General features: G+C 42.8%; 7 protein-coding genes and 4 non-coding genes across 24 annotated transcripts; 3 read left to right on the forward strand and 8 right to left on the reverse strand.

Moving 5' to 3' along the window:
* Window positions 1-2628: 2628 nt before the first annotated feature.
* LOC140992448 (U1 spliceosomal RNA) lies at window positions 2629-2792 on the reverse strand. The gene has a single exon (XR_012178051.1). It is a non-coding gene; the product is annotated as a U1 spliceosomal RNA (small nuclear RNA).
* A 1679-nt stretch (window positions 2793-4471) lies between these two features.
* On the reverse strand, window positions 4472-4635 carry LOC140992455 (U1 spliceosomal RNA). The gene has a single exon (XR_012178052.1). It is a non-coding gene; the product is annotated as a U1 spliceosomal RNA (small nuclear RNA).
* A 1241-nt stretch (window positions 4636-5876) lies between these two features.
* On the reverse strand, window positions 5877-6067 carry LOC140992351 (U2 spliceosomal RNA). Its single transcript, XR_012178026.1, has one exon. It is a non-coding gene; the product is annotated as a U2 spliceosomal RNA (small nuclear RNA).
* A 2505-nt stretch (window positions 6068-8572) lies between these two features.
* On the forward strand, window positions 8573-13696 carry vstm5 (V-set and transmembrane domain containing 5). The gene is made up of 4 exons (XM_073493697.1): window positions 8573-8932; window positions 10679-11005; window positions 12659-12802; window positions 13113-13696. The coding sequence occupies exons 1-4, from the start codon at window positions 8857-8859 to the stop codon at window positions 13142-13144; spliced, it is 579 nt and encodes a 192-aa protein (XP_073349798.1). The 5' UTR covers window positions 8573-8856; the 3' UTR covers window positions 13145-13696.
* A 102-nt stretch (window positions 13697-13798) lies between these two features.
* On the reverse strand, window positions 13799-20061 carry med17 (mediator complex subunit 17). Its single transcript, XM_073493687.1, has 13 exons — window positions 19952-20061; window positions 19226-19470; window positions 18918-19081; window positions 18526-18745; window positions 18268-18404; window positions 18012-18093; window positions 17689-17841; window positions 17197-17327; window positions 16802-16986; window positions 16158-16295; window positions 15677-15794; window positions 15387-15546; window positions 13799-14228 (listed from the first exon to the last, which is right to left on the reverse strand). The coding sequence occupies exons 2-13, from the start codon at window positions 19458-19460 to the stop codon at window positions 14020-14022; spliced, it is 1932 nt and encodes a 643-aa protein (XP_073349788.1). The 5' UTR covers window positions 19461-19470; window positions 19952-20061; the 3' UTR covers window positions 13799-14019.
* A 267-nt stretch (window positions 20062-20328) lies between these two features.
* cep295 (centrosomal protein 295) lies at window positions 20329-38842 on the forward strand. Of its 6 annotated transcripts, none has more exons than XM_073483970.1 (30): window positions 20329-20690; window positions 21683-21883; window positions 22140-22264; window positions 22348-22441; window positions 22564-22677; window positions 22766-22906; window positions 23167-23350; window positions 23540-23719; window positions 23948-24184; window positions 24498-24595; window positions 25446-25661; window positions 25875-25951; window positions 26271-27354; window positions 27400-27639; window positions 27822-28005; window positions 28626-28820; window positions 28922-29158; window positions 29707-29804; window positions 31202-31322; window positions 31466-31690; window positions 31916-32064; window positions 32247-32697; window positions 33010-33189; window positions 33318-33736; window positions 33902-34072; window positions 34152-34209; window positions 34344-34667; window positions 38247-38343; window positions 38498-38597; window positions 38708-38842. In XM_073483970.1, exons 1-30 carry the CDS (start codon window positions 20592-20594, stop codon window positions 38747-38749), a joined length of 6141 nt encoding a protein of 2046 aa, XP_073340071.1. In that variant the 5' UTR covers window positions 20329-20591; the 3' UTR covers window positions 38750-38842. The 6 variants fall into 6 exon arrangements, with proteins under 6 accessions (XP_073340071.1, XP_073340081.1, XP_073340090.1 ...); XM_073483980.1 differs by having other exon boundaries at window positions 27442-27639; XM_073483989.1 differs by having other exon boundaries at window positions 26271-26943; window positions 27064-27639.
* Window positions 38843-38897: 55 nt separating this feature from the next.
* Window positions 38898-44569, reverse strand: ech1 (enoyl CoA hydratase 1, peroxisomal). 3 transcript variants are annotated; one of them, XM_073484020.1, is made up of 10 exons: window positions 44198-44569; window positions 42451-42619; window positions 42265-42353; window positions 42056-42180; window positions 41920-41968; window positions 41383-41447; window positions 40301-40371; window positions 40007-40078; window positions 39409-39559; window positions 38898-39311 (listed from the first exon to the last, which is right to left on the reverse strand). In XM_073484020.1, the coding sequence occupies exons 1-10, from the start codon at window positions 44232-44234 to the stop codon at window positions 39207-39209; spliced, it is 933 nt and encodes a 310-aa protein (XP_073340121.1). In that variant the 5' UTR covers window positions 44235-44569; the 3' UTR covers window positions 38898-39206. The 3 variants fall into 3 exon arrangements, with proteins under 3 accessions (XP_073340121.1, XP_073340129.1, XP_073340138.1); XM_073484028.1 differs by having other exon boundaries at window positions 41383-41452; window positions 41925-41968; window positions 44198-44520; XM_073484037.1 differs by lacking the exon at window positions 44198-44569 and adding an exon at window positions 44101-44125.
* Window positions 44570-45218: 649 nt separating this feature from the next.
* Window positions 45219-45409, forward strand: LOC140992366 (U2 spliceosomal RNA). The gene has a single exon (XR_012178030.1). It is a non-coding gene; the product is annotated as a U2 spliceosomal RNA (small nuclear RNA).
* A 1346-nt stretch (window positions 45410-46755) lies between these two features.
* On the reverse strand, window positions 46756-57302 carry LOC141010863 (heterogeneous nuclear ribonucleoprotein L-like). 2 transcript variants are annotated; one of them, XM_073484008.1, is made up of 14 exons: window positions 57197-57302; window positions 55726-55841; window positions 55368-55605; window positions 54697-54782; window positions 54283-54379; window positions 53955-54027; window positions 50496-50528; window positions 49812-49883; window positions 49189-49436; window positions 48372-48493; window positions 47964-48165; window positions 47781-47838; window positions 47501-47611; window positions 46756-47350 (listed from the first exon to the last, which is right to left on the reverse strand). In XM_073484008.1, exons 1-14 carry the CDS (start codon window positions 57272-57274, stop codon window positions 47292-47294), a joined length of 1593 nt encoding a protein of 530 aa, XP_073340109.1. In that variant the 5' UTR covers window positions 57275-57302; the 3' UTR covers window positions 46756-47291. The 2 variants fall into 2 exon arrangements, with proteins under 2 accessions (XP_073340109.1, XP_073340101.1); XM_073484000.1 differs by lacking the exon at window positions 50496-50528 and having other exon boundaries at window positions 57197-57288.
* A 517-nt stretch (window positions 57303-57819) lies between these two features.
* Window positions 57820-64492, reverse strand: srsf7a (serine and arginine rich splicing factor 7a). Of its 5 annotated transcripts, none has more exons than XR_012180204.1 (10): window positions 64248-64492; window positions 63467-63527; window positions 62829-63059; window positions 62439-62618; window positions 62227-62313; window positions 62055-62096; window positions 61733-61777; window positions 61213-61311; window positions 59728-60266; window positions 57820-58694 (listed from the first exon to the last, which is right to left on the reverse strand). XR_012180204.1 is itself a non-coding variant. In XM_073483905.1 (9 exons), coding segments are annotated over exons 2-9 (738 nt in total). In that variant the 5' UTR covers window positions 63469-63527; window positions 64248-64480; the 3' UTR covers window positions 57820-58642. The 5 variants fall into 5 exon arrangements, 3 of the variants coding, with proteins under 3 accessions (XP_073340006.1, XP_073339997.1, XP_073339983.1); XR_012180205.1 differs by having other exon boundaries at window positions 61213-61302; window positions 64248-64485; XM_073483905.1 differs by lacking the exon at window positions 59728-60266 and having other exon boundaries at window positions 64248-64480.
* A 7453-nt stretch (window positions 64493-71945) lies between these two features.
* slc8a2b (solute carrier family 8 member 2b) lies at window positions 71946-101059 on the reverse strand. 2 transcript variants are annotated; one of them, XM_073487760.1, is made up of 14 exons: window positions 100802-101059; window positions 98741-98878; window positions 98333-98560; window positions 97807-98166; window positions 96117-96242; window positions 95681-95879; window positions 95328-95458; window positions 90506-90879; window positions 86410-86513; window positions 85370-85387; window positions 80635-80759; window positions 75613-75712; window positions 73421-73696; window positions 71946-72322 (listed from the first exon to the last, which is right to left on the reverse strand). In XM_073487760.1, exons 1-14 carry the CDS (start codon window positions 101042-101044, stop codon window positions 71946-71948), a joined length of 2799 nt encoding a protein of 932 aa, XP_073343861.1. In that variant the 5' UTR covers window positions 101045-101059. The 2 variants fall into 2 exon arrangements, with proteins under 2 accessions (XP_073343861.1, XP_073343862.1); XM_073487761.1 differs by lacking the exon at window positions 85370-85387.
* Between the last annotated feature and the right edge of the window lie 40930 nt (window positions 101060-141989).

The raw sequence follows: 141989 nt of genomic DNA on the forward strand, positions 1-141989 counted from the left end.
ACGGAAAAGGCACCGCAGAATGGTGCACCAACGTGGCCAACGAACTTGGTCAGATCCTTGAGGAGTCTGTGGACAAAATGCGGCCAATGGCTGAAGGCCTCATGGCCAGGTACAGAAGAGCAGGAGAGGCACCTCCTGAACTGATGTATGTGGACCGCGGCTGCTGTCGCATGCATGGTGTGTCGTCTCTGGAGCAGCTGTTCAGTGAGTGGGCTGACAGTGGCATGATGGTGCGCCTGGACATCTTTCACTGGATACACAGGTTTGACGCGGCTGTCAGAACGGATCACCACCCAAAGTATGCACTCTTTAAGTCTGCGCTCTCTGCTGCAGTCTTTTCATACAGCAAGGACGACATGGCTATGCTCATCCAAGCCATACGTGCAGGACACCCGTCCAAGTACGATTCCCTGTCTGATGGTCAGATCATCGAATTGCATGTCAGCAAAAATTATCTGAAGCATTACGTCAGGAGGATCACTGTTGGAGCCCTGGAGACGTTTGCACGTGTGCAGAACACTATTGACATCCTGAAGGGACCAGCTGGGATGGATGAGAACCAGGTCCATCTGTTCAAGGATGCAGCAGCCATCGACCATGTCTGGGAGAACCAGCAGAAACACCTGGAGTGCATTCAGGATCCGCCAGGAAGAGACATGTACACCATAACTAAGTACATCACCCGTAATGGTGTGCGGCTGCCCCATTACAGCACAGCGAGAGGAAGCAACAGCCTGGAGGGATTCCACTCCTTCCTGCCGGCCATGATACCGGGGCCCCACTGTGCCGCAGTCCCCTTCCAAGTTTATCTCCTCAGTGGAATCGCACGCTGGAACTCCGACAGGGAGTCGGCCAGCGTCAAAGGCCAGAAAGGGAGGAGGCACATGGTGTACATCTCTCCTCTGATACACCGCCTCAACCAGAGGTGCCAGGAGTTGTTTGGAGAGGTTGAAGAGGCAAACTACCGGCCTCCTGTTCCTGCTGGAGACGAGTGAATTGGTCTGGAGTATCTGTTCTCTCAGTCATCAGCACCACTTAGTGCTCCAGACCATTACGCTCAAACCAGAGACACCCTTCAAGCTGTGGAGGATGGAGATGATGAGGTGGTGGTTGCTGACACAGAGGGATCCCTGGAGGATGATGTGGGCTATAACTCTGACAGTAAGAGTGACAATCTGACTCCGCTGAGGAAGAGTCTGCATCTCACTGATCAGGTTGTGGCTCCTGAGCTGGATCCCTGTGTGGAGGATGTGTGCGGTCCGAACCATCTACCTGGGTATCAGCATGTAGAGGGAGAGAGAGATTGCCTTGGAGGAGGAAAAGCTTGCTCTCAGTGACGCCATGAGACAGCGAGTCGTCAGCGGCTGGAACAAGCTTGATCTCCACGATCGCAGCATCCAGCATTTCGACAGCCTCTACTCAGCACGTTGGGGTAACGCTCTGTTTGGCCGCACTAAAGGTGATCCGGGTGAGTCATCTCTGGTGCAAAGGCTGAAGTTCAGCAAGCGGTGTTCGGCCGTTCACTAGCTGGACTCCAGAAAGAACCGCCTGATGTACTGCGTCATTAAACAGCTGTGGCTTCATCCGGACTGTGGTGGAAAGGCTCATGGGTCCCAACAGAAGAACCAGGTCACCAAGATGTACCAGCGTGTGCAGCAGAGGGTGACGGTCGACGACCCTGAACTCAGCAAACTTGGGATTCCCATCCTTAAAGTCAACTGTAAGTGTATTGCCGAGTTCGTCAGGAGACAGGAAGCCTTGTCGGCCATGAATGTGACAGATCAAGGTTTGTCTGTCCTCCGTCGTCGTCAAAGTGTGGCCAGCACGACCCAACCCCAGGCAGCAGAGCTTCCAGATATGCGACCTCTTACCACTCGACCGCAGGTGCAGTATCTGATCTCCATCATTGGCAGGGACCAGGAAACTCAAGCAGAGGCTCGATCATTTCTCTGCTTCACTCCCCGCTCAGCCGTCGCTCACGCCAATCCTTGCCGCAGCAGCTGCACCTGCCGCTCAGCCGCCACTCACACCAATCCTCCTCACCGCGTCAGCAGGACTCCAGCCCACCTTCACATTCGTGCAGCCCCCGGCAGGACCCTTCACGCAGCCACAGGTATCTGTTTCACTGCCTCAACAGTTCAGCTCATCAGCAAGATCAACTGTATACAAGAGGAAGAAAGCAGAGCGCAGTGAGACTGTACACTGTGTGGCCAATCCACACAGGGACACAAAAAACACAGGAAAAAAAACTTACTGTGACAAATCAAAATAATCCACCTACAAAGAACTTGTCGGACAGACTTTTGTAACAATTTACAGACTTTCAGAAAGCAGTGGATGAGGCTTTGGGCCCTCAGTCACAGAGTCAGCCATGAAGCTGCCTGAGCAGACCTTCCTATATGTAAATATTTTCATACACACATGCACTTTGCATGTTGTACCTGTGTTTTGTGTTATTGCAGCTGGGTTTTTATTGTGGCTGTGTTGTTATTGCTTTGTGTTGTATGCAATTTATATAATATTGCTGTTAAAAATGTTCAGCTTTACAATGAGCGTATGTGACTTTAATGTAGTGAAACTTCTTCACGCAACTGTCAGTTATACTTAAATTTTCTTTTGACATGTTATCAGGGGAGAGCGCGAACGCAGTCCCCCACTACCAGAAATTATGCAGTCGAGATTCCCACATTTGGGGAATTCGCAGGGGTCAGCACAACCGGAGTGCAATGGCTGAGCCTCGCCCTGGGTGAACCACCTTCTTGATCATGGTATCTCCCCTGCCAGGTAAGTATGAGTTGTACAGCTCAGAGGCAGGGACCTCTTTCACACACATACCATGTTGATGGATGGTGCAATCTATACCATCTAGAAATTACCAGAACCAGAGGTCATAAAAAAGGATGTGTATATCTGCAGGACCTTCATACAGAAAATACAGTTTTGTACTGAGGCTGAAAATGATTATTTACATTTTACTTGATAAATAATGGTTGTATTTCCCATCATGCAATGCTGTTTTCCCACACCACATGCTAACCTAAAACCTCAAATTGTATCTATTTTACCTCCAACAAATGAGCAACAGCAAAACAGCACATTCAAATGAGCCAAAACTAATGATTTAAATTTTTGATTTAAATGTGAAATACAGCAAAAAGGATAAAAGACAAATCACATGTTCCCCCTTCCCCCTCACATTAGAACCACTTCCTGTTTCTTTGTTCCCGTTTCTTGTTCACTGTTGGTGGGGCTACTGACCCTCCTGATACTGCCACCTACTGTTCTGAGTGAGCGAGAAAGCAGGCATGTCCTGACGTATTGTCAAAAAGGGCTGTGTGGCTGCAGATTTTGTGTTCCAATCAATTGAAAAGCACATGAAATATATTACAAGATTTTGTCGCTCTCACAGAACAAAGATCAACGTGCAACCACCTGGCTATGACCTCTTTTAAAAAAAATTCTCTGATGTATTACTTATTGCTCAGCCTAGCAGCTGAACCTTTTTTAAAATATCTGAATTGAAAATAAAACATTCACAGACGCTCTCAAGTGTGCAACAGATGCATTGACCGAAACATCTGCAGCTCAAGCACTCTTGTCTAATAGCAGCCATATTTTACATAGCAACAATTCCTGGCCTCAAAGAACCTAATTCCAGTACTGTGAATAAAAACCCTTCGGTTTTCTGGCCTGTGCTGCCACTGCCTCAAACTTCCTCTTTCCTCAGCAGCAGTGTAGTTAACTGAGACTGTTCACAGTCTCCAGCACTGTGGATGAGAAGAGAAACAGACTGTAGAAGGAGCATAAATGCCTGTTTTCATGACAAAGAACTTGCTATTGCTGCTTAAGCTACCACCCACATAAACACACTGCAAAATCTAAAAGTAAGGAAGAAAACAGTGAAACTCTCGCTTACAAGAGGGTCAGTTTCACATCAGAGGGCCTTTAACCTCCCCACTAGTAGATTCTAGAGACTTGGCTCCCTCTAGAGGTGAAAAACAAGAACTTGCCAAACTGACTGCTTCTGTGGCAAAGGAGCTGCTCGAGTAAAAACGTGTGACTAGAGAAAATGTTTAATTTTTACTGATGTGATTTCACAATTTTTATTTCTCAGATTTTTTTGTTTTGTTTTTACCAACAGCAAAGTCACATTTCATCAAATAATCTGCAAACTAAAGTTAATATATTGACAGATTATTTTCTTCTTCACTGATAGTTTACTTCCATAGTTTTTCTATCCATAACAGAGCTGTTGACTGATTTCACATTCAGAGCATGATTGACTAAATATGTGAGAGGCTATATTAACATTATCACAGGAACTTCTGCTGTCGTTTACGCAGTGGTATGCAATTTATATAATATTGCTGTTAAAAATGTTCAGCTCAACAATGAGCATATGTTACTTTAATGTAGTGAAACTTCTTGATGCAGCTGTCAGCTCTACTTAAATTTTCTTTTGACATGTTATCAGGGGAGAGCGCGAACGCAGTCCCCCACTACCAGAAATTATGCAGTCGAGATTCCCACATTTGGGGAATTCGCAGGGGTCAGCACAACCGGAGTGCAATGGCTGAGCCTCGCCCTGGGTGAACCACCTTCTTGATCATGGTATCTCCCCTGCCAGGTAAGTATGAGTTGTACATCTCAGAGGCAGGGACCTCTTTCACACACATACCATGTTGATGGATGGTGCAATCTATACTATCTAGAAATGACCAGAACCACAGGTTGTACAAAAGGGTGTGTATATCTGCAGGACCTTAATATAGAAAATACAGTTTTGTACTGAGGCTGACAATGATTATTTACATTTTACTTGATAATTAATGGTCATCATGCAATGCTGTATTCCCACACGTTAACCTAAAACCTCAAATTGTATCTATTCTACCTCCAACAAATGAGCATTAGCCTAACAGTACGTCTGAGCCTTACAAAAGAGCCTTAGTTTAAACAATACTGCATTCAGATGTTTGATTTACATTTAAAATTCAGAGAAAATAATAAAAGACACAAATCACATGTTCCCCCACCCCCGTCACATTACAACCACTTCCTGTTTCTTTGTTCACTGCTAGTGTCAACTGACCCTCCTGATACTGCCACCTATTTGTCTGGAGGGTGAACGACAGCACAGGTGTGTGGCTGCAGGTCTTTATTCAACAAATCAAGAGCAAATCTGATTAATAAACCATTTCAAGACTAAGTTCAGTTGATTAAGTAAGTTTAGCCTGGTGTGCTCCTGATGGGTTGGAAGGAATACCTGACTTTGGACGTGCCTGATGTATTATAATACACAAACATTATAACCTTCATGAAGGGAGGTTTCATTGCAGGACTGTTGCATTAGACTGCATTAGTTTAAGCTAGCTGAACTAGTATACACTTAAATGATTGTTTATCTATATATAAAGTAGGTTCCTTTGTATATGGCAAAGCAATAAAATAAAGTGCACACATAGACTGTCTCTTATGTTGTGAAACTGCAAACCACCATGCAGTGAGGACTTCCACTGTGAACTAGAGTAATGAAGCCTTTACAACACTGATACAATCCAATCAATCACTACAAGGACTTAATAAATGGATATTTCACATTGTTGTCAAATATGGAATGCAGTTGCATTCATATAACATGACACCACTCTGCAGAGGACGGGTCTGATTGCAGTCAAATCTTTTGGCCACTAGATGGTGCACTGAGCTTGAAGGCAAAGCCCCACTGCAGCTGCAATATCACTAGACTGCTGGAGGAATATTAACACAGCAGCATTCACAATGAGGTAAATAACAACAGCAAATCACTATAATATAACGAAAGTGTACTAAAATCCTTACATTTCAGCCACCAAAATTATTTTTAGACATTGAGAGGGGGGTGCACCGGTCCTGGAAGTACTGCAATACCAGGTCGATGCGTGGAGTGGACGGAGCAAGCCCCTATTCCATCTCCCTATTCCAAAAATCAATTTAATATATGGTCCCCGGGTAGGGGACGTATCAGATATTAAACTGATAAGAACAGATACTACACTTGATCTTAGCCAAAAGGCCGAGAAGCGATACTGAACAACTGACAGAGGAGAGGTAGTGACTCCCGTTAACGTCAGTCTACCTCATGGTTTGAGACTTGAGCTAAAACTTTTTGCATCACCATACAAGACAGGAAAATGTGCATTTCAGATAATGTACCACTGGTGCCGATTTGCAGCGATATTACCATTAAATCATAAAAAACTAGCGTTCGCAAACGCACCTTCTCGCTGCGTTCAGGGCACGTGGTGCGCTCTCGGCCAATAGGAAGCTGAAGATTAAAAACATCACATTTCCCTTCACAGACGCATTTAACATATTAATATATGCAACTGTGTGTTAACATCCCTTCAGTGTAACTCGATGACGCACACTGAACTTCAGCGTTTGAGGAGAATAATGTTTTTACGCTTTAATAACGTTACTCAGTTCACAGCAACAGGTTCAGCTCCTCCTCCAGCAGAGGAGAGTCACTGCACGTTGCGCTTCACGGCCTGTAGTCTCAAGCATGAACACCGAGCAATGCAATCCTTCTTCGGTTAAAGTTTACCGGAGACACCATGCTCTGCTGCTCATTCAAGACAGAAACAATAACCACTCCGTAAAATCGGTGGTATAATGAAAATGATGCCATTCGGCCATTACGGTGACGCCACTTACAAACTATCAGTTTCAAAATGGCGGACAACGTTTGCGGAGTCCTCAAACGGCTACACGCAGATGCAACTGACTGACATTTTTGGTCAACAATAATAACACAAGTTAAATGGCAGTGTACTGCTTTGTTAATTACATATACAGAACACGTCTCCTGTGACAAACATAGACTTGAATTTTGAAGAAATTCGCTGCAACTTCACATTGCTAACATGGTAGTTAACGGTCACTCGGCTAATCACAGCACGTCCAGCGGTCAAAAGTAGCGGACAGCAATTTCCAAGCGTTGACACGATATTCTGTCTTCAATAAATTTAATGTTAGACGGGTAAAATTAACTCACCGAAGTTTTCCTCTACTTTTCTAGCCTCCTTTAGTGAAGTAATCCGGTGACAGTCGACGGCTGCAGCTACACGATGATGTAAGATGGCGTCTCGAACTTGCGCTTGACCCCGCGAGGAAGGAGCCGTGTGCAGATACAGGCCGCGCGCAGAGAGAAGGGGGCGTGGTCAAGAGCCTGAACCCGGTCATTGAGCTAATTACACTGAAATCAATTATAAACATCAAAGACAACTTTATTTCGTGAAAACGTTTATGTAGCCAACAATGTAGCCTTCTTTGGCCTAAATTAATATCGCTGCATTCTTAATTTTTTTAATTAAAATTCAAGCTTTACTAACTTTTAAAAAAAATCTTTATTTTCTAATATGAAGCATACAAATGAACAGAAACAATAAATATTAATAGGAGCAAAAGAGCAATTATCAACAAGGTGATTTGTGTAGCTAATATAGCCAATAATTGACAGTCAAGCAATCCGATTACAGAGTATTACATATATAACAATGATGATGATAAAATAATAATAATAATAATAATAATAATAAATAACATAAAAGATTCATAAAACAATCTGCCTATAATAGTTGACAATTCTAGTTTTGGTTTTAAATCAACATGTAGTATCTAATTAAAATAAAAGGCTGATTTTCTATTGTTTCCCACCTACAAGCCATAGAGAGTATAGTCTACATGGATATAAACGGCATACAGACAATATGTGACAGAGTGTAATGCATTTTACATTCTAACTAAAAGGGTGGGGGACTTTTATTTATTTTGTACTTTTGTATTTTGTGTTCATACTATGGAATGGACATTATAAATTATTATAATGTAAAAATGATTCAAATGTAAAATTGAGGATTATAATTTAGAGTATAATGTATTTTCTTTCTGTGGTATTGCTGATATTCTGGATTATTAGGATAGGCAAAAACAAAGCCTCGTGGAAAAACAATATTATTTTGATAGTCTTTAATTTGGCCCTTCAAAATAATTTCCCTACTGAGATAAACCTGTCAAATGTAGTTCTCTGATCTTAATCAAGATCGATCTATCCATCTAAGATGTCTTTAAAGATGGTTGACATTTTTTAAAATCAATCAGTTATTAATATGTTGTGAGGACTACACAAGCACTGAATTAAGCAGACATCTTGATCAGCCTTCTAAATGAAAATGTCCGTTAACTGATTGTGTTCACCGTGTGTTAGTGTTTCTCAGTGCATATGTGTGAATACACACTTCCTGTTGGACATGTTTTACCAGGTGAGTCACGCCAGGTATAGCAGGTGATTCAGCCTATCCTGTTGCAGATAGTAGATAGTATGTCTGCGTATACAGGTGAGTGTTTGTTGGGCAGGAAGGGAGGAGGTGGTAGTAAGTAAATTGAGAAGGATATGTGTGTGTTTGCTCTATAGCTTTATTCCCCTCGAGTGTGTGTGTGTGTGTGTGTGTGTGTGTGTGTGTGCAGGGGGTGTGGTTATGTGTGAGATCACAGATCACTGTTTGCTCAGTAATCGCTGGCTCAACCTGTCTGATAGGTGTGGGCTGGCTGGCACTGACTTGCACAGGTATGAAGACAAGTCCAGCGCAGTCCTGAAAGAGGAGGGAAACTACAGGCACTTCGTTTTCTCACAAAAATAAGGAGGACACCTCACACAGAGATACACCTGTATAAAGGACGGTGAAAGAGGAAACCCTGGGAACGAGGAGAGGCTGTTTTGAAAGGAGAAAGACAAAGAGGAGGATATTTCAGGATGTAAAATTACCCCGGAGGAGATTCTTATACTGCGGTTCGACCAATGGGTCTGGGATCCCAATGTGGCATTTCAGGCTCTGGGATGTTCAAGATGTCGCTGTGTTTCTCAGCATCGCATTATACATGTGTCACCTAGGTAAGCCTTCGTACACGTTTACATACACGATTCTTCTCCAAACACCTCATATCTCTGTCGACTGTTGTGTTTGACAGCATGCCTTTATCAGGACCAAATACACAGAATGAGGAGCCTTTTCAGATAGAACTTGCAATATTTTCTCCTGGTCCACACCAAGAAGTCCCAGCACACCAGAGAAAACTTGAATCTTGAAGAAAATACAAAGGAAATGGCAACTGATGTCATTACAAATTGAAGTCTTCTATGCCACGTCCAGCTTCTTTGCTAAAGACGGACACATCAGAGCTGTCATTAGGTCATAAGCTAATTCATAATTAGATTATTTCACACAGAAACATGCTGAAAAACAAACAAAAAATCTAGTATCCATGTGATGAAGTCTATTGCGTAATCTTATTTGTGACATCTGGCACTTTTGTTTCCCACACTGCCTTGTCTCTTAGTCAGCAGTGGTATTCTCAGGTCGAATTCCTCACCTGTGCCTCATTAAGCAAACGTCACCAGCAGAACCAGATCTCACACTGAGAAACGGCTGTAAAAATATAAGATGAGTGGCGGCCAGAAGTCACAAGTCACAGGTCACAATTTCAAAATGTTACTTCTGAGCTTGTTCGACAAGTTTCATACCTCCAGCGAGCACAGAACGGCACATTTCTGTCTGCATGTGGAATTTGATGCAAATGAGTCACAGTGTTTCCAGCAGCTGTGACCTATTGTGCACTGAGATGCAAAACCTGTGAGGTTAAATAGTTTCTTTTTATGGGGCTGCGTTGAGTCATACACTGAAATGAGTTCTGCTGTAAATACTGTCCTGTCTGTGTGAAGGTTGAACAGTAACTAACAGTGTAAAAGGTAACGATGTTTATCAGGCAGTGTGCAATAAAGTACATTTACTGTTGTTACTGTACAAGTTTGAGATACTTTACTTGAGTATTTCCATTTTTTTGCTACTTTTACTTACTTTTTTGCTATTTTTTTCTTCAAAAACTTACTTGCTTGTTACTTTGCAGGTTGCACGCTGCATCGGAGCCAAAGTAGTACATTTTTAAATTAATTCAATTGGCAATAGGATTAAAAACAAACAATGATCATAGTATACAGTATATACATACCTGTAAATTCCTGTATAATTTACTTTTACTATACTTTTGATACTTCATAGTAACCATCATTACCTCCACGAAGGAGGTGATGTTTTTCGCCAGAGTCCGTTTGTAGGTCGGTTTGTCGGCAGGATTACACAAAAACTACTCAACAGATTTCCACCAAACTTGGATGGAGGATGAGTTTCTGTCCAGAAGAGACCACGTTAACTTTTGTTGTGGATTTTGATAAAGAGACAGATTCAGGATTTTTTTTCTCACATTCTTTAACATTGTGACATATGGCGTGTTTTGTGGACATTTTCATTAATTTCTCAGTGAATAATGTATGGATAGTAAATTAAAGTTTAATCAGCTATCAAATTATCATTTTTTTAATGATGGTTGTTATAAAGTGTTACCAAAGTTACTTTAGATACTTAAATACATTTGATATCAGATACTTTAAGACTTCTACCCAAGTACTTTTTGTATTGGTGAGTTTCACTTTTACTAGAGTCATGCTTTCACAAAGTGTGTTCTGTCTGTCTGTCTGTAATTCATTGTCTCTTTGATAATACTGCATTCTCATCTGTTCACATCTACATACACGAGCTCAGGATCTAACATCTCTGTCCTCACATCTCTTTCACTTCTGAAGCCGGAGCCATCTCCATCCACTCTCCCCAGAGGAGCCTCACCAGGTCAGTGCAGGAGGATGTGTTTTTCTCTGTGGATGTGAACTGCAGTGGGATCCACACCATACAATGGACCTTTATGTCAGGGGTGGTGAGCCGCACCATAGGCACTTGGCAGCCGGGGGTGTACACCAACATAACGGCGGACTACAGCAGCAGAGTGCAGCCCTACAACAATGGCTCTATGGGCCTGTCAGACCTGCGGCTGCAGGACGGTGGATACTACGTGATCACTGTCACAGACACGGCAGGAAACAGTAAGGACGCCGGTCATGTCCTGAAAGTGAACGGTGAGTGGGCCTGAACTCCTGTGTATGTCACTCCTACAGCAAATAGCTTAGAGTGCTGCAGTTTGGAAAACCTTGTTCGACCACATTTCTTCTGCCGTCACAGCCTCGAGTCGTAGGTGTCAGGAAATATGCAGAACCCGCTTTTAAACTGTTACAACTGCTGCCTAGCAACAGCAAATCAGACGAGAATAAACAGCAACAACGAGTCAAACATTTCAGAAAACTGGAATGGCACTCATTAGAGAGTATACCTCAGCCAAGGCCCAACACATTTGATTCAATAAAGCCTATATTTGAATCCAGATCTTTAAGGATCAGCGTCAGTTTACTGACTCATAGGTACCAGCATTATTCCCTGAGAAATGAACCAAAATGTCACACAATGTTAAAGAAACTGAAAACAGTTCCAGGAACCATCACTTTATCCAGATCTGCACCATAAGTTAAGCTGAGACCCATCCTCCATCAAAGTTTCATGGAAATCCATTGAGTCGATTGTTTGTAATATTGCTGACAAATGGGTGAAGACATAACCTCCTTGGTGGAGGAAAAGAGAGTCCAGTGAGAGCCATCATCTCCTCACCTCCACGCTGATGGAAAGTCAGGTGAAGTTTCATCGTCCACAAATCATTTCTGGAGCTTCACAGCAACACAGTATTTCAGCATTCTGCTAAACAACTGAAGTAGCTGGAGACTTGTTGTAAAATATAAAATTACAACTGAAAATATAAATAAAATGGCTCCACACAGCTGGTCCGATGTAATCCAAGTCTCTGAAAGCTCCAGGACCCAACATTGATTTTAAACACTGTTTTTCTGTGAAGCCAAAACATTTTTCGTAGACTACTGAACTTCATTCAACTTTCCCTCAGCGTGTGGTCGAGTAGATAAATGAACTGTTCCTCTCGGCAGCCTGACTGCGTGTGCCTTGCTCAACAGCAATGTGGTAACAGTTCCTGGGGTAATAGAAAAACCGCTGCCCTGATTTCACAGTCTCGTCTGTGGATTATTAGAAGCAGACTTGTTCCTGGAAGGTGCCAGTTTGATCTCAGCTTCCAGGTGTTAATGTTGAATGCTGCGTACCTCCACTGTATATTTGGGGGACACGACCCCCTCTAAGAATGTGTAGTTACGCCCTGGTGTGTATGTCACAGTGTTTTCTCCAAGAGGAGGCTCTCAGTGAAAACAAAACAAAACCCGGCAGCCTTCCACATATGGAGGCATTTATGACTTCCAGGTCAGTCAGTTCAGGACCTGTGGAGGCAGTAAAAGTCATTTTGAACTTTATATGTGCTTTTATTCAAGCTGAGTTTATCATCGTTACTGATCAGTAAACAATCAGATCATTTGTCTGTCCATCTTTGATAAACAACACAATCTGATGTGGGATTCTGGTGTTAAAGGATGACACAAGAATATAATAATAATATAGTATATATATATATATTTATACACTGTAAGATCATGTTATTTATGACTTTGACATAAGAATGAAAATACTTTTAGTTCTTACCATTCTTAACATTTAACCACAGTAATTGTTTTCCTGATACTGAACTACCTCGTCTCTGTATTACACAAGCTGCATTCCTACCATGTTTGTTTTGTGGAAAGTATTCTTTTGAAGTAAATATGATTGTCTCTGTCCTGCAGAGGTGCTGTATGAGGATCTCCAGTACCTGTCTGTCTCTGCCTTAGCACTGGCCTGTCTCGTCGGCCTGCTCATGCTGGCCATGTGGCTACTAGACAAGGTCTACAGGAAGATAGTGGCATGGAGACGCAGGAAACAGATGCCAGGTAAAGCACCAAGAAAAATACTTCTCTAAAGTATTAAAATATATACAGAAACATCTCAAATGAATATGAGAGGTTTGTTTGCTGTGGACTTCATAGTTTACTCAGTCTTTCTTCTCTTTGCTGCATCATTGTGTTAATTGTATAAATGTGGCTCGATGGGCGTGACTGTGGCTTAAAGTTATCCATTATGTCTCAAGTATGGGTGTGTTAGAGTACAAAGGTCTGTGAAGCTCTATTATAGTGTTGTACACCGGTGTGCTGTGCTAACTTTAGTTTCTGTATTGACAAGTTTAATTCCTCCTTTGTGCAGAAAATGATGCAACAGAGCTGCAGCCTCTTTGATGGACGTCTGGTACCCACAACATGACGACACGGCAGACTGTTCATCACACGTGCCAGTGCTGCAATAAGGACTACTTTTTAAGATTTAGGTAAAACAACAGTCTTTCTTTTAGTTCAAAAAGTTACTTACAGCCAGGAAGATGGCTCGCCAGCTATGTAAAAAACTTGTTTACATTTTGTATTGAATACATATGGATTTCTCACTGCTGAATACACAGGATTGAATGTAAATATATCACTGATGAGAATGTAAAACAATACATACTGTATTTATTGTCAAATGAATTGTGTGATTTTCTTTACAACAATTTTCCAAACTTGAATCTTGAATGTTGAGGGCGGCTGTGGCTCAGGTGGTAGAGCAGGTCGTCCATTAATCGGAGGTTGGCACGAATATTGAGGGGCGGTCCCGACGAGGAGATCGGCACCTTGCGTGGTAGCTTGTGGCATCAGTGTCTGAATGGGTGAATGTGTTGTAAAGCACTTTGACAGGTCGGTTGTAGTGTTGTCAGAAATATCCATTCTGAATATTTGAAACCAGCTGACACACGCAGCGCTGCAGTGTCATCATTCCTCACAATAAAAACACACTGAAGTCCTTAGAAAATATCTTATTTATAGCTTGAACATTATGATGATATAAATCCACTCAGATGCAAACAGACTGCTTTTTATTTTGTATCAAACTGTTTGAGGTATACATCCACTCCACACCTTACATCATCAAAAACAGCAGGCAGCAGACACTACTGGAGATGGAGAGGAGGTTATGGCAGTGTTGAAAAAGTTCATGAGTGACATAAATGTTGAAAATCTCAACACAAAGTGGACTCGTTGGCTGTAACTGTACATGAATCATGGCTTTGTGTTGGTATCTACGGACAGGGAGTCAGTGCAGCCATGAGCAGCTCCATCTTGTACACAAAGTTTCGTCCCTCCATCTTGCTCCAGTGGACCTCTTTGCACGGCCCTCTGAGGTGACTCCACTTGCCCTCCTGGATGACGTCGCTCTTCGGCAGCTCTTTGGTCTGACTGCGGGGGAACTGGACCAGGACTTTGCAGCCGCTCTCCGGGCCGTTACGCACTGAAACAGACACACACAGACAGTAGTTAGTGACTGAAATCTGCTTCTGTTAATACATGCAAATACATGTATTAATACATGAAAATATTCATTAATACTTTATCATTAACTGCTCAGGCTATTCTTACAGTGCCAGCTAGCATTAAGTTATGAAGCCCATGTGATGCATTCCAGGAGTTCTTTTGTGTTGACATGTGTTTGGTTAATGCTCCCTCAGCTTGTATCAGCCTGTCCATTTGATCTTGAGTTATTTCCCACTTCTCTCAAAATCTCCCCAACCACCAGAGGCTGGGTGTTGCCTCGTTGCATTCAGCCCGACACGTGTTACCAGAGAGAATGATGCCAGAGCTGCTACCATTGATCAGGAGAAAGGGGAAGTTGAGCCCATTAACTCAAAATGGTGTTATATCTGCTGCATTGCTGTCTGATTCTAAGATACCGACATATTTCTTGTTGATTTTCTGTCAAGTCTACATGTACACAGTTATTTTTGAAAACAGGGTTTAAAAACAAAAACAATTTCCATTCAGTTGAGTGTTTTAACAGCGTTTAAGAAATAATCTCCACCCATACTAACACACCTGAAAATGCATATCAAATGACCATATACATACACCAAACAGGCATGTGTCAGTGTAAACAGGAAGCACATTGTATATTCTGTTAGTTTTACTTTAATTCCTAAAAACAGGACAAAAGTTAGGAAGCATGATCACTCAGAATCCTGCTCTATCGTGCTATTTTTATTAAAACATCGTCAGCAGCCGTTTTTGTTTCTTTTCCATTACTGTATTTTCAATAAATCAATTCAATAAATTATGCTACACACACTAATAAAACTTAATTTAAGTTTCTGCTCATCCAGACGTAAACACAGAAAATGTGACTTTCTGAATATCTACACCTTGGAAGGAGTTTTCCAAAAGGTCAGTTTTTTTGACAGTTTTTAAACTCACAGAAAAAACTATGTTTTAAGAAATACCTGTATATGTGTGGACATGGCCTCAGATTGAGGAGAACTTCCTGCCTGGTTCTTTACAATATGTATGATCATGTTTTCTTCATCAGTTTACACTATTGTAGCAGCGCTTACAATACCGTATAAAGAGAAGGACAGAATGATAATTTTCACCTCAGAATCAACCTCACCCGTCTTACCTGAGATGGCGTACTCTCCATTGGGAGAGGCGACAGTGACAGCGGAGGCGTTTCCGATGCTCTCCACGGGGCCGAGGCCAACATGGTTACTGAAACTAAGGACATGCCAGCCCATCACTTTGGCCAGCTGCTGGACTGCGTGCACCTGATGCTGCGACATCTGTGATGACAAGATGGACACAAAGAGGCAGGGAAACACAAGACTTTTAAAAAGTGACAGAAAGGGTTGCAATAAAAAAAAAGCTAAATCTGAATAACAGTTAAGGTTATCAGGAAGTTAACTGTGACACCTGTGAGAGGAGGAAGTCCTGCAGTTCCTGTTCCTGGTGCGACAGTGTGACGACTCGTCCATCTCTGTGCACCACTCGGATCTGCTCCACGCCGATGTTCAGCTGCAGCTGAATGGACCTAAATACATAATACACATTAAGACTCATCTAAGAGGGATCATACATGTCAGTCAAGTGGAATGAGACAAACCACGAGTCAGTTAAGAAATACAGAATGAGGAAATAAAAAGAAACATAGTATTTTATTCCCTGTACTTTGCAGCCATGTAAGACTCCATAAATGCTATTTCTTATATTAAACTAGGATTAAAGTAAAACTGAAAGCAAAATTAAAAACATATAAAATGCTGATGATGCCCTGCAGATACCCACAGCTGCTCAGAAATACATTAGCACTTCCTCTCCTGTATCTCCCATCTCGTTTCTTCCTCTCTGCTCTGGTTCTTCCTCCCTCCCTCCCTCTCTCCTCTCCTCCACTTACTTGCAGATCTGCTCGTAGCCCTGAGAGGTGATGAGCACCTTGACGCTGGACTCATACACATCGTTGATGTTGGACCAGTGAGCCTGGATCTGAGGGTCTTCTATGCGGCTGGCCAGGCTGTCGATGGTCCGCGCCGTCCTGGTGATCACAAAAATAAATACTGCTGAATAATGAATCAAGAGGCAAAAAAAAAAAAAAAAACAGGGATGCACTCAGCATTCAACAGTCAACACTGCTTCAACAAAAGTTCAAAATTTTGATTAATTTTTGCTTAGAAATGTATTTTCCTGAGCTCAAACTATGAAGAACAAAGACAAAGTAAGTCACCTCCTGGTCAAAAGTGGTATTACAGATAACGAGGTGCAAGTTAGGGAGTGTCCTATCATGTGGACTGAGTAATATTTGCAGTAAGCAAATACTACCAGTTCACAAGAACTCCAACTATTCCCACTGCAAACAATGACAAAATAACTCTGGAACGTCCACCTGGATTTACACAGTATTTCTAGTGGTGACATTTACCTACATGGTTGAATGTTTATTGGCTTCAATTATTGTGATACAATTTCATGACCACCATTGGCAGTTGTTTTTATGATCCTATCAGTCCTCACATAAAATAACAGAGGGAGCACTAAATGTACCTGCTGCGTAGGAAGATGTGTTTGGCCTGTTTGATGATCTTCTCCAGCAGCCCCTCACTCTGCTGCAGGCTGGAGATTTCAGCTTTGTCGTAGGCCAGCGGCCCAGCTAGACGCATGCGTTTGTGGCCGAAGGGGGCGCTAGCAGGGTGTGGCATCACCACAGAGCTCAGCTGCTGCTTGTGGAACTGGAACAGACACATGGTTGATCAATGAAACGAGAAATTATAAAAATCAAACCATTATTAAAACTATAAAGTGGTGATACCGTTTCAAAACACATTTTAAGCATTTCTGTTCTTCAGTTGCTTCTCATTTATTGGCAGACACATATACTGCGATACTGAAATAGACGAAGCTTCAGGTGCGATGCACATCGGCTTCACACAGTGTTTCACCTCTCTCATCATTTGATGCAGGTTGTGTTCCAGTACGTAAAGGTGGTCGTCTGGTTTGGGTTTCTCTGGAGACGCCCGGTGGTTCTTCTTCTCTCCTGTAGAGTGGCACAGTGAGATGGAGAGCTGCAGACCTATGCAGAGGGATCACAGGAACAAACAAGACATGAGTATGTTTGTCAAAGCCGACTCCAGAGCCACAGAAATGATAAAAAGGCAGCAATGTTTGATTTACAATGTTTACAAAAGCCTTTCAAATGTAAATATTAGGATTAATATCTGAACCAGGGGAGCATTTGAACTTTGGATGAATTCTACTGTAAAAAAGCTTTTCCAATAAGTTGTCATATATCTTTTTTCTTAGTTTTTTGGAATAAATTCATTCATACTCATCTATTAGAACACAGGACATGGACGGTGATTGTAGTGTACAAACTTAAACTACGATACAGGAGTATAAAAAGCTAAAAATTGACAAGCAGTGAGTGTTCTGACCTGGGAAGGGCTGTGAGATGATCTGATTCTTCACAACAATGTGAGGGATCTGGGATTTAATCTGGACGGCTTCCCTGGACAGCTGAGCGAAGATCTCCTTACACAGCAAAACGTTCTGAGCTGCCTCTAGCTTTACATGCCACGCCTGGGTACCTGGGCAGAAGGAGCAAAAACTTTTTTTTTTTAAAAAGGTAGAGAAAAGGTGATGGCAGGATGAAGAGAGATCAGGTGAGGAAAATAGGAAGAGACTTAAGATGATACACATTTTGTCCAACACCAATCGGAAGAAGTGCAATGTGAAGTCTTTGTGTTTTGAATCATACCTGCTTTATTTTTTGGCGGTCTCCTGAAAAGGTTGACGGTTCCCAGATCACCAATATCTGGAGCTTGTTTCTGGATGGACACCTGAAGACATAAACAGCATACAGCGATTACTGACTCCATGTTTCTGATATCATCAAACGTATGGGTGATTGTAGGTGACAGTAGTATGAAAACGGCTCATAGAAAAAAAGAGTATTTTGATGGAGCGTGAAATTGTGGAGACACACGTCAAACAATGGTTTGTTTCTTTCTCACCTTGATATAAGCAGATCCCTCCAGATCACTGGGGATCTGGACATCGAGGGGGCAGTAGTCCTCTGGGATCTTTTTGTCCAGGTCAATGTCTGTGTTCTTGATCACCTCAAATGTGCCATGATGAGGAAAAAGGGAACCTGAATGGGTAAATAATCAGCCTGGGGTTAGACTACAAGTTAAAAGTGCCCTCACAATAAGACAGCTATGTTTTGTAAAAAACCCTTTTCAGATTTGAGTAAACATGAGAGGCCTCCTCACCCGCGCTCCGGTAGCTGAGGTCTCCCAGGATCTTGTCTCCTACTTTGCGGAGTTTCCACTGAGAGCGAAGTCGCAGCAGCTCAGAGTTGAAGTCTCTCTGCCTCCTGTTCTCCAGGTTCTCTGCTACTGACTTACTGAGCTTCTCCGCTCCCTTCAGGAGGAGCTGCGCTGCTGTGCCCAATGATTTCTTTTTACTGATCAGTTGGAACACCTGGGGGGTCTGCACGAGGGCAAGAAACAGTCTGTCAGTGGACTGATGTAAATGTGTGTGTACAACATCGGAAACTAAAATATAACATAAACCAAAGATCGTCATCATATTTGAACATTTTGTCAATGTTGCCCCTCCTGTAGATATTTAGTAATAGAAGTGATACTCTTTAGCAGTTTACCTTGCCAGCTGTTGGATCCTGAGAAACGGGGTCTAAGGCCATGTACTTCTTCTCCTTCACCACACTGAGCACATCATAGAGGACACACATCTCTGTTAGGGCACTGCGCAGGTTGTTACGCACTGAGTCCCAGGGCCAAAGAGACGGCTGAAACTTCACTGTGCCTGTGTAAGGAAAAAAATGATTTAGCTTATATTCTGGCCCAAAACAGTCCAAAAGTCCAAAACAGAAAATTACTTGCACATCTATTTCATAAGACAGGACTATCGACTCTAAATCCCCCCTGCTTTCTCTTGAGTATACGTTACCTTCTTCCTCCTCTGGCTCCTGCTTGCCCCACTCACGGTCCCTGGGTTCACCTTCGACCCCATCCTCCTCAGAGTCAGATCCCTGGCTGAAGTCAATTCTTTGAGCCAACTTCGACAAGTTCTGGGACATGGACAGAGGGGGGACGTATGTCTCTGTCCCATCCAGAGCCACTTCCTGCACCTGCTTCTCACAGGAAGACTCGATGCTGACCCTCACTGCTGGACCACCAGACATGATGACAGGGCTGATGGGAGGGAGGCAAACAGAGAGATTCAATCATCAAACTGTCTGAGACACAGCAGGGGACGTACATAATGACTGACATGTTTGAGGCCACTTTGAAATAACAAACAAAAACACAAATTCTGTTAAAAAAATGTAAATAAAAAGGCACAAACAAGAAAACAGGTCTGGATAAGTGGACTGAGCAGCTAACTAATTGGAAAGAAACTGTATTTCACCATCTCTAAAACTAAAACTTGTCATGTTCAGGACCTCCTGGTTTAACCTTAACTTTTAGTTAACATTTAGATTGTATCAATGTAACTACATAAATGACTTATTGATAATAGCTGCACCAGCTGCATTTGATTGTGTATAGCTGTGTCTGGCTAGCAACACTAGCTAGCGTTAGCTTCTTGCTAATCTCACAGGATGAATGAAGACCCTGTAGCTTGAAATAAATGTCCAAATGACAGCATTTTCTTTAAACGTGTAAATCTTACCTCTGCTATCCAATACAGACAAAAATATAAAGGTTATTCGCTGGAGTTGTTGGAGTTTATGTCCAGTAGCTTCGTGAATGGCTCATTCTTCGCTCTCTTCACACCGGAACAAAGGCACTCTGCTGCCCCCTAGCGTGGCGGAAGCTGGCTACATTTTTTAGGAACTTCATGTTAATTACTTCAATAAAGTCTTAATCCGTTGATTAAATAATCAGCTTTAGTTTAAAGCTTATTAAGGTGAGATAAATTACTTTAGATACATTTAATATGAGGAGGAGCCTGTTCGGTCAGGGGGTAGGAACCAAGAAAATATACATCAATACGAGACGGACACGGCGGGCAGTTTAAACAACCGGATGTGACGTTCAGGACAAAAACGTCCAGTCGTTTTTTTTTAGGTTGGCATGGATTTCAGATGATAAACAAACCTTCTGGGGTTGAATTGATCTCTTTCCGGCTCATTTGTGGCTCTTTCCTGGATTATTTTGCGTTTCTTTTACATTTTGAATGTCTCCTATAAATGTGTAATGGGACTGAACGCCTGCAACACAGTGAAGCTAAGTTAGCCAACAGTAGCTAACCCTTAGCACGGCTAACGGAGGATGTTTCTGGGAAATGTCCAGCAGCGTATTTCAAGAAAATGAAGAGAAAAGTGGCTCGTTTAAGACTCAGTCCCAACGAAGAGGCGAGGATAATACGAGAGGAACATGAAAGGAGGAGAAAACTGCGCATACAGCAGGTAATGTGCGATGATAACAACAAGTTTCTTTCTGTTGTGTCTCAGCTTTCTGCTTCACTTCATGTCCGTGATTCCTGTCCACCTGACAGCTTCTCATGGTGTCACCAGAGGTATGTTTCATTTAGAAAGATTACCAGTTAAGCCAGGTCTTATTTTGTACCTCTGGCTCGCTGTCAGGAAATTATGTTTCATAAAGAAGAGAAGCTCATGTCTGTTTTAGAGAAGATGTCCAAGGTATTCAAGTCTACATATGTTGTGCTCTGCAATGGAATAAAACCAATAAACAACTTTGACCCATGACTGTAGCTACCTATTTAGTTTTTTACCAGCAGTTTACACTTTAAATATCACTTAGGTGAAATTACAGAAACACACATCCAGAAGTCTGTTTGCTTAAAAACACTAAAAGAGCCGACAATCAATTGTAGTTGTTCAAAAAACAACATGATAACCTCTTTGAGGCTGCCAACTGACAGAGAACTTTATTTCCTAATAGATGCAAATTATCTTCATTTCTTGCTGTCAAATAAATTAGCAGGAATGGGCCCTATTTGCGGTCATTCATGTTGTGTTGCATCTTACTCATCTTGCACAATAATGTAATTTGCAGCACTTATGATGCAATGAAAGTTCACGTTAATCTTATTGGACTCAAACCCATAGTGACATAATCACAGCAGTGCTGCAACAAACTGAGCAAACAGCAGATTTGATCAGGACTGAGTTGATTTGTCAGAAAAAGGTACTCATACTCTTACTTCATTCTTTGACGGTTAACATCAGTTTCCTCCTCTAACACATCAGTTTTCTTTATTGTGAATGTATGGGATCTTGATGTCTCGGCTCTCTGTCAAATGGTTCTCAAACCAGGTTTGACCGATTCTGATTTGGTGTCATGAAACAGCTTTGTGAAAAACACCCCTCTGGACAATTTCAAACTAGATGGTTATTTCAAGACGCAATATGCATATGTATTTTGCTTTGACACCCAGGTGCGGGAGCAGCAGCGAGACATCGCGCTGCAGATCCGCCGGGAGGTTGAGCAGAGACGGCAGCGTGAGCTGGAGAAGCTGGAGGAGGAGCTGAGGGAGGACTGGGAACGACAGCAGAGGGAGAAGCTAAACGCACTGCAGAAATTATACGAGGAGAGCCTCCAGCTTCTCGGTCAGGGACACAGGAGTGCTAAAGAAAATGTAAGATAACAGCAGTCTGAAACCAGTAAGACCTTGTGTTTATTAACCACAGTTTCTGTTGCTGAATGAAGACAATACACCCGTTAATGAAGCCATCAAGACCCTTCAGGACATTTTGGTCAATAGTGATTGTAAGATGTAAGATGAATTTGGAGGCCAAATCAAGGAGAATGTCTGCAAACCAAAATGTGATCAACACCATCACTAGACAACGCCGACTCATTGAACTGGTGTAATTTGATTCCCTTTGCACAAGGAACCCGACCTGGCAGCCATAGCTCAGAGGGAGGAGGAGAACCACATCAAAGCAGAGGAGCGTTATCGAGAGGCACTGAAGGAGCTCAAATCACAGAGGCTTAAAGACCATGAGAAACAGAGCCGGTGAGCAGCATCATAAACATTTATATGTTTGAATTTAACCACAATTAACTGAACATTAAGTCTATTTCTTTGCTTTTCTGTAGATCTATCAATGCCAGGAAGAAGGCCCTACAGGCAGAAAAGGAAAGAGCAGCAAAAGTGGCGAGTCTCCCCCCGCCTCCCCCGAACCCCATCCAGGTGATTTGATCAGTTTATGAATTACAGTGATTCTCTCCTGAAGTACTTTTGTCTGTACACATGTGGCACGGTGTAGGTTTTGTGTGGAGTCAAAGTAACTTTGTCTTTTCTTGCTCAAGCAGAACATTGAATGCAAGAAGCTACACGTAGTAAAGAAATCTGACGTGAGTGCCTTCGCTGCCACATATTACCACATGTCTGGGGGAACAGTGGACAGAGAGGTGGACATGGAGCAGGTAAGATCTCTGATTATTTTATGCTTCTAAACCAACGTTTTGTTAGCCCTGCTCCTGTCAGAGTTGTTTAATCTGTATGTGTTTGCAGCCTGATGCTCATGAGGGAGCTGAGCTGGAGGCGAGGAGGCTGCAGGAGTTACAGAGGGAGGAGAAGAGGAGGAGAGAGGAGCAGCTGGAGAAGGCTCGTCTCAGAGGGAAGCAGGCTCTAAAGAGGGAACATCTCGTGCAGGTATGACTTACCTGTTACCTGATGAGGAGATAGACACCAGAATTGTTCGTGTAAATCTGACAAATGATTTCCTCTCGCTGTTGCAAACACTGCAGACTGACTTTTCATATAATAAAAATATCATAGTGGTTTGGTTTAATACTAGGATCAAAAGATTTCCCCATAACATGTTTCATAGTCTTGTTACTTATCAAAAGAGACCAGAAATGTTCAATGTTTTAGCTTTTTGTGTCAGATCTGTTTTCTATGATCTCCTTCAGGATCGTGAGCGGCTGCTTGTTGAGCTGGAGCACATGCAGCAGACAGACCTGCTGAGGAGGAGACAGCAGGTGTCACAGATGCCTCCTCAGATCTTCCAGCCTCTCTACAAGAGACAGGAGACGAGAGAGGACTTCCAGAGGGAGATGGAGTTCGCCTTTGAGGACATGTACACCGGAGAGAGGAGTAAGGACTGCTCAGGGCTGGACTATTTAACTATCAATGTGTTTTGGAAGAAATGGTCACCAAGACAAGTCTTTGTCATTTCTTTCTAATGCTCGTAGCTCTTGTTAAAACTATGCAAATAATTCTGAAGTAGCCAGAAAGTTGAATGGTTTAATAGAGCTTGTAAACCTTGACTGTGTCTGATCTCAGGGGTTAAGGGGGACCTGGTGGTCCAGCTGGTACCAGAGCCTCTGCCAGCTCTGTCCACAGGCAGCCAGGACCGAGAGCTGGACGTCACGGTGGATGAAGACGCCACACCGGGAACAGAAAACACACAACATGACACTGAGCAAGAAGCTGGGAGCACTGAGCCGGAAACATCTTCTCAAGGTGAAACGAAGCACAGATACACAAAAAACTAAATTCAAGTTTAGTTTTTAAGGATTGTTACAAGATTTTTCTCACAAAAAATGGCAGTTACTTCTTGGCTTTTAGACAAAATTGATACACAGACCTGAATATATACATGATGTAAATGCTTCCATCCTCCAGCCCTGAATACAGCCTTACTGTCCGATGAAACGTATCTTGAAATGCGTTCTGTTTTTTTACTTTCAGTGGAGCCCTCCAGACCAGCTCCTCGCCGGGCGTTGAAGAAACTCCTGGATCGTATCAGGACCCAGAGGAACCACTGGGCTGAAGGCAACAGTGACGTCCCTGCAGCCCATTCACCGACCGGCATCACCGATCAGATCCCAGAGCGAGACACAACAATCGACACAGGTTCTCTGACCAGCGAGGAGAAACAGCAACAACCCCCCATCGAGCTGTCTGAGCCTGACCGCTCACCACCTGGTCAGTCACTCACTGTCATTAACTGAAATAAAATACATTTTGGAAGGTCGTACACAATGTGGTATATTTTTATTTTGAAGGTTTCTCAGCTCTCTTCTGTAAAGCTGTTTCACACATTTGACCAGCTGAGGTTTGGATATTACACAATAATATTTTGATTAATTGTGCAGCACTTCTTCATTCGTCTCTGATGTGAGATCTGTTCCTTTTTTGTGTCTCAGAGACTCATCCCTGAGTGAAACAGAGTAAATATCTAGTTGTTGTGAGAGACAAGTGAAAATGATTATTTCTGTTTTTTTATATGTAATTCCAGCAGCGATGGAGACAACAGAGCAGTCAGCCGCAGCAGAAACTCTACGTCCTGATTTTGCCCACATAATCCAAGAATTTGAAGAAGAACGGAAGAAAAGGGTATAAATGCTGTTCTGAATTTCTTTATTTTAAAAAGCAATTATTATCTGTTATCTGTTTATGAGAAATAACCAAGAGGAGATTCAGTTTTTAGTTGCACATGTGAACGGGAGCTGAAATTTCTTCCAGGGTTAAGGTGGCACTAAAAAACTTTACAGTACAGAATGATTTTTGATTTAGTATCCTGCTCAAATAGCACACGTATAGCACAGAATTAAACTATAAGAAGCAGAAAGTTGATGACTGAGTGTTGAGCTTTATGTCACATCGAGGTATCAGATAACAAATCAACAAATCCTCTTATTCTGTTCACTATATAGTTCTTCAAAGAATCCAAAGCCTGGTTCTGTTTTGTCTCAATAACTTCATGTGTTTTTTTTAATGATTGGTCAGAATTGATTGATGCAGGTGTTCCTGATTACTTCATTAGTCCAGCCCCTAAAACAGGAGTGTGTTGTGCGGGTCACAACACACTCCTGTTTTCATTCCTTTCTGCTTTGAACATAAAACAACTGCAGACGGTGGCTTGATTCTCTGTTCTGGACCCGACATACTGAAGAATATTTAAAAGCAAAATGAGGTTGAACATATTCTGGGCTGGAGGATGTTGTATCTACATCCAGCAGAGGAACACAGGAGCCTCATTCTGGGCTTTTGGGGAATTCATGTGGAGAACGTTGATCCTCTGAAGAATGGATTCTACAGGAGGAAGAGGTGCTGATGGAGAGACCTGCATGCCTGGTCCAGGAACCAGATACTGAAACTGAAACGAGTCCAGTTGCCTGCGATATAGCACTTAGGATCAGATAGATTTTATTATACCTAACCCTTGTTTTTTGTTTTTGTTCAGGCAGAGGAGCTGGAGCGGGAGAAGCAGCAGCAGGTGGTTTTGCTTCAGGAGCTGGAAAAGCAGAAGGCCCAACTGGAGCAGATGCTGCTCGAGGCCCAGCAGGAGAGGGAACACCTGAAGGCTGTTGTGACCCAGGAAGTGCCTATTATTAAACCACCTGAAGTACCTGTTCATGACCAGGAAATCCCCTCTGTCAGTCCTGGACCAGCCACTGAGGTAGGCCTTTGATTAAGTTAAAAACTACTACTAGTTGTCTCATTTGTTGGCATCCATCATTCTGAGTTATGATCTGATCCTGGTTGATGGGAGAATATATTTATATTATCAATATTCTCGTCAAATTAACAAGTATTGCTGGTTGTCCTTTTTTAAGATAATCCTATAACAACCTTCAGTCATTAATAATTCCTCCTCCTCTGCAATCTGCAGCTCGTGCCCCCTCCAGGTGAAGACGACCACGCCAGAAGGATTCGAGAATATCAACAGCGGCTGTTGGAACAAAACAGGTTTGTTAAAGCCTGAAGTTAAACTACTTTTTGTGATTAATGACTCACTTTCACCACTTTTCTATGCAGTTATTCTTGAAAGTAGAGCTGTAACCCTTCATATGTACTTTTATCTTCATGATATTTATCACAGATTCTTTAAAGAATGCAGTAAAGTTGTCTCGATACCAGAATTTTAAACGATTTTTACTCAATTGAGTACAGAAAACGTGACCTTTTCTCTTTAGATATTATTGATGGCAGATATTTAAATTTGTGATATTAGGCTTTATAAATGAAACTGACTTGACTCTTCTCTTTGACCAACTGTTTATTTCAGAGTTCACCAGAGATCAGTGGAAGTTGCTCGTCAGCGCCTGGAGGAATACCAGCGAGCCCTACAGATTCGTTACAACATGACAAAGATGCAGTCTGCTGTCGTACCTCCAGGCCTCGTTCACCCTCCTCTGCAGAATACTCGGCCTGCACATCTTCCAGCTCCTCTGCCACTCTTTACACCTGCAGCAGTGCCTGTATACATCCATCCCAAACCACAAATCTCTGTGGACGCTCCCACAAGAGAGTCTGACATGTCGGCTTCACTTCCACAGCTTCCCGGCTCCAGTTTGAGGGTTTGCTCCAGGTTGCAGGGGGCTGAAGTGGAGTCAGCTTCAAACAGTCTCAGGAACCAGAGACCAGACGTCTCTGCCTGGCTGACTGAAAACATCATGGAGAGAGTGACAGAGCACCTTCCAGACAGAGTGAGGCCCTCCTCAGCCACCAAAGAGCCTTACAAACTGATCACAACACATCACTCAGCCAGCATCCCACTACAGCCAACCTCTGATCCAATCAGAGCTCTTAGCCCGAGCATCACAGGCAGGATACCTCTGGTTCAGAGCCATGCAGTGATTCAGCCTGCAACCTTCCCACATGACTCCCTTCAAACTGGGTCCCTGAGCCCCAGAGGCGACGACATGGAGAGGCAGAGACGGGTGCAGGAGCAGAGGGAGGTGATGTTGCTGCAGCAGAGACAAGAAGAGGAGAGGCAGAGACAGGAGGTGCAGAGGGAGGTGATGTTGCTGCAGCAGAGACAAGAAGAGGAGAGGCAGAGACAGGAGGTGCAGAGGGAGGTGATGGTGCTGCAGCAGAGACAGGAGCTGCAGGAGGTGCAGAGACGGGTGCAGGTGCAGAGGGAGGCGATGGTGCTGCAGCAGAGACAAGAAGAGGGGAGGCAGAGACAGGAGGTGCAGAGGGAGGTGATGGTGCTGCAGCAGAGACAGGAGCTGCAGGAGGTGCAGAGACGGGTGCAGGAGCAGAGGGAGGCGATGGTGCTGCAGCAGAGACAAGAAGAGGAGAGGCAGAGACGGGAGCTGCAGGAGCAGAGACAAGAAGAGGAGAGGCAGAGACAGGAGCTGCAGGAGGTGCAGAGACGGGTGCAGGAGCAGAGGGAGGTGATGGTGCTGCAGCAGAGACAAGAAGAGGAGAGGCAGAGGCGGGAGCTGCAGGAGCCGAGGGAGGCGATGGTGCTGCAGGAGAGGCAGAGACAGGAGCTGCAGGAGGTGCAGAGACGGGTGCAGGAGCAGAGGGAGGCGATGGTGCTGCAGCAGAGACGACAAGAAGAGGAGAGGCAGAGACAGGAGGTGGAGATGACGCAGATGAGGCGACAGAAGGAGACGTTACAGGCTCTGATTCAAACAGATGCACCAGTAAGTGAGGGGTTACTGCCCTGGTTGTTGTTGTTGCAGTACTGTAGACGCATCCTAGATTGTTTGTTTCTACACAAATCTAAGAAAGATAAAACTGCAGCAGTCTGAAGAAATAAGATTTAAAGATTCAGAGGATTAACTCTGCTGAAGTGCCGTCTTTCCTGCCATTTTCTCTCCCACAGTCGGCTCCTGAAGCTGCCAGTGAAGCGTTGGTTTCAGAGAACATCAATCAGACCCGTCTTAAATTACTGGCGTCCCTGCTGAGAGCTATAGAGGAGAGTAATGGAGGAACTTTATCACATCTTGAAGACCCTCAGGAGAGAGAGGACTCCCCTCAGCAACTGTCCCCCAACAGTGGTGAGACGGGTAACAGACACGCAGCTTTTTCCACATTATTGACCCTGCTCTTGTCTAAACGTCTTTCTGATCTGAGGACTGATGAGTCGTCCTCATCATCGTTGCCCTTTTGCTGTTTCATTCAGTTCTGGTTATCTAAATTTTAATGGATGGATTTATTTGGAACAAGGTTCAACGTTAATGGGTTTTTTTTCTACACGTATTCTTTCTCAATCAGTTTTTACATGACACTTTACAAATTGTTTTATGTATAAGCGGTAAGCGGAGAGACTGAAGTTAATTGTTCATTATCTGCCTTGCTTTGAACATTTTTGCAAACTGCGCAATACATAGTTTTTTGCTCACATCCTCAATACCACCAAACTAAATTCCTGTTGCAGAAGTAATCGATGTGTTTCAAGACGACAAGAGGCCAATTGTTACTGCGCATGTGCAACTCGACAGATGAGAAGGATTAGAGATACTCACTCCTCAGCTATTTCCATTATTACCTCTGGAAATTATGTGTTTTATTCTTTTTGTACCGAGTTGCTAATTTAACTAGTCCCGATGTGGCATTTTTCTTGCCCCAGACAATCCTTATTGTTGAAAATGAAATGCCAACGTATGCTCTTATGTTTCCTCTTAAGATCCCGTCTCTCAGGGTGATGTTCCCATTGGACCTTCCCCGGCGTCATCCCTCCCCTCAGCAGTCCTCCTTCCTCCTCGAGCACCAAAGCCTCCAGTGACACGCGTCAGGCTGGGCATCATGGGAATGACTGAACAACATGAGCTCAGTGCTATTCAGGAGGTGGAGACGACGGTCAACAGCAGCCAGATCACAGGTCCGTTCAGGCTCAAACACATGAATCACACGTTCCCAAACCATTCGGCAATCCATGGAGAAGAATCCGCTTATCTGATTGTTGCCTTTTGTGATATCCAGGCCTTGAAGAAGGTGCGAGGGTCCCCTCACACAATGTGGACTGGGATCCACAGGAAGAATCAGAATCATCTGTGGCCTCTGACAGAACTCTGCAGACGCCATCTTCATCCGGCAGTGAGCAGCGGACAGCTGAAAGACGAGCCGGCTCCGGGACGAGCTCGGAGAGGTCCAGCTATCTCGTCTGGAGAGAGAGGCTGCTGATGGGGGCAGGAACGTCTCCAGAATCCTCAGAGTCCGGTACGTAGAGGGCAGGTGATCACAAATATCGATAGAAGGAAAATTATCCCAGAGACCACACCACACCAATTATTTCCAGAGATTTTTTTATTTTCCCTGTGAAACCAAATTTTTTTCAAACACTTTGAAAAATGAGCGCTACAAAAAATTCTCCTGTAAAAATATATTTCACTGGGTTTCGCACAAGTTGAGAAAAAAAAAGATTTTTGAAAAAATACAAAATAAAAATTGTTTTCTCATGAAAAGATTTTTTTTCACTGTTTCACACAGAAGGAAAAAAAATCTCCTTGAAATAATTTAAGTTATAAATAAGTTTCTCACATGGAAGAAAAAAATATCCATATCATTTTGCTTTCACACATGAAGGGAAATTAAGGAACTTAGAAAAATTATTCTGGCAAAACGTTTTTCTCGAGTCATACACACAGGAGAGAAAACTATTTAAATCAGACTTAGAAAATCGATCAGGAGAAAAACATCATCTCCACTTGCCCCTCAGGGCTTCTGTAGATTTCCCACTTAGTTGGAACATTTTTATTTTTTTCCAGATTTGGTCCGGAGGATAATCTCGCCTCCTTCCTCTGACTCTGGGAGAGGAGCTGACTACTCCGGTCCTGCAGTCACAAGCTACAGATCCCCCACAGAGGTAACCAGGCCAGCTGAAGACAAACAACACTTATTCTTTCCCTTGGAACACGTCATCAGCTTCTGCAGCAGAGGCTGAGTAGAAAGTTACAAGGGAAAGAAGAGTTTTGGTCTATATGCAGTGAAATAACATCTTCCTGTTTCTGTTTCTGCTCGTTACTTTAATACTAGTTTTGTTTCCTGTGCAGCTGCAGTCGGAGTGATGCTTTAACATCATTCTCTACAGTGATAACACGTCAGAAACAGATGAACAAGATGATTTCGCTGCATATTATCACCATGTTTTCTGCATCTTTTTCACTTCACTCTGAGGTTCACATGTTGTGGATCGATGATGAAAAGTAGCCAAATCTGAGCGCTGGGTGAAAACATCTGCCTCGGCCTGTGATTGCGCTTGAGAAGCTTTTTTGTGTCCGTCTGTGTCTTGTGTGTGTGTGTCTGCCTGTATGGAGTGAATGTGTATGAAAGAGTGTAAGTCTGCTAATGTCTTTTGTGTGCGTTTGTTCGTCTCTGTGTCTGATGAGCGATGATGTAAAATTTACCGAACCTGAAGTGTATTTAACTAAAATACGTTTCATGATGGTTTCTACACTTGAACTGAGCTCAGTGAGTCTGTGTGCATGTACATGTTGTAAACTAACGCAAATTTAAACAGTCAGTTTCGGCAGCTATAGAAAGACGAATGTACAGATATTAATCCATTTTTTTTCACTTTTATTTTACACATTAATATACAGAACAATAATAAAACACTTACAGGGAGCTGACTTCTTCTTTAATCACTGACAATAACACCTAAATATTGAGCCATTAAATCTTCACGTATAAGTGTGAATGTGTGTGTGAGTCTGATCATGTCTTTGTGTGCGTTTGTTCGTCTGTCTGATGAGCGATGATGTAAAATTTTACCGAACCTGAAGTGTATTTAACTAAAATTACGTTTCATGATGGTTTCTACACTTGAACTGAGCTCAGTGAGTCTGTGTGCACGAACGTCGTAAAATAAAAGTAAGTTGAATGTTAGAAACAAAAATTCTAATTTTGCCTTTTTAAGATCGTGTTGATGAAATTTTAACGACTCCAGTTTTGGCAGCAATAAAAGCAGATATACTTTATTTACGCCTCCGTGCTGTTTACAACCCTGATGCGGTAATTTTAGTTTCACTCTGTTATTTTACACGTCACAACGCTTAATTGGGGGCATTCTGCGTAACGAGACGGCTACTTTTTAGGAAAGTAAATGATCTGAATTCTTCTTCCAACACAGCCAATAAGACCCGGTGTGTGCGTTTTGTATTGTTCATTCCAGAATGCCACACTCGTAACTGTGTTTGCACAAGTGTGGGTTTCCTGAGTGTGTTGCGTTTCATCTGCCTGACACTTTATTTTGTGTGTCAGTCTGCACACAGGCCTCGTGATTCTGACTGCCTCTCCTCCACCACCATCTCCACCGGCAGCTACATCACCACCGATCCTGAGCAAATCCCTGGTGAGGGACAGCACGAGTGTGTTTTGTTAGGTACGGTGGTTTTGTCGTCATTTGTGCTTTTTTGAATCTTGTGGCGTTAACAACAGAAACATCAGAAAAGTTGCCTGTTCAGCTTCACGTGTGAGAGAATCTGATATAAACAACATGACATCTTTCTTCTCTCACTTCATCAGATAAATCCTCTCCCCTCGATCGTTTGGAACAAAGACGAGCGGCAGGTTTACTCGACGCCTCCTCCTCTTCGTCCGGTCAAAGCTTCAGTGTCGAGGACAGCTCGGCTGCAGTTCATCCTGCCGTTAACGTCGAGTCTCTGTTTAATGAAAGCAGCATCCAGCAGATTATAGACAGATACACAAGAGAGCTGAATTTCTCCCTCAGCACCACTGGGAAAACCACAGGTACACATACTGGACATTTATTACAGTGATGCCTCTTTATTTTAGATGGCATCTGTGCAAACACCTTTTTTAAGTGGGATAGTACAAGTTACTTGACTGTAACAGTGTTTGCTTTAGTTTAAACAGGCCTTGCTCGCTCGTTGCACATAAATCAGTGTTTTTATTCCAGAAGACTTTTTTACAATGTCAGTTCAGTGTCTTATTTCCCTTGTTGTTGTTCTGCAGACAGGCGGGGCTCGTTTGTGGAGGAACCGGACTCTTCAGTTTCTCAGCAGTCGTTGGTTCAGGTCTCAGAGACGAGACGGGACGATGAAAACTCTGCAGTGAGTCCGACTCTTCCATCAAACACAGCAGGAGCACAGAGGAGTGATCAGGTTAGTCAATCTCAATCATATTAAATCAATCACTATAAATTACTCAAGCATCTTTTTCTGCACTATGTTTTGGACAAACCGTATGCCTATATGAAAATATCTGTGATAGGCCAATATCAGTCAGTTTGTTAGTATATTATTTGTTACCCAGCATTCACTCGATGTTTTGTCCGTTGCTGCAGGAATGGGACGATACAGACGATCCGATCCTGGAGCACTTCTCAGGCGAGGACCAATCACTTCAGGACTCTTTCCGACCTCTGATTGGCCAGCTGACAGACCAGTCCTCCTGTCTGGCTGCTGACCACAGGGACTCGGCCATGGAGCAGCTGGTCGGTCAACCGTCGGCTCACTCGTCTGTGATTGGTCAGCTACCAGGTGTGCCGGTTCCCTCAGTGAGCCTGGATCAAGGCGGATGGGATTCCACTCTGAGTCGGATGATTGGTCGACTCTCCCATCAGTCCGGCTCGCATTGGCTGAGCGGTGGGCAGGACTTTTACGCGGGTCAGCTGATGGGTCAGATGGTGTCGGAGCGGTCGGCCTCGTGGTTGGACGGAGAGCCGGAGGAGAGCCGGATGAGGCCGCTGGTTGGGGAGCTGGATGAGTCTGCAGGTCAGCACAGTGGGAGCTCAGGTAAAAGGATTGTTTGAGTTATCGGAAATGTGCAGTAAAGTATTAAAGGGGCAGTTTGTGAGATTCAAGATTCTGTCTTTTACCAAACTAAGATGAGTTTAATTACCTCGTTAAGCCGTCATAAAACACAATAACTAAATAAAACTCACCAACACAGTCTTGGTTTCCACAATCTCCTCTGTTTTGGTCCAAATAAATCCTCAGTTCACAGAGTAAGATGTGAAAATATTCAACCATTTTGAGACGCTCGTACACTTTTTGAAAATGTAGAAATGAAGCTTGTGAGTTAATCATCTAATCTGCTGTTTGTAGGTGACAGAACTCGTGTGGCTCTCGGTGTTTCAACTGAATCCAGTGTGCCGTCGTATCCAGCGTTGCCTCCTGAAGCCTCGTCACACAGCGCCTCTGTTCCAGATGTGAATCCACATCCACAGGACCAGACTGTGCAGAACCAGACCAGTCCAACAGACCTGGGCCCAGAGAGGACTGAAGGTGGGTGTATCAGACGGAGTATATCATCATCATCATCATGCACAACACGTTCAATCTATGGTCTCAGTTTGTAGCCACGGTCATTTAAAAGTTTGCACATTATGTTTCATGTGTGACCTCATTTTCAGTGTTTCCAGGCTCCGACTCGTTCCACCCTCTACTGGCTGAGGTCACCCACAATGAGACTGCAGACCCCTCCATGACCTTTCACCTGCCCGAACACAATGTGCCTGAATCTCCTGAAGGACAGCGAGCCGGCAGTGTTTCCTCGCCTTCTGTTGAGTCTGAACCGTCACCCGAGTGCCTGAGAGCAGAGCAGCCGTCCAGCTGTGTGACGACTTCCCCCGCCTTAGATCAGTCTTTGATCCAGCTCATCACCTCCCAGAACCATCCTCACGATGTGGAGCTAACAGCTCTGAGTCTGTCCAATCTATCCGTGTGTGATGATGCGCCTGCAGCGAGCGTGTCGCAGCCAGAGGAGCCTTTCAGTGAGTCTGAGCAGAGTTTAAACCTGAGGAGTGATGTTCCTCCGTCAGAGAAGATGATGGTAAGATCATGTTTTCTTGTTCAACTTTGAAAAAAACATCTTTCAGACATTAATTTAAGAGCACTTTGCTCTTTCATGCTACAGCTGCTTGTTGTTACTAAGAGAAGAAGAATGTCAGATTATTTTGGGAAACAACATCTTTGTTGTGAAAACTTGTGTGTTCAGGAAGCTGCCGGTGTGAAGGGGATCCTGGAGCAGTCAGATATAACGTTAGTGAGCCTGACGGACACGACGCTGCCGGACCAAGAGACGACCGTCACTGATGAAGACGAGCTTCAGGAAGACAAACATCCAGATGGAGCGAGGGAGGAAGGACAGGAAGGCAAAGAGACTGAGGTGATTATACAGCTTTCAACATTTTGACTTCAGCAGCAGATGTCTCCTGATCTCTGAGCACAAACCTTTTCTTCTTTAGGGATCAGAGTCTGCGTTAACGGATGAGACTCCAGAGGGAAAGAACCAAACACAGCCAGGTAAAATCACACAACACTTACAGACTGTTTGTTTGGTTCAGTTACAATCAGAGGTTTTATTGTATTTCGTCTCCACAACATTTGTTAAAAAATATGCAGATTGGTGCCTTCATGCTTTCCCTCCCTTCATTCAGTGACGCTGCTGGAGATTCAGTGGGTTTCTGACGGAGGCCTGCAGGAGGTTTTCCAGCAGAAGCGCAGAGCTCTGATCCAGAGATCATCTCACAGGATGAAGGAAATCAAAGCCAAAAGAGCTCTTTCCAAGACTCCACCTGAGGTCAGAGCTCCATCTGAAGCCAGAGAGAAGTCTAAAGACTCGCAACCAGTCAGCTGTAAGTCGAAGTCCAAGTCAGAGCCTCAACATAAGACCAAGTCAAAGGGAGGACAGGCCGAGCAGAACCAAACGACTGAGACATCTGGACTCATCAAGCAGAAAAAGCCCCAGCTGCCCCCTCCAGGTATTTAACACTTTGATTCAACTACACTTCATTTGTATTCTGGGGGGCAAGACAGAGAAACTTCACTATAATAGCGTGAATGTCAACTCTGATGAGCTTTCGTGAAACTGCGTCACACAAAATCCTCGCTCGAGTTTTTAATATTTTCAAATCGCGCAAATGTGTCGATGCCACAAATGTTTGTGTGTTTGCATCATTTGCATCGCCCGGAGCAAATAAATGAGAATCCATCTGTGAAATGGAGAATTTTTTTTTTTTGTTTGTTTTTCTTCAGAATTTTTTTTGTGTGAAACCGCTTGGAGAAAATTATGATTTATTTATTTATTTTTTTTAATTTCCCCTCCTGGAATTTTTTTTTTTTTTCACGCATGAAGGAAAAAAAAAATTCCCGCTTGGTTCCACACATATTTTTTTTTAATTTTTTTTTTTAATTCGCAAATGGAAAAGAAATGCGGGAAAAACTATCCTGGCAAAAAACTTTTTCCCACCAGTTCTTGAGTCATAAAAACAGAAAATAATTTAGATCAGACTGAGAAAACGGATCATTTGGAAAAAATAAAAATGTAATTTTGCCCCTCAGGGCCTCCGTAAATAAGTGCAGCATAATATGGGATATTTTTCTGACCCCAGTTAATATTCTGTGCTTTGTATTTTATTGGGTGACTCAAGTAAATGCTGCACTTCATCACGTTTCTTCTTCTTTTTTTTTTTTTTAAAAGAATGAATTTTTATTTTTAATTCCAGATGCATTATCCAGAAAATTCACTCCAAAATGTCCCGTAAAACTTGTTTGCCAATATTTATCATCATGACATTCAAATAGCTCTGTGCTGTACACTGTTGTGTACTGTTGTCTTTATTTAACAAAATAATTTTTCAGGAGAATTTTTTTCTTTTCCCAGTAGATAAAAATCATATGTAAAATGCAGTGAAAGAAAAAAAATTCAGGAGAAAAAAACATTTTTCACTGTTTCACACGAGGGGAAAAACAAAAAGTACCTTTTTTTTAATCTCAACAAAAAAAATGTTCCTCCTGAAAATGTTTATTTTCCCAAACTTGTCTTTTCCCAGGAGAAAAAGAAAAAAAATTGTGTGAAACCAAGCGTTTTTTTTTTCTTTTCTTTTTTCTCCAGTAGATTTTTTTTGTGTGCAATGGTGACAGAAAACCTTTTTTTTTTTTTTTTTTTTTTTTTTTTTTTTTTCAGGAGAAAAATACATTTTTCACTCCATTTCACACGAGGGGACTTTTTTTTAAAAAAAATTTTTTTAATTATTATTCTCAACCACAACAAGAGTTTCAGTGTTTTTTTTTTCTCCACCCAGTTACACGCATGAAGAAAACTTTTTTTTTTTTTTTTCATTTGGTTGAAAACATGCAAAAAAATCATTCTGAATTTATTTATTTTCATGTGTGGGGAAAAAATGAGGGAACTAAAAAAATAAAAGAAATCGTATAAAATGCAGCAAAAGAAACTTCAACAACAAAAAAATACATTTTATTCCAAACAAAAAAAAACTTTCCTCCTGAAATTGTTTATTTTCCCAATCTTATTTTCCCAGGAGAAAAATAAACTTTTTTTTTTTTTTTTTAAAGTAAGGAATTTAAAAGATTATCCCGCACAACTTTTCTCCACCAGTTCCCAAGTCACAAATTCGAATTATTAATTTTTTTATTCTCAGTTCCAGATGCATGATCCAAAAACTTTACTCCAAAATGTCACATAAAACTTGTTTGGCAATAACTTTTTCCGTCATGATCAAATAGCTCTGTGCTGTAAAATAATAATTTTTCAGAGAAGCCCCCCCCCCCCCCCCCCCCCCCATGTGTGGAACAAATTTTTATTTTTTATTTTTATTTTTTTTCCCCAGGAGAAAAAATGTTTTACAACAAAAGAAAAAAAAATCACTTGGTTTCACACATTACAGTTAGAGAAAAAAAAAATTCAGGAGAAAAAGACATTTTTCACTCCATTTCACACATGAGGGGACTTCTTTTAAAAGATAAATTATTCTCAACAACAAAAAAAGTGTTTGTTTTTTTTTTCCATCAAGTTACGCATGGAGAACATTTTTTTTTTTCACTTGGTTGAAAACTTGGAAAAAATTAATTCGTTTTTTTTTTTTTTTTTTCACAAATCTTCACAGATGGGGCGAGAAAATTGGGGAACTAAAAATAAATGAAATCGTGTAAAATGTAGTGCAGGAAAGTTTTTTTCATGACACGACACGAGTGTGAAAACAAAAAATAAATTTATTCTCAAAAGACATTTCCTTCTGGAAAATGTTGGGGTTTTTTTTTCTCCTAAACTTGTTTTCCCAAGGAAACTTTTTTTTTTTTTTTTGAAGGAACTAAAAAGAAAATCCTGGCAAAACATTTTCCATCAGTTCCCAAGTCGTGAATGATTTTTTATTTTTAGAAATATATTTTTATTCTGAATTCCAGATGCATACTCCAGAAACCTTTTTTTTTCAAAATGTCCAATAAAACTTGTTTGCAAACTTTTGCCAATATTTTTTTTCTATCATGACACCAAATAGCTCTGTGGTGTACACTGTTCTGTCTTTCTTGAACAAAATAATAATTTTTCAGATAATTTTATCCCCCCCATGTGTGGAACAATTTTTTATTTTTATTTTTTTTCCCCAGGAGAAAAAATGTTTTACAACAAAAGAAGAAAAAATCACTTGGTTTCACACATTACAATGACAGACAAACTTTTTTTTTTTTCAGGAGAAAAATATATTTTTCACTTCATTTAAAAAAAAAAAAAAAAACAAATTATTTTTTTCCAAGTTTTCAACCAAGTGAAAAAAAAAATGTTCTCCATGCGTAACTGGATGAAAAAAAAAAAAAACACTTTTATTGTTGTTGAGAATATTTTTTCATTTTTTAAAAGAAGTCCCCTCATGTGTGAAATGAAGTGAAAAATATATTTTTCTCCTGAAAAAAACATGAGGGGACTTCTTTTAAAAAATGAAAAAATATTCTCAACAACAAAAAAAGTTTTTTTTTTTTTTTTTTTTTCATCCAGTTACGCATGGAGAACTTTTTTTTTTTTTCACTTGGTTGAAAACTTGGAAAAAATGAATTCCTTTTTTTTTTTTTCACGAATCTTCACAGATGGGATGAGAAAATTGGGGAACTAAAAATAAATGAAATCGTGTAAAATGTAGTACAGGAAAGTTTTTTCATGACACGACACGAGTGTGAAAACAAAAAATAAATTTATTCTCAACAAAAAAAAAATTCTGAAATTTTTTTTTTTCTAAACTTTTTTCCCCAGGAGAAAAAGGATTTACTGTACTGTGTTGTCTTTCTTTTACAAAATCGTTTTTCAGGAGACTTTTTTTTTTTTTTTTCCCTCGTGTGAAGTCGAGTGGAGAAAAACATTTTTATTTTTCCCCCATGAGATAAAATCTTGTGTAAAAAGCAGCGAAAGAAACAGTTTTCAGGAGAAAAATACATTTTCACTCTTTTTCCACACGAGGGGGAAAACAACAATATATTTATTCTAAACAAAAAAGAATAAATAATTTTCCTCCTGAAGAAAATGTTTTGTTTTTCTTCTGTTTCCTCAGTGAGAGATTCCAGACTGAAGAAGGTGGATGAGATGAAGATCTGCACACCGGAGCAAAGAAAACTTGATGTTTCTGAGATGCACCAGAGAACTCAGAGGTAACATTATATTATCTTTTAGCCTTTTACACTGTTGTTTTTCATCCACGAGAGGGTGATTTTTGCAGGGTTGAACCCAAAACGTGATAATTTGCATTACATATCCAAGATGTGGGATTCATAGAACAAAATGGTTTAAATAATCTGCGTGCAGACTGTACGAGCAGCTGGAGGAGGTGAAGCATCAGAGAGCCGTCAGGAGCCGACAGGAAGCTTCTGCAAAAAACAGACTGAAGGCCAAAGAGTTCCACAAGGTGAGACACCTGAAAACACCTGAAATATACGTTTGTAAACACAATATGCTGCTTTTAGGACTGAAGTCGTCTGAATCTGAGTTAATTTAGGAATATTTTTCTCTTCACAGAAAACGTTACAGAAACTTCGTGCCAAGCAGACGCTGCAGTGATCGACTGAATGTGTTCTAGTTGTACTTTTGTAAAAATTTAAGTTATTTTTGTAGAGTTTTTATCAATAAAGCATTTTAAGTAATTTAAATCAACTTTTTGCACTCAAGTTTTATCATCAAAGGAAATGACGACAGGTTACTGAGGAGATTTCAAATCATTCAACACGTTTTAATGAGAAAACATTCATGAAGTCACTGAAATAAATCCACAACAAACATATTACAGTCTGAAAGACGTCACCTCTGATCATGGATGACTTTGAATTCTTTAGTTTAGTAGAAAATTGTAGTATCCTGTTATCAGAGCGCTGTTTCTGAGCCTGCTTCAGGTCTTTGGAAACAAATCTAAGATGGATCATCTTCCCTCTTTATACTTCCTACAGTGGTTTCAAGCTGTTTAAAAAAAGGCCACAGTGGAGTTTTACAATGGCAGCTTATGTCTGAACCTTAGTGAGGTCTAAAGTTTGGAGAAAACGATCGACTTGGGACTCTTCTTCTCCATGGAGGCCTGAGCTGACTTCATCACGTCTGCAGTCTGCAGCATGCTCATGTTCCAGGTCGCCTGGAGGAGGATGAACAAGGTGGAGAAGGAGATCAGTGGTGACTCAACTGGGAAAGAAAGGCAGCTTCATGGTGATGCTGTGTTTTAAGGTTGTTACCATGTAGTCCAGCCCCTCTGCCACACTGTGGTCTCTGGAGTAGACGAGGTTGATTTTGGTGCCCTGAACAGCGACGGGGCTGCGACCGGCGATCTCCCCGGCCATCTCCAAAGCTCCGGCCAACATGGCCTCCTTATCTGCAAACACTCGGCTGGAGAGGAAGTCAGGGAGTGAATTATTTAGGACTGAAAATCTGTGTTTATTACGATGTTCAGATGATTAAATCTATTAGGTATGTTTGCACCACTGAAAGGTTTGTTTTACTGTTACACAAATGTCTAAAAGGATAAATAACTTTGTTAAAAATTGTCAGAATCTAAGAATCTAATCCGTTGATCCTCGAGTCCATGTGGACGCTGGTGCCAAATTTGAAGAAATTTGTTCGCGAGAAAGTGACGGACGGACGGACAACATAAAAACAACACTGCACGTTCTTGTAGTTGTGATTCTGGAAGGTGTAGTTGAGACGATCAGTTTATCAATAAAAGTTGTTTTCAGTTGATTACTTTCTGTCTACAGGTGACAACATATCTTTAGCACAGGTTCAGTTAAAACACCTGTGAGTGTGATTCTACGTAACGATGAGACGATTGATCACCTGACCAGTCCGCTGCTCTTGGCCTCATCAGCATACATCTTCCTGGCAGTCAGAGCCAACTCGTTCACCAGGCTGGAGGAGCGAAGGAGAGTTTACAACAACATGGACTCGTTACAAATATAAAAAGTTTGAAACATACAACTTTAAAGCGACAGGAGTTGTTTTGTTGTTTTAGTGGTTATCTGATGTTTTGTGTCACTTTAACAACACTACATCGCCTGTGACTTCATCAGTTAGCAGAGACGTTGTCCTCCCACTCAGACTCTCTATGAATGATTATAATCAGCTGTTTACCTGCGGCTGCCGATGACTTTAGGAAGTCTCTGCAGAGTTCCAACATCTGCTGCCAGTCCGATATCGACTTCCTGTGAAGACGACCGGAGAGACTTCATCAGCATCACAACACCACCTACATGATTTCATCACCTGCGTCCTTCAATACAGAACGATTCAATAAACTGTCTGCTTGAAGTCTTTTCTGTAAAATATGAACTGTTTATTTATGCTTTATTAATAAAAATGTCAGTCCATTGTTCCTATTTTTATATCAATAAAATCTGTCTTGATATTATTTATTTTTTTATAATTAAACACCAGAATGAGAATGATGACGGATACAGTTATCATTCAAAGTGTTTGTTTGTTTTATGCAGATAATGTTTTTAAAAATGTGACTCAATACATCAGTAGTAAAACATAAATATAAATCCTTTCTTTTACTTTCATTTAGTGGATAAGACTCATATAATAAATGAAATAAAAAATTTTTGGTCTTAATTTTATTTTGTGAGAAAATTACGTTTCTGAAAAAATTCTGAAAAAGATATTGTTCCAAGAATTTTTTATTTTTGCGAGAAAAAATAAATTTTCTGAAAAAAATCTTTTTCTGAGAAAATTTTTTTTCTGTAAATTTAAATTTTTCTGAGAAAAATTATTTTTTCTCTCACAAAAGTAAACTTCTCAGAAAAAAGTTTTTCTCTGAAAAATAAAAATAATTCAAATTTCAATTTCAAAATTCTATTTTAAAATATTAGAAAATTTTACATTTTATTTTTGTGAGAAAAATAAAAATTCTGAGAAAGATTTTATTCTCAGAAAAAAATCAATTTTGTTTTTCTGAGAAAAATTTTTTTTCTCAGAAAATTATTTTTTGTCACAAAAATAAATATTTCTTGCAAAAATTAATTTCTGAGCGAAAAATTCAATTTTCTGAAATTTTTCTCACAAAATTTTTCTTCTCACAAATTTTTTTTTTCTTCTAACAAAAATAAAATTTTTCTGAGAAAGTTTAAATTTTTCTATAAAGAAATGATATTTTGTTTTTTTCTCATCACATTTCCAACTCAGTGAAATGAGACGCAGGTGTACGTACGTACCTTCACCTGGAACCAGGCGTCCTGCGTACACAGACGAATGTCACAGGCTGTGATCAGATCAACACCTGCAACAGAGAACAACATCCACAGTGAACTTGCTACTCCAATGACACTGAGTAGAGTGCATACCTCTGCAAAAACACTCCCCTTATGTACTCACTCATAGATACTAACCACCTAAATCCGCCTGATTTTTTCATCAAGCATTAATCCCTGAGTAATTCATGAAAATGTTGAAAAATGCCGTCTCGTTTTGTTAAAGAAAGTGAGAAAAGAGTTTTGGATAATGATCGTTTATCCATCAATGATCGTTCAGGATGTTGACGGGTTTTGTTCTGATTATCTGAAGTTAACCTGCTCTGGTTAGCTGTGCAGCATCTGTAACCATGGTGATCTACTCCCTACGTGACACCAGAAAACCAAAGTTAAGCCCAGAGACAGCTGGCGTACCCACTAGAACTAGAATACAGAACCCTGGTTTTAAACTTTAGTCTGATGATGATGATGATGGTGATGATGATGATGACGATGGCCTACCTCCTCCAACACAGGCTCCATGGATGGCCACCACCACAGGCTTCGGACACTACAAGGAGAAAAGAAATCATCATAAAATCACAGGAAATTCCGGCTTCCATCTTTGTCGGCGTGATAACCACTCTTCAGGTCCGACCTTCTCGATGACGGAGAACGTCTCTTGGTACTTGGCGATTATTTTTCTCAGGTTCCAGGAAGTTCTGGCCATGTCGTCACCCTCTGGTTGGAGGACGTCGCTGGCCATGTCCATCAGGTCGATACCTGGACGGTAACACAACACAGAGTGAATAAAAACTTTCCTATGAAGACGGCGTCATTAAAACGTGTAAAGAGTCAAACACCTACCAGCTGTGAAGGTCTTCCCTGCTCCAGAAACCACCACCACTCTGCAGTCTGGGTCTCCTGCGATCGCATTAAAGCAATCCACCATCTCACTGGAGACAGATGAAGACAATGTGAGAACAGCATGTAAAGATAATGTTCCTGGCAGCTCAGACCAACGATTGATTATTAATGTAACCAGGTTCGTGCCTCCAGAAGGCTTTGTTCATGGCGTTGCGTTTCTCAGGACGGTTGAGCTCCACATGTGTGATGAACTCTGCTGGCTGACTGATGGCCAGCGAGGTGTACGGAGAGTCGGCACCGGCTGAAGACGACATGGCTCTGACCGCGACCTGACCGGGCAGCCACAACCCTCGGTCTGAGAGCCGAGACACAGAGCGATAAAAATGAGTCCAGTGAGTAAAAGTGAGATTTACAATGAGAATTCTGACGAGGTTAAATATTTCTGCGAAAAAAAAATGTTCTGAGAAAATAACATCTGTGAAAAAATGACACTTTTCTGAGAATTTTAAATTTTTCTGAGAAAATTTGATTTTGTAAGAAAATGTTCTCTTTGTCAGAATTTTTATTTAACTGAGAAAATACATGTATATATATTTTTTGAGAAAATTATTTTTTTGAGAAAATTATTTTTTCTGAGAAAATAATTTTTTTTGAGAAAATTAGATTTTTCAGAGAAATGTTTTCCATGCCGTGAGGGAAAAACATTCACATGGGAAGAAAAAAAATATCATATATATAATAACATATTATAAGGGACACAGAAAGATTATCCTGGCATAACTTTTTCTGCCCAGGAGAAAAAAAAATTCCAGGAAGTGAAAAAAAATCTGATGTATGAAAATTTGAAATTAAATTTTTGTGAGAAAATTAGAATTTTCTGAAAAAAAAAATCATTTTATGTGAGAAAATTATATTTTTCTAAGAACTTTTCATTATTCTTAGAAAACTATATTTTTCTGAGAAAATGTTATTTTACTGAAAAAACTCCTGAGAAAATCTTTTTTTTTTTTTTTTCTGAGAAAATCTTTTTTTCTGAGAAACATGTTGATGAAGGTTCTCAGTCGTCCGGGTCAGGGTCATTCGAGGTGCTGTATCGTGGACAACTGGACGTGTTTCAGTTTCTTGAAGACGTTTCACGTCTCATCCAAGAGGCTTCAGTTCTGACTGACTGGAGGAGCTGCAGGCTGTTAAACTCTGTGTGGGAGTGTCCTCACAGAGTCGTTAAGAGTTTTTGAAATTCTACTCATATGAGAACTTTTTCTGTGTTCTGAGTTTTTTTAAATTTTTCTGAATTTTTGTAGTGTAATTTTTTCAAGAAAGTGCAATTTTCTGAGAAAATTTGATTTCTGAAAAAAATGATATTTTTCTGAGAACATTTTAAGAGAAAATGGATCACCACAATAAAATAAATAAAAATAAAATAAAATAAAATATAAAATAAAAAATGAAATAAAATAAAATAAACAAACTTTACTTGCCCCTCAGGGCTTCCGTAACAATGAGAGACAGGATGCAATAAAGTTTTAAAAATAAAGATTGACTTTGTTTACTCGGGTGAGAAAACGCCACAAATGATTTCACACATGAAACAAAACAGAAATCTCTCCTGAGGAAAGAAAATACCACTTGGTTTAACAGATGAAGACCAGACTTAGAAAATGGACCAAACTATTGATCTTTAAATCGATGCGTGTGACTTTGAGGCCAACACACAACCTCTCCCACACAGGCTACATGCTGCATGACACTGCAGCTGCACTGGTGACCTTTCACCCACATCACACTTTAAAGCTTCAGTTCAGTAAATCATTTACAAACTGTCGGGAGTCAACAGACCTGACAACATCTACACATCCAACATCCTGTTTACTCCGAAGATTTGTGCGTTTTAAGACATGTGAAGCAGCAAACACACACAAACACGTCCACTTACATGTCGACAGAGCTGACCTGGAAACGGCTGATAGCATCTCCTCCTTCTGATCGAGTCAGAGTCCAAACTGTTCCCAGATCAATAAATCTGCAGCCACCAGAGACACGACCCACTCCTCCTCCAGTCAGCTGCTAGCTAACGTTAGCCTGGAGCTAGCTAACACACAGCTAGCTCAACAATAACAAACGTCTCTGGTGGAGAAATTAACTGGTTTCACGCCAGAAAACACACAAAGAAGCGGAGTTAAGTGACGTTGCAGGCGTCATCCCACCAAACATTACTGTGAGTTATAAAAAGAAAGTTTAATTAACCCCTCACTGACTAGTTTAGCTTAGCTTAGCTTAGCTCGTCCTCGGTAAACAGCCTGTACGGTGGCCGGCGGGGCTCAAACTCCAGAGCCAAAAGTCATATGTTGTATGCTGAAGTTCACATTTTGTTTATAAAGGTAGAAAATGCTAAGATATTATTACATTATATTTATGGAAACAGGTTCATATCTTTTCTTTCTTTCTTTCCTGTTTTAAAAAGACTATTTATATTATAAACTATGTTAAAGCGATTACATCCAGTTGCAGTTCTCTCTCTTCTCCACCAGAGGGCGGCAGAGCTCCGTTTGTTGTTTCCGCGAGTTTTATCGAACAAAACATTAATTTATCACCTTTTCTTACTTTTTATACAATATAACGTCTCGTTTCACATTTATAATCCAGATAATACTCATTTTGTTAAAAGTAGAAGCTACATTTCTCTGTCGGACAGTAAACAACACCGCGACACGTCTTGGATTCCTATTGGACTAGAGTGCGTCACGTGAGCACAAAGCGGCGTGTAGTTTTTGTTATTTTGTTTATAAAAAACACACATTTTGCTGCCACGTTCAGCTCTTTACTCACCTTCACCGTGTTCAGTTTAACCGTGTTTCTTTCTAATCGAGTGAAATTGTTTCTGACGCAGAAAATCAAACCGTCACTGATGGTTCTGGTTCCGTGAGTGACTCCTGTGCGTCTGACGTCATGACGCCATCGCTTCTCGGCCTTTTGGCTAAAATCAAGTGTAGTATCTGTTCTTATCAGTTTAATATCTGATACGTCCCCTACCCGGGGACCATATATTAAATTGATTTTTGGAGCAGGGAGATGGAATAGGGGCTTGCTCCGTCCACTCCACGCATCGACCCGGTATTGCAGAACCTCCAGGACCGGTGCACCCCCCTCTCAATGTTTAAAGAAACAATTAAACATCCTAAATATAAATCTGATGGACACAAATACATCCTATTTTGATGTCGCGTGTGAAAAATATCCCAATTAACATCGATAAAGCACAAGAATGGTTACGAGTATCAGCAAATAAGATGATGATTAGTTTGATGATTTGTTTTTCTGTTTTTTATTTTATTTATTCAGAAAGAGCCACTGCTGTTGTCTAGTCAAGTCTAGAGTCACTTTTGCAGTACAAAATATTTAGTTTGTTTGATACTGATGACCTCAAATCCTCAAAATTGCAGTGTTAATGCTGTTTCTTTTATAAATTGCAGTCGGGGAATAAAAAGACCCACAATAATTATTCTACTGTGTCCGGTCTCCTCATTTATGACCTGGCCACACTTGTTTACAACAAATGCAATCTCTGCTGTTGTATTTTGTTATTTTTCAATTCAAGTTCAGTAAATCACACTTAGTGCTTCACTTTGAATATGAAAGTTTAAAATAAATGTGTGATTTTAGTACCCTCTAAGGTTACAAGGTGACCGATTTGGTGTAAATAACAACTATATTAATACAGGGGTCTACCAAGCCCAGGGGGCCACAGGTCTAGAGGGGCCAGGAGCCCCAAAACATTTGTGGCATGTGAGCAAGGATGGATTACTGAATGAGCCTACCGGGCCCAAGAGGTCAAGGGGCCCTGAAGCCCAAGTCGTTGCGTGAAGTAACTACCTCAATAAGTTATAAAGCAAAAGGCCATGAATCTGAACGAATTTAGGTTTTTGCCCTTCTCCAGCTGGCCATCCCAAAAATGCACCAGAATACAGGAAATCACATCTACCAAATTCAGAATTTTCTTTCATTCAAATAAGGTAGGGGGGGTCCTTATGCATCTGTGCCCAGGAGGACAGTAGTTCATAATCCGTCACTGTATTAATACAATTTATAATGTAACATTATAGTGTGACATTTGTGTCAATAATTGTCAAACACAGGTGACTCCGCGGTGGTGGGAGGGGGGCCCCAAATCAAATTCTGCTTAGGGCCCCCAAAACGCCTGGGCCGGCACTGCCGGGTCTTAAGCACCAGTCTGCGATAGACCCAATAGGACGTCAGTGGTAAAGTAACTGCCATACATGTACATGTAGGCTTTTTTATTACAGATCACAGAGACAATTTATTTATAACGTTGAAATGTTGAAGAAACAAATTTTATTTATGTAAAAGTTTAAATGACAATGAAAACACTTTTTTTTTTTACCAGGACGGCTGAAAAAAGGCCACAGACTGAGGATGATAGAGACACTAAGCAGAAAAAGGCTAAATTCAAAAGGACGACACATGAAACTCAACTTTTAAATTGATTTTTTTTTTATTTTCTTAGAACAAAACAACTCTCCATCTGCACATCAGACACGGAAACACAGAACTGAATAAGTAGCAATTAAAATAACACAAAAAAAGAAACAAAAGTGAGCTATAATAAAAAGTTCCAAAAGACAAATCTTTTACAAAACCATGTTGTCCACGGCCGCTGAACCACCTGAGCATAAAACCAACTCTGTCAAATACGCTTTCTCACATGTCAGGTTACTGTAGAAGCATAATACAAAAAGTAAAAAGGACAACTTATATTGAAGACACACGTACTGATACTCTATAAACCACATCTGGGGCATAAATATCAAAACTTTAAATTCATTTAAACCTGATTAATATACCAAATATGAGGAGTTTGCACTTCAATCGTAATGTGACATTATTTCACAGTATTCAGGTGTTTGTGAATATACTTTCCCCCCCGGGCGTGTTACAAGCCGTCATGGTCAGAGTACAAGTGAACATGGGAATGGTGGACCATCTTCTTCTTCTTGGCTACGAGGCTGCGCTCAGTTGGCGTGCTGAACGGTGGAGAAGCACAGTTTGAGGGTGTACGGGTACGGACCGGCTGGAAACGGAGAGAGAATTAAAAATTTAGGCGACGATCGACACCACCAGCCTCAAAGTTCTGAAACAACACACCGGCACAAACCTTTTTTCTGTCTGAAACCCTGCTCAGCACCACAGAGGCTTAGGGGAACAACCTCAGACATGTTACCTGCGTTTTTCATCTGGTAGTGGTTCATCATGGCCAGAGCCTCCATGGCATCATTGATGGACTCCCACTCTAACAGCCCTGAAGCGCTGCGGTCACTGGGAGCGGCGCCGCCTGGTGGTCAGAGTCAGAGTTACAACACCTTCCAGATACAGAAATATCACTGCAGGCAGTTTTGTGCTGGTTTAAATGTTTTGGTTTTTGTTGCCACATTTCATTTGATGGATATAAACTTTGATTTTCTCCAAGTTCAGTGGCTTTAAAGAGAATCGCAGCAGCTTACTCTTTCCTGTGAACATTTTGACGTTGACGGGGCACTTGATACCGATCTCCTCACAAATCTGTGGACAGAACAACATCTATTATTTACTGCAGGCAGGTGAAACTTATTTTGTGACTTTTTAAACAAGGAAATTAATTTATTAATAAAGACAACGTGGTGAACGCAGTGAGACGTTCCACAGACCTGAGAGAAAACCTCTGGCGTGACGTCGGGCTGGGCGTTGAAGAAGTGCAACACGTTGCTTGGGTGCTGGATGCGGTTCTTGGCCGCCTGTTCTGGGGAGGTGAACCGGTTGTTCCTGGAGCCGTGGAAGTCTTTGAAACTACTTGTGCCGTCCTCCAGCTCGTAGCACTGACCGGGTACGATGGCTTGCTGCTTGGACACACTGCAGGGACGGAGGATTGTTATTTTAATTAAGAGTGCTGTACTGGTGTAGCTAATACTTTCCTCCTTATTTAGCTGCTTGGTACAACAACACTAATTTGTCTCAAGGCTTCAGTAGTCTTAATATGTCCGAGGCATCCGACTCTACAGCATAGTTTACATGTTCTGGGTAACAGAAGAGCTTCAGGGCCAGAGGGGTGAACTCACCACACATTCATTCTCTGTCCGAAGAGAAAGTTGTTGTTGAGGTGACTGATGGCTCGATCCACTGCATAGCAGTCTCCCATCTCCACCATGGCTGCCCCGGGCTTACTCTTCATGAACTTCACCTGCAGGACGAGATGAAAGACAGGATGAACAAGTTTCCTTCAACACAGCGCCGCCCTGCTCTTAATTTGTCAACACAACTTCTTTGATTGAAGATAATGTGTGTGTGTGTTTTGGATACAATACATATTTTACACTTCCAAAATAGAGCAAAGCAGCAATTTATTCCAGACACATTATCAGTGTATAAACCTTTTGTTCTTGGCTCAATGTTTCTTGTTTTAAAGATTATTTTTGGGCTTTGAGCCTTTATTTTTAAATCGGACAGCGAGGAGTCAGAAGATTGTGTCATTTCATCTTTGAGGTTAAATAATAAAGAGATTAAAAACTACTATTTTAAGTGCAGCCTTTTATCAAAGAATGACGGATCCAGCTCACAACAAAAATAGATACGCTTTAAATAATGAATTTGACATGTCGGCCCTTAAATAGAGAATAAAAAGCAAAGTCCCGACTGTCTCTGAGGATACGTCTCCCCTCGGTGCCGAGACCTGGAAACAATTTGTTTCTTCTGCATGTGTATTTTTATCTTCTCTTTCAACAAGAGGAGGAAACAAACCTATTTCATGTCTTTGTGGGAAACATTGTGCGTTTTCTCTGCAGATATTGAGTTTATTTTTTTATCTGGTGAAGACCTTTCAGCTTGAAATGTTTCCCTTCACAGCAGAAACAGACACATCCACCGTCAGATACTGACCCGCTCCACGTTTCCATAGAGACAGAAGATATTGAAGACACGGTCGGCGTTCATCTTGGTCGGGTCCAGTCCGTACAACATGACGACTGGAGACTCAGCGTGGCCGCCGTACTCTCCAGGAGGAGGGGGAGGAGGTCCGTAGCCCGGCCCGTAGCTTCTTCCGCCACGTCCTCTCATCGGTGGACCCATGCGGCGACCCTCATAGGGCGGAGATCCATAGCTCTCGTCATAGCCATGGTAACCGCCACCTGAAGGACGAGGCAGAGAGACGACGGTGAGAGGACAGAAAATAAACCAGTAATCCACCAAGGTCGGGTCAAGAGAAGCATTTTTCTGGAAAACGTCGTCACTGACTGGAGAAAAAGGTTTCGTCCCAATAAAAAAAATAAATACAGCACATGAAGCGTCCTAGTTGTCATCACAGCACCGCTTAACTGCCACTGTGTGGAGGACCGATTATAAACTTTGATCAACATCTATCCCCAAAATATCAAGTTTAATTACCCCACAGACTTCAGGTAATAAAAGGCATCTTTTTAAAAAGGAAAGATAAGCACAGTTTTTTCTTTCCATGTGTATGTTCCAGTGTTTGTTCTGGTTCCTCGGGGGTGTGACATCCTTACCGTACTCTGGAGGGTGGTCGCCCAGCAGAGCAGGCTGTCTCTGACGCTTGTTGGGGTTGGCATTCACATCCTCTATGAGATCGGGAAGACAAAACAGGAGAAGAAAGGCAGAGAGAAACAGAAAGAGCCAAATAAATATGACGGGATGCTGGAGCATTTCACACATGGCATCATGGTTAACTGACATTTGGATGAGATTTTAGATAAATAGATCAATTATTTGTCAGGATAACTTTCAATCAATTAGTACTTGAGACGGACGCATGCATTTCAAGATTGATTCATCTTGCCTGTAAGAGTCATTACAGACATAAAAACACCCCCCACAGTACACTCCAGGCAGGTCACAACAATCAAACCAAGCAGCTGAAATAATCAGATCATCTTTGTCTGTAGGAATTAGATTAAGGAAATGGGAAGGGAGGTGTGGGGATGTAATAAATGGCAAGACTGATATGAGATTCAATAGAAATTTCCCTAAACCACAAATCAAATCCCTTTAAATCAGAAAACATCCACAATAATAAACTTTTAGCACTTAAAGTGAAACAGGTGGGACATGGCAAACATGAGGTGGATGCTAATGATCTAGGAGGTGAAAAAAGGGACATCAAGACAGAGTCACTCTAGATAAGCATCACAAATGGCTAAATTTAAAAATAAAGTTTGTACGCTCACACACACCTGCATTGCTCCCATTGCCATCTGCATCACCATCTGTACAGGTACACAATAATCATACACAATCAGAACGGAAGCCAGGTTAATCAAAAGGTACATTTTCCTCCCAGTTTAACCCAGTTAAATGTCAGGAGAGTGCAGTAAAACCCACTCATGACAAAGCTGTCTGGACTATGAAATGCGGATGGCTTGGTACCTCTGCAGGTGACCAACCAGGCTCATGCAGATTGTAATTTGTCAACCAAAATAAAAAAAGGCAGCTTGTAAATTTTGGACACCAGCAGCCACTGAGGCTCTCCTGGCTTCACAGGTATGTGACGCTTTGGATCACCCACATCATACATGAATTAATATGAAGTTCACAACCTTTTCTCCAGATTAAATCATGATTCAGTTCCCCAAAAGAAACTATCACACAGGTCCAGGGAACCACACATAACAGATTCATGATGGCCGTAAAGTGCCAACAGAGGGAGCGACAAGACAAAGCGAACACAGTAAGTTTGAGTGACATTAGAAATGCAGCCCCCTGACAGAACCACAACCATCACCCTCCTCCAGAAAGAGAAAGATTAAGCCTGTATGAGGAAACAAAAACAAATCGAGTCATGTCAGTCTTGTGTGGCGATGTTGGGTGCTGGGCGTTGGAGTCATGTGGTGCTGTGCAGTTATGTCCCCCCAGAGGAGGCTCTCGATTTACTTACTGCATGCTTACAAACAGTGGGAGGAAGATATTTGCTGCAGTAGATCCACCACTCTCCACTCATTTCATTTCATCCAATACTCTTATCCATTTCCTCTTTTGGGGGAAACAACTCTCCACCTCAGGATCGATTCCTGGTTTTATCAAACGCCCATTGGAGGGTTGGTCCGTCCTTTTTGTTCCTTTTTGGAAAAGTCCGCTTAGCGCCCACTGGTAGGCCTTGAGGCTGCCATAGAGAACATTTCAGTTGGGAAGCTGGCTCCTCTTAGCCGCAAATTGCCAAACCTGCATCACATGGAAGGCGTTACACAGGTTCTAGAGACTTTAAAATGTTAAGAAAAAAAACTGCACTCAAAAAAAAAAAAGGGATAGCTTAACAGGGATGCATGTAGTAAGAAAATCAGAGGAGGGAAAAGATGAGGAGATGAGGAGAAAGAGCAAGAGAGAGAAGCTGATTTCCATGTGGGAGGAAACACATAAAACCAAAAATGGGCCTGAATGGGCTCTGAGTGTGCTTGATGGTGTTGTCAGCAGTGTCTTCATCAGTTGTCTTGTGTTGGACTCCAATGTGACGGGGGTGTGATTCATCTATTGGATCAGTCGGTACAGCGTCGGCAAGTGCGCCGCTCGAGTGTGTTGTTTTCATGTCAACAAACGTGACGAGCAATGCGGCCCCACATACAGGAAGGGCCGAGGCTTTTAAAAAATGTGATCTCGGTCGACTGGATAGTATCAGTGTGCATCAGCTGCTGTGCTGACAGATGTCTGTCACTACCGTCTGATTGGGTGGATGCTGTGTCTTCTCTGGTATCAGTCTCCATTTGGGATTGTCGGTGCAAGCTTTGGCCTGCTTCAATGTGTCATCGCTTGTGTCTCGACATGAAAGGGAGAAGGGGGGGAGGGACCAAGTGTAGCTCAGTGCCCAAAACTCCCCGCCCTCGAGAAGTGTGCGTTGTCTTCATGGCTCTTGTGCTGGGATGCAGAGATGAGGAGTGAGTGGGAAATCAGTCCTACATCGTCATGTTGAGTGGGTGGTGGTGGTGGTGGTGGGGTCTTGTCGTTTGTCCCCTTGTGTCTCAGGGGACGTTTGGCCCTCTGTATGAAAGTGGTTGTGTCCTCACTGAAGATACTTGAGGTGGTGGTTGCTGAGTGGGGATGTTGTCAGCATGTATCTGCCTCTCCCTTTTAGCACATGTTCCTGTGCATGTTTGTTCTGACTCGCTGAGATCACAGATTTATTAGGAGAAGATAAGAGTTACATGATGTTGCACATGGCCCGTTTACTGATGCTGGTCAATGCCTCCGTTCTCACGCAAATCACAGTTACCATCTGTCTGACAGCATAACAAAATACTTTGGCTGCTCTGATTGGGACTCGGTATACTGTCGAGTCTTTGTTAGGATTTTCCAGTTGTCAAAGTTAAATAAAACAACCAACGGGAGAAGCCGACAGTGGAAAAGACCAGGATCAGTCTTGGTGGCAAGGAAATGTGTCTCTGCCTCAGTCAGAGTATCTGCACAGTACCCCAGGGGATCTCAAAAACTCTGCAGATTTACAGGTGTGGTAAGAAAGGCAGGAACAGGAAACACTGGTGAGAAGATACAACAAGTTTTACGTCTTCACTACTGAAATATGTAGATGTGACTCTTATGAGGTTATTAAAAAAACACACCTGTCACTGTCTTACATTGAGACAACAGCACTCTTATCTTCTGTCTCGGGGCTGTAATCAACAAAACTCGTCTGCCTGGTAGGCTTGTTGAAGTAGTTAGTTACAGTTGTCAATCTCTGTTCGGGTATACTCCCATTATATTTCCTGACCACACCGTCGTTCTGCTTTTTAAACAATCAAAACTTAACTCAGACGATGGACCCTGACATGGTGGATGTGGCATCAAACTGACCAGAAAAAGCTTCTTCTTGGCAATATTTTGCACTTGAAGCCAATGCTATAAGGGAATCTGATCATCTCTAAGCTACTCTTAACGCCAGACATACTTGAACCACTGACTTGAAAATTTGGGAGACAATGCCAGTGCCTCTGCGGCTTCTCAAACTATATTCACAGGACACAGCCTAAATGTTTAAGTGTGTGCATAAAATTAAGCTATCCAACAAAAAATGTAGTAAACAGTTTGGCTCATCAACACTGACAGGAAAAGACTCCTGTCCTGCAGCTGGGCTTTTAATGGGTTCCTGCAATTCTCACCACACAGCAGAGCTCAATACTTTTGTCTTCAAAATATTTTGCTGGAATTGTTCATTCTATATTTCTGATGCCGACTAGTCTTTACGGTTAAACTGCTATGGGCTATTTAACCTGAGTATTATTTCACATTAAGCCCCTGGTTTTCCATAACGCCTGCATACGATCCCTGATCATGGTGTGTACTGACAAATGTTAAGAGGTTTTAAGACACAAAACAACACCTTCAGTCATAATGCCACAAAAGTTCTTCCAAAAATACCATATTAATTTATGTTGATGAAGGTTCTCAGTCATCCAGGTCATGATAAATCTAAGTGCTGTACTGTAGGCAACTGCACTTGTAGACTTAGTATACTGGCCACAATTTAAAATGTGTCTATGTAGCAGCATTATCAATGAAAGGTGTTGACTCCAGCACTTTAATAGCCTGCTTGCTGAAACTCCTCACAGTGGCAGTAAGGGTGATTAACAGTATCAGGCTTCTAAGCTACAAAGCGTGTGTGGCGCTCAGAAAATGCTCAGGATGTGTGAAGGTGTGTGAGGTTTTACCTGGTCCTCCTAGGTTTGGGTTTGTGTAGTCCCAAGTGTCTTGGTCATTCTTGAACACATTCAGACGGGTGGGCTGAAGAAAAACAAATCATATGAATACAAGCTGGCTGACAAAAATTACACAGCTGTTCATACGTTTATTTGCTTTAAGTTAAAACACAAGCAGCAGTGGTGTTCTAGATAAATACACAAAGTATACACAGTATAGTTTGTTCAGCCTTTTCTCCAACAATAAAGTGAGGCTGCGTTCAGTACAGATGAAAAAATAATAGTCATTTACTCAATTAAAATAAAAAGGTATTGACTGTGTCGTGTTCTGCAGTTGTACCTTTGCATACTCGATCTTCAGTGTGCAGCAGCCAGAGTAGATGTCGGCACCGTTGAGGGAAGCCTTGGCCCGCTGGGCACTTTGCACGGAGTCAAATGTAATGACAGGGTTAAGGAAAAGACAGGAAGTGTAGAAGTGCTGGGTAATCTTAATGACGGTAATAACATGGAACCAAGGCCACGAAAGAAGGAAAACCGTCACACCTAAACAATGCTCTGTTGTTCCTAGTTCCTCTGAGTACACAGGGACATGTCCTATGTTTCTAGAGCATTGTGTCTAACAGGTTTTATAGCCTTGTCAAACTACACCATCCATCATTACGTTCCCAGTTAGAACTTGAACCTCTTCCAGCAGTTCATGTTGTTTTTGTCTGGTAGCGGCGATGCCCTAATAGTCAACAGAAGAAAAGGATATTCAACCATGGCCTGGACGCCGTTCTTCCTGAAGATGACAATTCTCTGGACAGGCCCACAGTTGTTGCAGATAGTGTAGAGGACATCCTGTTAAACCGAAAACAAATCATAATCAACGGACCGTTTAATGTGCAAACAATGGCAGCAGTATAAAGACGTTCTCCTCATTTAGTTTGCTGTGTATACATCTACAATAAGAAATGCTGTGTATCGTTAAGCTCTGGATTGTGGGCCGCACAAAACAAGACATGTCAAGGTGTGACTTTGCTCTATGATGTGTGCACTTTAAAGCGTTTTCTGACACACACGGCTGAATAATTCATTGAGAAAATAATCTATGACAGCCTACAGTATAAAGCAGCAAATCATGCCAGTCTTGTTGGAGATATGATGCCAAATTCTGCCCAACTAGGCAACATCTTTAACACAGTATCTCTTGCATCAAACTCAAGAAGAGCAGTAGATTAACAAATCACAAGCCAAAATTAAAAACATTAGCATATATTTTCCACTTCCAAACAGGCCTCCGTTTACCACCAACATCTCAAAAAGCAGCCCAATACAAATTAACTGTCTCCACTAATCTGTGTGAATTAAACCAAATCATAAAATGAGGTGAAACTCCACACATCAAGTAAAAAGACAGACAGTGACATAAGTGTTTGTATTTACCGTGGTGATGGGGTAGATGGGGTTCATGATGGTGAGCAGGAGAACATTGTTAACACTTCTGGAGTCATCAGAGTCTCCCGGCCTGGAGATCTTCTGGCTAGTGGAGTAGTTGATAAAGGCTGGGTGGCCGGCGATGTAAACTTGGTTGTCTGCGGCGTAGGTTACAGCTGTGGATGATCCGTTCATGTCTTCGTACTCCACCAGTGCCTGACGCTTTTTGGGCATCACCACCACGTAGCTAAAGACAAACGCAAGTATAGGGTTAGATGATGTGAAATCAACAAGAGCACGTATGCGGGAAGGTAATTTACTCTGGGTAACAGGCAACAAAGTGTCTTTCTCTGTTATTTTCCTCTACCTGATTGCTCCAAATTCTTGCAAGGCCTCCACAAGGTCGGCCTCTGTGACACCGTCCACCAGACCCCGGACGTGGACAACCACAGAGGGAAGGGTCTTGTGTGGATCCTCATATCCCTGTCGAAGAAAACATGAAATCAGCGAACATTTTCAGTGTGGACATTTTTTAACCCACGTGTGGCACTAGAGTTATACCGATTCCGATACCAGGATTGCAAATGCCGCCTATAATACCGAGTACGTGAGTAATTTAGAAATGGGCCACTTCCCAGGTAGCCTCGTTAGCTCTGCTTAGCGTTACACATCAGAAACCAATACTTCTAACCACAGGAAGTCTCACTGCTGCACCTGGCAACTACTGATTTTGGAGCAGCAAAGAAGAAGCTGCTGTTATAAATATAATAAAATAGATAATAAAAGATGTTAAATGGCAATAATTATCTGCAAGTTTAACCTGAACCACAGCAATCGTACCACACCAGGACAGGGTTGGTGGTACTGGTATCGGATCGGTACTCTGTATCGGCCGATACCCAAAGCCCAGGTATCTAAATCGGTATCGGGACTTCTGTTGCAGTCTTTCTGGCCATTTCTTGCAATTTAAAAAATATTTAACTAACCTGCAGTGGCGCAAACTAGCACACAAATGAGAAATGTATAATTATATGCGTGTTTATTATCTCGTGTAGACGGATTATTGATGTAAGGGGATTTATTCGGTGGCCTTATTAGCATCTGACCACGGATAAGAGATGGAAATTACTTTCAGATCCATTTTTAATGAACGAGCATCGTCCCTGCTATATAAAACTACTAAAGACAGAACAAGGAAAGCAACAGACTTTACACGTTATTTGCTCAAATCACTGGGAGAGAAAACAGCCAGTAGGTATCGTTGGGTCATGCTAACTAATGCTAACACTCATTAACCTCAGGTTACTTGGTGCAGTTGGGGGAAGGGATGATTGATTGCTGTAGTAAGTGTATCGTTTAGTTAAAAGGGTTTAACTAAAAAAGCTTTTCTACAAATCTTAAAAGGAGTGTTGGTATAGTCAAGCCAGCATGTAAAATAAGCGAGTAATTTGAAGCACAGCCCCGATCACAATCTGTAGCTCGCAGCTAGCATACGGCTAACGTTACCGGTACTAGAACAAAGCCACGCTCAGGCGAGGCCCGGCCGGGGAAACCGCCCTCAACCCATCCCGGTCCGGCTGCACAGCACAGGTACGAGTGCGGGTTATGTTCCGGGAGGTGTCCGTGTTTCCCCTCGCACGTATAACACGCAATGATTAACACGCAAAGCCCGTGAAAAGGAGACAAACATGGATGTAGCATGACCTGTGACGCGTCGTGACATTTTTTCCTCCCAACGGCGCATCTGAATGAATCAAACTCGACCGAGAACACTGTGACCGCGTTTGTTGTGTAACCTAAACTAATCTCCGGGGCGGCTCGCACCGAAAACAACTCACCGTGGCCATTCCGTCGGTTTTCTGTCGTTTCGTTGCCCTGCCGTCTTCGCTGTAGTAACGGCTCGCTGCGGTAGCCATGTTGTCCCGGTTAAAAAGGATGGTGGTAGTGACGAGCAACTGAAATGGACGGAAAAGTCAAGAAAAACGAGGCTCGCGTGGCCACGCCCCGTACAGCGGCACCGCGCGCCGCGATAGGCTCAGCTGGCTGTCGATCAATTTGTGCTCGAGTTACAGCCAATAGGAGAGCAGGAAACGTAATAGGCTCTACCTCGCTGTAAAAGTAGTTCACCAGGAATGTACACAAACATCTGAGGCCATTTTTATATGAGAAATCTTTATTTTTAAATATATAAATGTATCTAAAGTAGAGTTGACTAGTTGATTTCTTTACTTTCTACACCCGTAATTTAAAATGTATTCTCTTTTAAGAAATAAAGTAATGATAATGGGAATTGAATCCAGTCTAACACCATTAATTAAGAAGAAAACCCCCCAAAAAACATACATTATATGTTATATTATAAAATACAACATTGAAAAACATTTAGTTAAGTTTCACAAAAAGCTATAAAGGAAGAAAAAAAACAATTAGGCGAGTCAGAAATAAAGCGAGACCACTGAGGTTATGTTGAAGAGGTTTATTCAAAAATAAAACTGCCACTGTCTTACCATATAAGCCAGGGACAGAACAAAACTGTTAAAGCAGCCCTTACAGAAATCAAACTGAAGCACTGTTTATTTTAAAAATCAGAGGTCACAGGAACAAAATCCAAAAAATCAACACGTGGAAAACTCTATTCAGCACACAGTGAAGCCGATCGGGTTTGTAAAAAGGGCAGTGCAGTACAGAAACAACAAACAGTAGGAATGTGACATATTTAAAGGCATGCGGGCCAGCAAATATCTCTTTATGCCATCATTAAACAGCAAATCAAATTGGAGAGCAATACAAAATAATACATTTTCAGATTCTCAATAGGGAAAAATATTTCAAGGGTCAGACATTTGAGCTTAGAGAATAAAAGTTCTTCAATGCAATGTCCTCCCCCTCAAGTACTGCACCACCTGGTCTGTCTTCTACTGCAATTTACTGTACCAACTGCCCAAATCACTGCTAAAAAGTCCAACATTCGGTTTTACCTTAACATAGGAGCTGCTTCTTACACATGCTACACGACTTCTGAGAAGAGAGATAACCTATGCAGCAGCGGTGACAATTAAAACAATCTATCAAATGTAAACTGATTCACGTCTGCTTTACTGAATAGATCTGAGGCTGCAGAGACTACAATCCTGGGAGGAAAATCAAACTTAAAAAACTGGGACTAGACAGACAAGTACAAAAACAGCTGCTGTAGGGCTGTAAAAGCAGACAGGGTGCAGGGGTTGAGGGTCTGTCTGTGGGGGAGAGCGGTATGGGGGGGGGGGACTAATAGTCTTCTTCACTCAGTCGTCCGCTGGCGTACCGCTTCGGTTCGGACTTGCTGAACGGGAACGACTGAAACAGAAACAGAGGGGTGTTAGCTCGCCACAGGGGAGGATGGAAGAATGATCAGAGAAATAAAATCCCACATCCCAACATCAACACAGTGCACAACTTGTTTTTCATGACTGGATGGTCGCTGATATTTAACTATCTGCAACCTCTTTGACAAAAGGTTCATCTGAAGGGCCACAGGTTATTTAGTATCCGCCTTTAAGCGTTTTATTTGTCTAATGGTGTGTTCAGACCAAATGCAAAGCAAATTTCTGTTTATTTGCGCAACTCATTTGAGTGAGTATTCGCCCCAAACACAACAACTGGTGAAGCCATGACACATGGAAACGCTTTGTTGAAATTTATACATTTAAATTTGCGTCATTAGACCTGAATAGACGTGAATACAGCTCTATTCAGGTCTTTGCATCGACTTTGAATGTAATCTAGACATGCAAAAAATTTGGTTTGCACTCTGCCTGAGGACACCATATAGTAATTACACTTGGTATTTCTGAGACATAACTCTAGGGTCTAAAGCTGAATACATAGTTGGAGTCTCCAGGGCAAACACACCCTTTTAAATAAATCACTCAACTCCCTGACAGGATGACTCCTGCTAAGAGGAGGAATTTACACTCATCCTTTGATATCTACAAACACAAAGGGAGGGGGGCGGCACAAACAGATGAAAACTGTTTCTATATTATGAAAGCCGCCATTATTACTGGAGCTGGTTCACTAATATAAATACTATAATGGTAAAGCTGCTTAAAATGGTAATGATGTTGCAACATGTATGGCACAGGAAGAAAAAACACCTGACAAAGCCTCTGCAGAGATTTCAGCCCATTAATATTCATGTTGCCTTCCTCCCTTACACTCACTCAATCACCCAAACACTCACACATGCAACCACACATTTGTACTGAGCATGCTTGTTAAAATTCTCAACATTTAGCTCTACAATCCCCAGTTTTCCAGACTACATCAAGCCTGTGCATTTTCTTTCACCATGAACATGAGCTTGTCAGGGGGTTTGATTTTTTGTTACCTTTGGAGACAGTGGCAGAAACAACAAGTACAGAGAAGCGAAGGATGAAAGGACTGAAGGACGGATGACTACAACTTGGAGAGACACTGCGCTGGGAGGCTCTTGAAGACTGATCTCTCGTCAGCTCTCTTTCTCTCACTTTCAGAAGCTAAGACAGAGGCCGAAGAACTCTGGTAGGTAGGGGGATCTGGTAGGTAGGTAATGGATTTAAAAAGGTAGTGGTCGAACTCTGATCTGTGTGGATCAGCCCTCTGGTAGATCTGAAGGCTGGCTGGCTCTAGTAGAACAACTCTATGTGTGCATGGGCTGATCTCGTCTGAGCGTGTGCGTCGGTTGAACAGACGGTCACCCATTCACTGTGGGGAGGGGTCGGTCGGTAGGTCGACCTCTTTCTCGCTGTCTAACACCAGATGCAGGCGAAGGCTGATCTCAGGTCAGCGCTTAGTCACCCTCCCGCAGGACGTACACACCGCCAGCTGGCAGACCCTGGGCCTGGGATCAGCTGCGGTGTCAGTGCAGTGCTCAGCTCCCACCACACGCTTTAAAGAAAATATGAAAAATAAACAAAACTGTGCTGCAAAGATTCTTAAGTCACACCAATGGTGTCGTTTTGTCTGATCTCAACCAATCATTATCTGAAGAGTTTGTCTGATCTAGCCAAATTCAGGATAGGGAATTCAAATTTAAGAGAAAATTAAAAACATTAACAATTCTAAATCTTTACTTAACACTCAATGTCAATCCAGTAAATGAAAATTTCTCTCTTCCTCTGTCAGCCTAAATTCATTTATTCAGAATAGAGCTACATGTAGGGTGGGTGAGATCACAGGAAGGCAGAGGATATAGGTGCCTCTTGCTAGTTTTAGCTGCTATGAGTCTGAACAGTTTACAGGCTGAGCGGAGACGGTCTCTCATGTGCTCTCTTTTCAAGACCAACTAGGACTTTGAAGAGTTTGAAAAGGGAGCACAAGAGAGAGGGTCTAATCTTTCACCTTATACTATATATCCCTACATGAGACAGAGGGTCCAAGTCACTGTCTACCCCTCCCCCTCCACTGCTGGCCATCAGAGGAGGCAGAGGATGTGGCTGAAGATGTAGATCTCTCTATGTCGAGGCGGTAGAGGGGTCTCGCCGGTCATCAGTCTCACCATCATGCGTAGGTTGTTCAGCGGCAGCATGATGATCCCGGGTGGAAGGAGGGTCTATTCAAATCATCCCCTGCCTAGGATGGAGCACCTAGCTCTGGCTAATGAGAAAAACATAACTGGCCCTCTCTTGGAACGCTGTGACCTGAACTATGATCTCCAAAATCTATAAACTTAAGTGTATCTTCCTACTGAGGTGTGGGTGTTACATACATCTAGAATGTCTTGGTAGAAACACTGACATCTGGCAGGACTAAGCTCTTTCTAAGCTCTAGAAATTTATTAGACAAACCTATACCCTGTTTCAGTGAATGAGAAATATCTAGACTGAGGGTTTACCTGTTCCTCTTGTGATTGGCAGACTTAGACCGTGAGCGGGATCGGGAGACAGAGCGGCCTCTGGGCACTGAGCCAGATCGAGACCGAGATCTGGAGCGACTGGAGGAAAGAGAAAAAAAAGAACAAAATCCCCCCACAATAAACAATTGTAGGATGCATCTAAAATCATGCTTCTGAAGATGTGCTGTAAATATCTTTGCAAACCTAAGCAGAGAAGGGCATTATGGGTCGTAAGGAGCAGACGCACTGAATGTGTTCGCCAACATGCAGCCCGCAGAATTATTATTCTAGCCCAAGGCTTAAGTCACTATCCAAAATTTGGATTTAAAGAGCTAAATGATCCAGGGATTAACTGGATTATTGCCTTTTGTAACCATGAAAAAAAAGAGTTGACAGCAAGCCAATCCCAATTATTTTCTGCCTGTCAGCATCACAGAGCAAAACAATTTTACGTTGGATGTCTCAATGTGTTTCGGATACAAGCTGTTATTTGAAAAACTGCAGTTCACACAGTTCGTACCTTCTCACTGGAGTCCTGGACTTGGAGCGTGCAGGGGAGCCAGACCTAATATCACAGGAAATAAATCAGGTTTAATTACAGCTATGACAGGAACGATGAACAGCTGAGGGCTGACGACCAGAGTGAGGCCGAGAACATCACTGTACATGTACTTAATTGATTCCTGAGGGAGGAAATACATCATCTCTCTCGCCCTGTCAGATTCTACTGCAGAACTGGAATAACAAGACCCTGATGAGGAGCGGCCACACCGCTTGCTAACAGTACATTAGCACAAGAATGAAGGAACCGTTAGTGATACTTCAACAAGCCGTTGTCTTACCTGCTCCTGCGTCTGGAATATGATGGAGATCGGCGACGGCTCCTGAGAAAGAACACAAGAGTCACAAAAAGGACAACCCTTTACAGGACAGCACTTTAATAAACAACCCACCAGAACAAGAATTTCCTGTTAATATGTCATTGGGTGTGTCTGTGTGTCAATGTTGACGTACCGGCTGTGGCTACGGCTGCGTGAGCGAGAACGATAGCGGCGTCCACGAGACCTGGACCTAGAGCGAGATCGGGACCTAGAGCGAGACCTGAAAGGAGAGAAAGACACGTTTACCACCTTTTGTCTTTCTGCTTCGAAGGCAGCTGAAGAATATCTACAGACATGGAAAAAAGCATAATAGCAGCCATGCAAAGACAGACTACATTCCCTCACCTGCTGCCGCGACGACCTCCTCTCTTGCTAAAGCGGTAGCAGTCATAGGCATAGTGGCCCCGGTCCCCACACTGGTAACACCGGTCATTGGGGTCAAACTGGCGCCGGCTAGGGCGGCCACGGCCCTTCCTGGAGAGGCCTGTTGACATCTCTACGCGAACACGGGAACCACAAAGAACCCTGAGGAGAAGACAAGTCAGCAAGAGAGGCCAAAGACAGCTGTAATTCCTGTAACGGTCTTCGTGTAGGCTGCAAGGATCTAAAAAGTGGGTCTTCTTGGATTAAAGCGCTAAACATAAGGGCAAAAAATTGTTGTAGATTACAAAATTAATTTGTGGGTAATTTTTGTTAAAGCTTGCTGAAATCCGACAGTAATATGTTACAACTCACTTTCCATCCATGCCTTTCACAGCATCTTCTGCATCTCTGGGATCCTCAAACTCCACAAAGGCAAACCCGGGAGGGTTCCTGGCCACCCAGACGCTCCTCAGCGGGCCGTAATAACTGAACGCTCGCTCCAGCTCCCCCTTGGCGGCACCATTGCCCAAGTCGCCCACGTACACTTTACAATCAGTGGCCCGAGACGAACTACGGGACGAGTAGTATGACATCTCTTCTTGCCTGTTGGGAGAAGAGGAAATTGTTTATACATTAGAAACAGAAAATACATCCGTACACACATACAGGGGATGTTATGTAAAAATGTTCTCTTCTGCCAATCGGGCCCATAGTTAATTTAAGTCTTAATATTGCTGTTTAACAAAATTCAAGAGCAAATACCTTAATTTTAAACAAAACAGACAAAATAAGGCAGAATCTAAATGGGCAAATAAACCCCTTGTTCATGAGGAATGTTATTAAATCTGGACGAAGCAATTATGTTGTTTCTCGTCTGGTTTTCACAGAATAAAGAGGATGTGACAGATATTCCTGGACTACCTGTTTAACTCCTCTTCCCTCCGCCATTTTTATTTTTTATTTACGATGCCATTTCTCCAAAGATACCTACAGTAAACTCAAGCACTCACATGAAGATCCACTGTAGCTGCTGATTTCAGATTTATTTCCAGGATATTATTCCTTCCAGTACTGTAAAGTAAGTCAAAGCTTGTAGTTAGAAAAAAACAACACAGTCTCCGGAGCTGGTGGAGATTCTGGAGGAGCCCGGTGGACCATCAGCACCAGAGCATCTCGTTAGCTAACTCGTTAGCTTGTAGCTAAACAGGTGCAGCAGCGTCACGGAGGTCCTGCGGCTCGTTAGCCCGCCAAACACTAGCTGCCTCCTCCGTCCAGCTCGTTTATGTCCTAATAATAGCGACCTTTCAAGCACAAAGCAGCTGTTTCGTGAATATTCACCACCACGGCCGACTTTTAATATCTGAGTTATTCAAGTCGTAGCCACAAAACCGTTAGTGTGGTTATTTATTAACAGCACGTGTTGTCATCAACTAGCGGCACATCGGGAGTTACATCCGATCATCGTGATTAATGTGTATGAAAGTTAATATCTGCTGAGCAAACACCGCTGAAGAGTGGTTGGTTTTAATTAAACAGATCAGTCCGTGTTACATAATTTACGCTACCTGCGGTCGAGAGGCTCATGGGGGCGGCCATTTCTAACTCGACGCTACCTACGCCCCCGTTAAATAGTCATTTAGTGAATTATTTCTCAGAGGTAACAACTCAAAATCAAATACAGAACATGCGTTTGGTGTTTACGTCCAACTGTAATTGGTTAAACCGGGGAATTAGCCGAAGGCCCCGCTCTCCGCCTGCTCATAAACAATGGCGCTTGCACGCGTTAGCTACCTTCTTCCGCTGCTCCGATGATTTGTGGTTCCGCTCCGAGCACAGATGAGACCCGACCGCCTCCGGGACCGGCCTCAGCTGGGGTTCGATCCGGTCACTGCTACTCTCGCAGAATTACTTAGCTAGGTAGACACTCTTGCGAATAGTAAAGCGTCTCCCTCGGCTCGGCACAGGTTGACCCGGTTAACCACCAGCGACGAGATCCAACCTCACGACCCAACACGTCACTTCCGCATCTGCGCACTGGGACTCAAATAGCGCAGCAGCAGCGAGATGAGTTTCCGGTGAAGATGAAAATAAAAGACTCTTAATTTTTCATTTCCAGCTTCTCTAGAGACAAATAACATTTATTATGATCCTCAGAAATAAGAAATACAATAATGAAATCACTCCAATTCTTTTTTGGGTTTAATTTTATTTAGTATGAGTTTATTTATTTATTTATTCTGTCCTTTGTGTTTTTTTTTTGTTTTGTTTAATACAACATTTACATTTACACTGTAATTCAATTGTCAATCTTGTATAATAGTAAGATGTTTATATTTGTCTTCTCTTAAACTCAGATTGTGAATGACATTTTCAATAAAAGAATTAATAACACAAATTAGATGAAATTCAATTTAAATATTTTTCCTGTAGCCACAGCTAGAAACAACAACACCACATTCTCCAATGAGAATAAACCAGATATTCATATTAATCATCTGTATGAATCTACCATTTATTATTAAATAGTATGAATCAATGCACCATGTAATGGATCTCCACAAAAAAGTATTTTCACTGCAATCAGTAATCAGGAGGTGTAACGCATAACACTCAACTAAAAATAAGGGTCAGTGCACACATTATAGTGTACTGTCACTTACAGTAAATACTTCTAATGCACGGTGTGATCAAGCTGAGACAGTCTGTGATCTCTGAAGGGCAGTAAACAGCTTCAGGGCTTCAGTTGTCTGATAACAAAATGTACATTAATACAGATAATCAGTATCACTCCTGCATTTTCTCCATTGATGAATGTGGACTTGTTTGTAAATGTGATGACCACGATCTAATTTAAAATGATCGTTTCATGATTATTTCTAATTCATTTGTGACTGTTTAAGTTTAAAAGTACCCAGTAAACATGTATGAATTTTCCCTAAAAGTTCTTTCTTGGTTATATTTTTTTGCAGTGTTCTGTGTAACACAGAGTTCCCGTGAGGTTTAATGTTTCTCATAGTGGCTCAGCTCTGTACGTCTAGATAATATTTTACATGAAAAACTGTGCAAATCTGAACATGCTCACTATTCAGAACTGATTGAAATAATTGTTCATCACGTGTTAAATGAGACATTCCTACAACAACTTACATTGAAGTCTTGTGCAAATTTGAATTATATTGTTCTAGATGGTTTTGGAAATTATTTTGCTGTAACGCATCGATGAAACACAGAGATATCTACAAATAGAGGACCTGCTCCCTCTATAAAACACAACAATTCTTAGTTTCAGGTGATTATACACCAATGAAAACATAATCATTAATATTATTATCCTACACGCCGGACTTTCAAGATTTCTTGCTGAAAGTCAGAAGAATGATGTCCTGATCTTTGTTTTTACTTTGGATCCTTCTCAAACTCCTGCTCGTCCAATGTGCTATTTATTGTACTTTTCCCTTTTTTTTGGCCTTCATGGCTTTATTGACAGGACAGCTCACAGAGGTGAAACGGGATGAGAGGGGAGCGACATGCAGCAAAGGGCCACAGGTTAGACTCAAACCCTGGGCTGCTGCAGCGAGGACAGGGCCTCTGTGAATGGGACGTGCGCTGAGCTACTGTACTTCTTCAAAAAGTTGCCTCTTAGACTGCAGAGTTATTATTTACCTGCAAAATGCCTCAATGGTCTGTTGTCTCATACTCCGTCCATGTTGGGTTTGACCGCTGTTTGCTCATTCAGAGATGAAATAAAGACTCAGACACGTTTCTCCTTGAAAATAAATAAACTATATTCCAATAAGGTCAACTTCACTTGATCAAAGACCTTCATTTTCTTTCGGTAACACATTACACCTCATGCCGTTTTCTCAAAAACAAATTGCCATTTTTTTTTTCTAAGAATTTTTTTTCTGCATTTCATAAAAAAACTTAAATATCATCTTCAGTTAATAATTTATTACAGTATTGAATAAATGTATATGTCTATCACAAGATATTGTAGTAACTCAGTCATTATTTCCCTACAAAGGTTCAGGCAGAGAGAGACATTTTCATCATCACAGGAACAAAACTTCACAGAGAGACACACTGAAGAGCAAGACCTGGGAGGCAGCTAATGGGAGGAGGAGAAAGAAGAAGAAGAAGAGCTAGAAGAGCAAGAAGAAGAAGAGCAAGAAGAAGAAGAAGAAGTAGTAGGAGAAGAAGAACACTTACACAGACACAGAAATATCATACACCAACAAACAAAAGGGTGAGCTGGGATGTAGCTCATTGCAGACATGACACAACAGAGCACGCTCTCTTTTCACAGCTTCTGAAGGTAACTTAACAAATAAGCAGTACACACTGAATCCATGAATGCTGTGTGTGTGTGTGTGTGTGTGTGTGTGTCTTCAGTTTATCAGTATGGAGTCGTGGTTGTGTCTGTGTGAGCCGCTTGCTTATTTTATTTCACAGAGAGCCTCTGATGTTTGGGATTTCGAACTGTGGGGAGTCGACCTGATAAAATATGGCGTCCATCACAGTAGACCATGCTGCTAACACATGTACACGGGGATTCATCATGCATCTGCAGAGGAACACGGAGGGGAAGCAAACACAGACACACACGGGGGGAGGGAGGGAGGGAGGGAGGGGCGGGTGAGGAGGAGAGGCTGGATGGGGGGAGGCATCACATCTAGCTACAGAACAGCAAAGGCCGAAGCCAGACAGTTAGTACAGAAGTTCATGGAAACATGGAACATTGTCCGGACATTGTAGACAGTTCTGTTTGCGGGCGTTGAGCCACATCTGCTGGGACGACGCTGGGCGTGCTGGGTACATAATCCGAGCTGATCCATCCTGTACCCGCTGGTGCTGATCATTTTTTACCCAGTCAGAGATTACACAAGAGTTCAGTAGACCTGTGTGTGTGTGTGTTTTGTGTGTGTGTGATGTGTAATCTTGGTCCCACCTGGTGTGTAGTGAGTCGACTTAACAGTTAAACTCCTGTTATAACCTCACACGCCACCGACCTGCCTCACAGCCACCATTAATATCTACATATTAGCTCAAGACGACCCGAGACTGACAATTATACTGGCAATGTTCCTCACTGTTTCGTCATGTAAACATGCTACTTACACTCAAAAACTCCTCCTTCAAGAGAAACCGAATGAAGAAATGTACGTTGGCAGAGGGTTACAACAAACACTGGAGCAGAAAAAAGGTGTGAGCCGACCTCTCGTCGAAGCTTCTAAAGAAATCAGATGTGTTTTGCTTCTTTTCTGTTCTGTATTGCACATTGAAACCACACTCCTTGAACTAAACTCCTCGCTGCTCGCCTCAAGGACCTGCGGCACAGCTTATCCATAGATAAATAATCCTCTTGTAAATAAATAAATATCTAAATAAATCATCTTATGAGAAGAAATATACATAAGTAACACAGACAACGAACGAGTCAGCAGACGACGTGCTTCAGTAAATCAGATGGTGGTTATGTTGGGTTATGATACACTACGCTGTTCGAGCAGTTTTCGAAGGGGAGCGTCCTCACTGTGGAAAATATATCAAAATCTAATCCGCTAAATTTAATCTACAACTACCAACTCTACTGATACTGTTCTAAACATCGTTTAGAAGTACAAAAAAATCTACCTCGGCTATATCTGCAAGGAAAAGATACAAAATCGCTTTTAGAAAGTTTACAAAGTATAGTTAGAGACGGGTTAACTAATCCAATCTATCTGATATCACCGTGTTGATAACAAATTCCACTTGTATAGCACTTATCAGAGTACAATGTCCTCACAGATATATATATATATATTTAATGTGACTGATATTAGGCAGTGAATATAATTAACGTTGACTGTGATCATAAACTTTTTATCATGTAGAAAAGGATGCTGGACTCTTGATGCTTCTAAGCTCGGCTAAATGTTAAGAGGACAGTTCACCCCACAAATCAAAAACACATATTCTTCCTCTCACCTGTAGTGTTATTTATTGAGTTTTGGAGATATCAGCTGTAGATTATCTGTCTTCTCTACTGAATAATGGAACTAGATGAAACTCGGCTTGTGGCCATAATCCCAAAAACTGAACAATCATGACGCGGTACGATAATCCACAGACCTTGTTGTGAGCATGTAGGAGCCATTAAACGTATCACGGTGCAGAAGGAAATGTTCATCCACTCACGGTTCGAGAGGCTGGAGACATTAATGAGCTGTGACGTTGGCTCGCTCAGTGGTGATGGATGTGATACGGCTGTTGGGTGTAGTTTGGTAGAAAGAAAGTAGTTCCTACTACGCCCGTCTCCATATTACTACACAAGTATCGTGGCCTAAAGAAGTCATGATAACAACATCGTTGTGGTAAAATTATAATGTTATCTGTCAAATTCATCCCTAATATTCAACTTATTGTGTGTTTGTCTCTTTTTTGGCAAATAAAGGAGAGTTTGTAACCACAACTGTACAAAATGAACAATTACACTTCATTAATTTTGATGTTTTATGGCGGGTGGCAACCAGTGTTAACGTGAATTACTAATACCTACTATGACAAAGCGAAGACCGACATTACATATGTGTATTTTTAACATGATATCAATGTTTCATTTTTAGATATCATGGTTATCGTCACTTTCGGTATATCGCAACACCCCTAGTTCCCACATGAAACTGGTCCCAACAAGGTCTGTGGATTAAAAAAGAAACTCAACATGCTTCATCCATTTCACGTGGAGTTGACATCCTGTCCCGCACATGGATTAAGGCAACAAATGTTTTTTTAAATGACTAAAACATGGTGTTGAAACGTAGTTATTTAATAAAGGTCTGTGGATTATGTTGAGTAACTGGGCTGTGTTTTCTGGAAAGAGACGTTGATGTTGTAATGGAGTGAAGGCAGACAGCTCTACAGCTGATATCTCCAAAACAATCTAGATAAACAGCACTACAGCTAAGAGGGAAAATGGGTATTGTTGATTTGGCTGCGGACTGTCCCTTTAACTTTATCATCATACTACACTGTTGCACACTGCTCGCTACATTTGCTGTGACATTTCTTCATGCACTGATGTTTCAGCTTCACGACTTCCTCAATGCTGGAAGTCTTTAAACCTGAAACGTCTGTGTGTGAACGTCACAGCCAGTCAGAGGTTGTCTGCTGCAGTTCGATGTTCTCACTGGTCTGCAGCTCTCTAGTTTTGGTTTAGTAGTTTCAGTAGCTTGTGAAAATTTTTACTTCATGTTCCAACTCTGCCATGCAATACTGAGCAGCACATACATGCCGTGATGGGCAGAGTTTTCTAAAGCGTTTTCCACTGAAAAAAGCCGATGCCATGAAACTATGGTACTGTGATTTAACCCGATAATGACACTGCTGCTCCTCTACAGAGTTCCTGTCAGCTGTCTGCAAAGCCCAGCACTGTCGGCTGTCGGCCTGCAGACTGTAAACACAGCCTGGAGAACATAGACCTTAGTTATTTTAAACAATGTGCAGACTTTCCGTTAAAAAAATGGGAAGTCATTTTTTTAGCATGTCTGGTGCTTATATTGTGCTCTAAGCACAGACGATCAGGCAGGAACAGATCACAACGATCGCTTCCCACAGGACAGAAACACGATGTGGTGTTTCCACCTGGATCCAGTGTTACATTAGAACTGCAGACAGCTCATAGTTTCCTCCTATTGCACACCACCAGTTCGTTTAACTACAGAATAAAGAAAAACACAGCACAGTGTGTTTTAGTTACATCAGATAAAGTGCAGCCTGCACAGTTTGTACAGCTGAAAGCATCAATACTAGAGTTTTACTTGAGACTTTGTTCGTAAGGCATTGTACGGGTGCTGTCTTGAAGCGTCGGTGTGGTTTAGACGAGCATCCTGCATCCTAATTGTGCAGATTAAGATCTTGTGTGTCCTAATCAAAATGCAGAAAGTTTTGTTAATTTTTCTAAATGATTTAAACAGAATTTTCTGTCTTTGAAAGTGAACTAACACTGTAAAAAGTCTTCTTCATCAGTCCATGCATGTTTGTCTGACCGTGCTGCTGCTGCCACTAACAGTAATGGATTAGTCTGTCAGGATACATGCCACAGTAATGGATTAGTCTTGTCACTACCCACAATGACACAGCTATGACTGACTGTCGCTCAGTGTCTGCACTCAGATCTCAGTCCTTGTGTTTGGATTACACTCCACACAGCGGGTGAGTGTGAGCACACATTTGGTCCTTCTGAGGAGGAAAATGTCCTTTTTGTTCCTCCGCTGGATCAAACACGTCTCCTCCGTCCTGTCTGCTGTACGCAGGAAGATTTAACATCCAGAACCGGCTGAGTTCACTGAGCAGACGCACAAATGCAGGGATGTAATTTACAGGTGGATTTTCCCTTTAACATAGTTTATATGTGGTTTATGTGTAGATGTTTCTGGCTATACATGCAGAAATAATCCCTAATGATATACAAAGCTCTGTCAGAGGGGATTTTGGGGAGATATGGCTCTTTAAAAACTTCTCTCCTCTTTTATTTTCACCTGCCGTTCGTTCATTTGTTCGGTCAGCTGAGACTTTAGTCATCACTTTTCTAATGTTTGGGAATCTGTTCTAGTCTTTGCCTGAATTTTAAAAACATTGAAGCTTTTCTGGCAGAAGAAGCATAAACAAACTGCAGTAATTTGGCTTTCTGTGGGGATCATTTTTTTGCACCCTCTCTGACTTTGTAGGCGTCCTCGTCTGCCTACTGAAAACACTTCACTCTATGTACACTGGATTTGACTATTTACAGCGCGTGTGGAGAACCGCCTTCTATACAGTGTATTAGACAAGCTTCACCACCTGATGAGAACCTCCTGGAGTAAACAAACTTAATGTAATTGTTATTGTAAACATTCCACTCTTTTTTTCACACAGGGCTCCACCTCGTTGTGAAGAAACATGAAGCTGTACCAGAGGAGAGGTGGCAGGGACAAACAAAGATGTTCCTTGGATCGATGTTGTCCAGCGTGCACAGGTTTCTGTTGCTTCTTCCTCTCTATCAGTGGATGTGATGTCACAGGACAGCTCCTCCAATCAAATCCCAACCCACCTGACTTTAAATCAACTCGAGTGGCGGACCCGACCCTCTTTTCAAAGATAACGACTTCTCAATCACTTTTTGTCTCTCTCCATCTTCTCTCTGCTAACTCTGCTGAAATAAACCTTTTGTATTCACATCTCTCGCCCCTCACAAACACTTCCTCTTGCCCTTCATCATGTCTGTAACTGTGCGTGTCTGTTTATGGTCTGTTTCCACATGCGTACATATAAAGTGTGTGTGTGAACATGTATCTGAAGTATTTTTAACATCCCTGCATCGAAGACCAGGACACCTCCAGGCTGCAGCGGATGCTTGAAAAGATGAATCTTGTTTCATGTCAAACTGTGGGCCAAATGGACTTAGTGTCAAAGTAAATGTGTGTGTTGCTGTGCAGTATTCTTCCACAGCTTTCGTCATCTCCCGTTTTAAAAGCCGGGGATGTGGCAGTAGGCCTCCAGGCTGGAGAAGAGGATGTAGAGGAACCACAGACCCAGGAACAGCAGGGTGGTGAGGAGGCGGGAGACCCTAGGCCCGCCGAGCTCTCCGCCAATGGAGGGCCGGCGTCTGAACAGGAGCACGGCCATGGCGATGAAAGCAAAGATGGTGAAGAGTGTGACGGAGAAGGCCAGCGAGCCCGGGTCCACCTTGAACTCCTTTCCTTTAACTCTCCAGTAGATGGCGGCCACCGACCACGCCACGCCGATCCCCAGGAACACGTTCACAGCGTTGCTACCGGTCACGTTACCAACGGACGCATCGGCATGCTGGTCCTGCATGGCGGCTACTTTACTGGCAAAAGTGTCTGGGATGAGAGAAAGAGAGAGAGAGTAAATCATCATCATCACACAACCAGAGGAAGCCTCACTGTCAGGGATGGATTCAGTCTTAAATCAGCTAAATTCAGGACTGCATGCCAAAAATCACTGACATGAGCAGGTGAAGCAAAGCACCTTGACCCGAGCTGTCCATTCAACCCGAGGCGTCCATTCAAAGTGACCCTGAATATTTATTTTCCAAAGTCAAGCATACGACTACAAAAGACACAAAATGACACAAGAGACGCAATGGTACAACACAGACGCATAAAAAGCGGACAAAAAATTAATATGAGGAGACACAATAGTACACAAAGAGACACAAAAGTACCACAAAGTGACACAAAAGTACTACAAAGAGACACAAAAGTACCACAGTGAGATGTAAAAGTACCACAAAGAGACAGATAATACTACAAAGAGACACAAAAGTACCACAAAGAGACACAATAGTACTACAAAGAGACACCAAAGTTCCACAAAGAGACACAAAAGTACTACAAAGAGACACAAAAGTACCACAAAGAGACACAAAAGTTCCACAAAGAGACACAAAAGTTCCACAAAGAGACAAAAAAATACCACAGACACCAAAAAGGATTTACACTAAAAACACACTGGTGAAACTTTCCTCTGCACATTCTTTCATACTTCAGGAGAGCGGTCGGATGCAGAGCAGACGTCACACTGACACTTTTGCAGGAACAAGTCTCGGGTCTGCAGGAACTCTGATGTGACCAGATGTTCTCCCCTGAGCTTAAACTGGCCCAACAAGAGATACTGTGGCAGGTTGAACAGCAGGTAGGCCCACTTCTGTTTGCTTACAGGGTATTTGAGGATTCCTCCTTCACACCCTCACATGTGTTGTTCACCAGAGAAACTTCTTCTCATGTTAATGTTCATTTAAATCTGACTGAATGGATTCTGAATATCTTGACAAACAGGTTCCAGTCTGCCAGCGTTGATGGTGTGAATCCTCTGGGTTTGTTCTTTCTGTGTGATTTATTCTCCTGAATGCTTAAATCAGATTAATAAAAGATTGGATTTGTGATTATCGGGATTATCAGGACAAAGACTTCACTCACCTGGAATAGAAGTTCCCAGAGCCACGAACACCACGGCGGTCACGGTGTCCCGCAGCCTCACGGTGCAGCCGAAGTGTGACGCCAGATCTCCGATGACGGCGGTGAGGAGGCCGATGACGCTGATGGAGACTAAGAAACAGGCCCAGCCGTTCCAGTACTCTGTGGGCGGGACGCAGGCGAACAGAACCTTCCAGAAGACGGTGACGAAATGCATGACGTAGTCGTAACAAGACGGAAGGCGCTCCTCGCGACCCTCCTCATCGTCATCGCCGTCACCTGAGGGGAGAGAAACAGGAGGAACATCAGACGACATCATGGAGACCGTAAGTTCAAGAGTTGCATTTAGAGGTGTCACGAGTTTGGTTTAACATCTTTGTCTCAGTGCTGACGGCCATGACACTGTTCCACCATGAAGTCTTGATTTTTAAAGATTAACAGATCATCATTGAAACATTTTTCTTCATTCTTATCTTATCTTATCTTATCCTATCTTTATCCTCCAGGCCTTTAAAAAATACCGTGTGTGTCAATATGCTGTCGAAAAAGAAGAGAGAGCAGGAAACCACAGCTGGTACCGGAGTGTCGATACTGCAGACAATAACACAGTTTCATATATTCAGAACTGACGTGTCAATATTCTGTGCAATGGCAATAAAGTTTGAATCTATTATACTGAAGACACGAGACAGAGCTGTGTGTCGTCCTCCAGTCACCTGTCAGTATGAAGCACACACCTGTGCCTTATCCACAGACACTTTCCACATCGTCTCTGCTGCTTTGTGCCTTTGTTTTCCAGCCTCCTCTACCAGAACCAGAACCAGAACCAGAACTCTAATCTGCAGTTCAATGTTTGTCCTTGTTGCCTCACACTCAAACACCTGCACAGCCGAGCCACAGTGGAGTCATTTCTGCCTGTAGTGAACTGGTTTGTCCACTAGATGGTGACGTTGAATAACAAATCTGAAACCCATCGTGGACATCACGCACTGGATCTTGGTGCATAATTGATAATCTCTAATTCTGTGACATAACGTGACTCACATGTTGTTTGTTTGAGCTACATAAGCAGAGCTGAGTCAGTACGATGACATTCACTGAAAGACTGAAGTCCTTTACAACCACTTTATGAGCTTTATCGACTCAAAGGACAAATATACACCAAGTTACACGAGGCTCAGATGGTTTGTTGCCCTTCAGCGAGTCATAAGCTGTGGTTGTTATTTATTATTGGACTGCTGTACATTCAGGGGCGTGGGCTCGGCTTCAGAGGTGGAGGGATCACAATGTTTATACCTGAAACTTGATGATATAATGTCGTATGTTTTAGGTTAATATTGACTGAAATACAAAGCATGAGCAGTGTCTGTAAGTTTTCCTTGAACAACCTTTACCTTGTGTTTCCTCCAAAAAACCCTTCAGTAATTAACTGTAAACTTCTCAGAGAGGCGACAGACGCAGGAGACCTTTCTGCTCCTCCACCTCTCAGAGTAAAGACACGTCTGGAGCTCAGACAGTTGATGTAAACTGGTATTAATTTATTTAACTCCATGTTCTCATCTTCAAAAACATTTTTTTTACCATTTTAATTAGGACAGCTGACGTTCAGTGTGAACCCAGAGACCGCAGAGACCTGGTTCAATACCGGTCCAGACAACTTAACAACTTCCATATAAATTAGTGGAAGCTACAGTTTACACTGCACTAACAACAATCCTGCAAAGTATGTCACACTGTGAGGAGGGTTTCAGGCCTCGTTTCAGATCCAATCAGGCACTGTGGTGATTAGCGCCGGGTCGTGCTGCAGAATGGGACGACACAACTGGGAAGGAATCATCGTTAAGTCTGCCTGCAGAGCGCCTGGTTTCCAGCTCCCGGCTCGCGGTGTGGGAGCGACAAATCTTCCAGAGAGTCTTTTTCCATCCACAACAAGTTTGCAGAGTATTTTCCCCCCAACAACTCCAACCAAAACTGTCTGGATGGATAAATAACTCTGCAGGTAAGAGGAAACATTTGGGGATTTTGTAATTTGGGGTGAACTGTCCCTTTATAAGTAATTTGTGAAAGTTAATTACACTTACAGCAGTTGTTGTGAGTGTCTCCTCGTGACAGCTGTTTGTTTACTCCACTACACACACACACACACACACACACACACACACACACACACACACACACACACACGCAGAGCTCACCTGCACTGACAGTGACCGCCTCCACAAACTGTTCCCTCCAGGAGTGCGTGCCGATCACCAGCGCCAAGTTGGTCTTCTTAATGAGCTTGTCGACGGTGCTCTGCCAATCAGAAGCACACAGCACACTTCATTAGTAACCAATTAGAGCACAGAGGACAGGTAGACAGAGTCGCTCAGGTGGGACGGAGCTCGTTAGCCACCATCAGACTGGTTTCCTGTGGAGGAATCTGGAAAACTCACCAAAATCTGAAGTTAGAGATAAAATCTGTAATATTTCTGCATTTAAATGTATAAAAACGACTCGACCTCTGTTGCCAGGTGTTTATAATTCTGTCACGTTTTGTCAGCACGATAGCGTCACAACGGTGAAAGATGCAGCCGTGAAGCTTTACAGGTGTGTAGCTGAGGTCAAAATGAAGGTGGAGGTCGAAGTCGGGTGTGGTCTGATGTCATAATGTCGTCAGCAATGGGTCAAAAAGTGAACATGGTGACGGATGTCTGGCTGGTGTTTAGGAATGTCGTCATGATATTCACGATACCCGGAAGGAAGTCCGCGAACAAGACAGCAGTTAAACATCTGGAGGGTCGAGGGTTACAATGATACCGTCTGTTATCACTGAGGGGACGAGGTCACACAGACTGCAGGTAGATAACAATATTTCACACCTACACGCACCGATCACCTCTTTTGCTTGCAAACTCCTACAGAAATGATTTTAAACATTGTAATAAACACAGAACGGTAACTTCAGCGTGACGTCTCACCGGATCAAACTAAGTAAGGAACGAGTCACCTTCACAGAGGAGGCATTAAAAGTGTGTCAGCGTTCACAGCTTTCAGAAGATTTTCTCTCTGCACAACAATGTCAACTCGCTGGGAACAAACAGACACCTGAATAAGAAATAATTTATAGTGTTGTTCTGGTGAGGCCAAGGGCGAGATATATCTTGTCTTATTTTCTCGTCTTTGTTTCGGTCGTTGTCACATTTAAAGTAGATTCATCATCTGCTTCGTGTTTACCTGGGACAGTTAATGATGACTTATACGGTATCGTTGTATTTCTAAGAGCAGAGACACCTTTTCTGTTTGCTGTGATGTTTGTTCAGCAGATATCAAGCAGAATACATAATACAGGCCTCAGAGACCGCCACGAGGCATATTTGCGATGGCTCCATTTCTGCGAATGTTCAGGAACTAAATGTGTCAGACTGTTTGTTATCACCACACTGTGAGCTATATTGTGATTATGGACATACAGGCAACAACACAATAGATTTAATAATAGATAAAGCTCACAGTGTAAGTAACCCAACACACAAACAAAGAGGTTTTCTTCCCCTCCTGTTACACCTGCTCTCTGCAGCCGGCCTCATTTCCTGCTTTATTTGCAGAGGATTTGATTTCCCATCCGTCGAGAAGCCTGCGATCATTTTCAGTACGATAAAGCTCCGGTTGTGTTGGACTTGTGTTTAAGCTGCTTCAGTAGAGACAACAGGGTCTTTACATCAGTAATAAAAACATCTGCTTGTCTGCAGCTGCACTGAAGGACAAACTTCACACATCGTTGCTCTCCTGTTCATTTATTCGCTCACACAGAGCCTCACATTGATCTCCTGTGTACTAAATGCCAATCACACTTAATCACATTATATACCAAGACTTTGTCCTCACTAACCACAAATCATATGAGACAGGAGCCATTATCTTCATGTCCAACAGAGTCAGCTGACTTTGTACTCAAACACAGGGCGAGAATATTGACTTTCAGTGGACTGTGTTCGGAGTGACGGGCTCTCGTTTGTCTGTTTTGTTGATGTTGTTTGTTTGGTTCTCATTTCTCCCCTCCTGTAATGAATTGATCCACGTGTCTGTTGGTTATTAACTGGCTGAAAGTGAGGCGATGTTTGATTTGTTGTCTTGAATTTTGAATTTAGGGAAAGTCTAAGAGAGCACAAGAAGGCTCTCACACACCAAATTAATAATTTCACACATATTTAAACTGACAATAGACACTTTTTTTGCTTTAGCTTCTCAGTCTGGAGTAAATACTGACGTCACAGTGTAAAAATGACTCTATGAACCTCACTTTCACTCTGCTTTTAGCCCACCGGGCTCCATTTCTCCCAGAAAACGAAGGACGAATCACAGCACAAAGGAAGCGTGTCTGCCGTTGTGCAACCCAAACACAAAGAGGCACTGGTTCCCCCGGTCCTTATCCTCAGGTACCGGTGGAACCACGGCTGCAGCTGCCATCGAGGACACTGAGGTCATGTCCTCCGTCATTGCTCCTGGGTATTTGGGTGTTTTAGTAACCTGGAGGGAGTTTTGGACTCTACGATGGCTATTTTACAGGCTGAGTCCAGACGTAATACATTTAATTTAACCCAAAAAATAAACAAAGAATTGATAAGTGTTAATTTAACGGTTGAGAAAATTCTCTTATGTCGTATAATTAATTAAAATGAATTGAAAAACCCACAGGATTATTTGAAAATGCATTGTCACAATGCTGGAAATAGTTTTTATTCTTAGCTCGCAAAAATTAAATGTTTGTAAAAGAGATTGTTGGGAAATAAAAGGTACAGAAAATACTGGAAACTGGAAGGTTACAGGAATAAATACACTGTTTTTAAAAATCCAATTAATAAAAGAATTAAGACTTTTTGTCTGTAAGATGGAAACTCTACACCGCAGAAGAAGAAAAACCTGCTGATGGAGGAGGAAAAGAAGGTGAATAGAAACCGAAGGTAAACAAGAGTGAACGGACGGCGTTCACTCGATGGAGAGCGCTCAGGTGTTGATATGTGTCTCCTCGCACCACTGGGACTTTCTACGAGCTCAGTAAGAAACAAAACCTGCCGACTTATTAATACAACCGAATGTTTAACTCGGGTGGATCAGGGATTCAAGTCAAACGGGGATTGTGAAGGTTGTCTTTGCGACATCGGCACCCAAAGTGACACCACCGGGGAGCCTCGTCTGTTCCTGCTCTCATGTAACTTAAACTAAAGGCTGCTTACTGTGAGAAAAACACAAGACAAGACTCTGGTGTTATTTACTGTGTGTTGGAGTGAATTTAATGATTTCTGGGCTTTTAAAACTTGTGAACAACTCGCTGCTTTAATTACATACATGAGTGCTGACGATAAGAATGGATTCAATCATCTATGCTGCATTTCATACAGACTCCGGGCTGTAAAACACCACTTCTCCCAACACTGCATACGATTTAGTTCACAGGAAGTCGACCACACATGAAGGAACTGAAACGTTTCCTCAATCAGGAATCCATCATTTTAATTTTCTTAAGAGTAATTAAAACAGATGGATCGGCAGCGTAGCATCCTTCTGTGTGTTGGACGATTAGTGAATTGAGATTTGTCGCTTTTTGCCAGTAAAGAAAATAATGTTAATGCTTGGAGTGGCAGGCGATCGGTACCGGCAGATACACATTCACAATTTGGATTTTCTCGCAGTCCGCTTCCTCTCGTGTTGCTCTTCACGCGCAGATGAAGCTCGGCCTGAAGTGCAGACGTGCAGCAGCTCGTGTCTGCCATGAGAGTTTGAATTTCTGCATGCCTCGAGCTCGCTGCTGTATCGAGGGGCAACTCGTGCATTGTCAATAATTCAAAACCCGTATTAGACCGGCCCGCTGAGAGAGTTATGACCTCGGTTCACTGGTGTGAAGAAGAGAGTGAAAGTGGATTATATAACACAGAACAGAAATGCATCCTTCTGCCCAGTACTCCAAGTATCAAGAGTCCACATTCCTGTTCTGGTTTTTGGGCTTCGGGAGAGAAATGTTTAATATTTCTCGAAGTCTCACATTAAGGAAGTTATTCCCACAGCTCTGCTGCTTTTTTATCTTTATTAATTTAAACTGCAATAAAATGATCTGGTAATAAACCTTGAGATGGTGGGATCGCGTCAATAAATCATTAGTCTGACTCATCGGATGTAGGCTGTTGGTAAAAAGCCTGCTGTTGTCTATTTCTGTCATAAATTTATAAAAACTAGATGCCAAATGCAAAAAGACGATGAGACAGAGAGAGAGAGCAACGAGAAGAAGTTCTCCAGGTTTACTTCCTGGTTTTGAGGCAGACAGATTTTTAAATTGCTTTTCGAGGCTTGAGGAAAGAAACAAATATTAAAACCACAGTGAATCAAAAATTCATAATAGAGTAATAATTAAACTTGTTTGCAGTGAGTGTTTGCGAGTGGCCACGAGGCAAAATCGGAAGCAAGGCGAAGCAGCACGGCCGCATCCAGGTCTGAATCCGTCCTTCTGCTATCTGCATGTTACTGTTTTTTTTTGAGTCCCTGTCTCATTGGGTGGTGGCCTGAAGGTGAGAGGAGTGAGCTTGTGACCGGAGGGTTGCTGGTTCAAATCGAGCGTAGTACTGAGCAGTTTCCAGGTGTGAATGTGATCATGGCGCTCCTGAGACAGAGAGCATCCCTGTCACTGAAGTCTCCCTGGATATCTTACTGTTTCTTGTGCCGACAAGACGATTGTGATTGTTTTAAACACACACTAATTTCTGCATCTCTCAATCAAATCAAGAACCGTGGGATTATGGGAGTTGTTGTCTTCATTCTCAAACGACATGATGAACATGAATCTGACGTGACTCAGGCAGAGGGAGAGCAGATTTATTCACGATACGTTAACTGTCTGACTCTCTGAGTATAGCGACAGGAGACCAAATGAAACTCATCGTTACCTCGAGAAAACGGATTTCTCTGATGTTGGAACATTGTTGGAAACATTTGTGATAAAGAAGCATGACTCAACAAGACATTTAACAAACGTCTAGTGTTACATACTATATCTTTAAAGAAATGCAAAAAAGCCAGAGCACTTTCTTTCCACCTGTACCAGAATGATGCAGTCTGCAGCCAGACTGAAGTCAGCAACACATTATTTAGCTGCCACTTCCAACCGGGAGCAGCAAGACACAAAGAGTGGGAGCTGTTCTTCCAGAGGAAATCTCAGAAGGAAAGTAAATAAATGAGTTGTGCACCTTGAACTCATACGACTCCTCGATGACCACCTCCAGCCGGCTGTGCTCTCCCAGAATGGGCTTCCCCATCTCAGCTATCCTCCGAGCCTCCTCCTCCTCAGAGCTCATCTGGCCCTCCGCCCCCTCTGTGGGAAGAAGGGAGGAAGGAGAGAGGGAGGGAGGAAGGAGAGGGAGGGAGGAGGAAGTGAAGGAAACAATGAGGACACCAGCAGCGAGTGTGGAGAGAAACTAAAATGTCACAGATATTTCCAGTTCTACCTCCATCAATTATAGATCGTGAGTCAGCATTTTATTTCGAGCTGCGCTACATCACCTGTGTGCATCAACGCATCAGTGTGTGTGTGTGTGTGTGTGTGTGTGTGTGTGTGTGTGTGTGTGTGTGTTCTCACACAGCGTGGGAGAGGGACATGAGAAGATGACAGATGGACGATGTGTGTGTGTGTGTGTGTGAGGAAGCAGAAAAACAACAACACAGCGACACAGAAAGATTAGAGAGGTGGATCTACAGAGACGAACGAGGGAGGAAAGTTTCTTCCAAACTGTTGACGCTCGCTCGGTTTTGCTGCTGAACTGAGACAGAAGTGATTCTGCTGCAGGTGAACGTACGATGAGCTGATGAACTGTTGAGCTACGATGTGAACAAGCTGTGAGCAGGAGAGGACAACAGGGAGGCGAGTATGTCGTCAGCAGGAGCATTACGCTGACTTGCCGGTTTATTTTTTGTCTTTGCACAATGAAAAGAGGACTTTGGGGTTTATAATTAGACAATTAACCAATTACAAAAAAGAAAATTGCCCATCATAATTTCCAAGAGCCAAAGGTAACGTCTTCATACGACTGTTTCTATCCTACCAGCCCGTCCTCTTCATTCAGGAAACTGCTGGTTGTGTTGAGTTTGAAACCAGGATGTTGATCCTACCAACCATCCCGAAGATATTCAGTTCTTCACACTGTTTGTCCTTTTTTGCTTAATAAACTACATAAAACTTCCCTCCTCCTGTTTTGAGGCATATTTAAACATTCTCTGATGTGTGTCTGACATGGTTTTAGCAGAAAAAAGGGATATTTTCCACATTAAAATCCTTAAAATGTCGCTTATTTCTTCTCCCTGCGTAAAAATATCCAGTTTAATTTTAACTGCTGGACACAGGATTTCTCCTTCTTCACTGTAAAGCCCATTCCTCTTCTTCTTCTTCTTCTTCTTCTTCTTCTTCTTCTTCTTCTTCTTCTTCTTCTTCTCTGTGAAGCCACCTGCTGTATCAGAGTTTGTAAATGCAGCGGTCGTTAAGTCAATCAGTGGCTTCATATCATTGGCTAAAATTGAGATATCGGTAAATGCTGCATGCCACCGCTTCTTCTTCTGTCTGACAAAAAAAAGAAAGAAGTTTTGTTGTCCTGGTTTGAATAAAACAAAGACAGACGTGGTGAAGTAACCAACTCTTCTCACAAAGCCTCTCATTGTTTCCCTCTTGATAACATCGATCCACTCGTGAGTCTTTTTCTTCCCGAGCTTTCAGTCAGAGAACAACCAGCAATTTACACTGAGAAGGAATTAACAGCGAGTGTGTTTCATGTCTGCTGTAAGTGGCTTTTTCTCATTTGTCCCTTCTGCTCAGGAGTGAGAGGGGAGGACGACACAAAGACCGGGAGGTAAGGAGTGTGTGTGTGTGTGTGTGTGTGTGTGTGTGTGTGTGTGTGTGTGTGTGTGTGTGTGTGTGTGTGTGTGCGTGCGTGTGTGTGAGGAGCAGGCAGATGATAGCCCTCCCTCTCTTCAAAGGCGGCCCGTGTCTAATTACGAGAAGACTGTAAGAGTGAAGCAGCGTTCGGCAGCCGTCCCTGCAGGATTCACTGACACTATTTCAAGATGTCATAAACACAGAAACAAACATCTTCCAGCTCCTGCTGCTGCTGCGACAGTCGAGTGAAGGGAACGAGACACCACCTTCAGGTCGTTCAGCGTGGTGATGTGTCATCACCTGCCGCAGGGCCTCCACTTGATCTTTTAGCCTCTAAACTCTGTCGTGGCTTCGTCTCACCAGCAAGTCATTTTCAGGTTAAAGCTGATCGGTTGTTCATCTTCATCTTCATCAGACAAAAGCATGTGATGGATGAAGTCTTCTTCTGAAGGTAAATAAACTATTGAAAAACCCTCCTGGATTAGCTTGTGTTGTCACAAAGCTGAAAACCTTTTACTTTCATACTTCAAGTTCATTTTGCTGACAATGCTCAACATCACTTTTACTCAGACAAGGTTTTAAATGCAGGGCTTTTACTTGTAATGGAGAATTTTTGCAGTGTGGTAAAAGGATCTGGATATTTCTTTCCCCACTAGACATCTGTGACCTGAGTACACATGGAAAATTAATAATTCAATCTTCTTCACTGGGCACTGAGGCAGAGATAAAGCATCCTGCAGATTTGATACTGCACTCAGCTGTTGCCGTTTGGAAAAAGAAACTGTTTCTCTTTTGTATATTCAGATTATTCACAAGCTCAGAGGTGACTTCCTGTTTAAAGCTGATTTCAGCTCAAATCACCTGTCAGTTAGCAGGCAGACGGTGCTGCTCTCGTTTGAAGGATGACCCGATTTTGGTCTGAAATGTATTTGCATTAAGTTCTGTCCCAGTGCGACAGAACTTAATGCTGTGCTATTTAAAAAATCAATGAAAGACATCCCAGAATCAGTGCTTACTTCAGTCTTTCGCAACACACCCTCTTGTCATAAAACCACAGAAGTACCAGTCCTTTGTCGTACAACCACAGTTTGCTTAGATTCAGGAACTAAAACTACTTTATGTTTAGGAAAATATTCTGGTTGAGTCAAAATATGTACGTTAACATAACCACTGACTTTTGGTTTCACACTGGACATGAACTCAACCACCCACCACATCCTCCTCCTCGCTACGCGGACTTTGTCGCACTTGCCTGACTTCCTCCTTTGCTGCTGTAATAATGACTACAGCCACTAGAGGTCGCTGGCTAACAAGAAACCTAAATATGGGACGTAATAAGCTGCTTTCACACCTAAATGGTATTTTTTTCTGATGAGGGCAGGCTGGTATTTCTTCTGCTCACTCTTAAATCTGCACGATATGATAAAAATATCACATATCACATCTGGAGAACAAAACTTGTAGGTCAGGACGTCTCTGCAGAACCACAGTACTTCATTATGATGCTGTTTGTCATATTTTAATTTATTCAAAATTGCAGCCTCTGTGATTTGGATATTGCACTTGGATATATTGCAGGTTCAATGTTTTCAAGTCCCATTTGCTCTCTGTTTGCCTCCTACACACAAGCCTATATACCATGATATATAACGATAAAGCACAGCCACTGCAGACTCCACGTGGTCGTCTTATAAGGCCCCAGACACGGTGATATATCTGCATCAGCACACAGTGACAAGCCCAGAGTGGAGCGCCAACTCATTTGTAAGCATTTATCTCCAAACTGTTGTATTGTGCCGTGCAGAGCCTCACAGAGGCCGGTTCTGCTGTGATCCAAATGTAAACAGACAAAACACCCATCACCCCACCAAGCAGGGCTGAAAGAGATGCCAGAACCATGAGCCAGGTCATTACAGCGTGCTGCACAGTCAACAATGTCCTGGACAGAAAAAAACCTGAGCGGCTGCAGGAGAAAGAAACTGTGGCGTCTGTTCAAATCTGCTCAGATGTGCTGATAATTACATTTTTATATTCAAACTAATCATAATATGTCTCCGCCCGTAATGAGTGTCTCCTCTGGGGTACATTGGATACGAATTTCAAATGAATGCAGCTTTTTTTTTTAAAGCTAAGCTAATTTCCGCCTTTAATTGACAGTGAGCTGCAGAGGTGAACAGGTACTGGGGCAGAGAGATCACATGCAACACAGGTCGTAAACCGGAGTCAAACCTGTGACGTTGCAGTCACGTGGCTTGTACTTTTACTACACTAGCAAGGTGCTTTAATGCACTTTTAAACATGAAGAGAAAATGGCATGAAATGACATAAACTGGCATAATTTCCAAGCTTTGGGCTTCAAGATCCATTTAAACGGATTTGAAATCTCATTGGCTGCATGATGCGTCCGTCATCCGGAGGTTGGCCCGTAAGTGGCTCAGGAGAGAGGGGAGGGAACCAGGAGTGGGTGTCCTGTCTATGAAAGCACTCGTTGGCTGTTTCAGGCCACAGGGCGGGCGTAGAAGCTCCTAACTGGTCAAATGAGGTGTCAATCAATAGGTCAGAGGTCGGCAGACGTCCTGTGTAACTCCGTAATACAGTTTAATGGTGTTTTACTTACTATTAGTGGAGTTTTGGACTCAATATTTTACTGAAATGGATCTAGTGGACATGTGGGAATAAGAGAAGACAGCTTTTGTTGGATTTTGTCATCGCTAAGTTGTCCAAGGTTCGTACACGCTTGTTTGTGGGCTAGTTTGTTTTATGGTTCGTTGATTGTAGCTGCCTGATGTGCTTTTTCTTTTTCACAAACAGAATCAATGAGAATCTGCGCCTCTAAACTCAAATTGAGGCATTAGCTGTGTGTTTGTGTTGTTTGGCGAACTAGCCGACGGCCCACAGTTCTGTAGAACAAATAATTAATTGACGAATCAAGAAAACAACTGTAAGATTAACCGATAATGAAAACAATCATTAGCTGCAGCTTAACTCAGATTTCCTGACAGATCAAATCACACTCAGATCTCCAGTTTCACACAGAAGGAATGATCAGACGGTCTTACCTTGGTTGAGCAGCAGAGCTGTGAAGGAGAACAGAGGAGGAGGAGTTCAGTACAGATCACATAATATACATAATATATAATAATAGCACACTGATGCAATCAAAGGCTCGTTCTAATAATACATCAAACTTCACTCTGCGTTCAGATGAAACTCACACAGAGTTGTTAGAAAGAGGCTTCACTGTACGACTCTTTGTTCGCTCGCTCCACCTGTCAGCTCGCTCCACATACAAACACTTCATCACTCTGCTGTTTATACCATTAACAAAAACCTCCTCGATCTCACATCCACTGTGAGGCGGCTTCTACTACAGTGTTTCTGCTAACAACACGCTGCAGCAGCCGTCTGACTTCTAAGAAAATCTTCTCAAATTTAAATGAATCCTCGTCTCTCTCTCTCGCTGAGGATCTCAAAGTCAGGAAGCGACTCAGTCCTCCTCGTGTTGCTGTTGTTGTTGTTGTTGTTGTCGAGACAGGTGATAGATGACTCGATGGGTCCCTCAGCGTGTGTGTAGTTGTGTGTGTGTGTCTTTGTGTCTAATAGAAGAAGGAGCTCTATTGATCCCTGTGGGTAAAGTGGGTCACTGACGCAGCTAAGAAACTAAAGACAAAGAGCTCAGAAACAAAACAATGCAGCAGTCTGGATTACTTGGATACTTGGAAAGTTTAACTAACCGTGTAAAAAGCTGCTGTTCACATTTATAACACCATCATTCATATTGTTAATATTGTATTACATGTTGAAGCTGTTATATCTTACAGGAGTGTGAGTTTTGATGTAAATTGCAGCAACTGCAGCCCAGTATTACGGCAGCTTGTGAAATAGTGACCACATTTAAAAAGATGTCCGCACCGAGAGCGATCACGACTACGATAACGATGTGAGCGTCCGCTCTGATGAACGATAACGCTCTGTGAGCAGCTGTGTCTGCAGCTGAGGAAGATGGATACTGATGAACTGTTGCTGTTTATTGTTCAGAGAAGCTAATAAAGAAAAACCCACAGCAGGATGTGACTTTACGACATCATTACAGACGCACCTGAGATTCCTCTCTTCAGCCAGCGAGGCTCCTCCAGCACGATGTAGAAGTTTTCATGTTTTTCATATTCTTCATCATCAATTATCCTCACCTGGAACGTCTGACTGCAACCACACACACACACACAAACATGCACGCATGCACGCACGCACACACGCACACAGAAAGAGAGAGAGGGAGAATTTTGAAAAACTGAGCAACTATTTCTGCAAAAAAACACAATCTCATGTTTAGGGGAACGTCACACACACATAAACATGCTGACAGTGACACACACACACACACTGACAGTGACACACACACACACACACACACACACACTGACAGTAACACACACACAAATGAGGGAAAGCATTTCATCAATAAGTAACGTATCGCTTGCTCGCAGGGCCTTCACCGCAGGTCGTCCTAGTTATCGACGTGCAGGTCCTGCAAACCTCAAGGCCCGTGAACACACACACACACACACACACACACACACACACACACACACACACACACACACACACACACACACACACACACACAGGGTCTCCCTCCTGTTGAGTCTGATGAGGACCCACTGCTGTGTAAATCAGAGTAGGAGGCAGCGAGAGGACGGAGGATCAATAAGTCAGGAGCAGATAGTAAAGTAAAAGAATAATTGGGAGGATAATAATAATAATTGGGTCTGAGAGGACGGATCAGGTGATGGATGATCACACGGTTCTGAAATATACTGATGATATAAACTGTATGACCAAGATCTTCAAAAGAAAAGAATCTCAGAAAGTTTCCACGGGAGAAGTTGGAGTAACAACACAGAGGAGAAAACGAGCCACAAAAGAAAAGTGGCTCTTATGCAGCATGACGTCGGCCATTTGCGAGGTCTGAGGAACGATGGCTCGGTATTAGAGGAGAGGAAGTGATAATGACGAGGCCTGTTAATGTCTCTGAGGACCGCCGGACTGTAATGTCACTATGGAAACCAACTCAGCGAGGACAATCAGACGCGGAGGGAGAGAAAGAGAAAGGGAAAGATGAAGAGAAAGGTATGGACAGAGTGAAGCCGAGGACTAAAGATAAAAGCAGGATACTGACAGAGAGAACGAAGAAATGATGTGTGAAGCAGGAGGAAGGTCAAGAAGAAAAGAGGAAGCAGAAGAGGGAGGAAAAGTGAGAAAGTGCAGACAGAGAGGAGCTGAAGAGCAGTGAAGTAAAAAAAAATTGAAAGAGGATGGAAAAGATGGAGCTGGACAGATATGATCGATGGTCCGTCACCCTGACTGGAGAGCAATGTGGCGTGAAAATGACAGAAATGAAGGGTGGAGGTGATCAGAGGAGGTGAAGACGAGCAGAGAGAGCGATGATAAAGCATCAGGACAGGAGAGTTACTGCAGGAAGATCTGGGTGACAACAAGGCTGACTTGACAAGGCACTTTAGTATTTACATGTGTTGTATTTATCCAGGAAAATCCCACCATCTCTAGAAAACAGAAGTGTGAGCTCAAGTCGGCCGGCCAGTTGTTCCTTTTCTGTCCTGTAGGTGGCGCATGTTGACATACTAATCTGACAACGACCACACCTTCTCTATTTCTGCAGCCGAGTAAGTTACTTTCAAAATGTAATCCATTACATATACTGGTTGCTTTCATTTGAAAGTAATAAGTTACTTTACAATAGAGAATGTAGAGTTACATGTTACTGATTTCACTATTTTTTGCGTTACTTTCACCTACGGCTGCACGATATGGTCAAAAAGTGACATTGCGGTTGACTTGACAGATATTGCGATTGTGATATAATTCACTTAGTCATATTGCGATTTGGATTATTTTGGGATTAATCGTGCGGCCCTACTTTCACCTCATCCTGATTATGATGAATCCAGTTTCTAAGCAAAGCAAGATGGCAGTGTGGAGCCAAAAACCACCAGCAGCCACAGCTCCTGGTTCCTGACAGAAGGAGACAGATGTGAACCAACAGGTCCAGTTCCCAGCAGAGGTCTTTACTGTGATTCGACATGAAGTGTTGTGGTGCCAAAGAGGAGTCAAACTGAGGGAGCGTCCTCACAGACAAAGACACAGAGGTTAAAGTGCTCTGAGTTAAAGCACTCAGACTGGAACTGCAGTCACAGCTTTTTTCGATCTGGAGGCTTGTCAGTGCATCATCATGTAACTGGATGTTGGACAGACGGGGCGGAGAAGGCAGAGGGAGGAGGCTTGTGGCTGTAAATGAGGTGAAAAAGACGACAGCGTTGTTCATCCGGCAGCAGAAACGTTCCAGCTGTTTGGTGTGACGAGGGCGACACGCTGACTGGACATCATTAACCAACGGAAGAACAAACTCCCTCTTAAGAGCAGAAAATATAACGTTTTTCACACTGAGATGCATCAGCTCACACGTCCCGTCTCACCTCATTCAGGTTCGTGTCAGCCAGTGAAGCTGCCAGTTGACATCAGATTACAGCTGCTGGGATCGATATCACACAGCAAACAGTCACATCGAGTTTGTCACACGTGCTGTCAGTCATAGTCGGTGTCAGGCGCGTTTAAAGAACTAATCATCTGATATATTCCAGTTATAATTTGCTTTACTAAACTTGAACTAATAAACAATCAACTACTAAGAAATTGCTACTTCCTGTACGAACAACAACCAGTTTAAGAATGAAAGGTGTCCTTTATTGACGACGTAGAACATATTCACGTGGCGGCCATTTTCCTCTGATGTCACGCTCCTGGTGGAAGCTCAAGTGTTGTAATGAAAAGGTCAACGTCGGATCAACAGCTGACACCAAATGACACAGGCCCATCACAGATATATCGGTATCGGTGTGTACGTTGTTTTTAATGATGCAAGTAAAAGATACTTGGGGTAATTTCTTATAATGAAGTTTATGGTTTCAGTGCACTGATTGGACCATAAAGTTTATTGTTAAACTGGAAACCAGTCAGCCTCCATGACTCATCGATGTCACAAGTGTTTGATGCAAAATGTTCTTTTATTGGGCGAAATATCGAAAAAATCGATATCAAATTCTTTCAGTCGGCCCAAATAATTGCATATCGGTCGGGCTCTAATATACATACATGTAAATATGTTTATAATTTACTTTTATTTGTACTTAAGTTAATGTAATATCTATATAGATACTTTAAGACCTTTACTGTTTGTATGAGTGACTTTCACTGTTACTAAAGTAATATTTTAGCATATCATCTTTACTTTTACTCAAGTATGACTTTTTTACAACACTGCTTATGTTATGAAATGTGTTGTTTTACTCTGAATATGACCCGACGTCCCTCCAGATTCTCACTATCTATTGACTTTTGTGTTGCTGATCAGTTATAGAGAGGGGATATGATAACGATGAATATGGTCTATTGTAGGTGTCAGCCGAGATAAGAGTGTACAGTCACACTACGGACATCCATTTAATAGTTGTTGAAATATTTCATTTTGGACTAAAGTGGTGGAGCGATGGACTGAACGGCCAACAGAGACACATTGCCAGGTCACATATCACAAACATGAATCTTCAGTTCAAGTTTTACTTTGCAGTTTTATCCACAGATCGTCCTGACAGACGCTCATTAAGGAAAAGACGATTTAACAGAGGCGTCAGTCCTTTTTTTTCAGCTATAAGCTCATTACACACAACACACTGCCAAGAAAAATAAGGTCACAAACAAACAAGAGACAAACAAACTCTCTTAGAGAGGATTCAACATGAGCGTGCTCGGCCTCCTCTAAACTCAGCCTTGATGAATAATGGAGAGGATTGTTGTCTGGGAAGCTCAAGGGTGACGAGGGAGAGTGTGATGGAAGACATAACTCAAAGAGGTGAGGAGGAGACACGAGATGAGACGAGAGGCCAGGCGAAACAAGGAAGAGGGCGAAGACGAGAACAGAAACTTCCCTCTGATGCTTCTTTCTCTTTCTACAGACAAACTCCCAAAACTCTGAGGGAGGAAGAGGTTAAATCACATCATCTGTTTGTTGGCATTTCCTTCGCCAGAGAGGAGTTTCTGAAAACATAACTCTGTAGATGTCAAACACCGTCACAGGGATAAACTGCATGAAACAAACTATGATGTTCAGTTTGACTCACGTTGTCTGATCGTTGGTGAACTCCAGCTCTCCTCTGGCGTCCTCGTAGTCGTCTCCGGCCTTGGCGGTGCCGGACTCGGTGTGGTACGGCAGGATGACGGTGCCGCGGGCGCCGGAGTTACGCACCACCGTGACCTCCATGGTGCCCACGCTCTCGCTCACGCGCACCATGCGCTCGCTGAACGTGAAGATTCCGGCGTGGTCGTCGTCCAGGATGGTCACCGTGGCAACCAGAGGCTCGACCAGGCGAGCTTTGGGGGCGGCGCCGACTTCGTCGCTCTCGAACATCCCCTCGGCGTCGCCGACACGCAGGTTCAGCAGGCGCACGAAGAAGTGCTCGTCCTCCTCGAATATGTCGTCGTCGATGATGCCGACCTGGAGACGCACAGAGAGACACGGACAACAAAATGAGCGTCTGTACGTGGGTTTTTAATGAGGAGATGAAAATGCATATGAAAAACTTCCAGAAGGGTCAACGACAGGCGTTTGTGATGATTACTTATTTATATCTTGGCGTACCTGATAAACTCACTTCTTATTATGCAGAATTGTTAACAGAGGCTCTGTAGGAGCCTTTCAGGACCTGAGTACTGAATGTTTTTACACAAGAAGACAGATTTTGATGTGAGCTGCAGCTTCATTTTATGTCCTGAATGTAAAGTGAGGTGATGTAAACTCTCTCTGGATGCTTGAGTGTAGCGTTGTGTGCGTCTGGACGTCTGTTCTGAATATTGAGAGCAACAGCCGGCACATAAACAGAGGCTCCGGTTACAAGAGATCATTATCATCCGATCATGACGACGCATTTTAACTGACAGGTGGGCGCTCCCAAATCAGATTATGTTGGCATTGTAATCTAATGCTCCGGACCAATGAGACCTCTGATGTGCTCAGACTTCAACATATTCTGGATGGAGTCCAGCAGAAGAAGAAGATGATGAAATAATGTGATTACTTTCAGCAGATCAGTAATCTCTGTAAACCTTTTGGTCCGTATGGAACTGATTTTGTGGTGGAAGCAAGTTGTGAAGATTTGGAGCAACATTCATAATGCCGGGGATCAGACTACACGATATTCATGTCGTCCACGATGGTCACCATGTCAGATGAAGCCAATCGCAGCGGCATAAATTCATGCCTTGACTTGGCAGCACTACGACGAGTATGACTGTTGTGAACAAAACAAAGTTGATTAGTTGGCCACCAGGGGTCACCCTGTTTAGACATAGGAGTTATTGGGGGTACTCCTCTTCCCCTACTCAGGTTAAAGGTAACTTCCGGTTGTACTGGAACGCCGCTTCCCTATGTACAAGTGTATGCCCACTCGTGTGCTGCAGATAAAGTTCGTTTGCTCTCTACAGTTCGCGTGATTCTTCTTCTTTTTATGTGCAAGTTACCACAATGACCACGACCAATCACCGCTCACGACCCTCTGCGAGTTCACAGGTCATCGGGGAGGCGGGACAGGAAAGCGCTGTGTCTGATGACAAACAGAGAAACCGAAGAGGACGGTATGGACTGTCTGTCCTTCAGAGACAACTTGAGGTAAGTTAACGACGTGTACGTGTCAAAAGCATCTTCATCGTCACCATGTTTACATATTCTATGGTCAACGTCCAGGATCACGTCGTAGGAGACGTCAAACTACGTAGGAAGATACAAAAAAGTCTAACATGCTAATCTTTTCGTCGGGGTGTCGTGAAACATCCCAGGTACCTCATCGCTGTTCTTCAGTTATGTTACGCTACACGTCCGTTCTTCGCTCCTGATGATCATAGTCGGGCCCGACGCTGGAGAGATGTCAGCACCGACCAAATCATGTGAAAATCTGCCTGAATTTGTGTCATCTGATCCCAGCACACCTGTTACATAGTTAACTGGCAATATAACTGCAAACCAAAGCTTTGATAAAGATAAAGTGATTCTGATTCCATCACACCAGCATCATGTGCTTTGTTTGGTCCGACAGTGACTCTGCATCACTCTCTGTTAGAGGTGTAATCGACTGTCTCACCTCTCTGACGGATGAGGTCAGTCTGCTGACTTATGATGCAGCTCAGACCTCAGAGAAGATGTGCAGCGACGGTTGATTTAACTCTCATCTCACACACAACCCTCCACACTCTGCAACCTTGAAGAGGAAAAAGTTTGGGTACTCACCCCGAGGCATTACACGCTCTCAGGGATTCAGTCGGACTCGATGGTCAAGCTTGAGATTTTTATTTTGTAAAACACAGCTGAATTATTAATGTGGATGAAAAAGTTAAACAAAACTTTGAGCAGTTTTTCTCTGACATCTGAAAACTTTAAAGGTTCCCACACAACGTGACCATTTTCAGGCTTGTACATTTATTTTTAGTGTTTAAATGCTTTAATGTAATATTTTTCTCATACTGTCCACTGCTGCAGCTCCTCTATTCGCCCTCTGTCTGAACACTGACGCCGCCCATCGTGCCTCCACATCAGCGCTGCCTAGCGGAGATTGTATAGTTGTGACATCACAACCTCACAGAAGTGATTTCTCCGTTTTGATACTTTCTATCTTAATAAAGAGTGAGAATAACGTCTTGTCAAATCAAGCTGGGAACCCGTATATATTATGTTTTCCATGTTTTAAAATAAGTCCCCAGCTACTTCAGTTGTTCGAGGGTGAGGAGATAAAGACTGAATTCTCTTTTTTGGGTGAACTTTTCCTTTAATCCATATGATATTACTGTTCTGACAATCACATTTTCTTTAAGACTTTATATTGAAATAGTTTGATGATCGGTGCATCACAGACACAAATGTACGATCTGTTGCGTATCATTTGCCTTCATGTTTTTAGATTTGAGTAACCGTCCTCACTGTGATGATCTTTATGATCTTGTGACTGGATGATCTTCCTTTTCATCTCTGTGTTGCAGATTCATTCTGTGATTTGAATGTCTCCTTTTTGATATTACGACTCTTCATCACAAACATCGGAGAGCGTCGACCTCTTCTCGTTCTGCAGGTGAGGCGACATCGAGGTTTCATTGGTTTCTGCTCGTTTTCTTGCACAGCGATCGATGAAATCCTCTGTAAGCTGTTGAAACGGCTGACAGTGACCTTTGTGATGTGCTCACTCGGTGTTTCTCCGTCCGTTCACTCACAGCGGATTGGCTAATTTAACCTGTCCGTCTGCTCCATGTCCCGCCCCCTCAGGCGATTGCATCACTCTCCTCTCATCCGTCCCTTTTGATCTCTCATCAAACCTTAAATCTGACGAGAGATTACCTCGTCTTTACGCTCAAATCATCCTATATGCCTTTCATTCACACGGCACAGCGCGCTTTAAGAAGGCGATATTCTTGGTTTCTGTCTTCCAGAATCATAAAAATCTTTACAGTGTTGTTTGATCCCGAGTTTCAGATCGTGGAGACAAAAGTTTGGGAATGTCTGTGATCAAAGACTAAACTTTGAAGCAGCTCACTTCCTTCCTCCTTTTCAGATTAAACTCAGAATTAGATGTTACAGTGATCAGGATGAATCTTTTGAAGTGCTGGATGTTGAGAGGCAGCAATATAAGCTGTGATTTACTGTTTTCATTTAATTATGTGCTCAAAAATAATCAGGCAGTTATTACTGCACTTTTTCTAAATGTTATGGGATTACCTTTTCATTATTTTGCTTTTGTTGAGTATTTAAAACAACACAGATGTTTGTCAAAATCAAAAACAGCACTGATGAAGTCGACACACTTCATCAGTGAGGTAACAAGCCGACTGCTGACAGCTACTTCACTCCATCAGATGTGAGAACGTTCTCGCTCTACATGCTGTTTCCACGCCATAAGTCACTTAGATTCAAAAACATGTGAAAATAAAGTCCAGGTTTAGTTCCCCTTTAACAAAACAGTTAAACACTGGTTAGAGCAGTCCAAAGGGTGAGAAAGAAAAATGATACGGAGACAAATAGATTCAGAACGGTTAAATGAAATGAGTTAGAAATACTAAAACTACAATGAAAGATAAAGATTAAACAATATGGATGCTTCAACATCATGATGCAACAGCCCGGCTGCAAAAATACATTCCCTCTATTATTTTATACACACAGTAAATAAAGTAAACTGTTAGCTGAACAGTTTCGGTGTTGTTCTGCCTCTCTGGTTCAAACAGCACTGTACTATCAGCTGCATTTTTCTGTCCTTGAATCTCGACACCTGTCTCCCGTCAGCCTCGCGGTGTCTCTCCTGCTGGGACTCTCATCACCCCTCTCTCCCCCCTCTCTCCCCTCTCTCCCCTCTCTCCCCTCTCTCCCCTCTCTCTCTGATCTGCAGGTTATTCAGCAGCCTGCAGCCTGTTTATGCAGCTCAGAGCTCCTCCTGCACCAGATCTGGTTATGGTGAAGCTGGTGGCTTACTGTGTGTAGATCTGTCTAAAGCCGGCCTCAGAGGCTGCCACATTTATATTCAGTGTATCAGCTTCTATCTCCAATATTTCAACAAAGACGACTTTGAGCTCTGAGCTTTTTTAATAAACTGACAGATCTCTTCTTTTATATTGTGTATGGTCAGCTACTTATACTTTTTCCCCACAGGGATCATTAAAGTTTCAACTCAACTTCAGGAACCTTGAAATCATCAGTCAGACTCAATCAAACCTGACGGTGAAGTGGTCTGGGACCAGGCGAAGTGGTCTGGGACCAGGCGAAGTGGTCTGGGACCAGGCGAAGTGGTCTGGGACCAGGCAAAGTGGTCTGGGACCAGGTGAAGTGGTCTGGGACCAGGTCTTTGTGGTGCAGTGGTTTCTCCCACTGTGTATGAATGTCCACCCTCTCGTCTTCGTCTCTTTACTCACCTTGATCTCTTTGCGAGTCTCTCCAGGTTTGAACACCAGCGTTCCTTCACTGTACTCGTAATCAGACCCGGCGTTGGCCGACCCGTCCTCTGTCCTGTAGTCCACGTAGAAGGTGTTCTCACCCAGTCCGCCTGAACAGCAGGAATGAATCACATTAAGACGCTGAACTGCAGCAAAATTGTTCATGAAACGCAGAGAAGAAAACTTCTTAAAGAATTTATTAGTTCAAATCAAATCCTTGATTTGACTTAAAACAAGAACAAATTTCATACTTTATCACCACATCAGTCTCATCCTCTTCTGACTTATTCATGTGAGCTCAATATTGGCTCGTTACTTATTTATGTCACTACCTTGGCAGACGACAGCCAGGGTCAGGATGCCGCAGTTCTCCATGCACTGACTGTGGGCGCTTTCGAATGAGATGCGGCTGCAGATCCCGAGGTCGTCGTCTTCTCCCGGGACTTCCTCGTCGGTCACGGCAGTGCGGCGAGCGTGGTCGGCAGCGTGCTTCTTCAAGACGTTACCGGCTCCGATCATCATACGAGTCGCCTGGAGGGAGACGGAGAAGACGAGGTGTTCGAAAGAAACAAAGCGACTTTTGACTTCTAATGTAAAGTATGTGAAAAATGTGTCCTGTTTCATTGTGAGCTGAAGTGCAGAAACTCAGTGTGTGAAGTCCTTGAACTACTTTATGTCCTTTCTTTGGGGCTGGACAACCTTGTGTGTTCACTTCAGGGACTATCTATGAGTAATATGTGTGTGTGTGTGTGTGTGTGTGTGTGTTACCTGTATGCGGTAGAAGGCTCTGCTCTTCTGTTGGTGCAGCAGGGCGTAGTAGTTGGCGAGCTCCACCAGCTGGTCGAGCTCTTTGTCGGGATATTTCTGCTTCAGCTCCTTCAGGATACGAATCACCTGGAGGAGAGACGAGAGGTTTGAATACCGACACACACACCGACAGCAGGCGAGGTCGTTCTTACAAACGCTGACAGAAGAAAAGCTCAGAAACTTTCCTATCAGCTATTAATCATTGACATGTTTCGCCTTCAGTTGAATGACAGCTTGGTTTCATCTGTAGGTTTTAGATGCACTGCCTGCAACTTTAAGGGTTGAAATGTTCTTTCTCTTTTTCTATTGGGCACTAAAGTCTGTTTTTAAAGTTTAAAAAAAATAATTTTTACTTAATAATTGAAGTTTCGCTGCGTTCAAGGTCGACTCAGAAAGCATAAATTCCGATATTTCTTTCTTGCAGATGGTCAATCAGTAAAAAAACAGAACGTTTTGGCTCCAGACGGAGAAACATTTTGAAGATGTTTCATCACCGCCAAGTATAAATATGAATCAAATGGCAATTATGATCAAATTAATTTGTTCTTTTTCTCCGCTCCAACATTTAACTGCTGCCAAGTATTTTGTAAGAAACATTTAAGTGGACGTGTTCTTTGGTTTAGCTGCAGAAGTATTTCTTTTTATTTCCCTCTCGTCTTCTGAATGATGAGCTTTTATTTGGGGATTAGAACAATGTTTGACAAGCTGGAGCCGCCCAACTGTTTTGATATCAAGGTTATTTTAAATCAATATCAAGTGAAATAATTCATGTGGCTCATTATATTGTCAGTAATGGCTCATTAAAAGCTAACAGGTGCTCTGCAGATGTACCAGGTTTTCTCTGACTGCTGAAACCCTGAAAAACTCCTGAGATGAGCAGCGTGTTGTCACGGTGACGAGCAGCAGTGTGTGTTTTCACGTCGTTAGCTGGCACAAAACACAAATCTTAACTCAGCTCGCTGAAAAGGACCGAGCGTTGCTCTCCAGTCAGCCTCGGCTCTTTCTGTCTGTCCTTCTCTTCGTCGTCATGTGAATGTTTCCCCCTTCGTGTCTCCTTTCTTCTCGATCTCTCTGACCTCATTATCGTATTTTCATCCTTGTCTGTCAAACCTCCCACATGTTCACCTCTCTGTCCTGTCACTCCCTCTTAAACTTATCCAGCGTCCTCTCCTTCTTCTTCTCCTGCTTGATATTCAGAGAAACTTTTCTCTTTTCCGGCAGCTCATTAACAGGTGTAGAAAGGTGTGAATGTGGATAATCTGCATCTACTGTCAGGCAAAGAGGTAAACAAAAGATGGTAGAACAAATCATGCATCGCTTTAGAAAAGGTAAATCTGAACTGGAGCCGTTCATCAACATCCTTTACTGCCTCCTGCAGGGAGGTTATCCATTATTTTGCACCCAATCATGTCAGAACCACAACAGCAGAAAGTGTGTTTTCTTTCTTTTAACTGCAGAAAATGAGATTACAGAGCGATTACAGAGAACAATCTGCAGTGATGAGTGTCTAAATGAGTGGTGTTAAAAACCTCCCTCGCTCTCTTCTCTTCAGCATTTCACCCTCTCTGGAAACTGTTTGATGGTGAGTCAATGTTGGTGGGATCTGCTGATGTGCTCGACAACCAGAGCAACACAGCTGGATGTCTCTCACCTCTTTGCGGCTCTCGTCCAGCTCCTTGCTGCTCTCCATGTTCACCGTCGTGCTGTTGGAGTTGGGCAGGTTGCCCCTGATGTTATTGGCCGCGGCGCCCGCCGGGCCGTCCTGCGTTCCCCCACAGTTCTCGGCGGGGACCACGGCGCCCCCTCTGGGCGGGAACTTGCCGTCGATGATCATCTCCATGCCGCCCTTGTTGGGGGTCAAGTCTCCCTCGGTCTCCACGACGATGCCGTGGCGCTTGTCGGCACGGTAACGCTTGCCCATGTACTTGTAGAAGAGCAGGCGGCGGTCGGCGATCCAAGCCAGGATGACGCACACGGGGAAGTAGAGCAGGGTCACCAGGGCCTCCCACACCTGACACACAATTAACAAAGGTATTATAATGTAAACGTTATATACCTTATACCTCCACCTTCACCACAACCTCCACCCCTGTTTAAGTGAAGGGCTTCATTTGGGACAAAATGACCAAAAAGTGCTCTGATTGACTGCAAACTGAACCACAGCGAGCGTGTCTCACCTCCACGACGCCCGGCGACATGACAGACAGGATGAGGTAGAGCCAGATGTAGGCGAAGATGCTCCAGAAGGCGGTGATGAAGAACACCCGCAGGTGTTTGATCTTGCGACTCTCGCCGTTGGGGATCGTCCACACGCAGATCCCGATGATCACAAACATGTTGAAGGCGGCGCTGCCGACGATGGTTCCCGGGCCCAACTCACCTGCATGGAAGCCGTGACCACACACCTGCAGAGGTGGAGAGAAAGTGTGAAAACAAACCACAGAGACAGACGGAGAGTAACTGTTCAAAACTTATCTGAAATAATGTGGCCTTCGTCGTTTTAAAATGTAGTGCAAGAATATTGTGTGTGTGTGTGTGTGTGTGTGTGTGTGTGTGTGCGTGCGTGTGTGTGAGAGTGTGTTTACCTCTATAACAGACAGGAGTATCTCCGGAGCGCTGGAGCCGAGAGCCATGAGCGTCAGATTGGAAACTGTTTCGTTCCAGATCCGAACCGTCGCCACTGAAGTTTCCCCGTTGGGCATCGTGATGGTCACCTCCTTCTCCTGTTGGACCGAACACACACACAGACACACACATTGTGTTGATTTAATTCTTCCTAAGATCACAGCGTCTCAAGCTGAATGTGTATGTTTGCACTGTATTTATTACTGTAACAGTACATTTGAATCTCAATGAGTGTTTTATCTGGTTAAATACAGGACGCTCATCTGTAAATGTTGAGTCTTTGTCCTGTTTGCTTTTATTAAACCTCTGCAAGTTCACGCAAACGTTTGTGACCCACCATAAGGAAAATGTTCCTCATGTTTTTGTGCATTAGTGTGTCTCTTTTCATTCGTCCTCTCTCTCTCTCCTCCCTGTCCTGTTTTCTGCCTCCAGCTGACCTTCATGTCTCCTCGTCCTGCTACTGAACACCAGCCTCTGTTCAAACCTCCGAGGATCCCTCCTCTATATTTCTACAGGACTGATGAGTGTATAACCTCAACATCTGAACCATTACAGGCCGTCTGGGACACACACACACACACACACACACACACACACACACACCACCTACTGTACTATATACTGAGAGTGATAGATGACACTTCAGTGATTCCTGCTGCTTTTGGTCCCAGCAGATGAACTGATGATTATTATCCTCGTGGGTAAACACACAGTTCTGTCTCTGAGAGCAGCTGAGGGTCACTCACACGATTACAGACAATAAATGGACGAGGACGGAAGTCTATGAAATCCCCATCAGGTCGGGTTTACAGTTAAGAGACACAATGACATGATGATGATGATGATGCAAACGCTTTCACTGGCAGCTTCACGTCCTCAAACACTCATTAACCTTGAAATGACAACCACAGATGAATGAGTTATGCTTCCTGTAACTCTGACAGCGCTGGATTTTTCCCTTAAAGATGAATTACATGATATTTCGTCCAAGTCGGAGGACGAGTGATGAATAAAGAATGACATCACACTCCCGTCTCCGTCCTCCCTGTCTGTTTTCAACATGGCGGCCTAGAAAGAAACTTCCTCATGTTACAGCTACCGGTGATGAAATGTAACTAAGTACATTTAATCAAGTACTGTACTTAAGAACAATTTTGAGGTACTTGTATTTCTGCTACTTTATACTTCCACTCCGACATTTTGGAGGCAAATATTGCACTTTTTTTTTACTCCACTACATTTATTTGATAACTTTAGTTACTAGTTACTTTGCAGATTACATTCTGCATCAGAGCCAAAGTAGAGCATTTTGTAAATATATTTTTTACTTATATTTGTACTTTTGATAATTAACTACATTTAACATTAGACTTTTACCCAAGTACTAGTCCTGTAGACGACTTTACTTTTATCAAGATATATTTTATTTCATATTTTTAATATTTTTGGACTTTTGGGCACTTTTTACAACACTGAACAATAAACTATAATATGTTTTTAAAAACATTTTAAGTGAGTTAAGTAGGCAGACATTTGACTCAAGTCAGTAAGTCCAAGTCTCAAGTAAGTCCCAAGAAAAGAAAAAGTATAACTACCTGTCAAATAATGACACTGAGCAATTTATCTAACTGTTCAGAAACGATGACAGAAATAGATTTGTTTATTTAGATAATTAAATATAATAATAATAAAAGCTTTCTTCATTTCTTTCTTTAAATTCTTTCCTCGTCATTTTTAAAGCTTGAAATACCAACAGCCGACTACAAAAAACGTCATCCGAGTCATCCACACCTTGTTTTGAGACTCGAGTCCTTTATTTTCTGTTGAGTCAAGTCGCAAATCTTCAAAACAGTGGCTTGAGTCCACATCTAACATCTAATGTATGTTGATTTCTGAGTTTCTTGATGAGTTTGTGTTCTTTTCTTTTGTTTTCTAACTTTACTGATGGGACGTCGTGTGCATTTGTTTTGGTCTGAGATGTCTTTAACCACACGACCCTTCCTCCAGTCACTCGTTCTCACCTGTGACGTGATGACCTCTATGGACGCCATGAAGCGATCAGCGATGATGGACACTCCCAGGAACATGTACATGAGCGACACAAAGTAGACCACAGCTCGGGCCACCTGGTCTCCGAGTCCGGGCCTGATGGGCTTCCAGACGGGCAGCAGGATGCCGGGCCGACACACCGGAACATCGTCACACTTTCCCGTCACGTTGTTGCCACTAGAGGACTTGGAGGGCGCGAAGGAGGAGGAGAACATGGAGGGCGACACCGATGGCAGGTAGGGGGCGCCGCTGGGGTCGCTGCGCTGGGACTCCGGCTGGCAGGGAGGCAGCGGGAGGAGGAAGAGGACGAGGACGAGGAGGAAGGGGGCGGGAGAGGCCAAGAGAGACATGGCGGCAGGCGGTTCCCACGAGAAGCGGGAGGTGAGGGTGAGGCAGAGGACGACGGGATTAGGCTGAGGAAGAGGGAGGTGGGAGGGGGACGCTGGGTAGAGCTGAGGGTGGTGTGACTAGCTCACCTGGAGGAGAAAAGAAAGAAAAGAAAGAGACGATTAGTTTGAGACACGGAGAAGAACTTTAAACAGAACAGTTGCTTGTTCCTGTTGTTTGTGACAAAAAGCAGTAAAAGACTGTGAAGGTGCATCTGACACATTTTTGAGACAGTTATTACATCCAAGGTGAAATGAAATACGAGTGAACACGAGGCAGACTCGCTCTAGATGGAGAGAATTGAGGCCAGACGTGTTCACCTGAGTGGAAAATTTTATAAATTGAGCAGAAAATGTGTTTGACATCACTGTGCTGGAAGGCGAGAGACGATGAGACTTGTCCCCCAACTTTCAGGTGTCATGGTACAAAGTGTTTACATGTACGTCAGGTATAACGGTCACAGTATGTTGGTGATACGTCCGAGCTCATGGTGTCTTGCATCTGCAGATATTGTGGCACTCACTACCACAAACGGCCTAAACTCAGTTGGAGCATGCAGAAGTCAGCAGCCTGATGTCGTTTGACGTCTGTTCATGAACATACTGAGAGGAGAGAAACTGAAGGGAAATAACTAAACGAAGACGTGACTGTCCGTTCCTTTTCCCTCATACAGACCAGCTGAAGTGATGATTTTGATAAACATATTTATGAGCAGTTAAAACGCTAAAGTCAAAGTGTGTCTCCTGCTTACAGCTCAGTTATAAAAAATCCCAGCGCACCCTGAAGCGTCTCTCCTGCAGAGCTGCTGTCAGCTGAAGAGTCACTCACAGTGGACGGCAGTGCAGGAGGCTGGACCACCGTCTGGTTTGAAAGAGGTTCAGTCGACTTCACCGACAGTCATCAGCAGAGCAGAAAACATCAGACCAGACATCTGGAGTCATGCTGCCCGTCTGCCTTCAGTCACAGTTAGATCTGTGGTTTTTTTGACCATTTGAGACTCAGTCTGGAAAGTTTACAGGTTGCCGTTCTTCTGCTCCTGAATAACTTTGTGCTGATTTGACAGACCAAATGCAAGTCAACGCCGAGTCTTCTCGACTGATGACATGAATCTTTAAAGGACCAGTCAGAGAAATAACAGAAAGAACTGGATTCCTGTTAAGTTTTAAGATCAACTGTAGTCAAAGCTGTCACTGAAACTCAAACATCCTCACCAGAAAAATGAAAGAAAGGCTCCTGTAGGAGGACGAGCAGTGCAGATACAGTGCAGAAGCTCCCACACAGGACAAGAGTCGGAGTCCTGGCGTCACCTCTGCATTCATTTAAAATCCTGGCTACAGTCCTGGTTTCAGATAAAAAGCGAACTGGAAACAGACCCTGCAGCTACGCTTTTTGAGAATGATGCTTTTTTAAAAAATACCAGAAGTGCTTTGTCGACTTGTTTACTGTCATTGGGAACAAGAATCAGCACGTCAATGAACAGCCAAGTCTTTTTTATTTCCAGATCTTGACCCTGCCTCCATTCATGTGATGTTTTCAGTGCTCATCTATTCAAGGTCCTTGAATATTAAGTAAAGACGTCAAACTTTCAACACGAACACAAATAAAGAGAGTAAAGCAAAGGTGATTCACAGCAGATGATGTGACTCGGCAGAGACCCTGGCTCACTTTAATTACAACACAGGTGGTGAAGGAGAAAAGAAAGTTAGGATAGAGAGGAAGACGGAGGAGGAGGAGGTTCACAGAAAGAGATGAAGAGGAAGAGGGAGGGAGAGAAACTTAAAGATGAGAAAGAGACTCATGAAAGAAGAAACAACAAAGATCGATGGAGGGCGGCTCGAGAGAAGAGAGAATCAGGATTTCAGGTATCGGCAGGTGTGACTGATTTATTTTAGTTCAGGCTAGTTTGTATCGACTGTCACATAATAGACTTTTATGCCTTTAATCTACAGCAATTTTCTCTCAGAAGAGCCAATAAAAGTAATCTCTACCCTGACCTCGAGACAGGAGGAGGGACACTGAGAAGGAAAGGAGTGGGAAAGAGAAACCTGGAATAAGGTTGAGAACGAGGAAGAGCGACGCACAGACAAGATTACAGCTGCAGCGATTAATTGTCGATTATTAACCGTTCTTAAATGTGAATATTTTCTGGTTTCTTTCCTCCTCTGTGACAGCAGGCTGAATATGTTTGCGGACGTCATCCAGACATTTTTAGACCAAACAACTGTCACACAAGCTGTGCGTGTTGTTTCGCGTTAGCTGCAGCCCGAAACAACACGTACAAACAGATGCAAGACATGCAGAGGGAGGCAGAGACGTTTGAAGGAGGCAGGGTGGAGGAACATTTTTAAATAAGATGGAAGAGGAATGAATGAAAAGACAGAAAGAAAGAAGAAGAAGAAGAAGAAGAAGAAGAAGGGAGATGGAGGGAGAGCGATGGGAGGAATCTGGCAGCGAGGACGAGTCACCATGATGGCCTCCAGAAAAACAGGTTGACATCACGACGGTTATATTTGTTTGTTTATTTGTTTTGATTTGAGTCATGCAAAGCCGGGATTATTTACCAAATGTCACTCTCCTCTTCCCCCGTCAATCACACACACACACACGCGCACACACACACACACACACACACACACACACACACACACACACACACACACACACACACACACACACACACACACACGCTGACAGAAGCTGACTGATGTTATCCGTGTGTGTGTGTTTTTCGTCCTCTCGTGTTTCTCTACAACACTGTGAGTGTGTGTGTGTGTGTGTAAGTGTGTGTGTGTGTGTGTGTGAGAGAGAGAGTGTGTGTGTGTGTGTGAGCACCAACTGGTGAGACTTAAACCTCAGTGTGAAACCAAACGATGGACAGATGGACTGAACCCTCGCTCCTTCATCTTCTACCTCTCTTCTTCCTCTAATGCTTCATCTTTGAAGCACCTGCCAACACCTTCTGTTTAAATATTACACACCGGAAAATATAATTCTGTTGCTTTCTTAACGTCTTCTCTCTATTTCTGCACAGCTTTCTCTTCTCATCACAGTCTCACGATTATGTTTTCTGTACGTGACATGAAGGAGACGTCACAAAAACAAACGATCTGAAAGAACCATTTATTATTGTTTTGTGAGTTTAGCTCTAAACTTCTTTCTTCAGGTTGTTGCAGGCGTGTTCGTGGCAACAAAACCCGGATATTTTTAATGAGACGTCGGGACATTTCCAGCCGCCATTGTGGTGACAAAACCAGATATTTTTGACGAGACATTGGGACATTTTACAGCCGTGTTTGTGCCGTATAAAATTCGGTATTTTTGATTAAACGTTAAGACATTTCCAGGGATGTTCAAGGGATATTTTTCACGGATATTTTTGACAAAATGTCGGGACAAAATCAGGATATTCTGGCGAGATGCTGCCACAGGCCTACTGTGTTTGTGGTGGCGAAAACTGGGATACCTTTGACGAGACGTTGGGACATTTTCGAGGCGTGTTTGAGGCGAAAAAACAGGATATTTTTGATGAGATTTTGGGACATTTCTAGCTGTGTTTTTGGCAACAAAACCAGTTATTTAAACCCAAAACATGATCTCTTTCTAACGCTAACCAAGAGCTTTTTGTGCCATCAGAACATAAGCACAGTGTCGTAGTAACATAAAGTTGCAACATAAAGAAGTTTGAACAAATCCTTTGCAGAAACATACATCGCCAACATTTATTCTGCAGATTGAGTTGTTTTTTGTCCATAAACATCCTGCTGTTTACCTTTAACAGTAACCTGGTATCTGGAGCATCGTGTACATCTACACAGCAGCACTGTTCTTCACATCCCAACAGGACAGATCAGTGAAGCCGTCCTGCTGCTGTTTTACAATAACAAGGTCAGCCTCTCCAAATGTTGCACGTCTCCTCAAGCGGAGAAAAACAAACCTTTTGACACAGGAAGTCAGATATTTAGATTGTGTGCGCTTGAGTTTGTGTAACTACACAACATGTTTACTTTCTCTGTTTGCTGCTCTGTGTCTGCTGAGGCCTGAACACAACGGGACGCTAAAGGACTTCAGAACGGCTCTGCCAACAGGAATCAAACCAGAGTGGTGTCGTCAGGATGAAATGTGCTGCACAGCGTCTGTCCCGAACTGTTTGTTTGTTCTCAAGAATCATCAGAGGAGTCGCTGCAGGCTCCTGTTGTCCTGCTGGACTGTGTCAGCCAATTATCAGCTGAGATGTTCGAGTAAAACACACAGAGACGGACGTGACGCGGCTCTAATGAAATGACGAATACAGTCTGTACATGCTGTGTAATGAAACATCAACATATACAAACAACAGCGAGGTCAAGAGTCTCTCCTCCTCCTCCTCCTCCTCCTCCTCTGTTGTATCTTTTCCTTTTCATCAATGGAGGCTGAGTGAAGGCAGCCGACTCATCGCCGTACACACACTTTCTCTTCCTCTCTCACACACTGAAAACATGATTTGTTCGTTCACACAAAGAAGACAATGATTGTAGCTGCTGCAGCTGCCTTTTGTTCAGATCCTGCACAAGTTGACTAGTTCGGGATTATTTCCTGCCAGGAATTTGTAGCACGAGGATTTCCAGCCGCAGGACGGTGAATGCGGGGTTGAGTCAAAATTCATTTAGGCTGACTGATATTGTTTTGACAACAATGAAGCTTGTTCTAACCGTTACGTCAACTCTGACTTTCTCTCTATGACTCTATGCCAAAATCTTCACTGCAGCTGCTCAGCTGAAAGTGTTAGCAGGAGCTCGACGGTGAATCGAGGGTGTAAATACCGTCTTTTAAAATCATTTTGGGATCTCAGGGCATGGAGTCCCGGCTACTTCAGTTGTTCAGAAGGATGCTGCAACCCTTGTTTGCTGAAGCTCAGCGTATCTTAATGTTCACTCGTTCACAACTCTCCCTCTCACCACGTATCAATCAGCTGACTGTCATTTCAGGGCAAAATCGTTACGACCCTCCTCCACCCGATCCACCTCCACCTCATCACATCCATCACACCCACCAGCGTCGGGGGTTTCCTGGCTGCACAGCTTCACCTTCCCTCTTAAAATATAATGAATGTATCCATCCATGATGGGCCCAGTCGCCAAAGACTCTTATTTCTCATCTGATGTGCACACTGCAATAAATATTCATGCATTCAAGAAAGAAGTCCCTCCTGACTGAAATATCTGCATGGGGGGAGTATTATTATTATGAATCATAATAATGCAGAGAACATTTTCAAAAAGCAAAATGAAAAAAGGTTAGACTGAAAATAAAAAGAGCCAACAGAGCAGTCGGTCAGTTATTTCAGCTGTTATAATAAAGTGAGACCAGAAGAGGATGTAAACAAAACTAAGACACGTTTCCCTGTTGAGGTTTATATTTGAACGCTCTTTTATAAAGACGGACGACTTCAGAAAGTCTTCTAATCTTCAATTAAAGATTACCTTGACTTTGTTTTCATTAACTCACCTTCCTGCATTTCCTTCCTTTGAAGAAAATGTAATTTGGAAGTTAAACTGAATGAAACAGGATGATTAAAAGGATCAGCTATCGTCTGATCAAACAGAGCACAGTCACGATCTCTCAGTTTTATGAGAGCAGATGAAATCAGGCTCCCCATCACCTCCTCTTTCTGTCTTGGTTTCCAAAAGAGGAGCAGTTTGCACAAAGAGCAGTGAGCAGAGGAAGGTTTTCTGTGAAGTCGATAGTGATAGATGAAGAGAGAGATGGGAAAAAAAAGAGAAGGAATGGATGGAAGAGGAAGGCGAGAAAGAGGGATGAGAGAGGAGAAACGAATGTGGTGGAAGGAGTACAAAGGTTTATCAGAGGGAGAGAAGAAGAGATGGTGGTGGGATAAAAGAGGCACTGTAGACCGGCAGAGGAAGACGAGGTAAAAGGAGGAGCTGAAGGAGGGATGAAGGGTTGATTAAAGAGGGGTAAAGGAGAACAGGAGAGGGCAGCTGGAAGAAGGAGTGATGGGAAAACGATCAAAGTGGACGGGGATAAGGGATAAAAGGAGGGATCAAAATGGCAGAGGGAGTGATGGAGGCCGAGGTGGAGGAGTACAAAAGGGGGAGGAGGAGCGAGGCGAGGGGCGACGAGTAATAAACTAGAGGAGTGGAGGAAGGGAGGCTCAGGGAGGAGAGGAAGGAGGAGAGGATGGAGGGGAGGATGGAGGAGACGATGGAGGAGAGGATGGAGGAGAGGGTGGAGGAGAGGGTGGAGGAGAGGATGGAGGAGAGGGTGGAGGAGAGGGTGGAGGAGAGGATGAAGGAGAGGGTGGAGGAGAGGATGGAGGGGAGGGTGGAGGAGTACAAAAGGGGGAGGAGGAACGAGGCGAGGGGCGACGAGTAATAAACTAGAGGAGTGGAGGAAGGGAGGCTCAGGGAGGAGAGGAAGGAGGAGAGGATGGAGGAGACGATGGAGGAGAGGGTGGAGGAGAGGATGGAGGAGAGGATGGAGGAGAGGGTGGAGGAGAGGATGGAGGGGAGGGTGGAGGAGAGGATGGAGGAGAGGATGGAGGGGAGGGTGGAGGAGAGGATGGAGGAACGATGCGGGCCGAGGTCCTGAACGTGTTTACAGTCTTTCAGAGTGCGGGCGCAGCGTGTTGCCATGGCGACTAGGGCAGAGGTTTGGTGGGGCAATCGATCACGGGGGGGGGTTGAGGTAAGAGAGAGAGAGAGGGTAAAAAAAGAGAGAGAGGCTTCATTCATCAACAGGAGCAGACTGAGCTCTGGGACGGACACACACACACGCACACACACACGCACGCACACACACACAGGACCTCCCTGGAGAGAGAAACCAGTGCAGCAGTGAGGTCGAAGGCGTATCAAGCTCGCTCAGCAAAACACACACACTGTATGTACTGTACAACCTTTAAAGGGTCAGTTCACAACAAAAAAAAAAACAACCGGCAACATTTATTATTTCCTGAAAGTGTCCCTGAACGATGTGCCCCTCCCCCCTGAATACCCAGTCCGCTCTGATTGGTCAGCTCACACGGGCCTGAGCCAGCGCCGCTAACAACAACAGAGCAGCTGTGCTAAATCAATTCTCACGCACACACACACACACACACACACACAGAGTCAGATACTGTATACTTCTCCCTCTCTTATCTCTGCAGATAGCTCTCTCTCCCATCATGCATGGCACAGTAAGAGCCTTCATTAGCCTCTGACTGTAACCCTCCACTCATCAAACAGCCATTTAACAGCGTATTAAACAACGACTGCTGATGCTGACAGGTCTGCTCCTGTTAATCATTTTGTTGGTGAGTGGGAGGAAAGGTGAAGTTAAACTCGTTACTGTAAGACGTGTGTGAAGCTGAAGAGATGCTTCTTCTGTGCACACACACACACACACACACACACCTGAGCTGTGGGTTGTGCTGTGTGTTGGCCTGAGGCTAGCTGGAATAACAGGCCGACAGACTGAGTACAACGCCGCACTGCTGAGGATCAACACAACACAAACACGTCGATAACAGGAATCGAACCGCCGACCTGCTCTACCTCCCGATCCACAGCCGCCAACACTAACACTGAAGGTCCTGATTGAAAAAATACAGAGTTGAAAAGCTTAATTTACTTTGGTTTGGAGATGTTCTGTGTTGGACGTTAACGAGAAGCTGCTTCGTGCAGAGGAGAGATAACAGCTTCGTTAGCTGCTGAGTTACACGTACGTGGATTTGACTGTCGTGTGTCAGAACAGTGATCACTGATGCCACTGAATAACATTCACGTCCAGCGTTCAGCAACGTTCACACACTAATATTCACTTGAATATGCAGTGAGATGTCGCACTGTGGAGCTCTGCTGTCATTAAGGAGAGCAGCGCTGCAGCAACCAGTTCAGCAGAGAGAGGATGTGGTTCTGATCAGCTGCGACAGCGTCTGCTGGTGATGCTTTCACTTTGTGAGTCTGTGTAAGTGTGTCACGAGAGCAAGATGTGTTTCTGAAAACACGTTTTATAGTGGAAACTACCATAACAGTTTATACGTCAATACGTATACGTACAATTTCTGTCACTGTGTCAGCGTCACAAATGATGCAGTCACGAAACTTTACAGGTGTGTTGTTGAGACAAAAACAAAGGTTGGCGTGGTCTCGTGTTGTAGTGATCACGACTGTGTACTCGTGGGTCAGAACGTAAACACGCAGTTTTAAAAGAACCAGCCATTTTGTTAGTTTTGGCACAAACTTCTTCTCTGGTGTTTTTTTAACAGCCCAGTTGGAATAAAATGTGTCATCAGAGTAAAATCAATATTTGTAATGATGCAGACATCTCCAGCTGCGTTTGTGGCAAAAAACAGGATATTTTTAACGAGACATCTGGACATCTCGTCCCTGGATCAGCCCCGATACCGAAGCTTAGGATCAGCTCAGCTTGAGTCCTGACTACTGCTCCTCTTTCTGTGGTCACACACCAGCAGGCACCATACTGACTCCATATCAAGAGATTTAAAAGCAACACTGAATAAAGACTGATCAGATTTTCCTCTCCTCTCACACAGTAATGAGATCTGTCAGGCTGAATCACACACACTTTGTCTCAGTTTTATCGTTTAAAGGCTCCCTCCTCCCCTCCGCTCTCCCCACTAAGTAAATAACATCGTAAATAACAAATCGATGTCTGATATCAATAAGTAATTTGTGCTGAAAGTGGCGGGGCAGGATGAGGATTTCAGGTTTTCACAGCAACAAACACACTCACTCAGAAACTACAACAAAACAATTGAAGAGCTCAGGGAGAAAAGGTGTCGAAGCAACAGTGATTTTCTTTCATTTTCACACCACGCCAGCTTCCTGGAGTTTCAAATTAAATCCTCCTCGTAGGTTTATACAACACAATCACCAGAATAAATGTTTGCTAAGTATGTTTCTGCAAAACCTCAGATAAGTTCAAGCTGTACGTTCCTTAATGTTGCAACTTAATTTTTTCAGGTTGAGTTTTCTATTTCTCGTCACAGCGCTGCGCTTACAGTATGCTCTGTGGCCAAACATGGCTGGATATGTTTGGAAGTCTCCTTCAAAAAACCTGGTTTTGATGGCCACAAACAGGGCTGGAGATGGCCCGACTTCCCATGAAAAATATTTGGTTTTGGTCGTCTGAAAACTGTCGGAAACGTCTGGAGGTCTCCTTAAATACACCTGGCTTTGGTTGCTACAAACACAGCTGGAGATGGTGCGACTTGTCATATGGCACGTTTTATACAAATGTCAGTACGGAGCCTCTGCCAGGTACAAACTTGCTTACGTTATTTCCTGGTTGTACACCACAATACAACACACTAACACAAACACAACATCGTGACATTCTGATTTCCTTCACATCAGAGCAACACTCACATGTAGTTACAGCAAATCTCAAAGAAAAAGCTTCAAAATCAAAATGTTCTGCTGAACTTCTGAAGTATTTATTTGTCGATAACAGCTGAATAATTATCCTGCAGGGTAAAATCAGGGCTAAAAGCTTCTTGTTGTGAAGCATTTGGCAAAGGCTGAGAGAGCAGTGACTCAGGGACACCTGCCACTCTCAGGTACTCATAAATCAGCAGAGAGTCTCTGCTGTTTTAAAAGCACACAGTATCGGTCGGGGCAGCGATGTGCTTTAGAGGAGAGGCTTTTCTGTCCCCGCTGTTTCTCTCGGCCTATTTCTGTCCTCTCTGCTTGTCACTCTCCTCTTCTCCCTCTTATTGTTCATTTTCCTAAACACTATGCAAATTGGCGCCGAGTTGTCACAAACTCGTCCTCCAGCTGGCTTTATCCAAACATATAAAATCCTGCTTTGCCAGGTAAAAATGTCCTTCAGCCAGTAAACACACAGCTCAGCTCCCCTCCCTCCCTCGCTCTGTTTGCTCCTCGTTTCCCAGCATCTTGTTGTTTGAAGGACTATTTGTTCGATCTTTCAGCCGCTGCCAAACATCCAGCAGACTAGATTAAAAGTGTTTGAAGCTTCGGAGCGTTAATCTACAGATCAGAGGCAGCGGACCACTCAGTCAGATGAGATCAGGATGTGACAGGAAGGACTTGATCTTTTAGTTTTAACCTTTAGTTGTTTGCAGCACAAAGACTTTTCTCTTCATCACAAACTGGCTGCTATCATCATGAAGTCTTTTTCTAATCTGTACTCCAGTTCTCAGCAAATCATTGTTCTGCTTCCTTTTGATTAAGAAAAGGAACTAATAATATAATTTCTATTTATCTTTGTGGTCAAAGATCTAAATATTCTTGCTCTGGTCGCACACATGTTGAACTTATTTGTTTTTTTAACATGATTTGACTTGAGTTCATTAGCAGATACAGGAGACAAACAAACACTGCACTCTCATGTCTGCTGCAGTGAAGTGCTTTTGCATTATTTTTCTGTATCATCGTGTTAATGTGGAAAACATTCACACCGTCAAACAGCTGCTACATCTGGATTTAATCACTTTGAATGAAGGACTCTCAGTTGTATTATGTGTTGACACAAAGGAAGGTGAAACCAGAAGATAAAGAGGTTTTCACATTTTCCTGCTACAAACAGTTGAAATGTGTCGTGTCTTCTAGCACTGTTTGCAAAACATTGATGGGTTGAGGATGAAATATATTTGGAGAACATACCTTCACACAGAAGTCAGAAGGAAGTGTCTCTCCCAGAGCAAAGAAAGACGACTTTACTGGTCTTCTGATACACACAAGAGGAAGCCTGTCAGATATTAGCAACGCTTCGAAGTTTAACGTGAACTTCCTGGTGAACACATGAACCCACGAGTTTGTCTGTCACAGCTGATCAGGAGGACAGGACGTCAACATACGACCATCATGTGATGTTTGGGTCCACACAGATAAAAAAACACAGAGATGCAGCAACAGAATTCAAATAATCAACTCTATAGATGATTAATTAGAAAAGACGAGTTTTCTTTTACAAATTTGATGTAAAACTTTAATTATGTTGTGTTTACACAGCTGTTACCTTCCTTTGTGTGAGCGCCCCGGGCCTGAACGCATCATCCATTTTCCTCTCTTTTCCCTGACACACACTCCTACTGTGACCACTTTCTCATCTCAACCTCAGAGTTCAAGGAGGTTTGATGAGTGCCTGCCCTTCATCACACGCCTCTGTAATAGCCAGCTGGCGGAGGTTCAGAGAGAGACTGTAAATTCTGATGACACTAATTTCTTGGAGGGAATGATGATAAGTGTTTTCTCAAGAGGACATCGACGAAACTCAGCTGTCAGCGATGTTAACGATTCATTCAGGCTTTGAAGGAAACAACGCAGTGTGCACCTGTGTGTGTGTGTGTGTGTGTGTGTGTGTGTGTGTGTGTGTGTGTGTGTGTGTGTGTGTGTGTGCGTGTGTGTGTACTGTATACGCGGTGATAACACCATCTGTTGTTGACTTGATGGGGGGGAATCATCAGAGAGACATCAAGAGGCTCTCTGATGAATTGATTTTAATATAATACACAACTTCTCCTGTTGACGGCTGAATCTGAAGGTTTGATTGACCTCAATCACAAAAACATGTTTTTTCACTGACTGTCTCTTTATTCATAAATGGTAACGAGGTCATTTATCATTATACAACACAGGGGTGCATAATGAAGTGTATCGATCCTTCATGCTACACAATCATACACACAGTTATCTCTTTACAAACATAAACATGAATACATGGTTTTGGTTTGACTGGCCATGTTGGGAGACATCTGCCTCCACACCAGTACGGGGTAAAACTGAATGAACCGTTTGGATCAGAACTAAAGAAATAGTCCCTATTCTACATGGAGAGGTGAAGTCCTGCCACTTCCCGTCTGCTCCATTCAGAAGAAACGTGTACAGTAGTCGACGGGGAGACACAAATGCATTTTCTGCTTTAATTGTGCTACGAATGAATTTAAAAGATCATTTTCCAAGTCAAGAAAGTCGCAGTTTGTCGTAAAGATAGTAAGATATTATTTAAGCTTTGTGTAAAACCACCCAGTGAACGACATCGTCCTGCTCAACATGCGTCACCGGCACCAGTGGAGCTTTTCCTCTGGTACTTTTGGTCAAAAGTTGAAAGTGCGCCTCATGTCTGTGCAGGAAGTCTGACAGAAATTCTTAGTTTATCTCCAGTGTCCCTGTTTGTGCTTTTAAATATCTGCTGTATTTCACTGTTTCATCGTGTTCAGCTGCTTCAGGAGTCGTGTGACGTTACCGATGCAAGCACAGCATTTCCTGATTGTGCTCTTCTAGTTATAGCCTCATACCTGGTTAGTTTTATGACTACCATACATATCTTTTCTGAAATAAGGTCCGATGGCGGTGCGCCGGACGGGGCGTGACTTCACCGCTCTATTGTTTCTGTGTTTGTGTTTGAGTGTGTGGGTGTGGTGCCCTTTCGGGAGGTGATGTCACCAGAGATTGGCAAAAACACAAAAGGAGGCATCTGTGTAATCAGCAGGACACACACACACACACACACACACACACACACACACACACGCACATATTCGTGTTTCCATCACATTAATTTCCTGGAAACTGACTCAACCATCACTGAATCACTGCTTGCCGTAACCGTCACCTTAAACAGCCTCGTTACTTTAGTCTAATTGCATTTGAGGGGAATTATGTATTATTTTTATTTGGCGTACTCTATTACTTTTACTGGAGTAAAGCAGTTGAAAGTCATTTGTGTACAAGTATCTGTACTTCTACTTGAGAAGTTAATGTGTGGACTTATCTGACCGTCCGTCATCCTATTTGTGTAAAACTGTAATAAACCAGAGTTATTCTTTAACATAAACCAAAAGCAGCGGAGGCAAACAGACTGAAACAGTCGTCCCGCAGAGTAAAACACTAAATATTATGATAATTATCTAATAAACAGCTTCACACTCATCTTCAGTACACATCTACACACCAGTAGCAGCACTAACACACCTCCTGCTGTGTCCCATTCATCATGAGTGACCTATACAAATACATTACACATACATATTAACACACAACACACACACCACACACACACACACACACACACACACACATCCATCACAGCAGCTTCATGAATATTGTTTTCATCCAGCCTGTACCTGGTTAAGCAGCGTTAGCAGCCTGTTAGTGTGATTAATGACCTGATGTGAGAGGACACACACACACACACACACACACACACACACACACACACACACACACACACACACACACACACACACACACACACACACACACACACACACACACACACACACACACACACACACATCCATCACAGCAGCTTCATGAATATTGTTTTCATCCAGCCTGTACCTGGTTAAGCAGCGTTAGCAGCCTGTTAGTGTGATTAATGACCTGATGTGAGAGGACACACACACACACACACACACACACACACACACACACACACTACATACATGTACATGTTTAGAAACATGGCTGATGTATTTCTTTATCTGCCTGTGGACCATCTCTCTCTCTGTTGGTGTATTATTCTCGTCCTCCTGCCGTCTCCCTCTGCGTCTGTTTAATCTGTGACACTGCACCTCCCTCCACACCGTGACACCCAGAGGATCATGGGATTGCTGCGAGAAACACCTCACACGATCACCTGATGTGTTGGTGTTGGTGTTGCTGACATGACATTATATTTCACCGCTGTGCTGAAAGTTCAGTCAGTTTTAGTTCAGACTTTTGCTGTTGGCATTTCAGTGCACAGTCAAAAAGATGACAGCTGTCATGAACCCAGATGCTTCTTCACTCAGCGTGTCTGAAGCAGGAAAACTTCCTGTATACACTAAAAGTATCTGCACACCTGAATCTGTGACAGGTGCGTCGTGATGCACACATTAACATGTTTCTGTCTCCCTCTTTAATCATATTTTCTGACTGATGACACACTCTGATTGGATGATTGGATGTAGGCCGCTCCTACAGTATGTGTGTACATATGGAAGTGCTGTGATGCTGCTCACATCATGATGAAGGTTGAACAGACCCAAACGCTGTGTTGATAAATGCTTTCAGCGTTGAGTGAGACACTGACGAGAATCTTGTTGTTTTGACTAAAATGCTTCCTGACACTTTGCTTCTACCTGCCACACACTCATGATGCAAAGCTACGCAACACTTTGTCTTTGCACTTTACTCTGCGCCCCATCGCTGCAGCATTGTGTGGATTATATGTAGAGGAAAACTACGTGTAACTGCCTTTATAACTGTACTATTAATACCAACATTCAACAGAAAATCGACAGAAAGATGGAGACACAGAAGCATCTTTTATGCAGCCTGTTCGAGGCGGGACCATTGCACCGTTAATCAACCCTGCAGCTCTCAACATGAGGTACGGAGACAGAATGGGCGGGTCGTTTTTGTTCTGCCTCTGAGTCAGCAGCAGGCAGCAACAACACTGAATCTACATCTGTTTAAAAAAAGAGTGAGCCAGCATGACGGCAGAAAAAGCAGCTAGCAGCACTTATCTTAATGAAGAAGAACAGAAATGGAGAAAGTTTTCTAACTGGGGAGACAACGAGGTCTGGGTATTGCTCTGTTGTGTCGTTGTTTGTAAAGAGCTGACCGACACTTATGTGAAACATCGACGCTGCTGGGTTACTTGCCTTCCTTGCAGCAGTATTTGGTGATCTCTGTGCTACAATCGACGAGAGAGAAGAAGGAAAACATGGTGTGATTGATTATATTTGTATAAACAGTGTACTATGTGCAGCATGTGTGCTTTGGTCCCGTCACAATGATGAATCGGTAGATTGTCTAGTTAATGTAAGGACACGTTTTAGTGCCAGAAGGATCTTGAAGTGAATCTAAGAGTGGATACCAATGTTTCTTTATCCAGTCGTGGTCATTCATTTCTCCTGACGCTTCACTGTTTTGTCTTTCATTTTTCATTTCCAGTAAGTCTCAACTCCGTACATCACTACCGTTTTATTTGGCTGTTTTTGTTACCAAATGATCTGCCATCTGCCCAGTGTCTTCTTCTGTGGTCTATTATTTCATTTCCCCCGAGAAGACACGACTCAGAGAACGACACTGTCACTTCATGTTTCCACTTTAAGGCTGCTGACATCTCTAATTACTCAGTCATTTTCCGAAGAAGATGCACCATGTGACCGTGAGCTGTTATTGTTTAGGTCACGCTTCTGAGAACAAACCAATCAGGTGTTTGGATCGGGACAGACCCAGCTGTGTGTGTGTGTGTGTGTGTGTGTGTGTGTGTGTGTGTGTCTTATTCTCTCTCCTGATCGTTTCATATCTCGACCTCTGTCTCTCTCTCTCATGGGAATCCTCAGAGAACACAGAACAAACAGGACAGGCAACAACAAGTAGCTGCTTAGCAACATTCAACACACACACACACACACACACACACACACACACACACACACACACACACACACACACACACACACACACACACACACACACAGACACACACACACACACTTCTATGGCGTTTCAGTCCACTTGAACAGATGAAGAGCATTAAGTGTTGCACTGCTGAAGTCACTAAAACACTTCACATTAACTTTCACCTGTTTCATTAATTCAACAAAAAGCTTTTCACACTGAACTTCTCGCTGGTGCTTCGTGCACCAATAAACTAGAATCAACTCGAAAAATCTTGGATGGCTTTACAGACGACGGCCACTCAAGAATATGGAAGAACATTTCCAGCGTCTGAATTATTCATACGGACGTGTGAGGAGTGAATAGAGAATCACGTGCAGTCAGTATATAAAAGGCCTGATTCAATCCTGCTCAATGTTCAATGACATGTCAGGAACATCAGGTTATATAGTGAGTATAAAGAGAGAAACATATAAACACAGTGCATTTAGAGGGAGAAGTGCAAGACGTATTAATACAACTACTGACAGGAAAGGAAAAACCTACATATTGAGTGTCATACTGCCAGAACAACAAGTCTATTGAACCCTTATTCATTGATGACGGTGTAGAGATGTTTAAAGCTTGATTTGAATCTATGCCGTATTCATCAGATATGTGTGTTTATATATAAATATATGTGCTCGACATTTTCTCTAGTCTTAGTTTCATTGAAATACCAGATAGCTTATCAGAAATATTGGATCCCTGTCTATTGATTGGTTAGTTTATCTGTTTATTGTGTGTTTTTGTTGTATTTTCTCAAATTATGTCATACTTTTCCTCCGTGTAGCGACAGCGCTAATACAGGAGATTGTGACCTGCAGTCGCCAAGTAAACACACCGACCACTTCAGCTGTTGCAGATCGACCTGATCGACCAGCTGCTGCTCTTCTAATTTAATACGTCCAAACTTAATCCAAAGGTTGAGATTTCTGTTGCCCTCAATGTCGTCCTGGAAGAGACCAGTCCCATCAGGATAGATAAAGTGATCACTCAGAGCAACTTTGTATTGATTTGCGGTGATTGTTCCCTCCGAAAGGACAAGTGGACCTGAACAATGCCAACAAACAGCTGTTTGATGTCTCTCCACTCATTTATTCAGGCTTTTCCTTTCATCTCTCACCTGTCTGTGTGTCAAGTCCAGTCAATTTAATCCTTTTCCCAAGAGGGCAACATGAGAACACATACAAAAAGCACTGCACAGAAACATACAGCAGATGACATAAACAGACACACAGGGTGGCGTACACCTATTCATAGTTGAGAATTGTTCTGATCCGTTTAAGCTCCTCTGGAGCAGCTTCATGTGTCCACCATCACCCCCAGAGTTTATCTGGAGACTCACTGTGGGAGTCTCCAGATAAACAGACAGCTGTCTCCTCAGAAAAGCAGCAGCAGAAGAGAAGCTGCTGTATCTGTTTACAGCCAAACGAACTGTAGGATTCATGACGTCCTGTTGTTTTAATACAGATGAAAGTCAATAACTTCCATTAGACAGTGAACTACTGCAGTCTGCGGCTCGAGCAGATCTCCAGCAGTGCACGGTTTAAGAAGTTGTCCACCTTAGCGATGAGTCGGAGGCCTGCAGCTTTTTTTTTTTATCTCACAGCTCACTGAGGCTTAAAGCTCCATAAAAGATTACAACATATTCTTAGTGATCAATAGCAGCACTAACCTCCCTGACAAACACACTGCACATCCTGCGGCTTCTTTATAATGAAAGCCATCGTGAGGTTCAGCAGGTGAAGGCTTTGCATGTGAAGCAGCAGAAGGAGGAAACGTATCTGAGTGACTCAGCTCTGATACAGAGAGATCAGTGAGGTCCAAACACTGAAGAAAACAAACAGGACGCGGGACATTAGCTCTGCCGGGACTCACTGTTTCAACACATTAATTGTTAATTGCGTTGAACTCCAGAGAGGCGACGCGTTCACACCTCTGGGCTGTACCGATTTATACAAATGAGGCAGTTTGTTAAGAGCTAAACAGCAATCTATATGTATTATTCATGAAAAGGTGCTCGTGATTCAAACCACATTTTTAACTGCCAACTTTTAAAAGTCACTGAAGCCTGAAGTTTTATATTTAATTTGAATTCAAACTAATTTGTAACAGCAGTAGTGCTGACCCACAGCACTTCTTCAGCTCCTCTTCTCTCTTCTCTCTTCTCTCCTTTAGATGTTTGGTTGATCAGCCAAACCTCGGTCGCATCTGCTGCTGCCAGTATTTGTTCCAGTCTCTCCGTGTCTACGCTCGTGTACTGATAATAAATCTGTTGTTCATATGCTGTCTGGATGATGTACACACCAATCACTGCATCTATATTTGGTGTTTATCTCCAACATGCACCGTGCGATATGCACAGTTTCAGCTAGTTGCTACTGGACCTTCATCCGGTTGACCTATTATGTCACATACCAAACAAGTTATGAAGCGACAAACGGGCCGCACAGCGAATGGTGAAAACATGGATGAGTTTCTGGCGCTGTGCGTTACATAATATATATTGTATTAATATCTTCGTCGTCGTCTTCTTCTTTTGTTTTTCCCGGCTTCCCGCTACTGATTTATGCCACGGACGACTTCCGGGTCAACGGACGACTTCCGGGTCAACGGACGACTTCCGGGTCAACGCCCGGCGCGGGGACTGTGGTGCATGTGCAGAACCTCGAGGCCAGTTCAGGCCGCATCATCTAGGTGTGTTGGTCCGACTTTGAGAAATTCGATTTATTACAATTTCAGTCGGACTAACATGTTGACATGGACTTTAAAAGTCCGGTTTGTAACATCATGTAAACGTACTGACCGTCTCTTTGTGATGGTTTTGTATCTCTTTGTAGTTTTCTGTCTTTCTGTAGTTGTGTTACGCCTCTTTAAGATACTTTTGGGTCCCTGTGTGGTCAGTTTGTGTGTCCTCGTAGTCTCTGCAGTTGTTCTGTGTCTCTTTGTGTTCCCAAAGAAATGTTAAAGCTTCTTCCAGGAACTTTCATTTTGTGTTGATTCTGGCAGCAAACAAATTAAACTTTGTTTTACACACCAGACTACAGAGCAGCTTCGTTCCTCAGGCTGTGAAACTCCAACATTCATCCTCAGCACTGTGCCATAAAAAATAGTTTTCATTGTATCAGAAGGACCAGAATTAAAACGAGACTGTTTCATAACCAGCTAAAGTTCCTTGTAGTACTTTTTAAGTCCTCCCGTTCATTAATCCAGCGGGGTCAAATACTTTCACACCAAACTCTTGACTTACATCAGACGCAGGATGAGTTGATTTGAAACATCTTTGGCTTTGGGCCGGCAAGATTTGATATTTTCTGTCAATAAAACTTGTGGAAAGATCAAAACCCACAACGTATCTTCTGACTTCTCTACTCCGTCTGTCTGCTCATCGGATCCCAGTGAGGACATAAATCTTTAAAAAAGAAAAATACAACCCTGAGTCCAAAGAAGTTTGGACGCTGTGTATGTGTGATAATCTGCTAATCCTCTGCAACACATGCTCAATTGTAATTTAATGTTTTAATGTTTTGTATCATGTATCACTGATCTGCCATCACAGCACCAGACTGAGGTATTCCCAGCGTCCACTGGGACCACAGCTTACATGACGAGGCACAAATAACAAAGGGAGGCTAACGAACACACTCTCTCCCTCCCTCATTAAGGCAAAGTGAGGCTAAATCAGGGAGCAAATTGGTCTCTCAACAATCATTTTCTTTTCTGCCGCTGAGCCTCGTTCTGTTGGAAGGAGACAATCAGTGTCAGTCGACGGAGCAGAGAGATGCGGAGAGGACGGACGGACGGCAGGATGTCATGTTAAAACCCACCAGCCCAAAGAGACAGAAAGATGCAAACATCGACTGATCCAAGAGTGTGTGAGGACGTGACTGAACACCAGAACAGAGACACTTCAGACACCTGAGCTGCTGTTCAGCCAGCGAGTGGAACATCCTCACCAGCTAATGTACGCTAGCTGGCTAACGTTCAGGTGGTAATAACAACTATAATTTAAGTTTAGTTATTATGACGGTGCAGCAGTGTGTAGCTGCATAGCATTATTCATATTTTTGATATTAATATATTTGAGGGGACATTTTAAGCATATTTAAATATCATATTATATAATCTTTTTTGCGTGTGTCCCTGACAAGATATATTATCATTACTTCCCTGTCAAAATATAAAAAAAACCAACGTGTAACCATCTCTTCCTTCTTCAGTCAGAGTTAGAAACACAACGTCACTTAATGCAGCACTCTGCATGAACCTTCATCCTCCCTCACTGCCTTTTTACATCCTCCTCTGCACTCCTCACTGACTGCATCATCAGTCCCCATCACAGTAATGTAGTCAGGAAGCTTTAAGTACCTACTTATAACACTGATCATCTAGGAAGAAGAAGAAGAAGAAGAAGAAGAAGAAGAAGAAGAAGAAGAAGAAGAAGAAGCTAATAGTACCGATGCTCTCACTGAACAATACGTCACGGTGGATAAGAGCTTCGGCTGAATGACTACAATGTAAAATCAGAGCACAAATTTCAGTTAAATAGTGCGTGAGAGGAAAATGTCAAGGAAAAAATGAGTGAGGGAGAAGCAGAGGAGGTAAAGAGAGGCTGGGCTGCGTGTTCGCTCCGTCTGTTGAGTGTTTCTTCATTGTGTTCGGATATAAAGACAGTTTTAGTCCTCAGGCTGCTGCCAAATAGCTCCTCAGTCAGGGAGTTACAGCTGTGCCTGAGAGTCGCTGTTGTTCGTGCTGAGGTGCACACAAGCCTTTTCTTTTCTTTCTGTGTTTGTGTGTATTTTTGCTTCTCTGTGTGTCTCTGTGGGGCCACAGAGTACCTGGTAAAAAGTCCCATCTATCAGCACTAACTCACCTCCATCCATCGCCTCTCGCTCTCACCTCAACTTCTCCTCTGTCTGCAGGAGTTTGAGCATTTGTGCTTAAAGGGATAGTTCAGGTGTTTTGATGTCGGGCTGTATGAAGCATTTAGACCCTGGTCTGTGTGTTACCTGCAGTAGATGACCACCAGCTCTCCACCTGTGTGGAGAAGCAGAGCATTGTACTGCTAAACGGCAGCGACAGCAAGATGTAGTTTAGCCACCTAAAAATATATATATCCGTTTTAGTGTACGCTATATTTTGAACATTTATGGTGCTTTTCATTGCCTCAGACACCCACTGATCTGCAGTAATACAGTGTGTGACAGGCTCAGCTGTGCTTTTGCGTAGGAATACGGATGTTGTACGGTTGAGGGAATGTAGTCCCAAAGGAAAGGGCTGTCTGACGGCAACGTAAAGCGCCAAAGATGTAAACACATATATATTTCTCGGTGTGCTACAATACAAGTACCTCGTACAGTCGACATTTTTTGGAGAGAAAATGTTTTGTTTTCGCAGCTTCACAACCAACTAAAGTTTCTCTTCACAGTCAACGACAAAGATTCCTCTGAGTCATATTCACAAAGCAGTTTGTTTGGAGGCAGCCTGCCACTTGTTTCCAACACTGCTGAGCTGCTGCAGCTGACAGCTCGGAGAGATGCTCATAATCCTGCTCTGAATGGTCACTTAGCAGCAAGTCTGCAGCGACCGGCTAACCATGGAGGTCAGGCCTGCCAACATCATGCAGTTTCTTTTCATAGTAAATATAAATACGAGGGAACATCTGGACTGTGGCTTCTATCAGCCGAACTGTCCCAGATTCATGAGTCGTGGTCTGGATGTCGGACAACGTAACGATTGTTTTTGTGTCTGAAATCATTCAGCGCTCAACACGATACACATTTAAACAGTGAGCGGTACACTGAGATTTCAGAAACGCCATCACTGTCGCACAACGGCCATTTTTGCATCAATAAAACACAAAGCATCGTGGGAGTATGAGTTCATGTCATGTGCACTACTTTTTTATTCCTCTGTGGAAGCTCTTTGTTGTCATCATCACTTCCTTTCCTTTACAAAAAAACTAACTGAAAATGATGCCCTGACAGAAGAATGCTGAACATGTCGTGGACATGTTTGAGAAGTGATCCTGGTCAGTCAGTCGCTTTGTGTTTCCTCTGCCTGCGTCACAGTTAAAACCAGCCCACGTGTCACCAGTTGGACGCTTTAAGCAGGATGAAGTGTTTTCGGAGGCGTTCACTTAATGAAGCTCTCGGTGGAGTGTAAAGGGAGCGAACAGCAGACAGAGAGGCTGATATGAATGAGACTTAATTGCACTTGATTACATTCTACATCATTTTTCTGTGAATCCCCAAAATGAGCTTTGATTGATTCCATAAAAATGTTAAAAATGAGAACTTTAACGACGCTGCCGGTTCTGTTCTGGTCCGTCTGCGAGAGACAGCATGGAGAGTACTTTGTGATTGATTAGCCGGCCAGCCTGTCGATCCGTATGTGAAGGGTTATAATTCAACCTGACAGATGGAGTCGGATCAACAAAGAGGCAGAAGCTCCTCCTCGTCTGTGGATCCACACTTTATCTTCTAAAAGCTGCAGGACACGTCCCTCGGCCTCGCCTCAGTATTGATTCTTTCCTTTGTTGAATTCTTGTCTCATTCGTCTCATCTCGTCCACACACTGTTTATCTGTTCCTCTTGAGTGAAGTGGATTTGCCCACCGGTCAAATCAATAAGTTTACCTCAGTCACACCTGGATTCACCTCAGCAGCTGTTTACAAAATACTGAACCCACACATGACCTGCCAGTGAGACGCAATCCCTCCTCAACTTTCTCCAAAACTTTTTTAGTTTCACTCTCTGTCTTGTTTATCTCACGTACAAGTTTCTCATTCGAGCTGCCAGACCGTCACATGAAAGTTAGTCAAGTTAGTCAAGTTAGTCTGTATTCACTCATTTAAAATCGCCCGCTATGAACTTCCAGGAACAATCTGAATCTCCGCTTTGACAAATGTTTGTGCACAGTTTGAAGCCAAGCAAGATGAATTAGTAAGATCACATGATCTTGCAGATGAAGCAGCTGCACTTCCTATACTGAAGGAGCCCTCGGACTGTTTCACATCTTCTCCTCTGTGTTGATGATGCACAACATTTTACATTTAGTCTTTTTTTCTTTTTAAATCAAAAGTGAATCGCTCTGAACAACACAACCTGCTCAGTCTACTGAATCTCCTCCTGCACAAAACTCAAAGAGACGTTTTTAGTTTTGAGTCTTGACACCTGTATACGTGCACAGAGAAGCAAAGCCACATGAATAATTTACTTCTGCGCTCCACTCGATAAGACTCAATTTAAACAGATCTCAGCGACAGGAGGGAATAATGATGTTAACAGATGAGAATGTGCTGTTACTCCTGGTTTATAACTGAGAGAAGAGAGAAGAGAAGAAAGTGGCTTTTGCTTTTGGAGTAAAGTGTTTTTATTCAACCATAGTACACAGTAACAGCCCATTTGTCTCTTTTTGTTTTACAGCTTCGCACCAACAAACTCAACTACAGCACTGCAGGTATTAAATAAGTAATGTATAATTATTACTTATTACGTTTAATGTATAATATGAGAAACTTATGGCTCAAAGCGACGTTTTCATAGTTTCATTTTTTATCTCTTTAATTGCCGCAGTTGTTCTCCAGTTATCTTCTTTCTTTCCTTCATGTAGCTTCTCTCTGGTGTTATTCCCTCCCTCCTCTCCTCCAGCTTGTACCACACAGATGGTAATATAACAGAACAAATGCATCTGTCTCACCTAACATGTGTTTTTTCCACCATCCACCACTGTTCTCACACAGCGTGCTGATCCCTGAGCTCCTGTTCTTTCACATTTGTTACTTTAACTATCTAAAAATGCCCCAAAGTAAAGATAATTTCACATATGAAGTAAAAAGTGGTCTGATTTGTTCTTCTTCCCATTCACTCCACAGCACCAGGTAAACTCTCTGCTCATATGCTCATATCCATCTATCATCTGTCTTTGTCCTGAAGCAGAGGAGCAGACGGCGTAATAAGAAATCAAATTATGTTTTTGAAAAAGGGAGTAATGACTTCTCTGCCCCAGTCGGTCGGAGAAAACTTTCTTTTCATTTCACTTTCTTTTCTTTTCATTTCACTTTCTTTTCATTTCACTTTCTGAGTTTTTCAGATTTTTGATGAACCTTTTAAAGCCACGACGTGTACGTGTGTGTTCGATGGCCTGCATATCCTGCAACCGTTTGCAGCGTTGGTTGTTCTCGTCCTCAGAAATTAATGCTTCACTTACTCAAGATGCAATTAACCACTTACTGAGGCTGCTTTTAGGGTTTTTGCCTTTCCTTTATTGTGGTATGAAGCATTTTTTTGTGTAAACCTGTTCTACTAGGACCCCAAATAAAAGTATGAACCTGAAATATGACCTCTTTAATCTTATAGGTTGAGTATTTCATTGCAAATATGCATTTTAAATGTTTCCTGTTTATATTCAACGCACTTCTTCAGAAAACAAATACCCCTAAAAACATTAAAAGGCATCAACAAACAAACACGACAAGATATGATGTCGCTCAGCACAATGTTCAGACCCTGAGATCTTAAAGATCTGACCTACATGATAATGTTGCCACACAGTGTTGAGAGTCAGAGCAGAGACGGCAGTCGTCCACTGAGGTTTTCCATTTTTAACTTCCTCCAATATTTCACTTTATAAAATATGCTAATATGTCCTTTTCATGTGCTCTCTATTACTGAGACACACCTCTGAGACTCATCAGCCTCATCAATTACACACACACACACACACACACACACACACACACACACACACACACACACACACACACACACACACACAGGCAGACTCACACTACACTATGTTCAGAGGCGCCACACTTTGCCTAACAGCATCCATAAGAACATCCATCAGTGTCACATCTGGCTGACGAGAAGAACTCAGCCGACACGCGACGGCACGAATCATTCTGATGAGGCCCAGTCGGTTAATACGAGGCTGTTTACCACCGTGATGATGTGCACAGCTGGTGAACGCACACATACACACGTAACAACACACAAGCAGACAGATCTGAAAGGTAAAGAGCAGAAGAGGCGAGAGGAGAGAGTGAAGGAAGAAATGAGAAGGAGGTGGCTGTAGAGGTGTGGAGAGAGAAGAGGAGGGAGATGGAGAGTCGCTGGAGATATAATAGGTGTGTCAGGGCTGAGCTGGAGGGTGTGTGTGTGTGTGTGTGTGTGTGTGTGTGTGTGTGAATATTAACATTAATGACCACACAGACAGGCGATTATGCAAAAATCACCAAACACCCACAAACATGAGAAAAAAGAAGAGAAAAAGAAACATGATAAATATTCATGACTAATCTTCACAACATTATAAATACATAACTTATGAATCAAACGCTGCACCGAGTTACCGAGGCTGATGTTTGTGTTTTATTACACCGTCTTAAGGATCAGTGTGGCATCCAGGACTATCAAACCTCCACGACCAGGCCAGAAGTCTCACGTCATTACTGAAAGAAAAACGACTCGAGCTGTTTGTCTGTTGTGTTCATGTGGCTGCAGGTCTCGGTATATGAAGGTTTTGCTCCGTATCTGTAAGCTTTCAGACAAACGTGCAGAAATATGGATGAAATGATCGCAGAGTGCGAACAGAAGGCTGGATGCAGATCTGACGCTGAGCCTTAATGAGGCCAAAGACAGTTACCACCACATTAACCTCCTCTGGGTAAGACTACTGCAACTCACTGTACTTTGTTTTCTATAGACGCCATTTATTGTTCTGTTTGTTTGCTTCTGACGTCATCGTGTTCTCTGTTGTCGTGGCGTTCACTTTGATTCGTACAGTACTTTGGTTGTTTCTAAATGTGCTCTATAGATAAACTTGACTTGACATAACTAGTTCAAAGTAATACAAAGACACACACACACACACACACACACACACACACGGTAATGACCACCCACCGGCACCCATTCATCACCACTTGGCTAGGTTGCCGTGGGATAAAGCTAATGAGCCATTACTGTTGCTGTTACCCAGAATGCATTGCTGTAGCCCTCAACCTCTTGGTCATTGGTGACACACATGTGTGGCTGTGTGTGTGTGTGTGTGTGTGTATTCGTATGTGTGTGTATGTGCTGGTCTGTCAGATAATTGATTAAATCCAATAATTAAAAACTGACTCAGACTCAGTTCAGCGACGTGAAGAATCTTTATTACGATCTTTATTAGTGAATGTGATAAAAGTGTAAAAGGTAAGAAGTGCTGCAGGATAGACGCACACACACACACACACACACACACACACACACACACACACACACACACACACACGCACGCACACACACACACACACACACATCTTCACCGCCTCATCTTAATGTTTCTCTGCTGGGGAACACACAAGCATCTGACGACCATCCACCTCCATTATGGCGAGGAACATACATTTACATGTAATTTGCCTCCTGCAGCTCCAGCACACACTCTCACTAATGACCTCATCTGCAAAAACAGCTGAAGGTCTCTCTCTGTGCCTCACTAGATCCATCACACTCTCTCTCGTTCACACATAAGAACCGAGGAAAAGATTCAAACCAAAGCAGAACAGGTTAAATTCTGCGGGGTGAAGGTTCCCCGCCAGACCTGGATAAGACCTGTCAGAGCCAAACGACCCGGTGATTGAAGTCTGTCTGGTCAAAGCAGCACCTAACTTCTCCTCCTCTTCAGGCCGGGGCTGTATAACCTCATCATATTCTGTATTATAATAAATCTCAGAAGCTTGACAAAGTTTGTGTTGTTGCCTCGGCGCCTCTCAGTCCTCCCACACACATCACATGAAGAGCTGTTGCTGCTCTGAGAACTGAAAGAGCCTCGTCATCAACGCCGTAGCTCACGTGTGTCTTTGACAGGCAGACGTAGAAGTAGTTCATATCAATCAGGAGCTATTTAGGCTAAACTCTGGTGATAACATACAGTAGTGACTTCAAACTGTGTCCCTGTTGATGATAAAATACACATTTATTGCAAATTACTGAGTTTAGGTATCTTTTATATCCCAGAGCAGAGACTAATGTTGAGATTCAAGAAGGAGTCTGACAGACGTAGCAGTGCACGCTTCAGCGAGGTCTGTGAACTGTGTTTTTCATTAATTTGTGTACCTGACCTTCCTCACGTCTATGTGCAGGTAATAGTCTGCTTTGTGAGACTGTTTGGATGGTTTTATGATGATTTCTTCTGCTGGACAACATTTGGAAAGGTAGGCGTTGAGATGACAGAGGAGGAGGAGGAGGCTCAGTTACTTCTCCTGCAGCAAGTTCTGCTGAATGAAGAGTTCGTGACCGGTGAGCAGGCAGTGTTGTTTAATGGATTTTTACTCTGAGACATAGTGAGTTTACTGTCTTCTGTCTTCAGGTTATTCAGGTTTATTCTCCCATGAAGTCAGAACGCGCTACACGAGCACTGTTTTTTTAAAAAGGTGATCATAAGCAGTTTTATTTAGTCCTTGGTCACATTAACCCCGCCCCCAGCCCCTGGCATAAGCGGCTCTTTGTTCTAGACTGGCAAAGTGGTACCACTCACTGGTGGTTTTGAAATGCAAAGACCTGGTTCCAGAGTGGGCACCGGCTCCGAACCAGCACCTGAACAGCCTTGGTCGAAAAGGGGTAAGGTTGAACCAGCACTGGCACCAGCCCGGGACCAGCACTTGGTTCGCTTTGGCTGAAGAGGGGTATGTGTGACGCAGGGCGAAATGTCAAGTTTTTATGGAGTCTGATTTCAAGATCTGGTGTCGCCCTTGTCGGCTGGTCCAGCTGTATCAGACTCATGAAGCCCAAGACATCTTAGACACATGATGCCTTCAAGTGAAGTCAATTTAACAACCCACTAATGCGTCACAACTCAGTAAATGGAAGATAAACTGTAGCTGCATGCAAGTTTACAAGAGAGTGATGGAGGGCAGACAGAGAGAGAGGCTTGCAGTGTGTAAATGTGAAACACATGATCTGTCTTGAGCCAGAAACAGCAGAGGAAACTAATCTGTAGACAGCTGTGTGACTGTGTGACAGGCTGGAGGTGGATGTGATACAGAACAGTGTGAGGTGAGGATTACACAATCTGCACCCAGAACAGATGCTGCACCTCTTCTCACCCTGTTTGCTCTCGATGGCTGTGTCTGGCCCAATTACTGCGACTCCCAGGAGACAGAAATATGACCAGAAACGGAAAGAGAAAAGGCAGGAAGGAGAGCCGACTCACCACTAGACTCAGGTGCTCCTTCTTTAACTCTTGATCCACATAGAGCTGCTACTCACTGGCAGACTGCAGATACAGAGAGAGAGACAGAGAGAGATTAACAGATGAGAGGCTTTCACTTTCCATGCTGCTTTAAACATTTCACAGAGGCAACAATGCCTGAAAGCATCTTCAAAAACTGCCTGCAAACTCCCACAGGCACCGAGAGGAAACCAAAACAAAACATCCAGCATGAATATGGAGAACCACATCCCACATGAGCTCAGAGAGAGGAGAGGAGTGGTGCAGAGGAGGAGACAGATGGCAGGAGTAAAGAAAGTGAGGAGACTGAAGGAGAGTGTTAAAGATAGTATGAGAGAGAGAGAGAGGAGGGACATGCATCAGTGATCAGGTCTCATTTCTATAGATGTCAGTTAATTAGGTGAGCAATCAACCCGAGAGCAGGGTCACGGATAACGAGCACAAACACAAAAACACACAAAATGAAGTGTGTGTGCATCGCGTGTGTGTGCGTGTGTGTGTGTGTGAGGGATGATGAGGAGCAGCAGGGTGAGACACATGTGTGATATATGAGGCTGATTTGGGCTTTTTATTACGAATGGAGTACTGGTGAGTCATCCGCTGCAGATTATGACCACAGACACATAAAACGTTTCTAACCTTTGAGGAAATTCTGCTTTTAAAGAGCCGATAAACCTGCAGAGTGTTTTATTGTCTCACAAACTGTTTCTCGGGCTTTCCCAGCCAGTGCGCAGTAAAGTTTATATACATTTTGCCACCAGGTGAGTGCAGGTATAAAGTAATTAAAGACAGCGTTAGGTTCACTGGTAGGTGTAAAAATGCGAAACATCAGAAACTGTGACGCAGAAGAACTCGACTCAGTTTGATAAAACAAAATTAAAACTGGATAAATGAAATTAAATCAAATGTTTGTGGCGACTGAGTTCTCAAATTCATTATAATGACTTTTGAGGCCTAATATTGATAAAACTGCATTTCAGACATTTCAAGACTTTTTAAGGATTTGTAGAAACGTTCGTTGTAGAAAGTGTCCCGTTGTAACTGATGTTGCATTCAGGTGCTGCTCGGCAAATCATGAAGTAAAACATTTCCAAGTTTATCACCAGAAAGTCGCCTTCAGGCTGCCAACAAAATGCAGCTAAATGAAAAAAGATAAATAAGGTGAAGCTGGTTGCAGGTGCAGGACTGTTTCAGGCAGCAGCCTCCTGCATGTTACCGCTTTAACATCCCTGAAAACAACTGAGCCAACAACCTGCACCCTGAAAATGATAAGTTACCCTAACCTGGCCGCTAACAATATGAAAACAAGCTAACAGTTGTTCCTCTTCTTCAGCAGGGCTTTAATAAATTCGACTCCCCGCGTGCAAAACAAGTTCCCTCGACACTACCTTACAGGGACACCGTTGCAGAAAACATAGCAGCAGTGGCTTTCTCACCTGGACGTAAATACCTGGTTACTATTATATGGTCTTCTGATATTTATCAACCTGCCAAAACTCGCATAATGTGCATGGTTTGGATGTTTCTCTGACATTAGCTAAGTTAACTGATCGCCTGTGAAACACAATCTGCACACTACATGTAATCTTTGGCAACACACAACCGCGTTGTTGAAATATCAGGGTAAGACTGCTCTCTGCCTAAATATTAACTACCCTCCCCTGCCTGTCGGAAAACTCTGAAATCTAAATGTTGGCAGATATGACCAGTGTAATCCTCCATTAAACAGCTAATGAGGGGAGGATTATGAGATACTGAGGGCTGTGTGTGATGGAAAACATTCCTACGCAGCATTTAATGTATTCTGTCTGAAACTCAGAGCATCCAGCGTCTGATTTGTGACACAGTGGAGATTCAAATCATCAAATCATCCTCCTTCACAAGGTTGTGACCTCTATTAGCAGGTCGATGGCGGCTCCTCTTCACTCTGTCAATAGCTTTTTATCTGCTGAGAGGGACGGCTGCTCGGAGAGATGACCTGCTGCTGCAAGGTCAACTCATCTGATACGACTCGGTGGATCCAGGGGACAGCGTGAACGTAACGAACGCCACGCACACAGTATTTACATGTACACGACGTTCTCACTGCCTTCACAGTAACTTATCTTCTTTATTCAGCGAGCGCGTGCTGACAGGAGGATTTAGATCATTTGAACATCTTCCTGAAACTCTTGTGTGATTTGATGAAACATACAGATCAACAGATAAACAGTGTTGTTGTTTTTGGTGGTCAAGCTCGTGCACACACTTCAGATACAGCGAATGTTTCCGGGTAACCCTTTGCAATAGAAATGATTTGCCAGTGCCTACATTGGTGTTTTTGTAGTATCTTCAAATGCTTCATATCCTGGAAATCTGTACAACCTAAGCTAAAATGTTATGGAAGTCAAGAAACAATAATAAATGTACAAAGTGTTGGAATTATGTCATATTTTTTAAAAAATTATAAATTAGATATTTCTTCACCACATTTTATTAAATAAAAATATAAAACATTTTAATCCAAAAGATTTCTAAATGTAGAAACATGAACAAAAATATTTCTTAACACTCGACAACTTATTTAAATATGTACATATTTTAGTTTTTGAGATATTCTCATTTTTATGAGAAGAGAAAAAAGACGTGTTGATAGTTTCATCTGTTATAGAAACACAGTATTCTCCGGTGCCTTCACTGGTATTGTTGCTTGTTGTGATGTTACTTCTTGAAGCATCTTCAAACTCTCAACAACTACAAAATACACTTTGCTCAAAACTACTATTTCTCTGAACCTCCTCTCTGCTCCCCTCGTCGCGTCATCACCTCGTTTTGCATTACACGTCACATAATGACATCATCACGTGCCTATAATGCGATGTATGACGGAGGACTAAAGTCCTGGCTTCCTGTTGCAAAAAGAATGAATGCTCTGGCTATAATGTTTTTAAAATGTTTTAAAATTTAGATTGACTTGAACACAATCAGGGAAAAAATAATTTCTCGCGACCATTTTGGGGCAATGCTCCTCGTTTTTGCATCGTACATCACGTGACGTCATGACGTCATCACACCTGAACAACGTGATTAGGTGGAAAAAGTGTTTGTTTTTTTATTTTAGATTGCCGTAAACAGGATCATGTAAACAACAATCGCTATCATAGGGTTAAAAAACGGTGCAAACGTCTTTTCCAATCAAGTCTCCAGCTACTTCAGTTGTTTAGGACGATGCTGTGACGCTGTTTTACTGTGATGCTCCAGAAAAGTTTTGTGAACTATGAAACTTCACCTGACCTTCCATCAGCATGGAGGAGATGATGACTGGATTTCCATTTTTGGGTGAACTGTTCCTTTAAGGGTTAAAGGTTTGCGTGTGTGTAACCTGATGTCTTGACGCTCCACAGTCCTCAGGTGTGAACTGAGGAGCTGTGACCTCGTCTGTGATACTCTAATAAACATCAGCTTTCTCTTCCTGTCCTCTCCTCCTCGTTGGTCGCTGACGTAAATGTCTCGGCTAAAGGTTGACGCCAACACGTTCGTTGCTGAGACATTCATCAACAGAAAAGTTCACCTGCAAATAATCTCCTGCTCTGAGCCGTCTCTCTAATCGCTGTGCTCTTTCACCCTGCGCGGCTCCTTCCTGCCTTTCCTACGGTTCATTTATGCACCACGTCACCTCTCCGGCTTCGTCCCGTCTCTGCCTTTTTATCTCCGTGTCTCCCTCCGACTTGTTTCACAGTCTTTCTAAAGGTCGAGTCAAACAACATATTGAAAATAACATCCACAAGCTGCACTGAAAATAAGCTTCATTTACTCTGGTCAGGTTTTCCACAGCACAGACAATACAGGATTTTCTTCAAGGACAAAAACTGTAAAAAAAAAAAAATCATTTTCTAATCCGTCTGAATGTTGGTCACCGTGGCAACAAGGCCCCACATGTCCCTAAAGAAAATGATACATTATATTTCAATAAGTTGGGGTGAGGGATGCTGCCGCGTCAGGTGATTTATTTGTGTGTGTGATTGTAGAGAGCATCGTGACACGAGGGACGAGGCCCATCAGCGAGAGAGTGAAGCAATCTCCTGGAGAAAATGATTTCTTCTCTCTACAGTTCACTGTGAACGATCTCCAGCACTGCTAAATAAATTTCATTACGATGGAGCTGTTGTAAAAATCACCTTCTCTCTGCAGGAGAGTGTGTCTGGGATTCAAACCGACAGTCTCAGAGATGGTGAACCTTTTGTTTTTACGCCTTCGGGTTTCCTTTGTTGAGTAAAACCAACTGAATGTGCTTTGACACAGCGTCATTGTCTTTTATCAGTCATAATCATTTCCCAGAATGCCTTTCAACAATCAACAATAATTGCCCTTACTCTGAAAATGACAATATTCCGATGAAGCTTCATGACAAATGAAAATGAATATTCCCGTTTACATGCAGCCGTGCAGACTCCAATTAACACAATCACTATTTAAGTGCTGGGGAGGAATTTACATCCTGCAATCATGTTGCAACGAACAGGACTTTTCCCTACTGGTGGCAGAGTTGGTCGACTATACGAAGCCTCCATCTTTCATTCGTTCAAACACCTTCTCGAAGAGGCCGGCGTGGCGATTTACACGTATCCAAAAAGCTGTCGATATCCAAGTCTTTGATGATATTTAAAAGTAGGTGTGCTTCTCCTTCTGACCAGATATGTGGGCTTTCTGTCTGTGCATGCATCTCTGCCTCAGCTCTGCAAACTGTCGGCTGGCGTATTTACAATGCACAGAGCTGACTGTGTGCTGTAAATATGCAGGAGGTCGTGTGTCGCAAACTGCTGTGAAAACCGTGATTGATAGTCCAGATGCACTGGGCACAGAAAAGTAAAAAATGTCTCTAACTCTGTAACTCTGTGACATCACACTTCGTCAGAGTCATGCGTTGCATCATTTACGCCTAGCAGCTAGTTTGACACGTAAGAACTGATTTAGCACAGCTGCTCTGTTGTTGTTAGCGGTGCTGACTCAGGCCTGTGTGAGCTGACCAATCAGAGCAGACTAGATATTCAGGAGGCGGGGCCTTAAAGAGACAGGAGCTAAAACAGACAGAGAGGGGATACAGCGCTGCAGCACTGGACAGTCTGAGAAAACGGATGTGTTTTTGAGCATTAAAGCAGGTAAACCTGTTCTAGTAGTGACCCAAAGTAAAATCATGAACCTGAAAATGAGCAGAATATGTTTCCTTTAAAGGAAAAGCTCAATAATGTTACCTCGTGCACAGCAGTGCTTCTCTCCTGGTCCAGCTGTTGCAGGTTGAAGCCACAATGGACCAAAAAAATCAATGTTCCAGCGAACACACTAGAATCTGATGAACACTGTTTATTAGCAATCAGGCACACAGTGAATCTAATGAATCAACATGGGAAACACGTACTTCTCTCTTTGTTGCTTTTTTCATGTAAATTGTTAATAAATCAGTGTAATCAGGTGCTGGTGTGAGCTGGAATATTGATTTCTCACACATCTGGCTAACTTAGCTTAGCTTATAGACTGTAAACAGAGGGAGACAGCTCACCTGGCTCCGTCCAAAGGTGATAAAATCTGCCAGTCAGCATCTCGGAGGCTCATTAATCAACACATTGTGTCTTGTTTGTACAAAACCCAATGTGTAAAAATGATCTGCTGTTTTAAAAGCGGTTGTGTTACCAAACAGCCAGCAGAGACCTCAGGACGTGCTGATAGGTGGATTTCTTTTCTCCCTCTGGACAGAGCCAGCTGTTTCCAGTCTTTATGCTAAGCTAAGTTAGATGGTTGCTGGCTTCATATTGATTGTACAGACATACGAGTGGTATCAATCTTCTAATCTAACTCTGCAAGAAACCAAAAAATGTCAGACTTTTGATTTAAAAATACATCCTTGCAATAACACACACTACTCACCTCTGTCTACATTCATTAGCTCTGAAAAACTCGACAAAAAGCAGCACTAAAACTCACCATATCCACTTTATCTCCCATTTAATCGTTTCATTTTAATTCCTGCTTCCTACCTTAAGACTTTTTACCTCTGCTGCTTAAGTAGCTTAAAGCAATAAGTGAAATAAAAAAACGTAATTAAATGAAATCCACTGGGTGGGAAAGTAATACTCTCTCACTGATGCTATCACCAGCCTCTCTGCAGCGCGCTACAATACATAAAAGGTCACTCATTTGCTAATTAGAAATAGCTGCAGCCTCGGCAGTTTGTTCCTGCAGTGCAGCGTCAGGTCAACTTTCATCACCACTTTGCGTCTCACGCAGCTGCTCGTCAGGAGATTTAACATCTTCTGTGAACAAAGAGCATTGAGTCGACCCTGACGATCACAGGTAATACGTTAACATTAGTGTTTATATTGTAGCTGTGGCTGCAAACACACTAAAGAAAGGCATTAAGAGTCTGTCGATGTTAATGTGTAGCAGCCTTTTGGTTTAAATACATTTGCTGCTATTTCAAAATGTTTGACAATGATTTCAAGACAACAAACTCGACCAGACATTTCCAATTTGTCGTCTCCAGCTGTTATGATTTCCCTTTCTATTATCACAAAGCCATTTTCCATCTATCTGATGGAGATAGAAAAAGCTTGGGCTCGCAGTTCACTCACAACTTCACGCCATCAGTCAAGTCAGCAAATTAAAAACAACACTGCTTCATCACCCGGCCATTAGAGGTGTTTTATAGGCTAACATTAGCAACCTGTGCTCCTACCCTGCCAGGCTGCACTGAGCGGTACCGAGCGCAGCAGCTTCACTGTAGGACTGGATGCATTTCCTTTTGATATGTCATCAAAAGGGGGGAATGCAACACTGAAATACATATTAGCAATAAAAAGGTAACGTTAGCTTACTAGCTAGTTAGCTACTGAGACATCAACAAACTACTAGTGTTTGTTTTCTGCTTGTTATAAAGAAAAGGACCAAAACTAGACATGTCACGATTATCCTGTCTGACACAGCTGCGATTCACAATATTATCCTGATAATCATCAAAACATTCTGCGCTAAAACACACTGGAATCACTTTAACCTGACAGTTTGTTAGGAAACAAATATTTTATTGCATCACAGAGAGGAGACACATTGTTTTTAGCATAAAACAATCAAAGAATCTTAAACAAGTAATCAGAAATCATAACGCTTCCTGTAGAAATAAAGGATGAATAACTGCTGGTAACCTCATCTCCCTGATTTAATTTGTTCCTGGCCTTCAGCCCTGGTGACAGGGTTAGGCAAATTAAAATAAATCAGGAAACTAATATAGGAGCGTACGTCCATGAGCAAGACAGCGTTTCAACTTATTCATGTGAGGATATTCATCTCAAAAATGAAAATTTGTCACATCCCTTACATTAACGCACTGAACCTCCACCCTCGGCTTAAAGTGCGCCTCCTTTCGACGAGCTGTGCAGCTCGAACACTTCGCCCTGCAAGAATCAGGACACCCAACACCTCCACGTGAATGTGCAAAACAGAGAGGCAGAGCTAAGTGCTGGAGGCGAGGGGTGCTGGGATTTCATTGTTTTCTCAAATTGTTTTTTATAAGTGACAGCAGAACGTTCTGCAAGAGGAGCACCTCGCTAACAGAGATCTACTCTCAATCACTAACATGTCCGGTGGAGATGTTTCTGAGCAAGACTTTCAAACCTTTTCCTACATTTTCATCTCACATCCCAATGTCCTTATTTAAATGCAAATACTTGCAGCAGAGATGCAGATAGATGTATCGCTGCATCGTGTAAACTAGATGAAGGAGCAATGCGATCACTTCAAACTGTGGACGTTGAGACAGACAGGCGAGGGAATAGATGGCTTTATACATGCATTCATATATTGAATAAACTGAGGCTGCAGGGTGAGAGGATGGAGCTGTGCAGAGAAATGAAGCCGCTCTCAGTTACAGTTGACGCTGCGACTGTGGTGCTTTCCATTTATTTTCTCCTGACAGTCCATTGGCTGGAGACTCTATGAATTTGCTCATGCTGCATCAGTCGCTGTGACCCGGCACTGACCCAGAGGTGCTAAATGTCAACAGCACCGACTTCGGTTGACATCAAGTGATGAGAGCGAGTTCGCAGAGAGCGAAGGGGCCGAGATAAAAGCCGCTAGAGATGACTTTAAATTAAATACACTGCAGATCAAGACCTTCACTCGCCAGTGGAGCGAAGCAGTTTGTACACAGAGCACTAAAACAAAACTACACAGAGCAGTCAGGAAGAAAGAGGTGAGCAGCGTTCGAGAGTCACACCGACAGAGAGACTAACACCGCTGCTGAGTGAGAGTTACTCATTCACAGAGCAGAAACAGAGCTGCAGGCCGGTCTGTGAATCAAGCTGGCAGCTCTCTGCTCACTTCTACACTTACCAAGTTAAATATCCCAGATGGACATGCATTAAACAACAGATTCTGATTTTTTACAACACTACGGACAGAGTTACACAACTCAACTTGTTGGGGAGGAGAAAACAGCCACAGAGAAGTTTGACAGCCAGATATTCATCTACAGTCACACTCACAGCGCCGCAAGGAGGAAGTTGTGTCCCATGTTCACCATCTTATTTCAGCATGTTAGCATGTGCTATATGCTAACACAAAGTACAGCTGAGGCTCATGGGAATGATACCGAACCAAAGTACTGGATACATTTAAATTTTGAGTCAGAGATCACAGAGGTGTTTATAATTCATCCATGTTTTAAGTTTTATGGTGATCTTTACAACAACTGCCACCAAAATATCAGTCAGGCAGCTTTGCCATTGTCACACTATTGAACTGGATTTGTAAAGATCAGCAGAACATTGGTTTGATTGTTTTTATTTTCTTCTTGGCACAGCTTGTTTTCATCCTGGTGGATTGTTGCAGAGCAGAGTTCAGATAATATTCACCAAATATAAAGATTCTCGAGTTCGACAACAACAACAAAAAAACCCTTCAGTGATTCAACAACAACAAAAGATAGAAATTCAGTTCGTTACAGAGTTCAGTTTCTCAAATCCGTCTGGAGTAAACTCTCCTCCCAAACTAATCAATAAAGGATCTTGGAAAGTGTGAAGGGTTAGTCTTTGGATGCATGTCGGCGAGGATGGAGGGAAACAATCCCCGTTAGGACACATTGTCTGGGAACTAAGAACGCCTGTGACAAACTTTGACCTAATCCGTCTGTTTGAGGGCATTTCATTGAATAATTCATACTTCTGACTTGCTGGTGACCTGAGATGAAAAGCTCTTCACCTCCTGGGGACCTGAATGTCCATTACAGTGTCACCACAATCCATCCAGTGATTGTAAAACATTTCAGTCTGGACCAAAGAGCTGACACTGCCATCCCTGGAGCCACGCTGCTCCTGTGGCTGAAAATAAATTGTACCTCATTTTGAGACCCATTTAAAATCCTTCAAGGAGCCCACACCGCTCCCCCAGGCTGCAACTGTACCACAACTGTACATATTACAGTCCGACAGAACCTGAACACTGAGAGCCACCAGTCTGAATCAAACACAAAGACAGCCTGTATCTTTAAAGTGTGTAAGAAATTAGAGATCATATCTCCGTACAAACCGCTGGATTGGATATTTCATCACATGTGCTACGCTGCAGCACTGTTTAACTGCTCAGTGGTGAAGAGATCAGACTGTTGTTGGGCAGCTTTAAAATGTAAATGTGTTGAGCTGTGTGGCTGCTCAGAACCAGAGAAAATGTAGCCGTGTGAAGGCAAACAAAGGAGGAGATCTTCAGTACTTTTTAGATTTAAGTTTTCTTTAATCCCCCCCCCCGCCCCGACCCAAAACCATCTCAGACAAACAGCTCACCCCTGCAGAGCTCTGTGCTCTGCTCCACTGCTCATTAGCAAGCACATGAGCTGAACACTATCACTGCTGCGGATACAGAACCAACATATCTGTGTGCATGTCTACATGTTTTCATGATGCGTTGGTGTGCTGCTTGTTTTTAAAACAGTCAGTCAGCTTCTCAGCCAATCAGCTGCAGCAGAGCCCTCGGTCGGAGCCTCAGGCCCGACTTACAGATTTCCGACTTCCTCCGTCTATTTGCATTCTGAGCAGCTCTCTGGTCTCCTAAAAAGATTAATTCTGAGCATTTACAATTTCTCTCTTCTCACAGGAGCAGAACGTGTTCTGAGGCGACCCTTTGTTGGTTACTTCAGCTCTTTTCTGCAGAGAAGTGAGGAGCAGCAGTGAGGACTACTGATTTAATGTGGGTGTAATTAACAAGATGACTACAGACGATATAAAAAGGTAGGAGACGTTCATCAGACAATGAGAGTCTGGTAACAGGATAAAATAACACTGTAAGTTAGAAGTTTCTCTCTGTTCCTATTGACCTGTAAGGTGCCTTCAAACCAAATTATCCAAATACAGTTAAATCATTTCCTTTAACCAGAATCATTACCTCCTACATGGCGCTGATGATGTGAAAACCTTTGATGTCTTCAGTGTGTTTAAGAAATTACTTGACTTCAAATAACTCCAAAACTGTTTTGTTATTTCCCCGTCGGCATCCTTCCCTGAGACTACAATGCAAACCTCGGTTTCATCTACATAAATTCTTGCAGCTCTAATTAACAGAACAAGTTTTCCCCCGTCGACCTCGAAGACACATTCCCAAATCTGTGACTCTAGAAACCAAACAAACCTGCGCCAGAAAAAATCCCCCGGTCTCATCGTACCTCACATAAATATCACTCCAGTCAGTGCAATGTTTCTCTTTATGCAACAACTCTCAAAATTGTGTGATTTGTTAAGGGAGTCTGGTGGCATGGGTTACTACTTTCCATCACCTTTACCTCACTTCCTGGTGGAGGGGGTTGACTTTTCTGTGGCGTAAACAGGATGTTTGGGTTTAAGACTTCTGAGTTGGACCTCCAGTATTTGAATTACATCAAAGCTGTTCATGATTTCATCTCCTTCCTTTCCTTCCTCATCCTAAACTCAATAAATCACTTGTTAGTCGTGACTGTGAGGAGTGAACTGCAGGAGGCGAACACCACGCTACGCTGGATTCTCCGGCTCGGCACGAAGAGGGAACTTCTCTGTTCTCTCGTCCTAATTGTGTTCATCTCCAATCAGCCTCTCTCATTGTCTCTGTCTCCTAATTGTCTGGTGTTTATGTATTCATGGGACATTTCTCTGTTTTCTCCCCTCATCATGTTCATCACTCTCTCTGCATCCTAATCAAGGCTGAGTTATGTACTTTCTGCTGGACCTCTCTCTCTCTTCCCCAATTACACTCCATCAGTCCGTTGTTGCACTGACCTGTTTTTCCCCCTCGCTCTCTCTCTCTCTCTTTATCATTTCAGATATTCGACCTCTCGTCCCCTTCCATCTATTCTCCCGTCAATTAGTTCACCGCTACCAATCGGGCCTCTCTCTGCTCTTGACGCTGATCCAATTTCATCATGTCCGCATGAATGTGTGTGTTGTCACCGGCACTCCAGCGTTGTTTTCTCCCTGACTCGCTGTCTCGCAGTTCACTGAAGACTTTCTATCGGAGGTGTTGTACTTAAAGGATAACTTGGAGCAGTATTGAGCCGGAGCGCTGCAGCAGGCTGCCACTGACAGGCATGACAACATTAACGAGAGGATCCCAACAGATATAAACCTTTTTATTAAAGAATAAGATCTTTTTTTGTTTAACCAGAGAGAGACTGCTCGCCAAAGCTACCAGACCCCATCTGCAGAAACAGTAATTTTATCATTGTTAAACAAATGTCATTCGAACTAGACAGAAAAGACCAAAACCATTTCAGTTCATCTGTCCACTGTTCCAACAATCACCAACTGTTGAAAAAATAAACCTTAATTTGCCAACTTAATATCAGGAGAGGAGCGAGAGGAAGGGCAGCGTCAGTGTGTGGAGACAGAATATTATCACATCTAACGCGGTGAATTCATTATTATTTCGACCAAACAACGGTCGGTGGTTGTTGGAACAGAGGAAAGATGAACCAAGACGGTTTTGGTTGGCTTGATTTTGTTTTTCTGTCCAGTGTGAATGAAAAGTGTTGTACAACCATAGAATGACTGTTTCTGCAGATGGAGTCGAGGGTTAGGCTCTTTCTGGTTAAACACAGAGGTTCATATCTGTTGGGATAATCTCCATGTTGTTGTCGGACATTTAGAATAACAATGCACGTCCCTCTTCTTTCTGTACATTTACAAATAATTTAAGAGGTGAGATAGATCACTGAGGCAGCAGGCAGAGACCAGAGACAGGAGGAGGAGGAGGAGGAGGAGGAGGAGGAGGAAGAGGAGGATCACAGAGGGAGCCAGGGAGCCGAGCTAGAAGGGCAGGTACATGCCTCCTGCCTCCATTCTGCTCTGCTCTGCTCTGCTCACATCGCTGCTCGCTGTCAAAGCCAGACGTTAACCATGCGAGGTATATTCCAGAGAGGAAAGAGAGAGAAGAGAAACACAGGAGATGAAGTGGAGGAACGATGAGAAAAGACGAGAGAGAGATGTTCAGGTGGGACTCCTGTCGTATCTGCACACTTGAGCGATGAAGGCGTTAAATCATGATTAGATTAAGTGAGTGGATAAAACAAACACTTTTAGCTGTGTTTCCATCGAAGTGTCAAGAAGATGGTGGTAAAGGCAGAGACATTTCAGGGGGGAGAAAATACATAATATAAAATAAAATTGTGTTGCCAAGATGGCTGCCGAGTGGCAAGACGTGCCTATAAGGACTTTGGTAAAAGCTGCGTTAAGCATGGCAGTAAAAAAGAGAGTAGAAGAAGTAGAGATCACAAACTGGAAGAAAGAAAGAAGATAAAGAAACAAAACGTAGGAGGTCTGGGAGGAAACGTAGGGATTATTCTCTGAACGGGAATCTTATGGGAATGTCCGGGAAGACGCAGACAGTAGACACAGTTTCTTCTTCTTCTTCTTCTTCTTCTTCTTCTTCTCCTTCTTCTTCTTCTTCTTCTTCTTCTTCTTCTTCTTCTTCTCCTTCTTCTTCTTCTTCTCCTTCTTCTCCTCCTCCTCCTCCTCCTCCTCCTCTCGGGGTGTAATCAGCTGCTCAGTCGAGTGAGTTAATTGTTCAGAAAAAGTGTTTTCCATCTTCGACTGAGCTCATTAACTGTTCTTATAAAAACATTTCTGCAAGAATTCAGTTGATGAATCTTTTCCAATGTGATGCTTCAAAA

Source organism: Pagrus major, chromosome 2 (genome assembly GCF_040436345.1).
Source record: "Pagrus major chromosome 2, Pma_NU_1.0".
Lineage (NCBI taxonomy): Eukaryota > Metazoa > Chordata > Actinopteri > Spariformes > Sparidae > Pagrus > Pagrus major.

Bases quoted from the DNA above. Each gene is read 5' to 3' on its own strand.
- cep295 (XM_073483947.1), top strand. From the start codon at position 20,592: ATGAAGAGAAAAGTGGCTCGTTTAAGACTCAGTCCCAACGAAGAGGCG. The intron at 22,265-22,347 runs GTGAGCAGCATC...GCTTTTCTGTAG, and splicing joins GACCATGAGAAACAGAGCCG to ATCTATCAATGCCAGGAAGA. The intron at 28,006-28,625 runs GTAACAGACACG...TTTCCTCTTAAG, and splicing joins CCCCAACAGTGGTGAGACGG to ATCCCGTCTCTCAGGGTGAT.
- vstm5 (XM_073493697.1), top strand. From the start codon at position 8,857: ATGTGGCATTTCAGGCTCTGGGATGTTCAAGATGTCGCTGTGTTTCTC. The intron at 8,933-10,678 runs GTAAGCCTTCGT...TCACTTCTGAAG, and splicing joins ATTATACATGTGTCACCTAG to CCGGAGCCATCTCCATCCAC. The intron at 11,006-12,658 runs GTGAGTGGGCCT...TCTGTCCTGCAG, and splicing joins TCATGTCCTGAAAGTGAACG to AGGTGCTGTATGAGGATCTC.
- med17 (XM_073493687.1), bottom strand. From the start codon at position 19,460: ATGTCTGGTGGTCCAGCAGTGAGGGTCAGCATCGAGTCTTCCTGTGAG. The intron at 19,082-19,225 runs GTAACGTATACT...TTCCTTACACAG, and splicing joins GGAGCCAGAGGAGGAAGAAG to GCACAGTGAAGTTTCAGCCG. The intron at 17,842-18,011 runs GTATGATTCAAA...CCTTCTGCCCAG, and splicing joins ACCGCCAAAAAATAAAGCAG to GTACCCAGGCGTGGCATGTA.
- ech1 (XM_073484020.1), bottom strand. From the start codon at position 44,234: ATGCTATCAGCCGTTTCCAGGTCAGCTCTGTCGACAT. The intron at 42,354-42,450 runs GCACGAACCTGG...ATCTGTCTCCAG, and splicing joins ATGAACAAAGCCTTCTGGAG to TGAGATGGTGGATTGCTTTA. The intron at 42,181-42,264 runs GTAGGTGTTTGA...GTTACCGTCCAG, and splicing joins AGGGAAGACCTTCACAGCTG to GTATCGACCTGATGGACATG.
- srsf7a (XM_073483882.1), bottom strand. From the start codon at position 63,049: ATGTCATACTACTCGTCCCGTAGTTCGTCTCGGGCCACTGATTGTAAA. The intron at 62,097-62,226 runs GTACGTCAACAT...GTTCTTTCTCAG, and splicing joins CGCAGCCGTAGCCACAGCCG to GAGCCGTCGCCGATCTCCAT. The intron at 61,778-62,054 runs GTAAGACAACGG...CTGTGATATTAG, and splicing joins TATTCCAGACGCAGGAGCAG to GTCTGGCTCCCCTGCACGCT.
- slc8a2b (XM_073487760.1), bottom strand. From the start codon at position 101,044: ATGTTCTCCTCCTCCTTCGCGCCCTCCAAGTCCTCTAGTGGCAACAAC. The intron at 98,561-98,740 runs GTAAACACACTC...CCACCTCTGCAG, and splicing joins TACTCCTGTCTGTTATAGAG to GTGTGTGGTCACGGCTTCCA. The intron at 73,697-75,612 runs GTGAGCTCTGCG...CTCTCCCCTCAG, and splicing joins GGCGGTCACTGTCAGTGCAG to GTGACGGCGATGACGATGAG.
- LOC141010863 (XM_073484008.1), bottom strand. From the start codon at position 57,274: ATGGCTACCGCAGCGAGCCGTTACTACAGCGAAGACGGCAGGGCAACG. The intron at 55,606-55,725 runs GTAGAGGAAAAT...GTTTGTCTTTAG, and splicing joins CAAGAATTTGGAGCAATCAG to CTACGTGGTGGTGATGCCCA. The intron at 49,884-50,495 runs GTGTGTGTGAGC...CCGATCTCATAG, and splicing joins TGGCAATGGGAGCAATGCAG to AGGATGTGAATGCCAACCCC.